The 144179-nt window shown below is 37.1% G+C and overlaps 2 protein-coding genes across 2 annotated transcripts; one reads left to right on the forward strand and one right to left on the reverse strand.

Annotated features, from left to right (window-relative positions):
* Positions 1-40460: 40460 nt before the first annotated feature.
* On the reverse strand, positions 40461-63291 carry SRD5A1 (steroid 5 alpha-reductase 1). The gene is made up of 5 exons (XM_027868977.1): positions 62754-63291; positions 56026-56192; positions 52309-52410; positions 44920-45070; positions 40461-41010 (listed from the first exon to the last, which is right to left on the reverse strand). The coding sequence occupies exons 1-5, from the start codon at positions 63035-63037 to the stop codon at positions 40944-40946; spliced, it is 771 nt and encodes a 256-aa protein (XP_027724778.1). The 5' UTR covers positions 63038-63291; the 3' UTR covers positions 40461-40943.
* A 524-nt stretch (positions 63292-63815) lies between these two features.
* On the forward strand, positions 63816-97199 carry NSUN2 (NOP2/Sun RNA methyltransferase family member 2). Its single transcript, XM_027869082.1, has 19 exons — positions 63816-63942; positions 64115-64272; positions 66695-66799; positions 70868-70973; positions 73543-73614; positions 74395-74479; positions 76064-76256; positions 77945-78019; positions 79543-79673; positions 81457-81530; positions 82089-82219; positions 82991-83087; positions 87987-88198; positions 88601-88693; positions 89888-90023; positions 91157-91237; positions 91519-91657; positions 93971-94010; positions 96181-97199. Exons 1-19 carry the CDS (start codon positions 63841-63843, stop codon positions 96542-96544), a joined length of 2394 nt encoding a protein of 797 aa, XP_027724883.1. The 5' UTR covers positions 63816-63840; the 3' UTR covers positions 96545-97199.
* The last annotated feature ends 46980 nt before the right edge of the window (positions 97200-144179 follow it).

Raw genomic sequence — 144179 nt, forward strand, 5'->3', positions numbered from 1 at the left:
AAAATCTCAACTGCTGAGTACATCAGCAAAAAAGCATTACATGTGAAAAAGACCTCATGGTCCTAGTGGATTGCAAGCTCAACACAAGTCAGCTGTGTAGCTGTGTGATGTGTTAGACCAAAATGTCAATGTTATCTTAGGCTACACAAATGGAAATATAACATCCAGTTTGGGGTGGTTGCAGTCTCCTAATACTCTGTCCTGGTTTTACCACTTCCAAAATATTGTTTCTAGTAGTGAACAAAATTCTGCCAGTCCTCCCCAGACCAAAATAACTAATCTAGAATTCCACTTAGTAGTATCCTGATTGCAGTAGGTATTTTATTGGAGTATTTCCTCTAGAAAAGAGGTTCTTAACTTGAGATCCATGTATAGATTTCAAAGGGTACCTAAATAAAAAAAAACTATGCTAATATGATTGGTGTCCTTTGTAAGCATATATAATTTACTCTGTGCATTTAAAAATATTCTGAGAAGCAATTCATAGTTTTCTCCATACTACCAAAGAGGTTCATGATATACGTATATCATGATATATGTGTATATATATACATATATGTACATATATATGTATATATATACATAAAGGTATAAATCTTCGGACGAAATTGTAAATCAACTTGGTAGAAAGCTGACTCTAGCTGTAATTTGTACTATTTTTTGCTCTTATTTAAAAATGAATCCAGCAAAAGCTGTTGTGCTGAAGGTATGACTGTCCAGAGAATTAAAAGCCTACTTCCCTTGGTAATTTTAACACTAGGTGTAGGAGATTATAATCCCAAGAAAATGAAGCATGTTCAGCACCATATGGCACCAAAGGAAGACTTCTCAAGAAGAGTGTTGTGGTATTCTATCTCACACCTCCTGTGTGTTTACACTGACAAGGAATATTCAGGCAGCACAGATGAACAGCAAGTCTGTCGAATGAGTAAAATTATCCTTGTCTCTAATCAGCTTTTTTTTAAAAAGAGGGGGACTTAATGGAGAAATCTCTTGTTCAAAGTGAAAATAATTTGCTTTATCATAATGTGAGGAATATGTTTCTAGACTGATTGAGCCAAACATTTCCTTTACACATATTACAAAAGTGATGGAGAGTGGTAATAATAATGCCACATTATTTCCTTACTTCAGCTGACTCTTTCTAATTAGATGACAAAATCAGTGCTAGAACACAATAGAAAACAAACAATACATAACATTGAAGGGTTTTTATTGTTTTTTTTTTTCTAGTAAAGTAGGCAGAATTTTTCAGACATATCTGATGTTTTAATAGATGCTAATTTTATGCTGCTTTGGAGTTTGGTGAGAATAACCCCCCACCCACCCTGAACAAATAAGTGAGCTATTGTCTACTTTTCCAAAGCTAGTCTTCAATTTGATTTGAAAGCATTCCTCAAACCCTACCTCCCATGCAGGTTGCTAGAACAAGCCTGCCAGCTGTGTAACAGTGACATCATTGAAAGAGTTGTTTTTTTTTTCTCCCCCAGTGCCACAACTGAACATGTAAATGGCAGTGTCTACAGTTGCTCCAGGCAACTCTAGACTATCAGGATGTATTTATGAAGTCAAGTCAATAAGAATTTATTGGGCACCTATCATCTGTCCAGCACGGTGCTAGATGCATTGAAAAATCAAAAATAAGTATAGGGTCCTGTCCCTGCCCTGGAGGGGTTGATAGTCTTGTTGGGAAGGCAATATATACATGCAAAGGGTGGCATGGAAAACTGAACTCCATAACCCCCCCCCAAGATATAATTTAACCATAAATTTTATGCTCTAGATTTTGTTATAGCTCTAAATATTAGATCTGACCAACATGAAAATGGACTGCCTTTCAAAGTAGTAAACTCTCCAGCAATCGAGATGTCCAAGGGCCTGGTATATAATATGTACTTAATAAATGTGTGCTGACTGACTGATGTAGCAGGGATTCCTGTATTGGGTGAGTGGTTGCATTAGATGGCTTTAAGATCCCTTCATACTATAAGATTTTATAATTCCATATTAGTTGGCGTTATTGTGAAGAAATAATTTTGTAAACCAAAAAGGGCTATATAAACATGTATTATTATTACTACCAGTAGAAAGTAATAAATCCCATTTCTCTAATGTGTCTTTTTAGTTCAGAATTTTCACTAATTCACACTGGACTCTTTTTTTAAGAACAGATAAGTGAAATTGCTCTGGATACTTATACAATGCTCAGTTTTCTTTGGTAAGGCTGAAGTGCTAATGAGCAGCTTACTCCAGTTGATTATGAGCTCCTTGAAGGCAGAAACTGTTGTTTACCTTTCTTTGTAACCCAAGCACTTAACATAGGACCTGGCATATAGTAGGTGCTTCATAAATGTTTACTGACTGACTCTAAGCATGTGGATTTCATAGATCACAGATTTAGAACCTGAAGGGACTTCAACGACCATCTAGTCTAATAACTTCATTTTACAGATAAAGAAACTGAAACACAGGGAGGTTTAGTGACTTGTCTAAAGGCGTACAGGTAGTAAGCATTAGAGGTAGGAATTACACTAGACCATATGGCCTCTTCATAAAAGATTTAAAGATATTTTACAGTGTAAATGTTCCTAGACTCAGGAACCTATTCACCCAATTCAGTTTTAAGTCAAAGTATTACTTGAAGTTTTAAAAAAAATAATCCCTATGTATATGTATAGGTATATTTGTATATCTATATCTATGTAATACATATATACATATGACCCTGGGCAAGTAACTTACCTTCTGTTTGTCTCAATTTCCCCATCTGTAAAATGGGGATAATAATAGCACCTCCATATCCTGAGGTTGCTGTGAGGATCAAATGAGTAGAAATTACAAAATGCTTAGTATAGTACCTGGCACATAGTAAATGCCATATAAATGTTGTTGTTGTTACAACCTTCATTTTTTGGAGGTGCCCAGACTGGCCAGTATTCACTCCTTCCACTTCTGACATTTTAGACTATGAAGCTATCCTTCACTCTTCCAAATTTTTAACTTCCTTTCATGTGTTTTCTTTCCTCATTAGAATATGAAGTCTTTGACCTCAGGGACTGTCTTTCTTTGTGCCTGTCTTTGTGTGCCCAGCATCTAATACAGTTCCTGACATTAAGTGCTTAATAAATGCTTATTTCCTTCCTTCCCTTAGCCACTTAATAAAATTCATGTTGGAAATATAAACTTATACATACATATATACATGTACATGTATTTGAAAATACACACACACATATATATTTAAAAATAAAGATATCTTAAAAGACAACATGGTGTGGTGGCTAGGCAGTCAACCTTGGAGCCAGAAACATGTCCCAACTGTGACATGTGTTGACTATGTGACCCTGGGCAAATAAATTATCCTCTCATTGCCCTCAGGCAAACCCATTAGTACTCTAATGTACAGCAATAGGCATATGTAAATATATGATGGTATGACAACAGGTAATTCTCATAAAGATTTTAAAGAGATGGAAAGATAGGGATCAGTTTATATATAGATATATTTTCAGTCAACTTTCTTTCTTTCTTTTTAATAACAGGGTATGAGTTTTTTCTAAGTGTTTGGTATCCTCCTTCCTCTTTCAAATGCATTGAACCTTCAATGTCCTCAAAATTGCTCGGCTTCCTAAATGGACTTTCTGCGGTGATACTTGGTCTAACAAAGCTGATGCTGCTGGGACCAAGGAGTTGTGACCCTATGTCCATTCTCTTTTCCATTAAGAGGCCCCAGTCTTCTGGACCAACATAGGCAGTCCAGATCAGATTCTTTTCTAGGGTAACCTGACTTTTAATGAGAGGAATTAGGCTCTCTTTTCTCCCACTCTTTGATTCAACTTCTCCCTGGTGCCTTGGGACAATTTACTTAAACCTTAAGTTTGGAATATGTCTAGCATCTCCCCAAAAGAAGGGGAGTGGAAAAGTACTCAATGAATAATATGAATCTGAAATGGGGTAGATATTTATTTCCAAACACAAAAGAAATGCTAAAAGACCTAAAAGACTCACAGTGCACATTGGTTAGACTTGAGCAATCAGTAATTTATGACTTGGAACTGCTATTACAATCTTTTGGGAGGTTGAGTTAAAAACATTGGAACATAAAGCTATAGGACAGCTGACTAGGCTATGTTACATTTCACTTAAGTTCTTCAATGTTCAAACAACACTTGGTCTATATTTTCATGGGCTTCACCAGGGTTTAGGTGGTCATTTTCTCCTGTGAAAAAAAATCCTCAGATTATTGCTGGTCAGCTCTACCCAATGGAGCTAGAACCTGTGGATATCTCAAACATAACTCCTTATCTTTCTCCCTAAACCCTTCTCCCATGCTACCTTCTCTATTACTGTAGAGAGCGACATCATTCTGCCAGTTCCTTGGGCTTGCAACCTAGGAATCATCTTGGATTCCTCACTATCCTTCACACTCCCTGCTTCCCATCCAAGCTGTTGCCAAGGCCTGTCTTTGCAACATCTCTCATCTTAGATCTGGCCAACAGGAAAATGGGCTGCTTTTCTCCTTCTGAATCCTCTTCTCTCCTCTAACACTGCCACTTCTCTAGTGCAGGTCCACATTACCCCACACTGGACTATTGTAATAGCCCACTGGTGGGTCTGCCTGTCTCAAGTTTCTCCTCACTCCAATCCATTCTTCATTCAGTCACTAAAGAGATTTTCCTAAAATGCAGTTTTGATCATGTTACCCCCCCTCCAATAAACTCCAGTGACTCCCTACCTTCCCAGTCTTCTTATACATTATTCCCCATAACATACTCTTTGATCTGGTGACAGTGGTCTCCTGGCTGTTTTACAAACAAGACATTCCATCTCTCAGCGCTAGGCATTTTCTCAAACTGTTCCCTAGGCCTGGAATCTTTTCCCTCCTCTTCTTTGACTATTGACTTTCCTAGTTTCCTTTAAGTTCCAACTAAAATTCCATCTTCTATGGAAGCCTTTCTTAACCCTTCTTAATTCCAGTGCCTTCCCTCTTTTAATTATTTCCTTTTTATCCTGTATGTAGTTTGCTTTGTTTGCATGTTGTCTTCTCCATTAGATTGTAAGCTCCTTGAGGGCAGGAATTGCCTTTTGCCTCTTTTTGCATCCCCAGAATTTAGCGCAGTGCCCAGGACATAGTAGGCACTTAATGAATGTTTATTGAGTGGTTGAAACTCACAAGTTGACCTCCAAGTGTGGACATGTCAATTTCAAGGTCAATGTTCAATCATTTATTCTGGGAGAAAACAGATGAAGTCCCAGTGCCCAGGCTCTTCCTATGAATTACCTTGCTTTACTTAGCAAGTGAAACCAGCCATTGTGATGCCCAGGGTAGGGAGACAAAAACCTGCCCTTCCCTCAGAAGAATTTTGGTGATACTTGTCACCATGAGAGAAAAATGGAAGCTGTCTCTTCTTTTTAACTGACAGAGCACTTTACCCACCCAAATCCCCTACAGCTGTCACAGGATTTCCTGCTTCCAAGTTCTTTCAGCACTGGCCCACCCTATGGTGACTAAAACAGCCAGGGGTATAGTCATCTCCAGATTGCACAAGCATAGAGTCACCATGATTGTTAAGAATCAGGCATGCTGCTGCTCCATGTAATCCCTAATTATACTTGATCTAGTCTTACTATTCTTCGCATGCTTCTTCAGTGCCATTTCTATGTAGTTCCATTGTCATCGATGGAAAAAAAAGAGATTGTTGTAGAAATCTTTACAGATCTTTTCCATCGTTATTCTCTCTCTTTTTCTTTTTCCAGTTTCATCCTTAAGTATTCTGAGGATGACTTTGCTTCAGTGGATCTCTGGTCAACCTTTCTATAAACTTGCTTTTTTCTCTCCACTGCTTCTGGAAGATGTGAGGCTAATTTTATCCTAGGCTTCACCTGTTTCCACTCAGCCCCTTTTCCTTCCTTTTTTATTTTTTTTTAAAAGAAATGGATCTCCTTATTCTATCTGGAAATACAGGGGCCACTGACAGGCTCAATACCATTGTGATTGTAGGAGCTTTAACCTGCTCTATTTCCAAACTGGTCCATTTGTCCCTCCTAGGTAACCTGGTCCTCCCCCCTTCTCCACTTCCCACTCCCAAGAGCTTACCACATTAATGGCAGATTTACTACAAACACCAGATTGGCTTAGCACACTGATACTAAAAACTTTTGAACTTAAGAGATATCAGACTTAGCATTTCTGGTAGCATGATCATGCCCAACCCCCTATTCTTTCTCATATCAGAGGCTTGATATTTAATTAACCACACCCCATGCTAGCTCACTTTTAGCCTATGAGCCATATAGTAGTGTCCATAGCCCCTTCTACTATTTTATGTAGTTTATACCAGATAAAAAATTATTATGATGATAATAACTCAGAGCCCCCAGTTAGGAAAAATCCCCAACATTCAAATACATAGAGGTTTGCTTCTCTGTCCCATTTTGTGTATCTGTAGCTAACTCCAGATCTCTTAATGTTTGAGGCAAAATCAGGATACAGGAATTTTTAGATAAAAGAAGTAAGTAGAGGGTATTAGAGTATCTGTTAGTGGAAAGATATGGAGATGGGAAGATGGGGAAAGAACAGACTTTTTGGGGGAACAACCTTAGAGATGTGAGTACAACAACTTATAGCTTCTGTCTCAGCCCTGTGGTCTGAGATGCTTGCTTATTTCCCTTCTTTGCTACAACTCAGATTTTTTTTTTCATTTTCTCCTTTTGATTTTTCATTTTCATTTTCTGCTTTCAGTTGCTGCCCCTATGTTGCTGATTCTTTCTCTTTCCATTCATTAATTTCTTCAGAGGGAATGTTGCCACTGCTGCTGCTGAGCACTTGCACTGGGTCCCTTTAAAAACTCCTGGGTTACATACAGTTCAAAGATAGTCCCAAATCACTCTCAGAGCTGAAAGGGAATGTATTTATCCCTCTAAACTACAAATTCCACTTTACAAGTAAGTTGTCAAACCACCATTATATTTTTGTAATGTTTTTCCTGTCTGGTGCCTTTTGACTCTTTTTTGAAAAAAAAAAGTATTCACTATATATATGAGAGTGACGCTTCACTATTATCCACATATCTCTGGAAATATATTTTCCAGCACATTTTTTATCATTTTCCCTCATCCATTTGCACTAGAATAACTGGCTATCAACATATATGTTGATTTAATTTGAGATTACATTCTTTGTGAATTCCTATACCTTTTAATCCTCTGCAACAGATTCAAGTTGAGTGACCCTGTGACTCATTAAAAATAAATGAGAAAAATGTCTATAAGCTATTGTCTCTAATGTAATAATTTATAAAGAGCGAACTGTCTAAAATCTTTTATGCTCATGCAGTAAAAAATTTACTCATAGATAATATTACTTAGATTCTATTTCCTTTGTTGAAAAGGTTTAAGGTCAAGAAAAGTGCTCTCTTATGTATATTTTCTTACTATAAAAGTTAGGTTTAATGTGACCCAAGGAAGCATTTCCTAAATTAAGTTGGCCAGGTGCAAGAAGGAATGAAATAAGCCTTTATTAAGTGCCTGTTATGTGACAGACACTGGTGCTAAGTCTTTTTTTTCTTATAAACACAAGCATGCCACAGAGATATTGTGGGTTTTTTTCTAGACCACCACAATGAAATGAATATTGCAATAAAGTGAGTCATACAAAATTTTTGGTTTCCCAGTGAATATAAAAGTTATGTTTATACTATACTGTAGTCTATTAAATATGCAATAGTATTATGTCTAAAAAATGTACACACCTTAATTAAAATACTTTATTGCTAAAAAATGCTAATCATCATCTGAGCCTTTAGAGAATTTTAATCTTTTTGTTGATGGAAAATCTTGACTGGATGTTGATGGCTGCTGATTATCAGGGTGGTGATTGTTGAAGATTGAGGTGGCAATTTTATAAAACGAGAAAACAGTGAAGTTTGCCAAATAGATCGGACTCTTCCTTTCACTTGAACACTTAGAGGCCATTGTAGGGTTATTAATTGGCCTAATTTCAATATTGTCATATCTCAAGGAATAGGGAGGCCTAAGAGAGGCAGAGAGATGGAGGAACAGTAGATTGGTGGAGCAGTCAGGACACACACAACATTTATCTATTTAGTTTGCTGTCTTCTGTGGGTATAGTTCATGGAGCAAAACAATTACAATAGTAACATCAAAGATCGCTGATTACAGATCACCATAACAGATATAATAATAATGAAAAAAAGTTTGAAATACCAAAATGTGACACTGAGACATGACGTGGGCACATGCTGTTGGAAAAATGACGCCGATAGACTTATTCAATGTAGGGTTGCCACAAACTTTCAATTTGTTAAAAAAAAATACAATACCTGTGAAGCACAATGAAATAAGGTATACCTGTATTGTCTCATTTGACCCTGTAGAGTACATGCTATTTTTATCTCCATTTTATAGTTGAGGAATCTGAGGCAGACAGAAGTTGAATTATTTGCCCAGAGTCACATTGAGTATTTGACCCTGGGTTTGAACACTAGGATTTTGGAATCTGTTTTCAGAACCCAGAAGTCTCCTCCATCAAATATGTGTGTCATGTTAGGACCAGGTGCCTTAGTAAGGGCCAGCGTTAAGACACAGACAGAAGCTAGCTGTCTATTAAAGTAAAGCCCAAAATAGGTGTCACTGCCAGAGCCTATAGGCTTGCCAATGATTCTAAATGGGGAGAAGCAATGGCAGACCTAGCCTGTGGCCCTGCTTATGATTCAGAGCAGGGCAGGGTTGAGGAAGGCACCCCTCATCTATAGAAAGCTTCAGCTTGAGTAATATTACCCAAGACAAAGAGTAATTTCAGCAACACTCCCGATGACATGATGCCCTAAACCAGCTCCTAGCTTTCCCACTTCTATGTCATTCCCTTAGACATTAGTGTTTCCCAAGAAATCTTGGCTCCCCGTGTGGATTTCTGGTTTATACTTCCTTGGAAAATGATTTGGACACATTTCACCTCCTTTAAAGGAGGAAGATAGGTGGTGCAGTGGGAGTTCAAATCCAGACTTACTAATTGTGTGATCCCTGGGCAAGTCACTTAACCTCTCTTTGCCTCAGTTTATAAAAGTACCTACTGCTAGGACTCTTGTGAAGATCAAATGAGATAATATTCATAAAATGCTTAGCAAAATGCCCAGAACATAGTGAGCACTATATAAATGCTATTGTTCATTTGTTGTCAGTTGTGTCCAACTCTTTGTGACCCCGTTTGGGGTTTCCTTGGCAAAGATACTGGCATGGTTTGCCATTTCCTTCTCCAGTTCATTTTTATAGACGAGGAAACTGAGACAAACAAGGTTAAGTGACTTGCCCTAGGTCACATAGCTAGTAAGTCTCTGGGGCCAAATTTGAACTCAGAAAGATGAGTCTTTTTTTTTTTTAAAGGCAATTGGGGTTAAGTGACTTGTCCAGGGTCACACAACTAATGTCAAGTGTTTGGTCTGAGGCTGGATTTGAACTGACTTCAGGGCCAGTGTTCTATCCACTGCGCCACCTAGCTGCCCCAAAGATGAGTCTTAATGACTCCAGGCCCAGCTCTCCAGGCACTATGGTGCCACCTAGCTGCCCATATAAATGCTGGTTATTATTATCTCCAATAGTAATTTTTACCTCAGCCATGATTATTGCCCTACTGAGTCAATTCTCTTGCAGAGGACATGCCTAAACTGTCTGTCTCCTCTTTAAGTTCTCTGGATGACCCACTGTTCAGGTTTGGACCAGACAAGGTGACTTCTGCAGACCCTCCAAACTCTGAGATCCTATGATTCTGTCATCCACAAGTAAAGGAAAGTTTTCTTTAAATGTTAGGGGGTTATGGTCATTATAATTTAGATTCACTGGACTGGGTAGGGAAGGAGAACAGATGACAGAGATGCTATGCAATGGAAGGATGGCAGTTACATACCAGATAGGAAAAAGAAATGCTTTTTAAAGACCTAGTGAGATGCAATTCGAAACCCTGTGACACAGCTGTCAATAGCTGGAAAGTGACACCTCCAGCTTGATCCAGCTGCTCTGTGACAATTGGTGACAGAGTAGCTCAACGGGAACAAAAAGGTTGTGCTGTTCACAGGACAAAGAGGTCACTCCATGAAGAGTGATGGGCCAAGAATACAGCAGCTGCTGTCTTTTAACAAAGGATTGATCAGGTTTAACTTAGGTGGGATATCATCAAAGCTCAGATTTGTTATTTCCTTTTTGACATATATCTCTAAAAGTTGCTGGGAAATGTACTGTCAGCAATCATATAGCGTTTGGTATCCTAAAAAATAAAAAGTCCCTTAAGGTCAACACAAGCTGGTTTCTTTCCAGAAAGGAGGCAAGCTGTTAGCTTAATTTTTTTCCACTCAATTTGCTTTTCTATTTGCATTTTAACTTGATTACTATTTTCTTTTTTAGTTCTAAAATCCTAATGGCTTTCTGCATTTTGAATTCAACTGGGTTTTGGTTTCAAAACATGATTAAAACCTAGTTTGGAGTTAACTCTGTTCATCTATTTATTCCTCCTCACCATCTACTCCTCCTGGCAATGTTGATGTTGTTCTGCATTTCCAACAGTGGCTGCCAAATACAACCTCAAAGGGAGTTGAAGATGTACATCCTTCATGAACATGACTTACAGGGCAAACTTCCTCCTTCTTAGTTTTGGGAGAGCAGAGGGTTTTGAGCTATCTGCCAGTTATAATTTCACCCAGCAAACTCAACCACTTCAGGCCATTCACACAAGCCTTTTCTATTCCTCCACATTTGATGAGGGTCTTTTTTTTGTTACTTAGCAGTTGGTGATCTTTTCAGTTGAGAACACTTAGGATGTGTAAAGAGATGAGTATGGTGAGGTGGAAGAAAGCAAGATAGAAAATGCCTTGAGGTCATTGGCTAAAGTCTGTGCTTTATTATTTGAAAACGTGGAGTTATTGAGAAGGGATGAGCCACGGTTGAACATAGCATACTCATCTGGTGACAAAATAGGAAGGGGAGTCAATGGAAGCGGAAGACATTTTGAGGGGGAATTTTGGTAGTCTGTTTTTTTGAGCTAAATGTGGCTTAGATGAAGGATTTCGCAGTGGGATGCAATGAAAGGAGTGTTGTCCCTTGGTCCTTCCTCCCCACCCCCATCCCTCCTTGTCCTGGACCAGCAGAGAGGGGGACTATGATGTGCCAGTGAACAAGAAAGCTTTTAGCTTGCTCTCTTCTTTAGACTGGCTCAGACTGATTGGTTGTGTCTTTTAAGGGTCACCAGAGACAAGTGGTTAAACATTATAGGCAAAGGGATAACACATTAATATCTCATCATCTGCTATTACATCCCTTGATGACATTAGGTGAACTGGGGAGGACCCAATTCGGCTTCTTTCCCCACCCTCCACCTTCTGTAATGAATGTCAGATCAAGGTGTGTCAGATGTTGGGCAAGACTGCGGAACTGTCATGGTTGTGGGAATTTTTTTAGTATTAGGGAAGGTTTAGGTATAAGAACTATTAAGTTGTCCCTCTAAGATACTGAGTTTTGGGTCAGGGGGAGAAATTCCATTCAGATAATAGGAGATGCTGTTCTGCACTGAAAGAGGGAAGGCAAGGGCAGAGATGTTGATTTGGGAGTTATCCATGGCTCAGCTCAAATACCACTCCCCATATAAGGTCTTTCCTGGTCTGTTCAATCGTTGGTGCCCCCTCATGTCAAATTACTATTTAAAACAACTTTTGTATATACATCATATTTACTTTATCTGAGTGTATGCCATTTTCCTCCAGTAGAATATAAATTTCTTGAGGATAGGGACTCTCCATTTTTGTCTTTGTGATCCCAGGGTTCAGCGTGCTCCCTGGCACAACAGATGCCTAACATAAATGTCTGTTGAATTTGAATTGGATCCAAGTACAGATGATAATTGAAATATGATATCAAATAATCTCTTCAAGGGAGGAGAATCAATCAATCAATAATAATTTATCAAGCACCTACTATGTGCTTACTATGTGTTGAGTGTTGAGAATACAAAGACAGAAGCAAAAGTAGTCCTGCCCCAAGGAGCTTACAGTATCGCCAGAGAAGATAGATAGATAATATATATGTACATGCATACATTCACATATATATATTTGTTGCTGTTTAGTCATTTCAGTCGTGTCCAACTCTTCATGACTCCATTTGTTTTGTTGTTGTTTTTGTTTTTTGCAAAGATGCTGGAGTGATTTGCCATTTCCTTTTCCAGCTCATTTTTACAGATAAAGAATTAAGGCAAACAGGGTTAAGTGACTTAACCAGGGTCTCACAACTAATAAGTGTCTGAAGCCAGATTTGAACTCAGGGTCTTCCTGACTATAGGCCCAAGCATTCTATCCACTGTGTCACCTAGCTGCCCATATATATTTGTATGTATATGCAAAATACATACAAAATGCTTATCGGGTGCTTTTGAGAGAAAGGAGCTGTGAGCATCAGAAAAAGTATCCCATGTGGAAGGTAGCATTTGAGCTGGGCCTTGAAGAAAACTAAGAATTCTAAGAGATGGAAATAAAGTGTAAGTACATTCCAGGACATCCAGTAGAAAGGCACAGAGTTAGGAGATGAGTCCCAAGTAGGAGGAGAAGCAGAATACTAATCACAGACTGATGGTGATAGTCTCTATAAAGCAATTCACACTGTCACCTCCATTGGGAAATGTGCCAGTGAATCGAGCAATGACTGGGGGTGAAGGGAAAGTCTTTCTCCTGGGGGAAAAGAAGGGTATATATCTAAATATACATGAAAAGTATTGAATAAATAAATATACACACACATTGTGTGTGTATATACATACATATATACATACATAAAGGTATGTGTATATATATATATCATTGTCTATATAGAGGAATATATACATATATTTATGTAAAACATTATATGTTCCCAGATTTGAGGCTATACATAGTACTATCTATAAAAAGAAATGTGTGTTTGTATATAAATATATATAATACCCTGTATATTCCCAAAATATTAGTTTATGTATACAGATGTAATGTAGATTTGTACACGGTAATGTGTATGTAAAATACATACATATATACAAACACAAAATATATATATATATACATACATATATACACATACACATATATACAACTACATACATACGTGTGCAAATGTATGTGTATATGAACAAAATGTATAGAATTGGAAATATACAGTGTATTAATTTGCTATATACCTAAATGCATACACGCGCGCGCACACACACACACACACACACACACACACACACACACACGACTGGAGCTGTGATTTCACTGATATAGGGAATTCCTAAATAAGGAAACTTCCTCTACCAATGCAGGTCAGCACTTTCTGTGCAATTTAGAGAATTAAGACAGTTGCCTCAGGCACTGAAAGGTTAAGTGACTTGCCTAGGGTTATGCAGCCAGGACACTTCAGAGGCTGAATTGGAATTCAGGTCTTCCTGGCTCCAAAATCAACTCTCTATCCACTATACCATGTGTGCTACCTCTCATGTGACACATTCACCCCCTCTTCCTACATACAGACCAACATTTTATATATACTTAGATATTTTCATTTTGTTTTAATGAGTTTTCCTCATGAAAACCAATTAAAATTTGAGGTTTAATATAGCATGTAGCAAGGATTTATGGAGCCAACAAATGTTAAATAGATTCATTTTAATCTAAAATCATGAAAGAGTCCCTACAGAGCTTCATAATAAGCAGTAAACACAGAAGACTATTCTCAGTGGTAAGTAATGTTGTTGAAATAAGCAGCACAAAACTAGTGAGATTTCCCAGATAAAATCTTAATTTAATAATTTTTAGCACATCTATATCATTCAGAATTCTAAAATTATATTTGGTAAACTTTCATATAACATTATAAAAAACATGGATTTTATTAAAGTATGGGAATAAGGACTTGCCTCTAAGCCCTAATCCATCATATAATCCATTAGCTGAAGACAACAAAATGTTAAGCTCTAGACTGAGTTCTGCCACTTGTCCACTTAGAAGAATCAAGTCTTCATTGCTTGATCATCAATCTAGACCTTTTCTTACTCTAGTCAGTCTCTCTATCCTCCTTTTGTACACCTTCTGACTCTCTCCTCTATCACCCAAATCTTCCTCTCCTTACAAGAGAGTAGCTTGGTTCTAATTCTTAATACCTAAAACTGTTTCCTTTAGAAATGAAATTATGGTAGAAAAAATCAATGTGATCAACACATGAAGGGAACTAGATATTTACCATGAATTTATGTGCAATCTAAAGACAATACCTCCTATTCATTGGGAAATCTACTGGAGTTGGGAAACAGGTCACAATGAAATTCCTGAGGAATATATTAAAATAGAGTAGAAAGTAGAAATTGCCATCAAATAAACATTTACCTTAGTCTATTACAAACCCTACCATAGCATATACTTGTTATGTATTAGATGTGTTTACTTTTGCAACCAAATGTCAATTGTTGAAATATATTTATCAAATTCCATGTGTTGTATCTAAGCAACCAAGTTTCTCATTCCAAATTTTGTATACTGTATGTTTTACATATGGTACCATGATTTACAAATGCTTGTTGAATGAGGCATGAACATTAAGAGTACCTCCTACTCATCAAGTTATCAAGTGTGCCAGAAATTCCTGTGCTTGGATCAGCAACTTGATATAGTCCAGGGATGATTCTGATTGGTCAGAGAAGCCTGGTCCAAGAACTCTTTCATCTTTTACAGCTGCTTCTGTCCACTGCCATCTCTGGTACCACATTTTTAGTCCATAAACATTTGTTAAGTGCCAACTATATCAGAAAAACTCATCTTCCTGAGTTCAAATCTGGCCTTGGACACTAGCTGTGTGACTCTGAGCAAGTCACTTAACCCTGTTTGCCTCAGTTTTTCATTTGTAAAATGAACTGGAGAAGGAAATGGCAAACCACTTCAGTATCTTTGCCAGGAAAACCCCAAATGGGGTCACAAAGAGTCAGACATGACTGAAATGACTGAACAACCACAATACATGTCATGCACAGTGCTAAGCATTGAGGATACAAAGAAAAGCAAAAAGCAATCCCTGCCCTCAAGATGTTCACAACCTAATGGGAGAGATAACAAGAAAATAAAACTTATCAACAGAGAATGATTAAGAGAGGGAAAGCACTAGAATTAAGAGAGATTGGAAAAGACTTCCTGTAGAAGGTGGGATTTTAGCAGGCACTTGAACAAAGTCAGGGCAGCCAGGAGGTGAAGATGAGCATGAGGGATAGCCAGAGAAAAATGCATGAAGCTGAAATATGGAGTGTCTTCATTTGAAGAATAGCCAGGAAATCAGTGTCACGCATCAGAGACTACATGGGAGGGAGTAAGGTGTAAGAAGACTTGAAAGGTAGGGATTGGGATTCTAGGTTATGAAGGGCTTTGAATGCCAAACAGAGCATTTAGTATTTGATCCAGGAGGCAATAGAGAGCCAATGGTATTTATTGAGTTGGGGAGGGAGTGATATTTCCTTCTCTTTACCCCCAAAGGGGAAATTGTTCAAAATGCCTAGAGAATCAAGCAAACTTCAGGAAGTAAGAAATCAACTTTGGAGAAAGCAGTTGGGTAGAATGATGAGGTCAGAAGAGGAATTTTAAGTAGTTAAGAAGAGAATGACAGGAGAGAAAGTGGGCACACCTATTGTAAACAGCCTTTTCAATAAGTTTAGCCACAAAGGGCAAAAGAACTAAAGAATCATAGGGATGGAAGGATCAAATGAGGGTTTTTCAGGATAGCAAGGCATCAGCAAATTTGTAGGCAGAAGAGAAGGAGTCTAGAGATTGGGACAGAGAAAATAAGTGATAGAATGGAGATAATAGTTGGAGGAAACAGTATAGGTAGTTACCTGATCCATGTGCTTCCTTGAAGTACCTGGTTACTTGGAAGGATCATGTGTAGTCTTTCCTGCATAGGACATGAATCCATATATGTGTCCCAACAGTTTTTAACTTTTCAACTCTGGTTTTCTTTCTCTCTATCCTATGTGTCTCTGCCCTCCATTTTAATTCTCTATACAATATACAACAAAATACATATAGCAGTACTTTTTGTGGTAGTGAAGACCTGGAAATAAAGTAGGTAGCCATAGATTGAGGAATACCTGGGAAATAATTGTATATAATTTGAATCAGATATTATTATGCATTAGGAAAGAACAAATAGGATTTCAGAGAAGCACAGGAAATTTTGTATGAAATGATATGAAATAGAATAAGAACCAAAAGAACCATGTGTATAATGATATCAGTATAAATTAAAAGATCACTGAAAATAATCTTGAATAATTGGAAACCAATGAATGTCCTACAAAAATGAAATATATCTTCCACCTCATAGTAGAGGTGGTCGTTGTCTCAAATGTTTTTGCTTTATTGTTTTGTTGTTGTTTTTGCTAAAAGAATTGTTCAATCTGGAGGATGTAGAATATTATTTTTCCCCTCCCAGTAATGATTGTGATGTAAACACAGGTAAAGAGGCATTGTGTGTGTGTGTATCTATATGTGTGTGGGTGTTCATATATATGTATATATATATATGTATATACAGAGAGAGAAAAAGAGAGATGTATAGGAGTACATCTATATATATTTTAAATCTTCTATAGAACATTATGAAAAGACAAAAAGGAGAATGTCACTGAATGAGAAGATGTGGAAGGGCTATGATCTGATCTCTGTTGGAGAAGAAGGTACCCATATCAAGGAATTCTATCTATAGAACCAGCAACTTATCAAAGTATCATGAATTTCTTCTATTAAAAGGAAAAGTTTCCATGTAGAAAGTGGAAATCTGAGGATTTTTAGTTGTGGCTTCTTAGCTGATTCACTGAATAAATCTGTTTACTGCATCTGAGTCAATTATCTCAGTAGTCATTTCTATAAAAAGAAAATGTAATTTTTTTGTGAATTACTTCACTATTCTTGACTGAAAGGTCTTTTTATCTTCACAGAAAACATTGGAATTCCAAATGTCCTCATGCTGAATGGGAAATCTGTGCCAAGAGGGAATAAGGGAACGGGAATACTGTGTAAGAATCGGTGAGGCATATTGGGGATGGAAATAATAAAATGACAGTATACTAGGTGCAGCTTTTCATATGTGGAAATGACACAGCTGATTGTCAAGATCTGTTTGAACCTTGAACCAGTCTTTGACCTTAGTTTTTTTTGGATCAGTCAGCTAGAGATGAAGTTCTTCCACTCATCTGAGTCCTGCTTCCTAGCTCAGTTTGGGTCACTTGGTCTAGTTCACAGTGGACTCTTGCATTGAGTCACATTCTGGGATCTGGTCAGTGTGAGCTAGATAAAGAAGCAGGGAGGTAGATAATGATGTTCTATATCTTTCTCTGTTCTGGACTTTTATAGTCTATCATCAATAACATGTAGTTGGCACTTTGCTGCATACATTATTAATGTTTTGTAGTTTAAGTCTCATTTGCCCAACTAGGTTGTAAGCTCTTTGAGAGCAAGTACTACATTTTATATGTACCCAGTGACCCAGAACTGATGTCCTGGATTTCTAGGGAATAGACTTGATTAGAGGGGGGAGGGGCACTACTTACATAAGCTTTGTTTTTCTGGCTTGTTGGCCTCACCCAAGATCTTCTCTATGGACTTTAGAATTTGGCATCTTTTGCATCCCATCCTCTACTCCCCTCCCAACTCTGTCCCAGGGTTTACCAAACCATATATATACCAAATATAAATATTTGGTTTATGTCTAGTTCTCGATAAAAAAGAGAAAGAAAAGATACCCAGCTCTTGTACAAGTACTATGGGTAACAAGGCATCAGATATGGGACTGGTTTATTTTAACATGACAATTAAAGAAAAAACGTATAATTGAAATTATACATAATCAAAACAAGTCTCTTTCCTTCTCTAGGAAGCAGCTAGGAGGCACAGTGCATAAAGCACTGGGCCCGGAGTCAGGAAGAAATAGTTCAAATCCCATCTCAGAAACTTAACAGTTGTGTGATCCTGGGCAAGTCACCTAACCACTGTCTTCCTCAGTTTCCTCAATTGTCAAATAGGGATAATAATAGCACCTACCTCCCAAGGATTTGGGGATAATCAAATGAGATAATACTTGTAAAGTTCTTGGCACAGTGCTTTATACGTAGTAGTCATTTAATGAATGCTTATGTCCTTATAGTGTGTCTCCTTCCCAGATATGTCTATGGTCCTTCAGATTTATAGTACTATCATGGATTGACCCTTCCCCTATCCCCAACCAATACATAAGGCAAAAGAACTCAGGGTTGTTAGAGTCAACTAATTCCAATAAACTCCACCTCATAGAGAGATGGGGCTTTGCAGTCCTTTACAATGATAGTACACACCCCAGGGGGGCTACCTCTACCTTAAAATGGGAAATTGTTCAAAATGCCTAGAGAATCAAGCAAACTCCATCTCCTGGATTTTTGTATTCAATGTCCTTCACAGTCCTAGTGAAGGGTAAGGCCCGGGTGTGCTTTTCATATAAAGGTTTTGTCTCTTTACTCCTTGGATCTTGATTTGGGTTAGGAAGTCCTCTGCTGGGTCTTGAACACTTAGTTCAAGAGCATCTCTGTCACTTCACTGCTGCCTCCAAATTTTCCTAATTTTGTGTACCACCACTATGGGTGAGGCATAGGGTCTATTGGCTTCATTACATCGCCATTGACGAAAAGCTCCTTTAGATAGTATGTGAGGTCCTCCACGTTAAAGGGGTCAGTTTTCTAAGACTCAGAAATGTCCATAGTTGTTGAGGTTGACTGCTTCTTTGGCTCACCCCACATCCTTCTATGTGGTGAGAACACATCAGATCTTATGCTGAGTTTCTTCCTCAGTTGATCCTTCCAATTCCAAAGCACTGGAAGGTTCATTGCTTTCATGGAGTTCTTTCCCAGTACTGTTTTCTATTTTCCTGCAAGCTTTGACATAGGAGCCACAAACCGCCATGATTTTAAGTACTGGGCCCCAACTCAAAGACTTCAGTATTCTGCCAGTGATATGAATAGCCATACTATCGACATGCTCCCTGGTGACCTTAACTTCCTTAGTAAATGCCAAACTCACTACAGCATAAATCAAATCTGAGGAGTCTTTCTCCTTCAAGAAATGTAAACCTAGCCCCTAAACAAACTGTAGAGTTTACACTAGAAGGATGTGTCATGTAAAATTATGAGAATATAAGTCTTTTTTGGATCCACTCTCGAGCAGAGCAGGATATTCCCAATCTTTAAGTCATCATTGTCGCTGCTATGTGAGATCCTATGACTCCATGTGCATAGGAGCCAGGGAATGTTGTTGCGGCAGGTGTTATGCTCTTCAAGACTCAGAGTGGCTTCCAACCATGTTCCCATCTTTGCTTTCCTGATGTTGTGCCAATAGACTTCAGTTTGTACCAAATGAAAGCTGAATTCTCTTTCCAAGTACTCTCACTCAGTATGAATATCTCTATCTTTGTAATAAAAGACAATCTGACTTTTTTGACTACATTGTTGCTGTTTGTGGAGGCTGCTTCAACCTTTAGTCTAGGCCTCTTCCCTCCAGTAGAGGGATTTGTCCCTGGTTTGTCTTGCAGTAGGATTGGCCATAGCCTCTTAGGTAAAATCTAATTGAATTTATGTGACTTTTGGTCTCAGGAGCCTATACTTTAGGAGATAATCTAGGGACACATGGGGCTGGTTTTTGCCATTTCCAAATACTCTTGGTCTATTATCTTCATGTCTATTTATTGGGACAATTTATTTATTTATTATGGGACCATGTTTATTTATTAACCATTTCAACTTTAGATAAGTGGCAAAATGTCCTTGTCGTAGCCAAAGGATTTCATTGTACACTAACCTTCTTGTCACATGGGTTATTCTCACATAGTCCATCTGCTCCATAGGTATTATTCACTTGATTTATACTCTGTGAAGTAGACTTTCTCATCCTAAAACAAAGTTGCAGGTTGTCTCACTCCCTTCCTATTGGAGAGTATTGAATAATTTGACAGAATTGGCCTGTTTGCTCAAGCATCATTAAATTGCACATATGTCACCGGCAAGTCTTGGAGTACCATGACCTTAGGGCTCTACATTTTCAAGGTGTATATGAGGTCAAGTGCAAGCTCCCTGAGGCTTTCCATTAATTCCCTACATTTCTCAGACTCATTTCCATGCAACTCCTATTTTTCAGTGGCATATCTTAGTCAAGGTTCTAACAAATCTTCCTGGTGGGTAGAGATACTCCCCTAAGAATGACTAGAATTTATTATGTAAATTTTGAGTCCCCTATAACAGGACTGGGAGATGGGCAGCCTGATCTACAGACCTGATCACTGTCAATGTTGCAACTGGGAAGCTGACAACTGGAGAAGATGCTGGTACTGGGTTATTGACTGCTGCTAAAAATGTTGACATTGGGTCACTGACTACTCCTAAAAGTATAAAAAGTCACTAGTTACAGATGATGATTTCATTTCTCTCAGCAGTCCCTTTATGCCATCCTTAGTTCATTCTGTTCTCTTCAGAAAGAGCCTTGAACTCATTAATCAAATCCTGTTCAGCAGTGGTAGGTTTGGTTACCATTTTGCAAGACTCAAAAAAAAAAAAAAGTCCTTCAAGTCTCAGTTTAAGAACCAATCAACATAAAGACTTTTCTGAGTGTCTCCTATCTGGTAATGCCTTGCCCCCCAATTTCCTTATGTTAATTGTGTGTATAGTCTGTATATGCTTATATATTTATACATTGTCTTCTTTGATATAGTCTAAGCTCCTTGAGGGCAAGAACTGTTTCATTTTTGTTTTGGTATTTCCAGAAGAGTCTCTGGCACACATATTAGGTGCTAAATAAATGCTTGTTAATTGTCTGACTGAAGCACACCACTTGTCAACTCTCTTAGGGATACCTTATGGTTTTCTGAAGCTCACATAGCATAGTAACTACATAATATTTTCTGTATACATCCCCCAGGAACTTGCCCCCACCCTGCCCTGCCCCAGTCCACAGCATTGTATAAAATCTCTTCAGTAACATCACTACCACAATCAATGAGTACTCCTCCAAACTCACAGTCCTTGATGCTCACATCCCACAATTACAGGTAGCCATAGTAGCTGTTCATTTTAGCAGAAAAATATATAATGTACACTAACAGTTCAACAAAATATATCATTAAATTTCAGCACAGTTAGATGCTGTTTCCTTAAATCATTTTGCCTGGGTTGGTAATAGAGCTTATTTGTCTGATATGGAAGGGGTGAAAAGGAACAGGAGAAACTACTGACAAATTACAGTCTTGTTCTTGAAGAAAAAATTCTTCAATGAATTCCTGCAATACTAATGCAGATAGCTTCAGCATAACTCAACAACATCCACAAGTGAATGAATGAAAGAACGTTGACTAAACACTCACTCTGTCCTTGACACTGTGCTTAAGTATTCAAGACTCAAAAATTTAAAAAGAGACAACGTTAGCTCTCAAGGAGCTTATATTCTAATAGGGAAATACAAAGTATATAAAGAAGAAATGAGCATGGGAGTTCTGTTCTGGAGAGTTGGGGACTGCGGGAGGAATGTGGTACTAAGGGGTAGGCAGGACTGGGTGGCTAACTGGATGGATGGATGTGAAACTAAAGTGTGGGCTCTAGAGAGAGCTAGCAGATATGGAGTTGGCTAAGTGGATTAGTTCACATACATTCAGTCAACTGAGTTGGGCCCTAGAGCAAGAGCTCCAAAGATTAGTGAATTCAGAAAGATCCAGATATGGAGGTCCATGTCTCTGGCCTGGTGTGGAAGGTGTTAGTCCAGGTGGGGAGGAGCAGTTCATTCAAGAGAAGAAGATGGTAAATGGCCAGGGGTGGATGGCTACATGGGATATGAAGCTGAAGCATAGTCTGGGGCTTTCTTCAAAGATCCTGTTCTATTCCCTATGAAAATACAGTAGATCCCCTGCTTAACTCTGGATCCCAGAGCTACTCAGGTTGAAAGTGGGGGGGGGGAATACAACTCAAGCCTCAAGACTCTATGGACTAGGAAGGAATCACAAATCAAAGAGTAAAGAATTTACTTGAAACAGCAAATAAAGCAAAATAAAGTGTAGGAACAACCACATAATAGAATAATTCTTAACTCAAAAAAAGCAAATGAGAATAATCTCCCAAAGAATAAAGAACCAGTGGGGATAAAGGAGTAACTTCTTCCCCTAAACTTCACCAGCTAATGCTCAGAGGAGATGGGGGTGACTGTTTTGCATTATGGGTAAAAACACCTTTCTGGGTAGCTCTTGGCTTCCATAGTTGACACTGGAATAAATCTCTGAAACCATTCAAAAGAAAAGCTATCACTCACCAAAAGTCACCTCCAATGCTGCTTTGCCCCTTCTTGGCCATTGTCCCCTCAGGTTTCTTCATGGCCATCTATTCAAGTTCCCTATTTCTTCTTACTGATGCTTTTAGATTAGTGTTATTACTTGTTAGGATTTAAACTGCATGGACCTGAAGGCTCTTTTAAGTCAGCATTCTGACTCTTATAGTTGGACCAGAGTGACTATGTATGTGCCTGGAGTTATTTATGCACTATATTCTTCCATCTAAGTTTTTCATCTACTCTATAGTTTCACATAGGTGATACTTAAATGGCTTTTTGATGAATGTTGGTATATCAGAAGGGATTATCTGTGTATAATCTCTTGGTTTATGTTTATCATTGGCACTGCAAGGCAAGATGATCTAGTACCACATGAATAAAACTAGTAAATGTATTTAAATTTTTTAATTCAATAATCTGCATAAGATAGGTTAACCCTTGAAAAACTGAGAGAAAATTTTCCAGGACATGCTATATGTTTCCATACGGAAACATAATGTCCCTAGACAGCTGCCATCAGATGTCTTTCTTGCACTTTCTTAGGAAGATCCCCAGCCTCATTCCTAGCTGGGTGAGTGACTTTTCCTCACCTTATGGGACAAGCAGTATGCTTCCCCTATAGTCCCTACTAAAAATGTTGGAGTCTCCCATTTTTGTCCTTCTGAGGCTGGGAGTAGCCTGTCCCCCTTGGTAGTCACATTTTGTCATGCTAATTATCCTGAAGATGTAATTTCTCTGGGAGTCACCAGAGAAGGGAGGGAGGAAAGCACAGAAGCTACTGCTCATTCTTGCTATAACCGTGAAGCCTGGTCTGTCCCTCTTAAACTTGGAACGCCCGAGGTTAGAAGAGTTGGTTATGCCCAAAAGGATGATTCATGTGTTTTGTCAAGGAAATTTGTGTTTGTCCACACTATCCAGCCAAAGCTCCTTCTGCTTCTGTCATTTTTGTTTAGGAGATCAAAAAGCTTTATTTTGTCCACACTCCCTTTGGGAAAGTTTCTTCCTAAGCAATTTCTGAGTGAGATTTTCTAATTTTACTCAAATTTGCCATGATGTTTATAACAATAAGTTGACATTTTGTATAATGCTCTAAAGGCCTTAGTGGATTTTACAGATATGATCTCATTTTGAGCCTCATAACAACTTGCAAAGTAGACACTGCAAGTATTAAGCAGCCCCAACTGTAGATAAGGAGATAACAGGTAAAAAAGTGAATACGGACTTTGATTTTATTCGTTGATAGATTTGACCACCGTATGAAAACATATAGCATGTCCTGGAAAATTTTCTCTCAGTTTTTCAAGGGTTAACCTATCTTATGCAGATTATTGAATTAAAAAATTTAAATACATTTACTAGTTTTATTCATGTGGTACTAGATCATCTTGCCTTGCAGTGCCAATGATAAACATAAACCAAGAGATTATACACAGATAATCCCTTCTGATATACCAACATACATTGCAGAAGATGAATATAAGAATTTCACATGATTCTACAAACCAAGTCCACATCTTCCTTGATATTTTACTTATAAGTTATAGGGAAGGGCAGAGAAAAAAATATTTGAATCTCAGGAGTGATTGCTAAATTTTCAGTGTGAGCATTTAGACCTCCAAAATCAGGAAATGCTACAAACCAGGGCTTGGCTTATTATTTGGTTGATTTCTAGGTGAAAGAAAGTGTTAGAGAAAATATCAATAATGTGGATTGAACTTAAAGTGTGTCACAACTATCTTTTTTTCCCTGCAGGGTCAATTGTTAATCATTTACCAGCATGCCACTGTTTGTACATCATACATCACTTCTAGAAAAGAAATACAAGCACATAGCAACATTACAAAATATAAAACTGTCTATACTTAAAAATGTTTATTTTTTTAACATTCATCTTTAAATTTTGAGTTCTGAGTTCTCTCCCTTCCTCCAGTCCTGCCCCACCCATTGACAAAGTAAGCAATATGACAGCTATTATACATGTGAAGAATTGACTATACTTTAACAGACAAGAAGTGGCCCATTAAAGATCTGACAGTAATTTCAGATTCAGTTTCAGATTCAGTCAGATCATTGAATGGTTAGAAGAAATGTGGGAAGAAAAGCAAAAGATAAGAAGAAGTTGCAAGTAATTTAAACAAGTCATCATCTATGAAAAGTGAGAAATGAATTTCTCCCAATACTCTTTGAAAATACTAAGGTTCTGAGGGGACTCATTTTTTCTTCCATTAGTAGAATTACTAATCATCTTCATCAAATTGCTCAAATAAATTTGCATTTCTATGATACTCTTGACTCTTTGGTTTGCATTCAGAATTGATATTCAGCTCTGGACTTCTCAGCAGGAATGCTGGAAAATTCTCCAATTTCATTAAAGATTCCCCCATATACACCCTTCCCCCACCCCCAGCTAGAAGACACTTGAACTTCTTGGCAAGCAGAGAAGAGTGACAAAAAATGCCATGTAGTTTAAAATTTCGTGATTATTTGCAAAACATGATGGAGCAGAAGAATTAGTATGATATTATGACCTCACAATACATAAAAAACAATTGAGGAGAAAAGCCTACAGAGGTCTTATGGGGAGATCCAGCTAAACTGTTTTTTTAAATTTTGTTTTTGATTCTGAACCTAAATTCTCTAAAATGAGTGTCTTTATATGTACAGCAGAGCACAAAAAAGGATTTTATATAAAACTGTGAATCTCTCCTTCACAAAACCTTTTTTTTAAACAAGTTAATAATAAATTCAACAATCACAGTAAGTAAATGGGTGGTTTTAATTACATAAAAATGAAAAGTTTTTGCACAAAAAACAATGATGCTAAAATTAAAAAAGAAACAGGCAAATGGGATATTTTCAACAAGTTTCTCTGATAAAGGTCTCGTTTCTAAGATATATAACAAATTGATTCAAATTTATGAGTATAAGTCATTCTCCTAGTTGATAAATGGTCAAAGTATATGAACTGGAAATTTTCAGAAAAAGAAACCCAAACTATCGATAATCACATTAAAATGCACTAATTCATTAATAGAGAAATGAAAATTAAAACAACTCTGAAATTCCATCTTATAATCATTAGATTGGCAAAGTTGAAAAAGTAAAATTATAAATGCTGTGAGAAACACAAATACATTAATGCCCTGTAGGTGGAGCTCTGAACTAATCTAGTCAGTCATTCTTAAAAAATAATTTAGAGCTATGGAAAAAATGTTATTAAACTGTGCAAACTCTCAGACCTAGCAATGCCATTACTGTGTCTATAGTTCAAAGAGATCGAAGAGAGAGGAAAAGGTCTTATATGTACACAAATATTTATAGTAGCTTTTTTTTTGTAGCAAAGAACTGGAAATTGAGGAAGGTGTTCATAATTGGGAGAATGGCTAAACAAAGTATGGTGTACGAATGTGATAGAATAGAATACTATTGTGCTTTAACAAATATTGAAAGGGTTTCAGAAAAAACTGGTAAGATTTGTATAAATCGATTCTGAGTTAAGTGGGTTAACCATAAAATATAATAAAATTACAACAATATCTCAAAGGCAACAACTTTGAAAAACTTATAACAAATATGTGTAGTCAAATGAAACAAATTCCTCCAGTGGCCATATTCCAAATACACACACACACACACACACACTTCTGCTCTCTAAGACCATCATCTCTCTTTCAAGAGGTGGCTAACATGTTTCATTATGAGTCTTCTGGAATCATAATTGGTCATTGCAATGGTAAGGTTTTTAAGTCTTTCAAAGTAGTCCATCTTTATAATGTTGCTGTCCTTGTATAAATTGTTCTGATTCTGTTCACTTTATTTTGTATCAATTCCTATTGCTATCTTTCTTTGAAATTGTCATTTCAAAGACAAAGTAACAGATTCTTTTTATTAATTTCTTACAGTACAATACTATTCCTTTACATTCATATAACACAATTTGTTCACCTATTCTGTAAATGATAGGCACCCCCATAATGTGCAGTTCTTTTCTTTTTCATTCCATTTAATCCCCCCTTCAGGACTAGGAAGTTTGCTTTGTTTGTGGTTATTTTCTCCTCAGAACTATCCTCCATCTTAATCCCTCCTCTCCTTATCTCTACCTCTTTGAGTTTGATGTATGAAATATTTTTATGCCAAACTATATACATGTGTGAGTGAGTGTATTCAATCCTCCTTTGTTCAAATAAAATATGTGAAATTCATGTAATGCCTGTTCCATTCCCCTCCTTCCTCAATATTTACATACTATTCTCATCTATTCCAAATATAAGTAGTAAGTTTCACACCCTTCTTACTCTTTTCTTCACCATTATAATCTTCCTTTTACTCTCCTTTCTCTTTCCTCTCTTAAAATCCTCTGAAAGAACCAATCCATTCCCAGGCATCTGCTTTTCTTATGCAACTCTCTCAATACCTTTGAGAACTTTTGAGTTTCCGAAGGGACACACTTCTCCCCTTAGTAGAATTATCAATCATCTCCTTCCAATTGCTCAAGTAAATTTACCTTCCTAGGACACTTGACTCTTGTGTTTGCATTCAAAATTGATACTCAGCACTGGTCTTCTCATCAGGAATTTCTGAAAGTCCTCTATTCCATTAAAGATTCCCCCTTTTTCCCCCTTGTAGGATGATACTAAGTTTTGTAGGTTATGTTATTTGCAGTTTTAAACCCAAATTTGAAATTTAATCCAAACCTCTGGTTACTTGTTACTTGAATGCTTATAGTTTTTATTTTTCTTTGATGTAGGAACTCTGGATTTTGGATATATACATTCCTGGGACTTTTTCTTTTTTCTTTTTCTTTTTTTTCTTTCCAGAAGGTGATTGGTAGATTCTTTCTATCTTCACTTTACTCTTTGGGGCATCTGGGTTCCTGAACCGGACATCCTGGGGTTTGATGTCCCCCCTGATCTTTGAGGTTCAGAATGCTAGATCTTCAGGGTGCTCTATAAAGTCTCAGGACAGAGTGATAGGGATCTCAGAGCCTCAGGGCCCAGATATCCTGTTATGAATAATGCAGCACTGGGCCTGACTACTGGCACTCCCTCTTGCTTCCAAGGACCTTACTGTGGGTTTCTGACAATCCTGGGGCTTCCTCAGAGGAGCTCTCTACTCTTGTTGAGTCCTCCAGAACCATGCAGGCTACAAACATTTCTGGCCTATATCTGGTAAGGCTGGGAAACTACTCTCTTGTTTACTCACCTTGGTGTCCCCCTAGCTTTACTGGTATAAAGCTTTACTTGTATCTCCCTTTCCTATTGACCATGGGCTTTTGGCTAACTTTTTTTTTTTCTGTTTCCTTCCTTCCTTCCTTCCTTCCTTCCTTCCTTCCTTCTCTTTTCTTTCTTTCTGAGGTAGAAGAATCACAAGAGTTTTTCATTGGCTCTCTAGATCATTTGGTCTGGTTCAATTTTTAGTTGCTGTTTTTCCTAGAGTAAGTATGTGGGAGCTGAGCTGACTGAGTTCATGCAGCTATATTGGATAAAAGTCTCCTAAACCAATTCATACCAAGAACACTTATAGATGAAACTAGAAGGCTAAAAAAACAGGCATGTTATGGGACAAGTAATTTGGGCTTACACACAAAAAGGAATGCTAAACAAAGAATCACAATAAGCAATAACAAGATTAATAGTATTTAATACTTTTTTCTTATAATTAGGATTTCATTCCCATAGGAGACTAATATTTCTACCTCATCAGAATACGAAGCTTTTTGTGCCTTATAAGAGCAATTTTACAAGATTGCTGATTAGGCATTTTACATTTCTCTTAAGGTCAGCACTGTAAAATCAAATAGATAAACTCATCTTCTTTCTGGTGGCTGTCCTGTGATGCAGAATCTTCCCTTACTGCCAGCCTGGTTCTGCTTTTGGAAATGATATTCTCTCACTGGTTTCAGGAACTTTGGAACTTTCTTAGTCACACGGCGGTGGCAGCTAAGTGGCAAAATGGATACAGGGCTGGGCCTGGATAAGGAAGACTCATTTTTCTGAGTTCAGATCTGACCTCAGACACTTAACTAGCTGTGTGATTCTGGGCAAATCACTTAAGCCTGTTTGCCTCAGTTCCTCATCTATAAAATGAGCTAGAGAAGGAAATGGCAAATCACTCCAGTATCTTTGCCCAGAAAAACAACAACTACAACAACAACAACAACGACAAAGTCACATGTCACTGCTAGTGCTGGACACATTAACCACAGGATACTTGCTCATCCAAAATCAGAAAATAAAAAGAAATAAGGATGCTAGGTAATGTAGTAGATAGAGAGCTGGACTTTGAGTCAGAAAGACCTGAGTTCAAGTCCTGCCATAGATACTTAGTAGCTGGGAAAATCACTTCACCTCTCATTGCCCATTTCCTCATCTGTAAAATGGAGATAATAATCACATCTACCTCCAAGTATCTAGCATGAAAGACTGTGGATCAAATGAGATAAATATGTAAACTTCTTTGCAAACTTAAGTGCTATATTTGTAATTGTGTCATATACATCATAATTTATAGTAGTGCTATTATTATTGTAGCTATCAAAAAATAAAAACAAAGATGCTCATGGCCACAAGGAGGTCAGGTGGGACATAGGGATAATTGACTCTTAGGATGCAATTCAGAGAAGTCAAAATACTACGCAGACAGAAAGGAAATGTTACTGGCATTTTAATGGTGAATCTATTCTCATTGTCAATGATGGTATAACCACCACATTTATGAACCTGATGAAACTGATGAAGAACCTGATAACTGCCAATCAATCAACAAACATTTTTGTGAGGAATCAGCAACGATACTTAAGGAAATGGAATCAAGAAGAGCCACTGGACTTAATAAAATGCATGTAGAAGGCAACACAATTTTAAAGGCACCTTGGGATAGATTTTTAAGACATCTTAAAAGGGTTTAAAAGATCCTAAAAGAATGGAAAAAATAAAATGAAATGAGAAGAAATAAGCAGCTTCCAAGTCATGTACCTAGTTGGAGTGAGTTGTGAAGGCCTAAGTTTGGGTGATGGCTATGTGAGCTGAAAGAAATATTGTGAAGGTAGAAATGAGAAGATTTGAGAACAAATTATATGTGTGATGTGGGGATGAGTGAGGAATCAAGAATGGCACTGAGGTTGAATCTAGCTGTCTGGGAAGATGATAGTATCCTTGGCAGTAACAGAAAAGTTGGGAAGAAGGGAGAAAGATAGTGAGTTCTATTTTGGACATGTTAAGTTTGAGATGCCTATGAGATATCCAATTTAAGATGTCCAAAAGGCAGTTGATGATATGGACTGGTACTTGGGAGAGAGACTAGGATTGGATATAGAGATTTGGGAATCATTCTGCTATATCTATTACTTGTTGATTTTTTTTTTTAAAAGTATTTTACTTGGTAGAACAAAATATCACTTCAAAAATTCCCCTCAAACAAGATGTCTCCAACATACATGTTAATGCTTGTTATACATTATATGATATGATGCTATGATACATGTGACTGTAACCATCAGTTCTTCATATAATGGCCTGAACTCACCTATAAGGTATTATTCTCTATTTATAGACCATACATGCCAGAAATTCCATAGCAAAAGCATCTGATTAAGACATGAAGGCAATATTAATAACAAGGGGACTAGTATTAATATCCAATTCCTTGATTAACCAGCACAGAACCAAGCACAGATCACCAGGTTACTCCACTGAAGTCCCCCTGCCACACTGACATTGAACTATTAACTATTAACTCTTTGAGTCTGGTGACTCAATTATCCATACTGGTGACAACATCCATTTAATTGCATTTTGGTTTAGCCTATATCTTGGCATCTTTGCCATAAGAAAAGCTTGAGATACTGGGTCTAAATGCTGCCTCTGATCTTTAATCCTTGGTAAATCACATAATGGGTCTGCATTTCAGTTTCCCTATCTGAAAAATGGAGATCATAACGCCAGTACTTAGAACTCTAAGAGGGTTGGTTGTAAGCATCATACTAAAGTACATAAATGTTAGCTATTTTTAAGTAATGGAGGTAGCCAGGTAGCTCAGTGGATAGAGTGCTGGGCCTGAAGTCAGGAAATCCTAAATTCAAATGTGGCCTTGGACACTTACTAGTTGTATGACCCAGTCAAGTCACTTAATCTCTGTTTGCTTTAATCTCCTGGATAAGGAAATGGCAAACCACTCCAATGTTTTTGCCAAGAAACCTCCACGGACAGTGTTGGCTTGCTATGGTCCATGGGCTCACAAAGAGTCAGACATAACTGAAAAACAACAATTTCTGAGCCTATCAACTTCTCTCAGCTTATCCATTTCACAGAATTGTTGCAGGCAAAGCACTTTGTAAACCTAAAACACTACATATATAAATGAGTTATTATCAAGCACAATTTTCATTTTATACAAAACTTCTCTCTGAACACTGTTCCAATAAATATATTTGTCATTGTTATTCAGTCATTTCAGTTGTGTCTGACTCTCTGTGATCCTATTTGGGATTTTCTTGGCAAAGATACTGGAGTGGTTTGCCATTTCCTTCTCCAGGTCATTTTACAGATGAGAAAACTGAGGCAAAATTTATATAAGTCCAATTTGCTATTAATTGAAACATTTTCCATTAAAAACCTTTCAAATTTTCTCATATTTCTATACATCTAACTTTTTTATTTGAATCTTCTTTCATTTTAGCTTCACAACTCTTATTTATTAATAACAGTCCTGCTACTTGTGTCATCTTTCTCTGAGATGAGAATTTTCCTAATTAAGCTTCACAATTTTTTTTTTATTTAAAGGTACTTTTTTTCTCCTCAGGCTGACAGATTTCTTTGAAATAGAGGGGACGTACGTGTATACACACACAGTTTATAAAGTAAAAAAATGACTTGGGTTGTGTCAAAAATTGAAATCTAGTTTTTTATCTTTCAAATAGTCCAGTTACCAGTAAACAACTGGGGATCCAGCCTTCCAGCCCTCCATGCTTCTTTGACTGAGGGTGCTCACAGTGTTTTTCACTCTTTAACTAGTGTTCGCATCCCCCCCTCCCTTACCCCAACCAAGAAGTTTCTAAATTGGACCTGAGGCTGTTTGTTCCTGTTCCATCTTTCATCTTTAATGGAGGGGAGGAGGAAGGGGAAAGAAAAGTCTTCCTAAAATCTAATTTGCTGTATCTGTAGCAATCTCCATTTTACCAGTCTAAATACTCTGCCAGAAAAGGAAATGAGGTCAGTCTGGCATGACCTAGTCTTGATGAAGCCCCACTAGCTTTTAGTGATCAATACTTCCCTTTCCAAGTCATCTGATTTTGTGAGAAAGAGATATCTCATTCATAGCACTACCTCCCAAAAATAACTGAGACATTTGCCCTTCTCCAGGGCATCTCTCTCATTCTCAAGAACTTTCAAAGATCACTGACAGCAGCTCAGCAAATACATTTGCCACTTCTTTCAGTACTTTGGGATGTAATTCATCTGGGCCAACAGACTTGAATTCTTTGAGGGAAGCTGAATATTTTCTGACTATATCTTCACTTTTCATGTTTCTACTCTGGTCACCATTATTTATTTTATCCTTCCAAGTCCCTAAGATCATTTTCTCTGGCAGAGATTTTAGCAAGCATTTGGCAAAGACTCTTATGTTTTGTTACTCCATGAGATAAAAAGACATAGGCTATATTATAGTATAATTAGGTTGAATTAGACCAGTTTGAATGACCAGACACAAAGCAAGATTATTAAAGGGGTGTGGTGGGACCAATATCTATCAGTTTCCACCTACACTCCAACCAAAATGGATTAGTTTTCCCTTTAAAGGATACAAAGTTGTCCCTGGGATCTGATTGGCTTCTGCCTCCCTTTACATAGTTCCTGGTGACCTAAGGGAATAAAAGTCTCACCAATATGAGTTTAGGCCCCTCTGATGTGTGGATGTCTGAATATCATGTGAAGCTTCTCCCTCACATATGTTTCCCTGTGAGGATGAAGGGGGATGTGTGTATTCCTCTAAACAGAACAGGGAGCGGGCTCCTACTCAAGTGAAATGATTAGCTATGTGGGTGCTGGAGGAAGTTACTTGGGAAGTTAGTGGAAGTACCAAGCCTAGCATTTCCTGGTTGTTTTTGACCATCTTAATCAAACTCAAAGTACTGGATCTTGGCTTGGGGAAGCTAACAGTGCTGGTGGATGGACAAGCATCAGGGTCTTAGGTGACAGAGATGAAGGTTGACAGGCTGCAGATGGGAACCTACTTTGTTGTCTCCAACCATGAGGTTCTTTTTTTATTCTACATTCCAATTAGATTGGAGCTGTGAGACAGAAGGATGAGAGTGGAAGAGAAGAAAAGACTTGGGAACTCCGACAGTTTGTAAAATCACAACAACAAAAACAAAAAAACCTGGACTTAGTACTTACTGCTCCTGGGAGGTTCACTTTCAATTTTTGGGGGGGGTGTCATTGTTCTTTCTACCTATGTTGTTGTCATTGTGTATACTGTGTTCTTGGTTCTGCTTATTTCACTCTGCATCAGTTCATGTAGATCTTTCCATGCTTCTTTGTATTCATCACATACATTATTTCTTCCAGCACCATAATATTCCATTACATTCATATTTGATCTAGGGTTTATTTAAAGATCTCTTTCTTTCTTTTAAAGCATTTGTATAAAGTTTGCTTAAAATTAGCTGCTTTAATAGTAATTTCTATGTAAAAGGAAGTAAATTCACATTAAGGTAATGAAATTGTTAAGTGAACTCAGGCAAGGACACACTATACAGACTCTCAAGGAAAGCAAATAAATTCCTTGTAGCTTAGTCTGCATAGCAGGGGTGGTTCTGAGGGGTTAACTATAAACTCCTCGAGAAGCCAACTACAAAAGTAATATTTTCTCATATTTTAAAGAATTTTTATGTTTGTGATACGCTATTAAGCTGATTGGAGAAGGAAATGCCAAACTAATCCAGTATCTTTGCCAAGAATTCCCTATTACAGGATCATGAAGAGTCGGACACAACTGAATGACTGAACAACAATTAGGTTGATAAAAAAATATATTCCACATGGCACATTCTACAACTCAACTGGCCTCCATGAAAATAACTTCATGGTGAAAAAGTAGGCACCACAAAAAAACTGAAAAGCAGGAATTATGTCAGTGGAAGTTGTGATGTGACATTTGCAGGGGTAACTCAAGCCCATCTTCTTACATAAAGAGCCTTTTATTAGACTTGCTGCTTAAGAGCCCAGTCTATACTGGCTCTAAGGATTTTATTTTTTTGGTTTTTAGAGTATTAGATTAATACAAAACCTCAAGTGCTTCAAACTTGGAAAACATTCTTTGGTATGAACATCTTTAAATATAAGTTTCAGAGAGTAAAATAGAATTTTTAAAATCACTTTGGAAAAATAGGGTAATAGAGAAGTGATGGAGTCTGGGCACATAATGTGGAGGGAATTTGTTTTTCTTGATAATAAATACTTCTTAAAAGGGTTTTGTTTTTATTTTTTAAAGGGTGGAGGAATGTGAGGGTAAAAAATTTATTTTTGTTAATTGAAAAAAGTAAAATAAATGTTAAGAAAACAGGGTAACTTCAAACTTCAGGGTTTGGAAAGTAATATATGAATTTTAGGACTGAATGAGTGAAAGGATAATTCATAAATAAAAAATATTAACAGCAAAACTATTAAAATTAATTTTTTCCAAAAGAAATTCTATTAGGGGAAGGTAAAATTGGTATAGTGGAAAGGATACCGGGCTATGGTATAAAAAAAGCTTGGTCTGGGTCTTGAATATGAAATACTGTGAGCAAGTAAAAAATCACTCGAAGCCTGAGTTTTGGTGTCTCTGACATTTGACATACATCTCACAGGCCTGTTTTAAGACTCAAACAAGATAAGTGACATGCAAAACACTTTGTAAGTGACAAGAAATACTGCATAAGTGTAAATTATCATTATTAAATCCCTGTGATTATCAAAGCTGATCACAGAGCAACTAAAAACTAGTATAAAAGCCCTCTTTTGGGTGGGTGGGGGGAAAAGGAGTAGGATTGTTACTTTAACTCTTATTTTTGATCAGATTATTACTTAGAGAAAAGAGGTTAGTAGTGACTACTAACAAGTCTATTTCACAGTAAAGATGATCTAAGACTTGATTAAAATTGTACTACTTTACTGGCTAAAAACAGGAAGAAACATTGATTGAAGAAGGTATTTCAAAACTGGGCCGCTAGATGGCACAGTGGAGTCAAGATGACCTGAGTTCAAATAGGCTTCAGACACTAGCTGTGCGAGACCCAGGGCAAGTCATTTTATCTTGTTTGCTTCAGTTTCCTGACCTGTAAAATGGGCTGTAGAAGGAAATAGTGAACCACTACAATATCTTTATCAAGAAAGCCCCAAATGTGGTCATAAAGAGTCAGACACAACTGAATAACAACAAAACTGAAGGCCATGTAATTTTACTGACCAAATTGGGTTCCAGAAAAGAGATGAGAACACTTACCTCCTTTCTTCAGACATGGGGAACTATGAGTGTGCAATATTGCATATTGGGCTGAATTGATAAATTCATTAGTTTTACTAAACTGCTTTCCCCCTCTTTTTATTTATTTTTGATGAAAAGGGATAGCTCACTGATATTTTTGGAATTGAAGGTGATATGAAAACAAAAATGTGAATAAAAATGTCAAAAAGTAAACTGAGGTGTTTATTAGTTATGCAAAGTTAAACTTTCCTAGTCAATGTTCCTATGACATTTATGACTCAATTAACAAATAATATCTTAAATCTGAATCCCAAAGCCAATAGAGTTTCACTTGTTTTCTTCTAAGCTCTTTGATAAAAGCTGTTTTATAAATCCAAAGTGTTATTCTCCATTTGGCTCCAACTTAAAAGTTTGGCCAGAATTCCTCCAGGGAATAAAAGGCAAATTAATTTCATGGCAAAGCATTTAGTAAAAGGAACTCTGTAATGGGAAAAACTACAGCAAGAGAAATTCAGATTTGGTATGACTAAATGATGACATACACCTACATGAAAAAAATTAAGATTTGTCATGTTAAAGAAAAACTGATTGTGGGAAGGGAGGAGAAAGGGGGAAGGATGGCTTACAGACAGGTATATAGTGCTATTGAACATTTGTTATGTTATATAAATACACAAAAGGCATAAGTGATCATTAATTGTGCCGGTCCTAACCGTGCACACTCATTCAACCAATTCAGCCAACCAGGGTCATACTCACCGTATCATCGGAGGCCACCCGGGTAAAACCAGAAACGAGCCGATGGGGGGGTGCAAAAACCTGAACTTTATTCATTTATCATCACAGCAAGGCCAGGCAGGAAGGCACACGCGCGGGCAGGAACAAAAGCCAACTCCGCCCCCCCCTCCCTGCAGCTCTTTTTAGTACCTTCTTCGTCCCTCCTCCTCAGCCCGCCCATAGTGACTCGTCGAGGATCAAATATCAAAAAAGGGGTGTCCAGCTAGTGTCCAGACAAAGGGAGCATACGTGGCACAGGAAGTGGGTCCCAGAGATTTGGAAGGAGGCGTGAGGGATTAGTGCGGAGAGTACACGTGACGCAGGAAGTCGGGTCCAGATACTGGGGGGAGGTGTCTGGGGTCAGTGCTATACCTAGGGAGCATACGTGACTCAGGAAGTCAGGTCCAGATACCGGGGGGAGGTGTCTGGGATCGGCATAGTACCTAAAGAAGGAGGCTAGATAGAGAGAGTTCGCTCTCTGCCGTCCCCCTCCAAGCGGCACAGTCCTTGCCTAGGGAACGCGCGCTCCAGCCACTTCCCTGTACCCCGCTTCCTCCCCAGCCTGTCACAGCTCCATCCAGCACCGCTCCAGTCTCGGAGCGTGAGCTCCGGTTACCTCTCTGACCCCAGATCTCATCTCAGTACGCTACAACTCTGCCCAGCACCGCCTCTGCCTCGGGAGCAAGAGCTCCAGTTGCTTTCTGGTACCCAGTTTCCGTCCCACGTTGGCACAACCCCCATCTGGCAGTAGCTGGCATCAAACAGTCCCTCACAATTAATAATTTATTTTTTTTTCAACATTTACTTCCACAAGATTTTGAGTTCCAAATTTTCACCCCATCTTGCCCTCCCACTACCCCAAGATGGTATGCATTCTAAATACCCCTTCCCCTAGTCTGCCTTCCCTTCTATCTCTCCCCCCCTTCTCTTTATCCCCTTCCCCTTCAATTTTCCTATAGGGCAGGATGGATTTCTGTACCCCATTTCCTGTATTTCTTATTTCCCAGTTGCATGTGAAAACGTTTTTTTTTAAACATGTGTCTTTAAAACTTTGGGTTCCAAATTTTCTCCCTTCCTCCCTCCCCCCACCCTCATTGATAAGGCAAGCAACTAAATATAGGTTATACATGTGCAGTTATACAAAACACTTCCATAGTAGACATGCTGTGAAAAACTAATTCTATTTCCCTTAATCCTATCCCGCCCACCCATTTATTCTATTCTTTCTTTTGACCCTAGCCCTCCTCAGAAGTACTTGCTTCTGATTACTCCCTTTCCCAATCTGCCCTCCTCTCTATCATCCCCCTACTTTCTTGTCCCCTTCCCCCCCTATTTTCCTATAGGGTAAGACAGATTTCCACACCCAATTGAGTGTGTATGTTATTCCCTCCTTAAGTCAAATCCTATGAGAATAAGATTCACTCATTCCCTCTTACCTTCCCTCGTTTCCCCTCCACTATAAGAGCCTTTTCTTTTGTTTTGGTTTTTTTTTGTGGGATAATTTACTCCATTCTACCTCTCCCTTTCTCCTTCTCCTAGTATATTCCTCTCTCACCCCTTAATTTTATTCTCCAGTTATGACCCCTTCATTTTCAACTCACCCTGTGCCCTCTATCTATCTGTATCTATATATACATACATATAATTTTTTCCCTCCAACTACCCTAATACTGACAAAGGTCTCATGAGTTAGAAATATCATCTTTCCATGCAGGAATATAAACAGTTCAACCTTAATAAGTCTCTTATGATTTCTCTTTCCTGTTTACCTCTTTATTTTCCACTTGAGTCTTATATTGGAAAGTCAAATTTTCTATTCAGCTCTGGTCTTTTCATCAAGAATGCTTGAAAGTCCTCTATTTCACTGAATGACCATTTTTTCCCCTGAAGGATTATACTCAGTTTTGCTGGGTAGGTGATTCTTAGTTGTAATCCTATCTCCTTTGCTCTCTGGAATATTATATTCCATGCCCTGAGGTCCCTTAATGTAGAAGCAGCTAAATCTTGTGTTATCCTGATTGTGTTTCCATAATACTTGAATTGTTTCTTTCTGGCTGCTTGTAATATTTTCTCCTTGACCTGGGAACTCTGGAATTTGGCTACAATATTCCTAGGAGTTTTCCTTTGGGGATCTCTTTCAGGAGGAGATCAGTGGATTCTTTCAATTTCTATTTTGCCCTCTGGTTCTAAAATATCAGGACAGTTTTCCTTGATAATGTCTTGAAAGATGATGTCTAGGCTCTTTTTTTGATCGTGGCTTTCAGATAGCCCAATAATTTTAAAATTCTCTCTCCTGGATCTATTTTCCAGGTCAGTTGTTTTTCCAATGAGATATTTCACATTGTTTTCTAATTTTTCATTCTTTTGGATTTGTTTTACAGTGTCTTGATTTCTCATAAAGTCACCAGCTTCCAATTGCTCTATTCTAATTTTTAAGGAAGTATTTTCTTCAGTAAGCTTTTGAACTTCCTTTTCCATTTGGCCAATTTTGCTTTTTAGGGCATTCTTCTCCTTATTGGCTTTTTTGGACCTCTTTTGCCATTTGGGTTAGGCTATTTTTTAAGGTGTTATTTTCTTCAGTATTTTTTTGGGTCTTCTTTAGCAAGCTGTTGACTTGCTTTTCATGATTTTCTTGCATCACTCTCAGTTTTTCCTCTACTTCTCTTACTTGCTTCTCAAAATACCTTTCGAGCTCTTCCAAGGCCTGGGACTGACGCATATGTTTCTAGGAGGCTTTGGATGTAGGAGCTTTGGCTTTGTTGTCTTCTTCTGGTTGTATGTTTTGATCTTCTTTGTCACCAAAGTAAGATAATATAGTCTGACTCTTTTTGCACTGCTTACTCATGATCCCAGCCAGTTACTTGCATTTTAAACTCTTTGTTAAGGTAAGAGTCTGCTTCCAGTGTGAAGAATGTACTGTCCCAAGCTGCGGGGGTTTGTACAGCAGTTTCCAGAGATACTTCTAGGCACCTGTAAATTTTCAGTTATTCCAAGGTGCTGTGATAAGGGGCGGCAATATCACCGCCACAATAAGCTCTACCACGCCAGTGCTCCTCCTCACCCTTCGACCTCCCCTCAGAACTGTGACCCAGATCTAAGCACCAGTAAAGCAAGAGATTCCTGTCTCAGCACTGGCAAAGAGATCCCTGCAATCCCTCTCTGAGCAGCCACTTGATTTCCCCTCAGTCTGTGGGCCAGAAGCCTCGTGAGCTGCCCCAGAGGCCGCGCTTGGAACTTGCGACTTAGACCTAGCTCCTCTCTCACTGCAGTCACAGACTTTTCCCACTGACCTTCTAAGTTGCCCTTGGTGTTCCTGGGTTGAGAAGTCTGGAAACCACCACAGCTGCCCACGATTCAGTCCTCTGAGGCCTGCTCCAGGATTGCTACGGCCTGTGCGCCCACACCAAACTGCGCTCCTCTCTCCGCCGGCGCAATTTACCTTTCCAATCAACCATCCAGGCTGTCTTGGGCTGGAAATTTGTTTCACTCTGTCTTTTTGTGGGTTCTGCTGCTTTAGAATTTGTTTAGAGCCATTTTTTTACAGGTATTTGGAGGGGTTTGGGGGAGAGCTCAAGCAAATCACTGCTTTCACTCTGCCATCTTGACTCTGCCCCCAATAATAATCCTTAATAACAGGATTTATTCTGTCAAACTTCAACCCAGGCAAAAGGCCACACCCACACACCTAGAAGGCCAGGTGTGGCCTCGAGGCTGCAGGTTCCCCACCCCTGGCTAAGGCTTCGAAGGTAGGCAGGAACCAGATTGTAAAGTGATTTAAGTGCCATACAGGAGTTTGTATTTCATCCTAGAAGCAGGAGGAACCACAGGAGTTTGAGTGGGGTGTGACACAGTCAAACACATAATTTTGGAAAACCACTTTGGTAGCTGTGTGGAGGATAGGTTGGGTTGGGGAGGGGCTGGAGACCAATCAGGACACTAGAAATGATACATGTGAAAGGTTATGAGGGACTGAATCTGGATGGTGGCTGTGTGAGGATGGGGATTAAATGTGAGATGTTGTGGAAAGAGAATCCAGAAGACTCAGCAACTGATTTGGGTACATGGAGTGTGGGAGAATGTGGAATCAAAGATAACTTTCAGCTTGCAAACCTGAGTGAAAGGAAGCACTGAGGTGTCCTCAACAAGAAAGTTCAGAAGGAGGGCGAGTTTGGAGTGAAAGAGTGACTTCTGCTTGAGACATGCTGAGTTTTAAAAATGCCTGTTGACATCCAGACATTTGGTGATATAGGGTTAAACCAGTTCAGGAGAAAGAATAGGGCTGGATATACAGAGCTAAAAGTCATTTGTACAGAGAGATATTTAAATCTATTGGAGTTGATGAAATCACTGAAAGAGGGAAGAGAGGAGGGGCCAGGACAGAGCCTTGTGGATACACCCAGCTGGGACCAGATGTGGAGGATAATCTAGTAAAAAGAGAACTTAGAAGTAGTTAGACAGGAAGAACCTGTTTAACAGTGTCATAAAAACCCAGAGAGAGTATTCAGGAGGAGACAGAGGTCAATAGCGTCACATGCTGTAGAAAGGTTTAAAAGGAGGCAGCTAGGTGTCACAGTGGATAAAACACTGGCCCTGGAGTGAGGAGTCCCTGAGTTCAAATCCAGCCTCAGACCCTGGGCAAGTCACTTAACCCCATTGCCTTGCCAAAAGCAAAATAAACAGAGAGGTTTAAAAAAAAAAAAGGTGAGAACTGAGAAAAGGCCACAATATTTGGCAATTAAGAGATCAATGGAAACTCTATTATTTAAATTTAGTTTTTTATTTCACAAATCAATTTTCTCTCCTTCCTATCCCTTGGCTCCTATGAAAAAAGGAAAACAAATTCCTTTTTTAACAAATATGTATAGTCAAACAAATTTCCTCATTAGCTATTTTTAAAAAATACACATCTCATTCTTCATCCTAAATGTATTATTTCTCTATCAGGATGTAGATAGCAAGCTTCATTATCAGTCCTCTGAAATTCTGGAAGCCATTTCATTGATTGCAGTTCTTATAGTTTTCAAAGATGCTTGTTTGTATAGTGGTATTGTTATTGCACAAATTGTTCTCCAGGTTTGCCTCATTTAATCTTCATCAGGTTAGACAAGTCTTCAGAATTGTTCATTTTTATAAAATTGATGTTATAGTATCAATTTTCCTTCTGGTCCTAGTCACCTCACTCTACTTCAGTTTATACAAATACTGCCATGACTCTTTGAATTAATTTATTTCCTCATTTTTTACAGCACGATATTCCCCAGAGAAAATTATCTAAACTCTTGAAGCTGAAGATAGGAGAAAATTTTACTGATGATGTGCTTAATATAAAAATGGAATTATGACTTTCCTAAACTTTGGATAGTCTTCAAATTTCTCCAGGTACCACCTTAAGAAAGGAAAAAAAAAGTTAATTTAAACTTAAATAGAAACAGGGCCTCTGTATATAAGGATCCTGCCAGCTACACATTGACTTAGTTTTAAAGTATCTATACTTCATTATATTTTTATCTATGTTGTTAAGCATTTCTCAATCTGGTCTGGGCTGCACTCAGGGGAGTGTGGGCCTCATGTGGCCCTCTTGTTTGACACAGCCTAGAACACTGAGAAACTAAATAACATTCCTAGGGTCCCACAACCAGTAAGTGTTAAAGGAGGATTGGACCTAGGTCCTCTTACCTCCAAGCGCCACTCCTAATCCATTATACCAGGAAGCCTCTCAAGGTGCTAAACATAGCACAAAAAACATTAGTAATGACTATGTGCCAAAAACTGAAAAACGATTAAACAACATGTTGTGGCTTTCAGGTTAAACAAGCATCTGAAATGTTTCAAAACAGGATGTTAAGTTCAGCCTCAGTGAAATAAAGTTAATAACATTTGGGTATTGGAAAAGCTATTATATTAATAGCCCTTCTTAAATTGAGCAAAGATTGTCAACTTTGACTTCTTCACTCCATAAGCACATTTAGGATCATTTATTTGCATTTCTGAGCAGTTTTATCTTGGATACTGAAAGGTGACTAGTACTTAATATCAAAAGACCTAAAAGCTATGACTGTCACTGTGCCGTAGCTAATGAGAGAAAAGAGGGTTGCTTCACCATCTCTTAAACAAGTTGGATGTAGTCCACTGTGGAAGGGATATCCAACTCAATTATAAAAAGTTAGGGACGACACACAAAAACAAAGGATGATCACAAAACAGAATGACACAGAATCATGATGGATCCGGTTAAAAAATAGAAAAGTTGATAAGTGGAACACATTAGATAAACTGTTATTTATGGATGTAAAAGAACATAGTAGCATAGATAAACCCAAACATTTCAACTACTGAGAGAAAAGCACACAATTTGACACAAACTACTGGGAACCTGGAAAGAAGTTTGGCAGAAATTTGATACAGGCCAAAATCTCACACTGTATGCCATAATCATCTTCCAATGAATGTAACTTAGACATAAAAGGTCACATCATGACTAAATTAGAGAAGCAAGGAAGACAATGTCTTTCACAACTACAAGTAATGGAAAAGTTCATAACTAAACAAGGAATGGAAAGAGTCACAGACCAACCACAATTCCTGTAGGCCACCCACACCTCCTGACAGAGGTGATAAACTCAAGGTGCAGAATAAGGCAAACATTTTCAGGCTTATGAGCAATGCAGGAATTTGTTTTGTTGACTATGCATATTTACTACAAAGGTTTTCGTTTCCCCCTTTTTTTCAATAGGAGTGGGGATGTAAGAGAGGAAGCTAGTGATAGGTTTGCAAAAAAAAAAAGTCAAAGAAATTTTTAAAGATTAAGTTTTTAAAAATTTCAAATTGGTATTCTTTCCTTCTCAGCTCCTCCCTTCCCCTCCCCAATTGAAAAAGCAAGAAAAATGAAACCCCTCTTATAAACATTGTTATAAACATGTATAGCCAAGAAAGCAAATTCCTTCACTGGCCATGTCCAAATATATCTGTACTCTAGGTCCATCACCTTTGTTAGGAGGTGGGTAATATATTTCATCTTGATTCCTCTGGAATTGTGGTTGACCATTTTGACTGTTGGTAATATACAGAAATGCTGATAATTTATATGAGTTTATTTTATATCCTGCAACTTTGCTTCTGAAGTTAATTGTTTCAATTAACCTTTTTTTTAAGTTGACTCTAGAGTTTTCTAAGCAAACCATCAAATTATCTGCAAAAGTCATCACTTTGTTTTCTCTTTGCCTATGCATACTTCCTTAATTTCTTTTTCTTGTCTTATTGCTATAGCCAGAATTTCTAGCACTGTTTTGAATAATAATGGTGATAATGGACAACCCTGTTTCACCTTTGATTTTACTGGAAGCCACCAGCTTATCCCCATTACAGATAATGCTGGCTCTTGGTTTTAGACAGATACTACTAAGGAAAGATCTGTATATTCCTATGCATACTAGAGGTTATTTTTTTTTTAAACAAGATTAATTTTGCATCTTGTTAAAAGCTGTTTCTATTGATAAAATCACATTTTTGCTGTTCTTGTTATTAATATGGCCGATTATGTTTATAATTTAACTAATACTGAACTAATGTTGCATTCTTGATATAAATCTGGCCAGGCAATAGTGTATAATCTTTGAGATGTGTTGCTGTGGTCTCCTGGCTTAAATATCTTATTTAAAATTTTTGCATCAGTATTCATTAGGATACTGGTCTATGCTTTTCTTTCTCTGTTTTAACTCTCCTTGGTTTGGTATCAAGACCACATTTGTATCATAGAAAGAATTTGGTAGGAGCCCCCCTTTTCTTATTTTTTTTTATACTATTGGAATTAATCATTCTTTAAATGTTTGATAAAATTCATTTGTAAATCCATCTGGTCACTGGGTTTCTTTGAGTTCATTTATGGACTGTTCAATTTCTTTTTCTAAGATTGGGCTATTAAGGCCTCTATTTCCTGTCTTGTTACAGTAATCTAGGCATTTTATATTTTTTGTAAACATTAATGCATTTCACTGAGATTGGTTATATCACTAAGCAAAACAGCTCCTAATCATTTCTTCTATTTCTTCATTGGTCAAGAGTCCAACTTTCACATTTTTGATATTGCTAATTTCTTTTCTTTTTTTTCTTCTAATTTCTTTTTCTGATACTGGACTATTTAAATAATCTATTTTTTTCTTCTGGTAAGCTGGCATGTTATATTTTTGTTAGTATTCATCCATTTCATCTATATTATCAGTTATGTTGGCATATGATTTCTGATAGCCACTTTTATTTCATCAATTGTGAATCTTCCTTTTTCATTTTTGATAAGAACAGTTTGCTCTTCTGCTCTTTTTAAGCCAAATTAACTGTTTATCTATTTTATTAGTTTTTCAAAGTTAGCACCTAGTTTTATTTATCAATTAAAAAGTTTTTGTTTGTTATTTGTTTTTTTTTTTTTTTTGCTTTCAATTTTGTTAATTGCTTCTTTGATTTTCAGAATTTTTATTTGGTGTTTAATCAAGGGTTTTGATTTGTTGTTTTTCTAGTTTTTGTAGCTGCATGATCAATTAATTAATCTTTCTTTTGTTGATGAAAATATTTAGAGATATCTATTTTCCTTAAGGACTGCTTTAGCTATGTCCTATAAATTTTGCTATGTTTTCAATTGGTGCCATTTTCTCTGATGAAATTTTCTACAATTTCTATGTTTTGTTCATTGACTCATCAATCTTTTAGGATTGAGTTATTGAGTCTCCAATTAATTTTTTCTCTCTGCAAAGGCCCTTTAATATAATTTTTATTTTATTGTGTTCATGTAAAGAAGCAAGTATTTGTGTTTCTGCATTCATTTGTGAGGTTTTTATACCTCAGTATACATGGTCAGGTTTTGTAATAGTGACATGCACAGCTGAAAGGTATGCAAATGCCTTGCTGTTTCCATTCAGTAATCATCAAAGATCTCTCATTTCAATATGTTTTGAAGTTCTAGTCAAGGTCTTCTTGTTTATCTTTTTGTTAAATTTGTCTAGGTATGAAAGGGATACATAGAGGTCCCTTACTATTATAGATGTACTGTTTATTTCTCCCTCAATTAACTTTTCCTTTAAATATTTAGACGCTATATTGTTTGCTGCATATATATTAAGTACTGACATTGATGTATAAGTTATGGTACCTTTAAGCATAATGCAGTTTCTCGGCTTATTTCTTCATATCAAGTTTATTTTTATTGTAGCCTTGCCTGAAAAATCATGACTGCCATCCCAGCTTTTGTAATTAAGACAAAAGAAAATAAGCATATGGAGTTATTAATATTAAAATAAAATATTACCTGTGATGCTGTTGCGCTCTGGCACTTAAAACACAAGTTGTAAATAGTGCAAATGCAATGCCTTCAAAGGACCAACTTGCAAGAGCATATCCATACCATTCTATCACCTCTCCAGAGAAATTGGCTGCAGTAACATATTCAAACAAGCCTCCTAAAGTTAATGGAAGCAAAACAAAAGAGTAAATTTACCATGAAGATCCTCCTCACAAAAAAGTGAAGTGATATCAGTTCATGAACATTAACTATTTTCAAGTGATTTGTTTCATTGGCTTCCAGAGAATATGAATTTAAATACGAGAAATCTCTTCCTTTCAGAATGTACGTGGTGACTGGTGAGATTGGATAATTTATTTTTATCTTTCCAATTTCTATTTTTACACACTTCTCAATTAAGCAGGGCACTGAATGTATTTAGCAACTTGGTTCAGATTTGTTTAAAGTTAAAGATATGGATCTAACTCAGGTTAGCTGAAGTTAAATTTTTCTGCTTTATCAATATTGCTGAACTGACACTAGATCAATTTTAAAATAAAATAAAATAGGACTGTATAAGCCCCAAAGCCATTACCAGTAGATATGTGGTCAAGGATGATAACAAATGGTTCTCAAAGGAATTGCAAGCTATTAACAGCAAAATGAAAGAATGTTCTAAACCTCAAAAAAGAGAAGAAAATAAAAAATAATCTCCACTAAAATTGGGAAAGATAACAAAAATTCAGCATAATCAATGTTGGAGAGGTTGTAAAGAGATAGGCACACGAATACATTATTGATGGAGTTATGAACCGATATAACCATTCTGGAAAGCAATTTGGAATAACTAGTGACTAATAAGAATCTAATAATAATAAAGGACAAAAATGTCCATACCCTTTGACTCAGAGATTCTACTGTTAATCATATCCCCCAAGAAGGTCACTGGTAAGAAGAAAAGCTCCACATAAATAAAAATATTTATCGCAGCACTTTTTGTTGTAGTAGGAAAGAACTGAAAACAAAGTATCAATTGGAGAAGGCTAAACAAATTGTGATATATGAATGCAATAGCATATTACTATACTATAGAAAACATGAAGACTTGCACAAACTGATGGAAAATGAAGTAAGCAGAGCCAAGAAAACAATATATGCAAAGGCTACATACAACAGTTTCAAAATGGAAAGAATAACGACCACAAGGGAAGAAAAATTTGTTATGAAATTATTAGGAACCAGCCTGGCCCCAAAGAAGAGATATGTGAAGCCACCTCCCCTCTTCTTTTTCAAAGGTTGGGGTCCACAGAAGTGAGACAATCAGTTTAATGAAATTTTTTTCTCTTCTTCCTCTATTTTATTTTTAAAACTTCTGTCAAAAGGGATAGTTCTCTAGGAAAGGGGAAGGAGACTTGTAAGAAGAAATACAGGCAAAGTAAAAATAAAAGATGTCAATTAAAATCTATTTTTTAAAAATTCTTATGATAAAATGCTTCTGCGAAGCCACTGTAGAACAATTTGCAATGTTAGGTTCCTCAGTCCCCTTCCAAAAGGGTTTCTACTGAATCTGATCCTTGACGAAAAATAACACATTCTTTCTGAATCTTTGGGCCAGGAATTGATCAGTGTTCTTTGCTTTAATTCAACTGAGACAAGGACAGTGATAAAAAGCTTTACTAAAAAAAGAAAAATTAATGGAGGCAGCTACGTGGCACAGTGGATAGATACTGGCCCTGGAGTCAGGAGGACCTGAGTTCAAATCCAGCCTCAGACATTTAACACTTACTTGCTGTGTGACTCTGGGCAAGTCACTTAACCCCAACTGCCTCACCAAAAAATAAAAAATAAAAAAAAAAATAAGGGAAGATTTAAAATAAAGCAAAATTATAGACACATGAGACAACTGCCAAGTTAAAAAGGTTTAAAATTAGTCAACAGGATACTGTCTAATAAGCCTACCAAAAAACCCTAATCTTTAACCTCTCCCCAAATCTGCTGACTCCCTGATATGTTCCTAAACAACTCAACCACTTAAATGGAAAAATTGATGCAGGGCTCCCTTACATATGGGAAGTTATTCTTTGTCATTTTCTCTTAAAGCTACTTGCCTAACAGTTGAGTCTCTAGTAAAATGCCAAAGGCAGCTCCCATTTGTGGGGTATTTTCTGTGTATCTCAATTTCCAATTTAGGCAGCTAGGAAGAAAATTCCTTGCCAGCATACTGCAGTTGAAAGAACGTTGGATTTCACTTTTTTTCCCTTTATCTATAAATCATATCTAATGTACAAGGCTACTAGAAAAAAGGTCATCCAATAATGGTTCATTGAAGTGTAGAGTGGAGCTGGTTGGAGATTCCCTGCAGGGTAGTGGTGACACCAACATTGTTGAACTGACGCAAATAAGCACAAATAATAGAAGGGTCTGCTCTTTTCTTAGGGAATATCTCCATTATGCGGCAAAGAGCCTTCTGAGACTTGTCAAAGGTGCCATCACTTTGTGGTAGCAAAGCAACAAAAACCCCTCAAAACAAAGTAGATGTCCATTGTCTAGGTAATAACTGAGCAAACTGTAGTGGAGAAAAATGGAACAGTATTGTACTGTTAAGAAATGATGAATATGAAATAACCACAGAAATATGGTAAAGATCTGTGAATTAATGCGGAGTAAAATACAAAGAACTAAGAAAACAATATCCAAAATGACTTCAACAGTATAAATGGAAACAACAACAAAAAACCTTAAACATTGTTTAATTATAATGACTGTGCTAAAGAAAGTTCACTTCCCTTCCTCTCTCCAGATATGGTGGAATATTATACATATCATCAGATATGGTTCATATATTGGTAAGTTTTGTTTAACTATTTCTTTTTCTTTCTTTAATAATACTTGTTACAAAGATAGAAAGCAGAGTAGGGGAGAAGGGAGCAATCTATTTGGAAATGAACACAATATAAAAATAGCATTAAAAAAATGGGAAATTTTTTTTAAGAATGAGAATACGAGCAATTCAGAGAAACATAACAAAATGTATATGAACTGATGCGGTTAAAAAAAAAAGCAGAACCAAGAGAATGGGATTCATGGTACACACTCCTCCCTGAGGTGGAGCTGCCTAGATTAGAAGATAAGCTAATTCTCACTTCAGTTCCCTATGTTTCGCCAGCCCCAGATCCCCAGACCATACTTTATCTCATCTAGCCATCCATCAAAAGGCTTAGGCATAGAAAGTGGGGGCATATTGCCCATTATCCTGCCACTCTCTAACTGCCTTTTCCCTACACTTTTCACCTTCCACAGGGAGAAATAATCAAGTCAATAGTACTACTGCAAAGGCTCCATTAGCAATCCCTATCACTGACAAGGACTACCCAATAGTTGAGTCTGTAGTAAAATGCCAAAGGCAGCTCCCTTTTGTGGGGCATTTTCATAGTAAAGAACAAAGTTCCTCTTGCTGGACACTACTCCCCAATGTGTGTTGTAACCCCACAGTGAAACACAAGCTCCTTAAGGCACTGTTTTAATTTTTGTTTTTCAACACCTATTGATTAGCACAACGCCTGGCACACAGTAGACACTTAATAAATGCTTGCTGATTAACTGACTGAATGAATACAGTACTGTAGACAACACAAAAAACCATGTTAACTTCAATCATGTGAGTCTTGGTCTCAAAGGAAAGATGATAAAACAAACTTTCTTTCTCTTGGTAGAGAAATGGGGACTATGGGTTCACTATGTTGCATATGCTGTCAGATTTAATCATTGCGTTGAGTGCCTTTACTTAGGTTTTAAAAAAAAGATTTGTTATAAGGAAGCGTTCTAATTTGGGATATCAGGAAATAACTTTGAACATAAAAACAGAAGATGAGAGTAGAGTCAAGACAGTAGAGTTGAGGCAGCAACCCAGTGAACTTTCTCAAAATTCCCCTCCAAACAACTTTAGAATAATGTGTCAAATAGCATTCTGGAGTAGTAGAGCCAACAAAAGGTAAGACATTTCTCTAGCCCAAGAAAACTTGGGAGAATGAAGGGTGAGGTCCGTGACATGGGGGAAGGGATCAGCTTGGAGTACACGCAGCGGCAACTATAGTGGCGGGCCTTGGAGGTGGTTGAGAAACCAGTGGTGGCAGCTTTGGAAGCTCTAATCCTAGAGACATTCCAGAGTAGAAAGGGGCATTAGTGCTTTTGGCTACATGGGAACAGGGGGCCTTCCAGTGTTAAGACCAGAGCACAGATTGAAGAGAGCAGTGATCTCACCTCTCCTCAGATCACACTACGTTGGAAGCAATGAAAACTTACAGACCCACAAAATTGTTCTGAAAACAGCAGCATGAAAAAGCTTGATGCTTGGGACCACAGGTGAGTAGAGCTTGACTTTAACATAAAATTCAAAGTTAAGAAAGAGGCTGGAAAAATAAGCAAACAATGAAAAAAAGAACCTACCGTAAAAAGCTACCATGGTGATAGGGAAGATGAAGACACAAATTCAGAAGAAGACAACAATATGAAAATAGCTAAAAGCAAAGCTTCAAAGAAAAAGGCAAATTAGATACAAGCCCAACAAGAATTCCTATAAGAGCTAAAGAAAGAAATGAGTGATACAAGGAAAATTGAGAAAAGAAGTGGGAATGATGATGCAAGAAAATTATGGAAAGAGATCTAAAAGTGTGCTAAAAGAGACACATAATAATACTGAAGAAAATGATACCTTAAAAAACAGAATTGGTCAAATGGTAAAAAGAGGCACAAAAATTCACTGAAGAAAAGAATTCATAAAAAGCAGAATTGGCAAAATGGGAAAAAGTAGGTACCAGAGCTCACTGGAGAAAAACAATTCTTTAAACATTAGAATTGGACAAATGGAGGCTACTGTCTATGAGATATCAAGAAATAATAAAATCAAAAAGAAAAAAAGAAGAAAATGTGAAATATTTCATCAGAAAAACTGACTTGAAAAATAGATTGAGGAGAGATAACTTAAGAATTATTGGACTACCTAAAAGGCATCATTAAAAAAAGGGCCTAGACATCATCTTTAAAGAAATTTTCAAGGAAAACTACCCTGATATCCTAGAACCAGAGGGTAAAACAGAAATTGAAAAAATCCAGATATCACCTCCTGAAAAAGATCCCAAATGAAAACTCCCAGGAGTACTACAGTCAAATTCCAGAGCTCCAAGGTCAAGGAGAAAATGTTGCAAGCAGCCAGGAAAAAAAACATTTAAATATAGTAAAGCCACAGTTATGATCACACAAGAATTAGCAGCTTCCACATTAAAGGAATGGAGGGTTTGGGATATAATATTGCAGAAAGAAAAGAAGCTAGGATTACAACCAAGAATAATCAACCCAGAAAAACTAAGTATTAATCTTTCAGAGGGAAAAAAATGGATATTTAATTAAATAGAGGATTTTCAAGCATTCATGACTAGAAAATCTGACATTCAAACATAAGACTGAAGAAAAAAATAAAAAGGTAAACATGAAAGAGAAATCACAAGAGATTTACTAAGGTTAAAATGTTTACCTTATTATATGGGAAGATGACACATGGAATTCCTAAAAATTTAACCATTAGGAGTCTACATAGACAGAGGGCACAGATGTGAATCAGCTATACCGGGATGAACTAAAAAATGAAGAAGTAAGAAAGAGTAATGTACTGGGACAAGGGGGAAAGGAGAGGTAGAATGGGAAAAATTATCTCACATAAATGAGGCATGCAAGGAAGAACAAATAAGTGTCTGAGGCCAAATTTGAACTCAGAAAGATGAGTTTTCCTAACTCCAGGCCCGGCACTCTATCCACTGTGCCACTTAGCTGCCCCTTTTGTAGTTACTACCTTGTAGTTAACTACATTGTATAAATTTGTATTTATTCACTAATATTTATCCTGTATATATTTTTATATATATTTGTCTTCCCCATTAGAATGTAAGTTCTTTGTGAGTAAGGAGGAAGCAATTAGGAACTAAGATCTTTTAGTTTTGTTTTTTTTTTTTTTAAAGTGCTTACAAGTTTCTTTATAAAGATGTGATACTAGTATAAAATATTGTTTTCTTTTCTCAATTTATAGTCTATTAGTATGTGCTTTTATACAATGCTCAACTGTATGTTGAGAAAGGAAAAGTTAAAATATGAACAAAATGTGACCTTGAATAAAAATTTGAGAAATTTTTTTTTTTTTTTGCAAAATAAGCCAGTATCTCCAGCATGTTTGGCTGTAAAAACAATATGCCATAGCATTAGTCTTCTCTGTAAAAGGGAGGGAAGGTGCACTTTCTCAATCCCTTTCAACTACAGGGTTCAGTTTACTTTTTTGATTCTGCACACCCACATCATGACTGGTTCTGCTAACTTCACCAAAGCAGAGATTTTTGAGGAAGTGATGTGGAGGATGCATTCGAGAAGGGTGAGGCCAGCAACCAGTTTAATTAATAGATTGATGGAATAGTCCAAGTTAGAGGTAATGAAAGTTGGGGTAGAAGTGAAGAGAGTGGAGAGAAGGACATGGCTGTAAGAGAAGCTGTGGAGATATAACTGATTAAATCTGAGGGGTAAGGGAGAAAGAAGAGTTGAGGATGACTTGATTTTCAAATCTAGGTGACTGGAATGATGCTGATACCCTTGACAGAAACAGGAAGTTTTTAGTGTATGGCTATGGATTTAGGGGAGAAGAAAATGAGTTCTGTACTTAAAAGGACCAGCTATTCCAGTATAATAGGGTTAGTTCTGGTTTGGGATGATCTGTACCCAAAGGACAGGTATCTTTGGAAAAGTTTTCATTCCCTTGGACTCCACTGCTGCCTAGAGTAATTGTAAAATGCTTTATGAATGACTTTACATGGCATAACTGAGTAGCAAATAAGAACACCATTCTTATTTATGCCCTCATTTCACTTCATTAGCAAAGTATAAGTCAAAGCTCTCACCCTTGCCTTTTCACCTAGACTACAAAGTGGGAGGCAAGAACTGAACTGGTGTAACACAAATGCACTATGAATAATGATGATAACACCTCATATGTATATGGAGTTTTACAAAGTACTTTTCTCACAACTCCTTGATCTCTAAGTTCTTTGATTCCAAATAGGTAGTTTAGATATTATTATTCCTCTTTTACTGAGAGCAAAGAACTGAAAACGCATGCTCATGCACACACGCACACTTCACTATAATAACCAGATTAAAAGAAATTGAAATCCAAAAGCCTTTAAAACAATCTTAATTTGCCCACATAAAACACAGAACATTACTTAAATGGTTCAATGGTGTGGTTGATCATGACCCTGAAAGCTCGTTAGGTAGCTAACATTATACTCAAGTTGGATCCTTATCAGTATCTCACGTGATTTTTGGTGCAATGCTAAAATAAATTCATTAACAGTTCATTCTAGCAGGATTTCTACTTACCTCTTGGTATTTTGTACCCAGTCTCTCCTGGTTTTCTCAAGTTTCTTAGGATATTATCAGAATAGATATTTATTAACATTCCTAACAGCCACATGGCACAACCTCATGGGGAAAAGAAATAAAAGTAAAGACTGCTTTAGTAGTTATAAATAATAATTTATCTACAAACTACACTAATATAAAATCTTTCTAAAACAATTTAATTGCTACTATTATGAGGACTGCTTCCTGTTTTACCACCCCCTTGGATATTAAAAAAATTTAATTTTCTGCTTCAATCATTTAGGGACTATTAATAATACAATCTCCCAGGCTCCATATCTTTGTAGGAGAAATTATTTGTACTATGTTAGAAAGTGAGTAAACCTGTTTCTCCACCTCATAAACAAAGCACAAGGTAGAGTTCTCACCCACAGCCAACGTAGTCAAGTTGTGGTAAAAGTCACATATTTTTGGAAAGAATAGATGGTTGAGGGCACACAGGATACCTGTTGGAACAGTTTGGTAACTGAGTTGCCAGCTCAGGCAGATGGGGTTGCTAATGAAGGGTGAGAAGAGTTGTATAAATGAACCGAAAGGGTGAGAAAGAACATGCTTGTAAAAACTTTTATGGTGAAAGGGATGCTCTGAGCATCATCATCACCATCATATGCAGTAGTAACACATGAAAAACAATGTCAATGATATGTATAACTGGAAAAAGATGTATAGCTTCAATGATACACAAATTCTAGAATCTCAGGATTGGAAAGGATCTCAAGAGATCTGGCAGTCCAACCATCTCCTCATCAATAAACATTTAAGTACTACTTGTCAGGCACTGGCTAAGCACTTTATAAATAACATCTCATTTTATCCTCACAACAACTCCGAGAGGTAGGTGCTACTATTATCCATGTTTTACAGCTAAGGAAACTGAAGTAGACAGAAGTTAAGTGACTTGCCTAGGGTCACAAAGGTAGCAAGTGTCTGAAGTAGGCCCACTATTCTATCTACTGTACACCTGACTGCTTCAAGGAAGCACCTCATTGGAGATGAAACATACAGAATAAAATAAACACACACACATATATGTATACACACACACATACACATGTTAATTTTGAGGAGAAGGCATTAATAGCTGGGGAGATCAGGAAAAGCTTTAGGTGCAGCTTGAGGTGAGCTTTGAAGAAAAGGGGAGATTCTAAGAAGCAAAAGAAAGGACACGGTAAATTACAGATGTTGGAACAGCCTGTGCAAAGACTTGGGAGATGAAATGTCATGTGTGAGGAACAGCAGGAAGGCCATAAAGGAGAATAACCTTTAATAAGGCTAGAACAGTAGACTGGAGCCACATTGAGGAGGGCTTTAAATGCTCAAGAACTTGTATTTGATCCTAGAGGTAATGAGGAACCAATGGAGTTTGTGGAGCAAGGGAGTGACATGGTAAGACTTTTGCTTTAGGGAAATCACTCTGGCAGTTCTGTGTACTCAAGAATGGAAAATGGTGGGATTCAAGGTAATGAAGGGTGAGAACTCCACTCTGTGTTTTGACAACGAAGTAGAAGAATGGGTATTGCTTCCTAATACAGTGCTAACAATTCCTCTATAACTAGGTACTTTACTATGATGGCCATAGTGAGCAGTGAGGAGATCAAAGTGATACAGTGAAATAAAACTGACAAAAACTTGAAACCAATTGGATATGTGGTATGGTGGAACCCTTGAAAGAAACAGGAGTTTCTTTCCTACTTCTAGTAAAGAAGTAGGTTTCTCTAGTAAACATTCTAGTAAAGGTGTAGAAAGAGTCAAGTTCTGTTTTGGACATGTCATATTTGAGCTGCCTGTGAGACATCTATTTAGAAATGTCAAATAAAGAGTTGGTGATGTGGGACTGGAGCTCAGGTGAGAATCTGGGGTTGGATCTGGGAGTCATCTGCAAAGAGATTATCAAAGCCAGGGGAATCAATGAGAAGAGGAATTGCTACAGAATATCACCCCCACTTAGGGAAGTGACATGGATGATGACCTAGGCAAAAGAGACTAAGAACAAACAGACAAGTAGAAAAAGATCCACAAGACGGTAGAGTCATAGACAGAAAAGAAAGTCCATCAAGGAGGAGGAAGTGGTCAACAGTGTCAAATACTACAGCTGTCACAAAGAATGAGTTCTGAGAAAAGGCTATCAGAGTTGGCAACTAGGAGAGCATTGGTAAGTTTGGAATGAGCAATTTCAATAAAGTAATAAGTTTGGAAGGCAGATTACAATAGGCTGAGAAAAGAAGTAGAGGAAATGTGAGTAGACAGTGCTTTCTAGGAGTTTGGCTTTGAGAGGGAGGAAAAAAATAAGATGATAGCTTGAGAGGATGGTAGAATCAAGTGAGATTTTTAAGGATAGGGAAGATCTAGGAATGTTTGTAGTCAGCAGGAAAGAAATCTGCAGTTATAGAAAGACTGAAGGTTGGAGTGGTAGAGGGGGTGTTAAGTTTGTTTTTTTGTTTTTGTTTTTTAATTACATCAACCTGAAATTTACAGCTCTGCAACTTCTATCCACTACTCCTAGTTTTGTCCCCTGGGTTCAAGCAGAACAAGTCCACTCATTCTTTTTATTTAATAGTCCTTAAGATACTTGAAGGTAGCTATCATATCCTTCCCTAAGGCTTCTCCACGCTAAACATGGGGACGTGTGACCTAAGAAGTACCTTCAGCTTCTAAGATGTCATGGTCTGAAACAAAATATTTTTCATGCATGTGGGATACTATTTCTAGTCTGATTGTCACCAAATATTTACTAGGCTTACAACCAGTTCACTGATTTCCTCTATGGTTATCAGCTGAAGATAAAAAATTATTAGTCAAATCGAGATATTTGCCTTCCCCCCCACAGACTAATTTTTCATTATTGCAAAACAATTATGATATAAATCTCTGATTCTTATTACAGATAATATAGGTACTTTAAGCTTCCTTCCAGTTTTAGATTGTTCTCTTTGAGCCTACTTACATAATGAAATTAATGCTGCCTATGAAATATGGATTCTCTGGGCCTCAGTTTCTCCAGCTGTAAAATAAGGTAAAATAAGATAAGATCACCTTTAAGGACTCTTCTACCTCTCCACTGATAATCCCAAGATCTCTGATTATATGGTCCACTATTGAAAAATTTAAGATAGTTATGTGCTAGACAATTTAAAAAAGAAGTAATTCATATTTATGTAACATTTCAAAGTTTACAGATTACAGAATGTCAATTGACAGGCACCGCAAAGGCCATCTAGTCTAGATGAACATGGTTCTTCTCTATAACATACCAACAAGTATCCAGTCTTTGCCTGAAGACTTCTATGGAGAGAAAATGTACTGCCTCCCATCTATTGCCTTCTGTACTGTTCTTATTATTATTAGAAATTTAAAGCTATCCAAAGTTGATGTGAAGTCCATGCCACTAATTTAAATTAAATACAAAGATGGTAGGTAAGCTAGCCTTCATATACTATAATGTTTTATTATTTAAATGAAGAATAGGAAAAACTGTCATTTTTACACTAACCCCAAAGAAGGTAATGGAATAATTATAATCTCCATTTTACTGATGAGGAAATGAAAGCCCAGAAAAGTTAAATAAGCCAAGACTAAAATCTACTTCTTTTGACTCCAAGAATGGTGTACATTATATGATGTTGGCTCTCAATTGCAGGAATGCTATTTTATTATGTAGTTGGTTATCAGACTCACCTGTGATAAAACGGGGATCTTTTACCCAGTTTTCAGAGTATACTGCATAATTACTCAAATATTGGCTTTGTAAGTATCCATTAAGCGTACAGAACATGAATGCCGACAAGAATACGAGGATTGGTACTGGCTTTCCTCCACGAATCAGAAAAGGGAAAATTAATGACCTAAGGAAAAGAAGAAATAGGTATTTTAATATCCAAATGGATCTGTGATCTTAACAAAGTGGATACTCCCTACAATGACGCAAATTATCTATCTATGTTTAGCCATCCTGTGTGCCTCTTGTCGCTTTCCTCCCATTACCTGCCAGGGATGGGGAAATGGGGGTGGATGGGTTGGTTTACTCAGTGTTCTAGACCCAAGTTCAAATCCCTCATCACACACTTCTGAGCTGTGTGACCCTAGGCAAGTCAATAATGGATTTTGCTCCAGATTCCTCATCTGTAAACTTGAGATAATAAAGCTATCAAATGAGATAAAAATTTTAAGCATTATATAAAAGTTAGCTTTTAAAAAAGGATGCTCAACTACTGTGAATAGGTTTGAAATTTCAAGCTGATAGCTATTCCCAATCAGCTTGGCTGTGTGATTAGTGTTTCAAAAACCTTAACACCAAGGATGGGAGGTGGTATTGTTTTCCTTTTGCCTAAAGTCACTATATGCCATAGAGAAGCAAGTTTTTGGTGTAAAATGAACTGTGACCTCAGTTTGGAGACCTGGAAAAGGTGTAGCTCAAAGAACTGAACAACTTACTGACATTCAAAAGTAGACACAAGAGAGTATCGTCACTGGCAGTCTCTTATTAGTGGGACACACTGTTGCACATATCATAAGAGGAATTGTCCAGCACAACACTGATGGCAAGCTCCACTGTTCTCCTTCCCCTCTATCTCTCCCACTATTCCTTTTTATTTGAGAATTAAGAAAACAAACACAAAAATATCTCAGGCATGCTTTATAAATGCTAGAAAATCTCATGAATGTGTGAATATACCAATCATCAGGAAACTCCAGGTTGTCCTGGCATATAATACTGCCCCACCCCTCCCCAACACTGAAAAGCAGGGGAGGCAAAAAAAAAAGATTATTGTAATACCCAGTTAAACCAAGAGCATTCCTAGATAAAGCTGTCAGGGCAATACATATACAGAAAATTAAGAAGCTTTTCTTTTCTTTAAGATCTATTTTTTTTAAATTTATTGATATCTTTTTTTTTTTAAATAACTTATACTTCTCAGTATATTCCACCCCCTCCCACAGGGCAATTCTTACAACAAAGAATTTTTTTTTTTAACAAAGAATTTTTAAAAGATGAAGGAAAAGCAATTCAGCAAAACTGACCAACACATAACCCAAGTCTGACATTCCATGTAGTATTTCATACCTCTAATCTTCAACCTCTGTACAGAAAAGAGGTGTATCTCTTTGGAGCCAAGTTTGGTCATGTTAATTTCACACTGGTTAGTTTTGATTGTTTTGTTTTTCTTTCCACTTACACTGGATGTTATCGCTTATGTATGTTGTTTTCCTGGTTCTGCTTGTTCATTTTGTACCAGTTTATACAATGATTCTCTGTATTCCCTGTATTCATTTCATACAGCACAGTAATAATCCATTCCATTTATGCACCACAACTTATTTAGCCATACCCCAATTGTTGGGTATCTATTTTGTTTCCGGTTTTTTGCAACCACAAAAAGTGCTGCTATTACACACACACAACATGTATTACACAGCAATATAATATAAATTTCATATTACTGGCATATCATGCTAATTATCAATAGTATTAATAGAATATAATGATATATTGATATATGGTATAATATATGAAATAAAACCTATGTATATATATACATGTGTGTATATATATATACACACATATACATATATATGTGTATACACACACACAAAGATATCTTATTTCCTCTTCTTTGACTTCCCTAGTATAAAGGGCTGTTAATAAATACTAGATTGTACATTGTATATGTCAGGGGTATTTTTTTTTAAGTAACATTGTTTTCCAAATCAGGCACATTCTTAGTACCAACAATGAATCCATTTTCCCCATTTATCCTTGTTGTCTTTGAAAAGATTGAAGAAGTATTTATTATACTACCTCTCAAGCACTGGGCAATGGGATTGAAATCTAAAACTGAAGACAGTTCCTCCCCCAAAGGAGCTGATATTTTTATATGGGAGACAACACATAAAGGGGAGTAAGTCAGTCAACTAGCATTTATTAAGTACCTATTATGTGCCATGCACCGTTCTAAGTGCTGATAATAAAAAGAAAGGTAAAAACAAACACCCTCAATCTTAAAGAACTCACAGTCCAATGGAGGAGACAATATGCAAACAATTATGTACAAGTGAGATATATACAAAATAAATTTGGAGGTAGTCTCAGAGGGAAGGTACTAACATTAAGGAGGATCTGGAAAAGCTTCTTGCAGAAGGTGGAAATTTGGCCAGCAGTTGTGGTAGACAGAGATGGCTATTTTTACTACTGTACAGTAGCAATGGCAGTATTGGTTTAATTATGGCTACAGTATTTAAAGAAACGGTGCGAGATGCCTATGGCTGCTAGTGGTAACATAGGTGGGATTAAAGTAAACCATGGTGGAGCCAGCTGAGATGTAATGGGTCAAAAGCTCTTGTTCTTAAATATTTGCAAAAATTCCCTATATATGTTGGCTAGCAGACTATTATGAAAGATACTTATTGCAAATATTTCCTGTAATTGCTTCTTTTCTAACTTCAGCTGTGCTGATTTTGTTCATATAAAACCTTTTTAATTTTATGTAATCATTATGTAATCATTCTCCATTAAAATGTAATCTCTTTGAGAGCAAGTGTATTTGTATTTGTATTCACACTGCTTAGCACAGAGCCTGGCAAAACACAGTAAGCACCTAATAAATGCTCTATCTAGAAATCTTCAAGCAAAGACTGAATGATTACTTGTCAGGTATAAAGAGGGAATGAATTCTTGTTTAGTAACAAGTTGTACTAAATGGCCCCTTGAAGACCCCTTTTTGTGTGTGATAACAAAAATCCAAGAAGTCTCTATGATGAGAGTATAAGGCAGGAGGAATTAAAATAGCTGGAAAACCTCATTGTTAAAATGACAAAGGTTTACAAAACCCTGCCTTTTTCACAGAGTATCCTGCTTATTCATCACAATATTTAGGGAAGTGTATAAGTACAAGTAGGATAGACATCAGCAAGATAACTGGTATTGAGAGTCATGCGTATATTCATTTATTTTGGGTTTTTTCCTACAATACTAATTCCTAGAAGAGAAATTATACTTTTAAGGAAGCTTTACACAATTAATATTCTTGTTACATTTTAATTTTGGAAAACAGACACTGAAGCCAGCTAACACACTGATATAATTTGACTGACTATGGTAATCAATTATTACATACTCTATACAGTATGTTTGCAGAAAAATACATGTGCATATGGAGGGAGAGAGGAAACAGGACTGATGGTGTTCAATTACAGAAACAAATATACTTCTTTAACAATGTAGCTTCAGAAAACTTCAGAAACCCATAAAAAACTACAGGTATAACAGTTAAAAAATAATTCACAAGAAAAGATATTTTGTGCTCTTTTTGAAATATTTTGAAAATAGTACTTAAAGACAACGAAGAATTCAGTACTTGCAGTGCCGTCAAATGTTAAGACCAGCTATAAAATACAAGCATAGCTGGATTTCTTTGGATGATGTCAATTCCTCCATCTCTACTCAATGGCTCAATGACATTCAATGGTTAAATGACTTCTTATCTGGTAAGACATTACTGATTCATTACAGGTTAGATTAAAGAATTCCAAGTCCTTTGTAACTCTGAGAGCCTATGATTTTAAAATCTGTTTTCTCTCTTTACTAACTAGTAAATTCAAAGCTGGGTTTTTAACTTGGAAAATAAAAGTGACCTTGTAGGTTTGGGGTTTTTTTCAGCCTTTCAACATTCATCATTGGAAAATTTACTTAGATCTGCCTTCCTATCAGCACATTTGATACAGTAGTTGGTTTTATGTAACACTGCATGGTTTTTCCACAGGTTCTGTTTCCCATTGAATGTATTAGTTTACTAAGCATACCAGCCAATGTTTTCTAAATAAGTCTCCAAAAATCAGAGGACAGCTGTTTTGATTTTGCAAACTGTATGTACATTACTATACAACAACTTAAAAAAAAAAACCACTTTATGTAGACAATTGAAAGTGTGCAAGGAGACTAATTCATATTTGGATAGGTTTCCGCATGTCCCATTGGCTATTCCTTTACCCCTGCTCAGATTAAGTATTTGCTCGTCTAGAGCTCAAGCTAGATTTGGATTATTCCATCCATCTTCAGTCTGTGACAACCATTCCCATGGTATGATTGGCCTCAAGGGTTTCTCTGCATTTTAGGAAAAAGTCCTTCACAATGCAGTAGCATTCCTATTTCCACACAGAGGTTTTGTAGAAAGAGACCAGGAAACTTGGGTTCTACCAACAAGGCAAATCAAAATTTCTCTGCAATCAGTAACTTATAAAATCACTGACTTGGACTAGACAACCTTAGGGATTCCTACCAGTTATAAAATTGCATGCATGTTTTGTAATTCTTGTCCTCTGAACAACCACATCACATAGGGCATGATGCCCTGAATGTAAAGGGTTACTAGTCTCTAATAGCTGATAGAGAGGAAAAGGCAAGGGAGAAGGACATGAGAACAGGGAAGGAAAGGGATTTGATGCAGACACCAATCCCAAATTTAAGTGGTATATGAGCTGGGAAGCTATCTGTGCTCCTTAAACTGATATTCTTAAGCATTTTTTATTGCAAAAGATGTTGCCAAAAGTATTTCCTGTGGGGAAACATTTAAAAATAAGTTTAAGATCCCAGATTAAGAGCTAGACAGCACCTTTGAAACCATCTAAGTCCAACTGTCACCATGGTGTTGTTATTTCAGTTGTGTCCAACTATTCGGGCTGGAAGGGTTTGCTGCCTTTTCCTTCTTCAGTTCATTTTACTGAAGAGGAAACTGAGGAAAACAGGGTTAAGTGACTTGCCCAGGGTTATATAGCTATAATCCTGCAAAGGCAGGATTCAAACCCAAGACTTTTGACTCCAAATCCAGCACTTTTCACTGTACCATGTTGGCTCTTCCGATGTATGTCAACAAAAAACTATGATTGTATATTAATTTACAAACAAAGCTTTTCAGGAATACATTAAATGTGCAAAATGACGGCATACTGTTAACAATAACTTTATTTCTTTATATGACTAAATTTGATGTTAAGTTTTACAAGTCTTCTGAATTTGGGAGCAAGACAAAGTTGAGTGATACAAAGAAACAAAGCTTCTATTTTGCCAATGCTAAACACATTATTTTCATACACACAAATATTCCAGTGATGAACAAATACTGATTGAACGGTTCCTCCTCTTCTTCTTATCTAAACTTCGTAACATTGAATGAACCCTCAGTACTGCATACCCCAAAAAGGAAATGTGTTTGGCCAAAGAGGAGCATTTATTAGAAAAAATAATATCTTTCATATTCTTTCCCTTTTCTCCACTCCAAAGGACAACACTACCCTAATTCAAGCACTTCTTCACTTCTCACCTGGCCTCTTTCAATAGCTTCCTAACTGATATTACCATTTCCAGTCTCTCTCAAGTCACTTAAATTCAACAAGCATTTATTAACTACCCAACATGTGCCAGGCATTGTGCTAGGTCTTAGGAATGCAAAGTTAAAAGTAAAATTCTCTGCCTAACTTAAAGCTTGATTCTATTGAAGGAAAACAACAAGTAAACAGGTAAGTAAAATACTAGAGACAGACATACAAACTTTAGGATAACTAAAGGTGATAGATACCGTGAACTACGTCAAATACATCACAGATGTTGAGCAATTTCCAACCACCTTCAGGTTTCCAGGCTAGTCTTGTCTCCTGAAGTTATCAAATCTATCCAGACCCCTAGTTTGGAAGGGATTTCCCTCACAAAGTCCTACATCGGTGCCATATTGTGCCTTGGTTCTCTAAGGCAATCCCACCAGAGGTAAATTCTGGTAATTACTGTAGCTTCTATCACTTTATAAAGGCTTCCTGGCATCCAATGGGGTCAACTTTACAAACACTAGCTAACTACAGGCAGGCTCATCACCAGTAGGCTAACACAGCATCAATTTCTTTGGCCACCGTAGGTGGTCCTTTGTTAGAAGAGGCTACACGGCATCACTATTAACGTCTTACCTTACTGGAAAAAAATGAGCCAAAGAAAACAAGAAATTACCCTTAGCTCCTACAGTGAATTTAAAAAGTGAGATTAAAAAAAAAGAGGCAAAGGTTTACTAAATGGCCGAGGTGGAGGGGGGTTGCCCGGAACCGCGTGTCCTCAGGAGGAGGATTCCATAGCTGGACAACACATATCCAGGACAAAATAGGAGCCAACCCTGCCTCTAGGGGCAACGGAAATCGGACCCCTCCGACCTTGCGGCTGGGCGCTCTCCTTTCATTTGAACGCTCTTGGCACCCTGGTCTCTTCCTCCTTTGTCTCCTCCTGGGGACCAAAACTCACCGGGGTGGGGGGAGTGCTTTGAAATGGGCTGAAGGTCACCCCCGACTCCAGACGCCCCTGGTTCCTTTGGCGAGGGGAAGGAGGAGGATAAAGAGAAGGCGGGACCCTCCTCACCCCCAAACACCGTTACCTTTGCAAGTAGTGGATGATGAAGATGGCCAGGAGGATGAGATTGGGCCAGTGGCTGAGGCGCTGGGCCGGGGTGCAGGTGACCACGTAGAGGGGCACCAGCAAGCACGGCAGCTCCTGCACGGCCCACGCCAGCTTCCCCGGCAGAGTCAGGCCGAAGCGGGCGCTGGCGTGGCGGCCGTAGCACCGTCCCACGACCGACCTCAGTACCCAGCACGTCAGCCCCAAGAACCCTACAAGGAAGGAGAGCATTTCCATGGAACCTATTTCTGCCGCGAGCGTCATGGTCCCGGCAGGAAAGACTGGGGCTCGCACCGAGCCCGGGACGATCCGCGAGGGTGGTCCAGCAACGACGCCCCGAGGGGCCGGGGGCGAGGGCAAGACAGAGCAAACACTGGTCTGGGATCGAGGGATCGGCTTTATTCCGGTCTGGCCGCCAGACCCCGGGACCAGGATAAAGCGGAGCTTAGAAAAGACGAAATAAGCCGGCTCCCAACAATCAACCAGCAGGAAAGGTGAGCTGAAGATTTCAAAGGAGGAGGCTGAGGGGAGGGGCCGAGGACGTCGATTGGACAGGTGGGCCTTTTAACTCCCGAGGAAGGCTTCCTATTGGACAAAAGGGCCTCCTTTCTCTCCGCCCTCCATCTCCCCACCCCCACATGTGACCTACTCTGAGCAAATCAAAAATGCCTGTAATTCTGAGAGTCACCAGCTCTCTCCAGCCGCTCCTCCGGTCTCCCCAGACCCGCCCACGAGCCGCACAGCACTACGCCTGCGCCCCCAGCTTAGGGGCCATATGCACTGCCTGCATAACAAGGCCCTTCACAGAAAAGACATTTTGGGGTTTCGTCCTTACAGTTATCCGCCGTCAAAAACACTGCCGCCTTTCCAAGGGCTTTTTCCAGCGGAGAAGTCAGATTTGGGGGTTCCTGGGGATCTTCTCCCCACTTCTATCCATAGGCTCTTACGTAGGCGACACTTGTTGGGGCTGGGGCCTGAAGAGAAGGCCCCCCCGCCTCGAGGTGGGACCGGCCGGCGGCATCATTCTGAAGCGCGTGGCGCGTGGCGTGCTCGCGGAGCTCGGCAGCATGGGGCGACGGTATCGGAACCGGCGGCGCTCGCAGCAGCAGCAGCAACGGCCGGAGTCTAGAGAGGACGCGGCGGACGGGGACGGGAAGCGGGATAAGTCGGTTAGGGCCACGTACGCGGGGGTGGGAGGGGGGCAGCCTGGACCGGCCGTTAGAGAAATGGGCTGGAGGCCCTGGCGGGGCCGAGCCCCGAGCAGCGGGCGGTGAGGGGAGCGGTGGTCGGCGGCTCCCTGCCTTTTGGGGACGTTCTTTATCGTTTCTCGTTTTTCTTTAGGGCTGGGAGGGTGGTTACCCCGAGATCGTCAAAGAGAACAAGTTGTTTGAACACTACTACCAGGAGCTGAAGATCGTGCCCGAAGGCGAGTGGGAGCAGTTCATGCAGGCCCTCCGGGAGCCCCTCCCGGCCACTCTCAGAATCACGGGATACAAATGGTACGGCCCGGGTGGGCGCGCCCCAGCTCGTCTGCACCTTAAAACACGCCTTGGGAATTCAGTCATGTGACCGGCACGAAAAATGACTAATGTGCGTTGGGGGCTAAGGGAAATGTGAAGTTGTGCACCGCTGTTTTAGAAGAAATTTAATCTCAGTATAAATTTTTAAAAAGTTGTCTTCTATTAGTTTTATAAGAGAATCCCTCTTCCTTTTGGACTTTATGTAGAGCATAATCCATGATTTGACCATTTTACTTTTTGTGTTCTTGGTTAGTTGATATAAATGCTATTTGAGATCCTGTTATTGTAATAGACTATTCAGTATTAAGCATGCATTTTCTTTCATCTCTCTGTGCCTTATATGAGATTCTTGACCCTGTCATCTGCAGAGGTCCAATGTGTCTTTCATCTTAAATGGGTTGTAGGGCTGGTACACGTTAAGCCTTGTCCATGCTATATCACTTTATCTCCTTTTCCTCTCATACATATCTTGGCTGATCATCCCTTCGGTTATGGTGCTTTTGAGGTTCTGGTAATGTGTTGAAATCTGCTTTTATATCCATATTGCATTTTTCTTTTTTGTGTCAACCATGATTTTGAGTTTCTGGAGATGTTTTTATATGTGTTGGGTTTTTTTTTTTTTTAAAGCCAGTCTTTGTAGGGCAGTGGGGAAACTTACATGCAGTTTTCCAAATGTCATCCAGCCAGATCTCTTATTCACTTCTGGGCCCAGCTCATTGCCCATTTGCACATATCTGTACTGATATATTAGTTATTCAGTTGCATGTCATAGACTGGGCTTATTTAAAAAGTAAGCATTTTTCATCCAGTTGATTTTTACTGTATGAATTAATCTGTTGAGAGGTCATAGGCCTCATAAGGAGATGCTGCTGTGTTTTGGGCTTTGATATGCTTGTTATAATATCATAAGGGAGAGCATGTGGAGGACATCACAATCTTACAAAAGAGTCCCTCTTCTTTTTGAAATTTTTACAGGGCATTATCCATGACAGCGGCAAATACCTTTGACCATCATACCTCTTGTTTTCTGGGTTAGTTGGTATAAATATTTAGAGATTTGTTAAGGGCTGTCATAGTGATTGTATTTTTCAGTCTTCTGTGATCTTAAGGTGCATGAGATATTTCTTGTGGGAGAAAGCCTTTAAGGCTGCATTCTGTTTTACTAAGTCAAATGTGTTTTTTAAGGAAATAACGAACCCAGTATTTTCTTACAGCCAACATTAAGTAGTGGTCTGCTGTAGAAACTTATTTGTTAAGGCCATTTATTCGATTATCATCTGGAATGTAGTCTAGAGCTGAAAGGAACTTCAGACTGGTTAGTCCACCTTCTTCATTCTATAGTTAAGGAAACAGGCCTGAGGAGGTAGTAAGCATCAACAGTTGAATTTGACTCTAGGTCTCCACTGATTCCAGGCTTAATATGCCATGGAAATAGACTTAATACTTGATCATTCTCATAAAGATCTCTGTAAACATGAGGGGGGTGCCAGTGGGTTGGTCATTACTAATGTCCTCTTGACAACTTTTTTGGTTGCTGTCTGCATCTTCCCTTCCCTGAGAAAGTATGTAAAATGATCCCACGATGCTTTGGATTTGCTCTTTGTATTTGGTTTGGTCTAATTCTTCCCAATTCCTCTTTCTTAATTGCTATTTTTAGTATCTTATAATCACATTGGATACTGAAGTGTTTGGAGTTCAAGTATTGTAATTCAACTCTAATTGTTGATAAAAATTGAGGTTTTGGAATGATGGGAAATCCATTCTATTTTCTGTCTATTTCTTATACTCTCAGTAGAGCCAAAAAGCTTTAAATAAACTAGTAATATCAATCAATAGGAAATATGGTCAGGTCAGTTATTGCATTAATTTTTAGGTTATATTAGCATAAGTCAGTTAAGAGAGCAAAACTAAAAAACAGTACTACCTCCAGAAAAAAATCATTAATGAGAAGATGATCTTATTATGAGCTACAATGAAAAGGGAATTTAAAAAATGTTTGATTTGGACGATAGATAATTTAATTCTTTGATCTTTGGGGAAAAGAATTGCAAAATTAATGTATGTTGGCAGAATTTTTCCTCACCGTCCTTTGTCGTCTTCTTTTATGTCTAAAAGGTTTGAATCATAGAAACGATATTTCAGGAATAGTTCTAAAAGGTAGTAACGAGGTATGTTTTAAACCTGTCACATCTAAAGAAGCAAGAAAATGGGCAATGTTTAGGTTTTTTTCCTCAATAAGGGCAGTGATAAAAACGACAAATGCCTTCTTTTCAAGCATAAAAAAAGTTAGCTTTGGATTTTAAATGTGTTTCGAAACATTTCTTAAGGGAAAAAAATAATATTAAGTTTTCTTTTAAATCAAGCTGACAGCAATTAAACACTATTTGCCTTCTCTCAACAGCCATGCAAAGGAAATTCTTCATTGCTTGAAGAACAAGTATTTCAAGGAACTAGAGGATTTGGTGGTAGATGGTCAGAAAGTTGAAGTACCACAGCCTTTAAGCTGGTAGGTAAAATCAAGTTTCTTATTTCTGATTACTTTGGTATTTTAATCATTGCTGCTATTGGTGTGCTTAATTCTTCTCTACAGTAATCTTTGCAACTAAAAGATGGTTTTGTAGCCTGACTGATTACTTTCTGTTTATTATGCTGTCACCACAGCTTCCATACTTAGTCCTCACCTTTGTGAGTTGGGAAACTGACTTACATTAAATCATACTAAAAATGACTGACTAAGCTTAAATGAAAATTTGTTAATATATGGGGAAGTATTAAATATTTAATTTAATGAATTAATTTAATTTATTTAACTCAAATTAAAAATTAAATATTTTGTTAAATATTAAAATAATTAATGATCAGTTACATAACAAAAAGGGTTAAGTAACAATTAAGATAAAAGATGAGAAAGGATATAAGGGGCAGAGAGGAAGGACATGGGGAACTGAGACATTCCCAAGCACAGTCAGTGAGTCTTGGTAATTCAAATGTAAGTGAATTCATAAAATTCGTATCAGTGCAAAGCATTCTAGTTTAATTTCACATTTTCCATGTAGCCATCAAGAGCCAAATTAAAATATCATCCAATTATGCCAAGATTTCTAGTTAAATTCAAAGCAATGTTATGCTTTAGCTTAACGCTTTAATTCCAGTATTGTTTTAAAGGTAATGTAAGACCCACGGACACTGGTTCCACTGCCTACAGTAGCATACAGACTTAGCCTGATATTCAGTATCTTTGGCAGAATGACTGGGGCTTACCTTTGCAGCCTTTTATAACACTTTTATACAATTTATTGCTAATTTTGGAGAGTGACATCCCTAATGTCTCTGCCCCATTCCTTTTAGACCAATATGCCCACTGTTCCTAGAACTTACCTGCACGTGTTTTCCCTGAAATCTTTTAACCAATTCTACCCTCATGTTACCCAGTCTGGCTTCTGGGTTAGTCTATCCTAGAGAGAAGTTTTTCCTGTCCTGCATTTTGTGCCATTTCTTTGCCATCTGTCATATACTGCTTTGTATAGCTGGGTTTTTGTGTGTACGAGTTTACTTCCATTAGATTAAGGTAAATCTGACATTTATTATAAGTACTTTTTGGGACGGGACCATGACATTGCCTCACAATGCTTTGCATGGAAATTATTTGGTTAAATAAAATTTTAAAAGTAATACTTTGAAATTGAAATAACACAAATTAAGGCTCTGGCCTGGCTATTTTAATAAATAGAATATTATGGAAAAACAAAGTATTACATTCATAGATCTAAATCTAGAAAGGGCAACAGAATTAATCTTGTGTAATTCCCTTATATTTTCTAGACTAGGAAACAAAAATTGTAAGAGATTAAATGATGTTATTTTTGTGACATTGAATAGATAGCAGAACCTAGATTTGAACTCAGGATTTCTGACTCCAAATCCATTTGTTCCTTTTATTATGCAATGCTACCTTCTAGTTGTTGGTCAATTTTGAAATACCTAAATTCTTTTTTATGAGTTGTAAAGATGCTTGTAACAGTTATCTGAAAACTGAAAATATATACTCTTTTCTGTACAAATCCTCAGTTTTCAGCTGTACCAAGGTATATAGCCATGCTTTCCCTCTCTTTATTTGCACAATGGATAAAGTTCTGGAGTCAGGCCTGAATTCAAATCTGGCCTCAGATACTTAGTAGTTGTGACCATGGGCGAGTCACTTAACTGTTTCTCTCTTTCCTCAACTGTAAAATGGAAATAATAATAGTACCTCCCAAAATTGAAAGGATAAAATGAGACAGTATTTGTAGAACAAAGTGCTTGGCATAGTGCCTGGGTTACGGTAGGTGCTATATAAATGCCAGCTGTTATTATCATCATCATTATTATTATTGGCTAATTGTCATCAGATGGCTCTTGTATATTCGTGGACTTTTTTTTAATTCTTGTTGTTGAATATTTGGGCCTACTTTTTCTCTTTTTTCTTTTGTTGAGCGCTCAGTGTTCCATTGTATCTTCATCAGTTTGAGGAAGAAGTCATGAAATTAGAAGCAGATTTATTTGATGCAGTTAAGTTTTTTGAGGTGAAGAAGTTTGAAATTCATTTCTTAGGCTTTTACTGAGTATTTATCATGTATGTATTCAGCATCTTACTAAGTACTGTGGGATATATAAAAGAATCATATGAGGGATTAAAAGGTTGATCTGGTTGGAGAGATGAAGGCAACACTGGTGAATAGTGTATGACATCATAATCTTTTGTCTAAAATTTCCCTAATCTCTTCCTGTACATTTATCTTGAAAGTAATTTCCATAATCCTTTGTCACTCAGACCAAAATCTGGGCTATATATTTCAAGCTCAAGTGTTCTATGGCCAAACTAATTATTAAGTGCTGTGCTAAAAAGTAAGAAATGATTGAAGCTCTTTGTGCAGAGGAATAACATAATGAAAGAAATGATCAAGAAACATTGAAGGAAAAAGGGGAGCCATGGAAAAACTAGAATATGATCTGAGAAGAAGTCAAGAACATAAAGAATTGTCTGAGAAGTCAAAAACATTAATGGAGGGTGGAGGGAGAGGTTGTGGTTGATGGTGCCAGATACCCAGAAAGATGAAGAATAATTAAGTCAGAGAAAAAGTTACTGGATTTGGCAATGTCTGATGGCAAAAAGTAATAGGAAAAGGAAAGTTCTTAAATTATCTGTGAATTTCATTTATCTATGGTATCTCCATAGATTTACTGTTGCAGATCAGGGTATATCCAGGGATTCAAATATATTGTTTAGAAAGAAGCCTTTTAGGGCTGCTAGGGGGTGCAGTGGATAGAGCACTGGCCCTGGAGTCTGGAGGACCTGAGTTCAAATTTGGCCTCAGACACTTGACACTTGCTAGCTGTGTGACCCTGGGCAAGTCACTTAACCCTATTGCCTAGCAAGAAAAACCCAAACAAACAAACAAATAAAAGGAAGCCCTTTTTATCTTAACAGCAATTTCAAATCAATACTGAATAAGTACAGTTATTAGGGACAGTTTACTTCCAGACCTGAATTTTTACCTGACAGTGTTTTCCTAGATCTGTATTTTGTTTTTTGTTTTTAACACTAGGGTGACATGGGCCTCTGATATTGAAAGGATATCCTTGGATGGGAGGAGGGGAAATCTTTGCTATGTACAGCATTATAACATTGTAAAAACATTCTACATAGTGAAAAAGCTTAAATTTAAAACAAGCAATTTCTTACTTTCCAGCAATCTAAACATATTAGCTGTTTACACCTAAATTGCCTCATATCTAAAATCAGTTCACTGCCTAAAGTGTCATAAGAATTGAAAGTTCATACATTAAGAAGGCACTAGGATCTTTTCACCATACAGGAAAAATGGCATGTAATTAGGTATTCATTAAAAGTCATATTTTACACACCCAGAAATTTGTGTTACTTGTAATCTGTCCTCTATCCAAGATCTCCACAAGTGCCTCATTGTGCTATGGAGGGAACCCTTGGTTTTTATGCAACAAGAGTGATCTCTAGGAAGCTTTAACAAGCTGGAAAAGTTTCATGGACAGTCTGATGACTGCCTTACAGAGATTTAGCTTTAATTTGGAGAGGCTTATTGCCAATTATTGGCTGTAAGCTCACAAATATGTAGGGTGATTGTGATCTTCCTTGGTCAAGGGAATACCTGCACTAATGAAATAACATGGCTTTTGAAGTATAGTCTTGCTGACTTTTCAGTCTAGCTTCACAGATTTAAGCAGGCCCTTTTAGAACTTACTAAAATAGTAAAATGAATTGTATGAAATTTTCTATTCCATAGAGAGCCAATATGGTTCAGAAATGAAAATGTACAAAATACAAATGTTTCTAGTCACAGTTTCATTGAAAAACATTCTGTTAGAATTTTATGTTTTATAGCATTCTTCTTTATATTTCAGAGGTATTGTTTTAGACATTTTTAGCTTATCTGTTTTTAGACCACAAAGTTACTGAACTATGTTTAGAAAAAATAAGCTGCTGATTAATACTTAGCTTTCTTTTTTATCACTTGGCTATGAGTTTACAAAATACTTCCAACTTTTTTGTTTTTATTAGGTACCCAGAAGAGCTTGCATGGCACACAAATCTTAGTCGAAAAATCTTGAGGAAGTCTCCACAGCTGGAAAAATTTCACCAGTTTTTGGTTAGCGAAACTGAGTCTGTAAGTTTTGTTTTTTCAAACATATAGACTGATAGAATATTAAATTTGAAAGGGACATTAGAAATCTAGTACCACCATAGCCCTTCCCCCAATCCATTTTACAGTTTAATTCATCCTGTGTTTATTAAGTATCTATTAAGTGCAAAATACATGGCACTGAGGCTACAAAGACAAAAATGAAGTTGTTCTTTACCACAGGAAGCTTATATTCTAATGAGTATGAGGACATTGAGGCCCAGAGAAGTGAAATGACTCCACCAAGGTGACACAGCTGTTTAATGGTAGTAGCCTATGAGGTCAACACATTGCTAAGTTTCTGTCAGCAATAAATTTCCCCCTTGGGCACGAGAGTATTGTGAGGTCAGGAAATGGGGATAAAGATCTGGGATTTCCATACCTGCATCTACATTTCTGGGTTGATTCTTTAGCAAGTGGCTGTAACCCATCACCTTTCCCCATTCTCCCTTACCCTCCTAGGAGCTACAAGGAAGGAAAAGACAAGGATGACACTGTTGATACCAAGTAAATAAAAAGTTATTTCCTTTCGTTGTAGCTCAGCCCTGTCTCAGAAAAGGGGAGGGCGGGGAGTCTTCCTCTGATCCAGGTTGGTTCTCATAGCTTTAGAATTGGATCAAAGAAGAGGCAAAACTCTATAAACTATTTTTATGCCTTAGATGGTTCTTAAATGAGGAGCAAAGTAGGAATGAAGAAGAGATCATGTCTTCCTGGTGGCTTAAGAATCTAGAAACCACAGCAGAAACCTTAGAAACCCCTGGGCTCAAACAGTAGAGCAGTTCTTTTTTGTTGGCTGCATCAAGTGCCAGGGTCTGCCTAGGCTGTTCTTCCCATGCCATCAGATATCTTCCCTTTATTTTCACTTCCATTTCCCAAATCAGGAAAACTTGGAGACTCACTGGCTTAAAAGTCAACCTCTCTTCACCTTTTCCCCTTGCTATCTTACCCACATATACATCTGAGCCCTCACATAAGGAATTCTAGAGGGAAGGGGGGAGGACACTGATATCAGGGTTAGTAATAACAGTTGTAACTGATATTGATGTGTTACATTGAGGTTTACAAAGTACTTTACATTTCAGTCTGGGCTAGGAATGAAATAAAGAAAGATGAAATAGTATCTAGCTTCTTTCAGTTTATAGGGACCCTCTAGCCTCAGATACCTTCGATCTACATGGAGAGGTCTTCAGATAGAAGCTGGATAATGACTTATTGGGGATGAGATCTTTGATTTGAGGTTGAATTAAATGACTTCTGAGGGTTCTTTCCAATGCACTTGACAGGTTTTTAATATGCTGGTTAAAGAAAGAGTCAGAATAATTCATTTGAAACACTATTTCACAGTGAGTGAAAATGAATATACTTCTAACTTTATAGAAGTCTTCTGTATCAATTGACTTAGTTAAAAAGCCCAGTTAAAAAAATAGTTAAGTTTAATAACTGAGTTGTAGAGAACCTTCAGAAATGATCTGATTCAGCCCATTTGCAATAAAGAACCAAAGGAATTTTAAGATAATTTATACTGTTTATTTCTTGCTTTCCTATTTTCCTTAAAATGAAACTTGATGGGCCTAAGGTTAGGTGTTTGGGCACCTCACCAAATGACAAAGATCTAATTTAAGACTATGACCAAAAAGGCACTCTTAATCCTCTATACCCTTTTTGACCCAGAGATACCACTATTATGTCTATACCCCAAAGACATTTAAAAAAGAAGGAAAAGAGCAATATATACAAAAAACAATTAGAGAAGCTCTTTTTGTAGTGGGAAAGAACTGGAAATAAAAGAGGTGCTCATCAATTGGGGAATGAGTAATTATGTTATAGGAACATAATGAAAATACTATTGTGTTATAAGATGATGAAAGGGATGCTTTCAGAAAACCTGGAAAACTTATATATTATAATTAAATTTGTGATGAACCTGGAAAAGAGAGAGACTGCAGTTCATGAATGCTTGATATATTGTCCTTCTTAAGAGCCCATGGACCTTTTTTTTTGTGTGTGTGGTGCTCCAGAGAGCAAAAATAGGACCAGAAGATGGAAGTTAACTGTGATGTAGATTTTGTCGCAGCAAAATGGAACTCTCCGATAGTGGAATGACCTGCTTTGTAAAGAGTTGTCATCATCTATAACTGGAAACTATTAAAATACAGGCTTAATGACTCCTGGGCGTATTGTGAGTGGAATTCTCACATTAGATGGAAAATTGAACTGGATTAGTTAAGATTCTTTCCAAGTCAGATTCATTAATCCTCTGTATATAGTTTTCAGTCATTGTTGGGCGGAGAGGGATGTGGGGGAAGACAGACCTATCAAGGAATATCCTTAATATACTTTTGTAACAAAACTATCTTAAAAAGTGACTTGAAATTCATTTAAATGTATTTGGATTATGACTGTATAGCAAATTATGAACACATGTTTATTTTTGTGTTTACGTTGCAATAAAAGACGTGACATGTTGGCTTATTATTTTGAAATAGGTTTTTTTTGTTTGTGTGTATTTGCAGTTTTATAAACATAGGTAGTTACTGATAACTTTTTTCTTTAGGGAAATATTAGTCGTCAAGAAGCCGTCAGTATGATTCCACCCTTGCTGCTTAATGTTCAGCCTCACCATAAGGTATTGTTTATTTTTAAAACTTAGGTGTTTTTTTTTTGATATAGAAGAAAACTAAAGGATTTAGGATTACATGGAAACATAAGTGTATGCCAGAGCCATTCAATAAATTCTGCCTATTACATGTAAAAATAATAATGGGTAACATTTATATAGAGTTTAATATGTGCCAGACGCTATGTTTAGTGCTTTATAATTATTTCCTCATTTGATCCTTACAACTGCACATTAAACAGATGAGGAAAGTGAGGCAAACAGAGGTTAAACGACTTGCTCAGGATTACATAACTTGTAAGTGTCTGAGGCCAGATTTGAACTCTGATCTTTCTTATTCCAGGCCCAGCTCTCTATCCACTGGTGCTGTATTAATTGATAACTGAACTCATTTGTCCATTATCCATTTCAACAAATATTAAGTGCTTAAAAATAAAGTTTTTCAGTTAATAATTTATTTTTCCATATTGTCTTCTTCTCTCCTTTGTTTCTATCTAATATTTTTATTGATGTTGTTTTTCCAAGTGTGGTCATGAGATCCTAGGTCTAGAGCTGAAAAGGGGAATTTGGCAGACCAGTCTTTGGGCAGCCAGATGGAGTCAGAGGCAGAACTTATTAATTTTTTTCAGCAGCTTTGGCACTTTGGTTTACAAAGCATTTTTTCAGTTCATGCTTACAATAGCCCTTAAGGAAGGGGCAGTGTATTTTAGTGCATTTCATAAAGCTTCCTTGGAGAATATGGTTTTCAAAACAAAAACATCAAAAACTTTTTCCTGTTTTCATGAATAGATTTTAGATATGTGTGCAGCACCTGGATCAAAGACTGCCCAGTTAATTGAAATGCTTCATGCTGATATGAATGTTTCCTTTCCAGGTAGGTGATAGTATATTGCTTAGGTGGGGGAAATGGTTTATGTTTTGGGAGATGATTGAGGGAAAGGTCAAAACACACTCTGTAACTGTGGTATCTATAAAATTAGGTGCTTTATTTAATTTATGATGTTTTTCAAAATTAAAACAAAGCTGGTTATTTTTGTACCAAACTTACCAACTACGAATTTCATATTCATAATGTGACAACTATCCCTTGTTTGGAGATTGTTATTAATATTTAACTCCTTCTATTAGAAACTATCTTTAGTGATCTTCAAGGTTAATTCAAAATCTTGTATGTTATCAGGTTAGGATTGACACTTTTGTCCTTGATTTTTTGAAGTTTTCCCCTAGGAATCCTGATTATTTTTAGCAGTAAAACTTTATAAAATCATTATGTAAGTAGGGCATAAGTCAGGACACTGAAGTAATGTTCTCAGGTAGTTTGTACTTTGTAGCAGTTTTGTTTTTCTCATTACCAGCTTCTGATTTATTTACCTGTTATTTCCCAAAATAGGGTTAAGAATGAAAAATTTACTCTGATTGGTTATTGAACTAAATTGATTCTAAAACTACTTGGTTATATGAACTGAAGGGCAAAAAGTAGTTTAAATTCAGTTTCCATTAAGTCTGTAAAGGAGTTTGTCTTTGAAAAGATTGCTTTTTGCTTACAAGTCTATAAGAAATAATACATTGAAACAGTAAGATCAGTACTTAACTTTATTGCTTAATCTAGGTGACAGTGAACTAGACAGCTACTTCACACGCAGCTTTGCCTTTGCCTCCCCAAAACATACTTGATATCTTCAAAAGTAATTTTGTTAGAGATCTTCAGATTGTTAATTAATATTGTTATCAGAGAATAGGATTATTTAGAAGTATACCTGTACTGTCCAATCCTGAAACAATGGAGCGACTTGCCTTATGTTTTTCAGTCTTGGTCTGTATATTTCCTTTGTATGAGTGAGGCTTTGTTACAGTCTGATTTAAATGGGCATTCTTGTTAGCCATGGATTAAACTATTGAATCTGCTTCTGTTTCTTAACTCTTCATGGACGGGAATTTATTCTCTCTGTTTTTTGTTATTTTCTGCCATTTGGTAGTAAAAAGCTTTGACGAAGGGGTTATAACAGGGATATTAAATTGTCTTCCTCATGCTTTCAACTAAACTCGTTTGATAATTATTTTTTTTAGAAAATGTTTTAGAACAACAGTGAAGATAATTGAAGGTTGTAAATATTTACTTGCTCTTTTTTTACTAGACATGGTAGGAAGAACTAAAGATCTGAAATTGTTGTACTGAACAAGCTTGATAATGCCACTGTTTCTTTTTCCGGCTTGTAAAGATCATTTGAGTCATTGACCTTAGGAAAGTGAATCCCGCTTTTGAACTTGCTTGTATGTAAAATGTGTCTTTAGCTCTCCCTTTTCACCATGACAGTGTGTTTACTAAGTTGTAAATTAAAGCTTAAGCTTTTTTCTCCCTTGAAGACATCTGGATATTGCTTATTTTATTAACTTTCCCTACTGTTACTGTGTGAAAATGATTTTTCTTTTATCTGATATTACACTTTTATGTTCTCAGAGGGATTTGTTATTGCTAATGATGTTGACAACAAACGGTGCTATTTGCTGGTTCATCAAGCAAAAAGGTTAAGCAGTCCTTGTATCATGGTTGTAAACCATGATGCTTCCAGCATTCCTAGACTGCAAATAGACGTGGATGGAAAGAAGGAGGTTCTCTTCTATGATAGAATTCTGTGTGATGTGCCCTGCAGGTATTTTATGCTGTTTTTTTCCTCTAATGATATAGTATATTATTTACAGTACATCAGACTTTCGATAAAATCATTAATCTTGTAGACAAGTTTTTTTTTTTCAAGTACAGTGGAATTCTTTTATGAAATAATGATTTTTAAAGCATGTTGTAAATTGATGTGATATGTAAAGCATACAGTTCTCCTTTTGGACCATGCTCTCTTTTAAAAGGGAGCATAAAATGTTTCAAACTAATTTATGTCCTAGAATTAATTGAAGCAATAGCTCATTTTGGTGTAAATTAAAGTAGTTTATGATTGTTGTATCTCTCTCTTCTGAAGAGGAGTGAGGCACTTGAGACCCCAGATCTTAAAGCCCTTGTAGTTTCATCTGATTGTTGTAGTATGATAGTTTATACCAGTGGTTGGCAAAAAAGCAACATGGCTTTAAAAATTCTTTGGGGGTAATATTTCAAAAAGCCACAGGATGATGACATTGCTTCATGAGCTTATATGTTCATTATGGTACTCCATCCTGTATGTCTGCTGTGTTTATCTCTTTGGATGCAATCCTGTCTCATGTCTGTTTTATTTCATGTCAGTTTTATTTCATGTAGTGTATGTCAATTTATCGGTTTTTTCCACTGTTGTGTATGTCTCAGTGTGCCAGTCATTGTTAATAATTCATATTCTTGTTAAGTGTTCTGTGTAGGCACTGGGGAAACATGATGAAAAAGAAAACAGTCCTTGACCTCAGGGAATTTATAATTTAAAGTGTTTTGGAGGGGAGGGAGCCAAGCCAGTTGGAAGGAGAGTTTAGGTACCACTATTAGCACAAGTTTAAAATGATTCAGTGCATAGAAGTCACTGGTGGCATGAGAAATTCAAGAAGTCCTTTCTCTGTGTTTTATGTCTAATTTCTCTGCTTGTCTGTTTCCCAGCTCTTTCTGCCACCCATCCCAATTTAATTAGCTGTTATTAGAGAATTATCATTTATTTTTCTTAAATATTTTTTGCTTCATTCTTATTTTTAAACATGATTAAAACCTTTTTTTTATCTTTTAGAATAAAATCACAATTTCTTTTTAACTTACAGTAATTCTCTTATTGATTTTATTTGTGGATCATTGATCCTTGAAAGAAAAATGGTTCTCTACCCTTACTCTCGAAACCAGTCAGATTTAGCAGTTTGCTTCCCTATGTTACCATATAGAGCTAACTTGACAGTCTTATGTGGGGTTATTTCTAAGCTAGGTAGATTTCACATCGAGACTTAAAATATGTAGCAGTCTTTCACAGGTGATTTTAAGCAATCACAATTTTGTCAAGGAATTAAAAATTGCAGTTATAATTCATATTTTTTCATTCCAATCTTACAACTTTGCAAAGAGGTTTTCAGTAGTAATTACCTTTAATTGAAAGTTAATGAGGCATTCAAAAAACCTCTATTTTTCCTTGAATCATTGAATAAAGTTTCCAAATTACTCAAATTAAAAACAAAGTTAGAATTCAGTTTATAGTAGACAGTGTATTGTATTCCAGCATTTTTAAAAGATAGTGAGGTGAGTTCATTCCTAGTTAGTGCAAGAGTGTTTTCAAATTGCCATTTAAAGAAAAAATCCAGTTGTAAGAATTTAGTCAGAAAATGTACATTTTTATTATTATCCAAGTCTATACAGTATTATTAATACTCAAATTTCTCTTTTCAGTGGAGATGGTACCATGAGGAAGAACATTGATGTATGGAAAAAGTGGACAACACTAAATAGTTTGCAGCTACACGGGTAAAATATGTGTTAAATTACATGTGATTTTTCAGAATGAAATTTTCTTTGAAGTAGACCTGTTTGACAAAGTAAAAATTTGAAGAAAAAAAAATTTATCTTAGCTAAAGTTCTTCAGCTTATGAAAAGGATCGGACCATTGAAAGTTTAACTTCAAATTTCATCATGTTTTTGTAGACCCTAAAAATTGATGAGAGTCCAGATTAATGCATGAAGATTCAAAATTAGCTGATTTGGAAAATTTTCATGAAGAATTCTTTAGTAATCTAGTATATGGTAAATATCTTAAATTGAGGGTTCTGAAAAATCTACATAGGAGTCTTAATGTAGAGATTTTTAAAAAATCTAACCACAGTAGCAACATGTTGCTAACATAGGTGTTGTGCTGTTTGTGTAGGTTTGTCATCTAAATGACTGGTTTATTATAATGTCCTACTAATTATCCTTTCGTTTATTTTTCTGAAGATTTTTTTTATTCTATAACCTATATTCTTAGATGTAGAAGTTCCATATTTACTGTAAAAGTAATTTCATCTTAAATAGTTTGAATAGGAATGGTACTACTATACTGAAGACTATTTCCTTAGTAAATTAAGTAATCTTTCCCTGAGAATGTATAAATCAGATGTCAGAACAGTTAGTAGAAAATAGTATTTTTTAAAAAAAATTTTAGAAGTAAAATAATTATGTGTGGTGTAACAGTTCCTTTTAGTTTGATAATTTTGAAAGCACAATTTAATAAGCTGATTACATTTTTACTTTCTTGGAAGTTTCCTTTTGTGATCCAGCAAGTTTCTTAGAAGCAGTTTTGAGAGTTTTGGTTTATTTTGGCTCTTCATATTGACAATCAAGCAAGAGAAGATCCTAAATGCTTTCATTGCTTGCAGCGAGAGTTGAGACAAAGTGAAATTCTTTTGATGTAAAGCTACCCCGTCATGCATTTGTTAATAGTTATACGTTAAGCTTGTGTAACAAAGTGTCTATAAGAGTTAACTTGCAAATGGTGATATTCTGAAGTAGACCAACTAAGTTTCAATGCTTAGCTAAAAAAATTGTGTTCAGAGTCCTGAACATATTGTCATTGGCATTGCAAGGTTCTCCTAAGCCATGCTGATCAGACCAGCAGCAGATACCACATAATCTATAACCATTTTCATCCTGGATATATAGTGTATTTGTAGCCAAACAAGATCTGGTTTTTCCCATGAGCATAATAACTGCCAAGAGACCCTAACCCAAGAGAAAGAATTCTGGAAGAAAAAGAATTCCAATTCTAAAATATTCCATTTTACACTGTTACTTATTTTATAGGCCCTGACCATTTGCTGGATTTTTTTGGCTAGTTTAACAGCAAATACTAAATATGTTTTTTGAAGTTACCTTTATTAACCTAGTGTTTGTTCTGTTTTTATGAATTGGTCAAAGTATTTAAGGAACTTCTAGAAAAGTATTCTAGAGGGTTTGTGGATTTCTTTTAGGAGGGAACTCCATTTCTATTTAACCTAGTTATATTATCCTTTTAGGTTACAGCTTAGGATAGCAACACGTGGGGTTGAGCAGCTGACAGAGGGTGGCAGGATGGTGTATTCTACATGTTCATTAAATCCTATTGAGGATGAAGCAGTCATAGCCTCACTGTTGGAGAAAAGTGAAGGTAAAAATAATCATTTTAAAACATGTACATGCATGCAGTATGTAGTTGAATAATGTGTTTTAACATTTCTTAAATTACCTGGAAATTTGGGAACTAAAAGAAAATAGTACAGTCTTGGCTTTTGTTGCATTCTTTTCCGAGTGTTTTATACATATTGATTGGAAACACTAACACTGATTGACTAATCTATGCACAACATTTTCCATATAATTGTAACCACTATTGTTAGCTTTATCTGCAGGGGCAATATTTTCAACGAATTATGCTTTTAAAAAAATTATACATCTGTCTTTATTATTCAACCAGGTCCTTTGATCTTGAGCTTTTTAAGTTTTTTTTAGGTTCAGTATTACATGTCTTTATTTTTCTTTACTGCATATCTGTCTATATAAAATATATTGCAAAAAAACTTTGAGATCATAAATATTTGCTTCTTTAAAAATACTTTAAATGAAAGATTTTGATAGGAATTATTTGATCTATAATTTACATGAATTATACATACCTAATAAAATTATACACAGAAATTTTCCAGGTCAGTTTTTTGATCATGTGGTAACTAAGATTTTTTTAGAGGTAGCTAAGAATTTAGATTTTATTTTCTTGCTTTCATACTTTCAGGAAAGGGGAAAACCAAATTATATCCAAAGTTCTTCCTTTGATTTGATTGTCAAACGACAAGTTCAACGAAGAAAAGAATGGTCTCAGATTTGAAGTTTCCACTTGAATTTGTAGCTTTCCCAGCTTCATTTAATATTTTCAGCTCAATTTTACAGTGTAGGCTACCTAACCCCTCAGGGCTCTATATTGCCACATACTTCATTTTTAAGCATATAGCTTTCACTTATTTAGATTTTCTGGGGGGGTTAAGCATCATCACATTTTAAAGCTGGAAGGGTGCTTAGAGAACATAATCCATTTCTGCCTCTGGTAGTATATTTTTTAAAAATAATGTGTTTCCCTAAATTCTTTCCTTTCAGTCAAGCCCCACATCTACCCAATTATCAGGTTTTATTTGATTATATCTCAAAAAAACTTTCATATCCATACCTCTCCATTTTATGGCTACTACTACTTAGTTGGTCTCTTGGCATACAGTCTTTTCCCTTCTGCAGTGTATCCTTCCTATAGCTACCAAATGAGTCTTCACCTCCCCCTGAATTTGAATTTAGTCCAGCTTGCCAAAGACTATTGTTAGGTATTTGCTTACCCATACTGAAAGGAGAGCTTGCTGCCTCCTGCCTATATTCCCATTCCCCTGTTGTTTGGAATGTGGAACTGCAGACGCTAAGCCCACTGCCCCTTGAGCGTTATAGCAATATCACCTCATTTAAATAGTTATGGCTGCAATCTACCATCACTCTTTCTTCCTAAGAATTCTTAGGCTCATTACCTGGCATAGAATTTCTTCTCTACACCCTACCATTTCCCTCATTCTGGAGAACTTCAGTGTGTATAATGTCCTTTTAAACATTATGGCCTCTCATTTCATCCTCCTCCTTAATTCCTTAACTCAGTTTGTTGCATTGATTTTAACCAGTTAGTTAGAAACAAATCTTAGAAAATATTCCTTGAGGCAAATAAAGGAAAAACTACGGTTGGAGATTTCGTGTTTTCTCCCCTCAATTAAAGAAACACTTAGAATTTCTAATAATTTATTATAATAATTTATAATGGGAGGTGTTTAATGTTTATTTGTGTGTAAGTACATGTACACCCATATGTATAATTTAATATATTGTAAGTCCCAACCTTGTTGTTAACTCTTTTCTCTCTTGTACAGGTGCTTTGGAGCTTGCTGATGTTTCTTCTGAGTTGCTAGGTTTAAAGTGGATGCCTGGGATCACACAGTGGAGGGTAATAAAGAAAATTTTAAAGATATTTTAAGTGGTTTTAGCTATAAGGTCATTTTCATTTCATAGAAGGATTCATCAGTGACTGAATTACTATTACATTTAATTTGGTAACTTCAGTAAGATTATATATGGGTACAGAGATTAAGCATAGTTAATAAAGAAATAATTTGTAATGTCATGCTGCAAAAATACTGGTATTATGATTTCCCAGCCATACTATGAGTAGAAAATATGTTGTTTTATTCCCATCTCCTGAATTACATATTTACTTTTATTTTCTGTAGGATAAAATGTAAGCAGCTCTTTAAGTATGAAATAATTCACTGCTTGAGACTAAAGTGAGGGAGTCTGAAAGTTGTTAAATTTAAGGGTTCAGATTTTATCATTTAATATTTATGCACATTTCCCCTATGAGTTTTTGGTCTCTTCCATTGTAGTTTACTTTTTAACACAAATGTGAACTTAATACCAGTAATGAAAATTATGGAACTTTTGTGCTTTTTCATATTCAGACAGCATTGATAGACTCAATTGATATGTTTTTGTTTTTTTCCTGCAGGTAATGACAAAAGATGGACAGTGGTTTGCAGATTGGAAAGATGTACCTCAGAGCAGGCATACTCAAATTCGCCCTACTATGTTCCCCCCAAAAGATGAAGAAAATCTAAAGAAAATGAACTTAGAACGTTGGTGAGTTTGCATATGTTGGTAATTGTATACATTGTTTTATGTACTTTTAGCTTTGGAGGTTTCAGGTGAAAAGGTTGGTTTATTTGTAGGGGATCTTTTGTAGGCTTTGCAGTATTATATGAGATGCATCTCCAGATCAATGTGTGCTACATCCCTTAGGTGAGTGTTGTTTAGTTACAGGAACTTGGGGTTCTTGGTGACCTCTCTTATCTTCTAATTGTATGCAACCCTTGTATCAGATTCTCTGGTCACACTCGAGATGTGTAAAAATATTTGCTCAGGTGCAAGGACCCTTCCTTGCTTGAGATACTTATATTCCTTGTACACATGCAAACTTGTATTCAGTTTTAGCTTCTATTCTTTATTCCTGGTAGGTGGTGAAGGGAAGCATGCTATCAGAATCATGACTGGGCATACAAGTGAAAAGGATCAAAAATATTTGCAAGAATTCTGAGTTCTTACATAATTGCGAATCATGATCATTGTTTTATAATGAACTGATAGAGAAGTCATGATACTTGCTGCAAATGTACTTAAACCACCTTTTAGTAAAGCAGTTGTACTGCCAAATTTGTGAAGGACAAAATTTGATGACTGTAGTTCTGGTGTGTATCTTTGTGCCTCTATGCTACTCGGATATGTGGGGGTTTTGTTTTTTTAATAAACAAGATAACCATGACCAAGTTCTCAGATAACTGCTGGGTTATTTTTATATATAAAAATAATTCACCAGATAGATGAATAGCTTGAATGTGTTTGTTTTTTAATTAGTCTTCGGATATTACCACATCACCAGAACACTGGAGGGTTCTTTGTGGCAGTATTAGTCAAGAAATCTTCAATGCCCTGGAATAAACGTCAGCCCAAGGTAAAATTCATTCTTGGAATATCTCTTCTAAGTAGTTGTACTTTTCAGCTGAAACTACAAGTCAGATGTACAGGGAGTGTGAAAGAGGAGGTTACTGGGGGCTTGTTTACCTTGCTGCTCTACAGGTATTAGGTGTTACTTTTACCTTCCCATCATCACCCTCAGTGAGGAGAAGAAACTCAGACTCAAAGGAGTAGTGAATTCTTAGTCATTAGTATTGTTACAGCATACGTTAGGTAACATTTGATGGGGATGCTATGCATAAAGGTAATGAGTAGTCATGAATTTTGTAACTGAATACTACTTGTTTTATGAAATAGTTTTTTTGTTTTTGTTTTTGTTTTTCTTCGTTCGGGTTTATCCCTAAAGTATATGGGAAGAGGAACCCCCCCCTTCTCTTTTTACAAATATGGGTTTTGGCAAACAAGTCTGTTGCCACTTAAGTACTTTATGATTGTATGAAGTTTAGTTCTGGTTTTTTTTCCCCCTCCAGAATTAAAATATTCTTAATGTATGTTTCATTGGAAGGTTTCTGTTTAACTTTTTGTCCATTTTAATTACTCTGCTTTGGACTAAACTTTTGACAACTAAAACTGCACAAAATGTGTGATTGTATGCAATAATACTACTAATGCCCATTCTGGAATAGGTTGACTTGTCTGTGAAATAAATAAAAGACCAGTTTGTGAATGTTGATAAAAGAATATTGAGCTTCCTTAAATATGGTTAGTTAAAGCTCATGACTTCCATTCCATGGCAGAGGATATTCATATTAGAGGTATTAATTAGAGATCCTCATGTGATCTGAATGCAATTCATGTCTGAAGCTTGGCTAAAAACTGTCTTAGATACAAATCTGATGGAAATGTTAATTATCTATAGCTGGAGTTTCCAGCTTATATTCTAACAATTAGACTTTAAGAAAGGAGGGCAATGCAACAAAAATCCTGGACTCAGATTTGTAGGGTCTGAATTTGTATTCTAGCTGTGTGACCTTGAACAGTCCTTAACCTTAGTTTCTTGTGTAAAGTGATGAGGTTGGAAAAGAATTATCTCTAAAGGTTTTTTCAGTCTCTAATAAATCAATCTACAAAGCAAAGTAGACTGTGTTATCTTTTTTCAAAAATGTTATTTTTGATATATTGTTAATTGCCAAGGTCTGCCTTCTGATCCTTCCACCTCTGCCCCTGACCCTTCCCCTCAATTGAGAACACAGGAACAAAACCCATTACAAATATATATGTAGTCAATTAAAATAAATTTCCATACTGGCCATGTCCAGAAAATTTTGTCTTTGATATCTGAGCCCTTTGTCTCTCTCTCGGGAGGTGGATAACATGTTTAATCATTAGTCTTCTAGGATCTTGATTGATCGTTATGCTGATGAGAGTTCAGCACAGTAGCATGCCATTACACTTATAAACCGTAACTTGTTCCGTCTTATGGGCACAAAGAGCTTTAAATATTTTTTTGTACATTCTTAGCATTTGTTTTGCTTCAAATTAATTCCATCCTTAATACATCTTCTCTCTAATTCCCTCTTCCTCCCCCCATTTTCCTTCCCTTCCTGTTTGACTGTTGAGGAAATGGATTTCTATTTCTACCCAACTCTGTGTGTGTAAGTGCATGTGTGTATATGCATTGTGCTTCCTTCTTTTGCCACTTCAGGTGAGAATGAGGTTCAAGTGACAGCCACACCCCCCAATATATCCCTCCTTGTTGTTTGTATGGATGTTCCACTGGGGCACCATGATTATGTGAGGTAATTTTCCTTTCATTAATCTTTCTTTTCTTTCCCTTAGTGCCCAGTGTATTCCTCTTCCCTTATGTTTTCATTCTTTTCTTAAGATCGTCAAGATATAACATTCCCAGACCTTGTCTAATTGACAAGGTCTCTTTGACTCTGATGCTGAAGATGTCCAGAAAGAACATGTTCTGATGTTTGAATAAAAGCAGTTTATCCTCATTTAGTCCTTTATCATTGGTGATTCATGCTTACCTTTTTACATCTCTTTTCACTCCTATGTTAGAATTTTGAAGTGTCTGTGCAATTCTGGTCTTTTCATCAGGAATGCTTGGAAGGCTTCTATTTCATTAAAAATCCATTTTTTTTTTCTCTGTAGGATTATAATCAGTTTTGCTGGGTAGGTTGTTCTTGACTGTAAGCCCATATCCTTTGCTTCATGAATATCATTTTCCAAGTTCTCTGCTCCACTATGGTGGTGGCTGTTAAATTGTGTGTGATTCTGACTGTCACCCCTCAGCACTTGATATTTTTCTTTCTGGCTGCATGCACTATATTTTCTTTGATATGGAAGCTCTGGATTTTGGCAGTGATGTTCTTGCAAGTTTTATTTGGGGGTTTCTTTCAGGAGATGACAGGGTGGGTTCTTTCTATTTCTACTTTGTCCTCTGGTTCTAAGAGATCTGCGCAGTTTTCTTTTAAGATTTTTTGAAATAAAATGTCTAGGCTTTTTTTGGTCATGGTATTCAAATAGTCCAAGGATTCTTAAATCTTTTCCCCTGTGATTTATTTCTCAATCACTTGTTTTTGTTGAGATACCTTACGTTTGCTTCTATTTTTCCAACCTTTTGATTGTGTTTTAATATTTCTTGTTGCCTTACAGAGTCATTGGCTTCTATTTGGGCTGTTCTAATATATTGTGAATTTGTTGCTTGGGCAAGGTTTTACACTAAGCTGTTAATTCTCTTTCCAGTTCTTCTGTAGAGCTAAATTGTTTTCAAATTTTTTCCTCAAGTGCTTTCATTCTGTTTTATAAAAAATTGTAACTTTTTTAAGCTCTTGTTTTAAATCTCTTTTAAGAATTCTAATTGACAGTGTGCCTAAGCCGTGTTGTTCTCTAAGGCTTTCTTTGTAGATGTTTTGGAGTCATTTTCTTTTTGCCTTTGTATGTAGAGTGTCCCTGCCACCACAGTAGCTTATTATGGTAGGGTTCTTTTTTTTTTTATTTGCTCATTCTTCTAGCCTCCCTCCTCACTTTGGACTTGATATCAGGGCTAGGGTCAGCCACACTTCTAGAGGGAAGATCTGGGCTGGTCCTATTGCTGCTTTCCTGTTGTTGATTGTTGTGTTATTCTTTGATCTCAGGCATAGGCTGGGGACCTGGGAACTTTCAGTGCCCAAAGTGATCTGATACAGGACAGAGTCTGATTGCTACCCCCTTCATCTGAGCACTGTGAATTCTGACCTAGGTATAGGGCTGAGCAACAAACTTCTGCTGGACGTCGACCCCTGGGAAGTTCTCTTGGTTCAGAATGGCAGAATTCCTTTTGATCTGGCGTTCCCGCCTTGGTTATTCCTCTGCTGCCTAGGCAGTATGCCAGAAGTGAAGCCCTGCTTTGTGCCTAGTTTCTGAGCCACCTCACTGCTGCCGCTGGCTTCTGAATGTATTCCTTTTTTGATACATTAACACTGTCCATGGATGCCGCCCACCCTCCTGTGTGACCCAGAACTGGATAATAGGACACCAGGCTGCTAGTTGGCACTAGTCTGGCTTTCACTATGACCCATAATGGGTTTGGGGATATCTTGCATGTCTGGGACTTCCTCTTGCTACTGTATGGCCCTCACTAGGGGCTAACTCCATACCCAGGTAAGTTCATAACCTCTGCCCAGTGTCCAAAGACTCCCCTGTCTGTTTCCTGTGCCAAACTAGGCTGGACAAAGGACTCATTGTAACTTTTTCTGGGTTTCCCCACCAGAATTCCGTTTGGTGCATTTTCTGGATGTTTGGAGGAGTTTGAGGGGAGCTCACTGCAGTGCAGTGCTTCCTGCCACTGCCCTGTTCCAGGGCTATATTATCTCAGTCCCTTACAGAAATGCCTTCATTAAAATATAATTTTAAATGATTTCTGCTAACTTTAAAGAAAATTTGAAGAGCCTCTGGATGTGTTTTGCAAAAGCAGAATTGAAGCTGTTGTCCATGTTAACTCAAAATTCTTTATAAATAAATAAGTCCTTATAATTCCTTATAGTTTATTTCTGAGAAACATTTTTTTCTCCTTTTCAGATGAATTTACTCTCATTCTTATGAAAATTCAAAGTTTGCAAAGACAATATGCATCTATTACATATAGACTGTGGCAGAATGACCTGCATGTTAGCTGTTTGTAACTGTTAAAGCAGGGGCTCTTAATCTGGAAACTGTATTTTTTTTTTTTTTTTTGATAGCTGCATTCAGTATAATTGGTTTCCTTTGTAATCCCATGTGTTTTATTTTATACATTTAAAAATATTATAAGAAAAGGGTCCATAGGTTTCAGTAGACTGTCAGAGGTATCCATGACACAAAGATTTTAAGAAGCCCAGTTTTAGAGACTTTTTGAATATCTAAATGATTTATATCCACTGGTTTCCCATTTTTTTATATGTGTGTAGCATACATTTGTACACCAGTACCCCACCCCTTCATTTTGTTAGACTTGATTCCCCAGAGAACCTGCTATAATCATTTAGGGTCATATGCATTTATGGCATAGGTACAGAAGCATAAGATGTGCTTGCTTTTTTATTTTTTAAACTATCTCTAAATCATAGGCATGCAAGCATTTCAGTTTTTCCTCATTAAAACAAGCACTAATTTTCAGACTCTTGCTGCATTTTATTCGTAGGCAATATTGGGATGGAGCTCATTTCCCACTTGAAAGGTTTAGTTTATATTAAGTTTAGATTGTATTAAGTTCATAATACCTGTATTTCAAACTAATGCTATTAGGAAAAATAACAAATTAAGGTTAAATGAGGGAGATAGGTCATTTGATGACCAAGGTCCAGTTTAACCTTGATTCTTTGCATTGAAGTTGATGATTTGCACACTAATACAAGTTGAAGTTCTGTATATGTGAAATATATTACTAACTCTGATGGTTCTCTGATAGCTCCAGCGAAAATCTCCTATCGATGCAGGAGAAGCTGCAGAATCTAGCCCTTCAGTCACTGTAGAGATGACTGCTTCAGCCTCTACAGAAACAAGTCTTACAGCTTCTGCAGAAACAGGTGACAGACCTGTTACTGAGACTGAGGGGGAAGAAAACATACAAAGAACTCAGAATTTGGAGAGTGACACAAACAAGAAAGATGGTGTTTGTGGGTAAGCAGTTTATATCCTCATATGAATGTTTTTATAGTTTCTAACATCAGTGTTAAATTGGATGGGATCTGAGAAGCACACTTTAAAAAATATAGCTAGATTATTTTCTTTAGGAGGGATGGAGCAGTAGAAAGTACACACTTAGTTGGCATAGAAGTTAAAGATATAAGTTCCTATTTTCTAGTTTGTGGTACTTGACAATTTGTTTTCTAAGAATTTTTTCTGTTCTTTGCTTGGAGTCAATAAATTTGACAAAGTCTGGTCAAAATCAGAATTTCATCAGGGGTGTGGAAAGATGGAAGAGGAGAATTTGAGAACATATTTTTGGTATTTTGTTTAAATAGTATTAATTACCATGATGATTAATTACAAATTTGTTGGTATTATCACATGATGCTTTAGCCCACCCCCATCAAAGAAAATGAAGTTATTTGGATTTAAAGAAGATCCATTTGTATTTATTCCTGAAGATGATCCATTATTTCCACCTATCCAGTAAGAATACTTTGTTGTTTTTATTTTAATGAATTAACAAATAATGTGTAATCATTAACTAAAGGTTATTCTCATATTGAGTTAGATCATAAAACACATCATATTAATGTACCCTTTTAATGAAATGACTATCAAACTAAGTTCAGATAAGATGGGAACTCTTATGTTAATGTTTAATGTGGTAAAAATATTGGGGTGACTGCTACAGCTGTTAATAAATTTATAATATATGAAGCAGAATAAAAACAAATATCTGAAAAAGTACAGTTTGTGTCCTACATTAATAATAATTTCTTAACACTAATGTTCAGGTTTTCTAGTGTTGTAAACCAAAATCCTCACTTGAGTTTTAAAGTGGTTTTCTGTTAAATGCTTTTATCTGTTTTTTAAATGGACCTTATTAATTAAACTGATCACACCTCAAGTGGGAGTTGGCATTTACTTTTATATCAAACAACCTCTCAGATCAGTTATTCTTATCATGTGTAAAAATACTGTGTTTTATTTGACACTTTCTTAAAGCTGCTAAATGTATTCAGATTGCTGTTGGGAGACTTTTCTAAAATGTGTCAGCTTTTAATCCTATTAATAATTGGGGTTTTTTAAAGGTTTTAATTGCCCAGCCTTGTTTTCTTAGATAACTGCAGCAACCTGATCTTCCCTTTACTTTTAATCATTAACTTTTCTATTTTTCTTTAGATATAAAGTATGCTCTGGTAGTTCATAATTAGTACCTTGCATAAGCATCCCTAAAAACTTGGGTGTTGTGTGGGATGTGTGAAATGTGCTTGGTCAAATGTTAATAGGGGTGTCAGTTAACAGTTTCTTTTTGCTATCCATGTGTAAACATTACCATCGCACATTCTCTTTCTAGGCTGCTCAGGGCCATTTTCCTGGTCTTATTGGTCCTATTGATTAGGTCTGTTATGGTGGGTAGGCAGTGTTTCTTAAATGGACATTTTATTACATAAATGAAAATAAAATTGCTTTCAGCCATAGATAGCACAAATGAATCTTTAGTTTGGAATCAGTTGTGATTTAAGGAGCAAAATAGCCCTAAGTTATCATAAAGTGTTTAAAAGTAAATCATATCTCTTCATAGATGATGTATTTGGAAACAGTTTGGAACTTAAGAAGTCATAAATTACTGAATTCTTAACTCAAGACATATAAAATACATTGTTTTGTTTGCAGGAATTTTTATGCTTTATCGCCTTCATTTCCAAAGATGAATTTATTGACTCGAACCCAGGAAGGGAAGAAAAGACAATTATATATGGTTTCAAAGGAGCTAAGAAATGTGCTGCTGAATAATAGTGAGAGGATGAAGGTATAACTTAGCATTTTAATAATTAATGTATAAATCAGGATATTTGCCTCTTATGTCTATCCTTATTTTGGAAATAAACCTTGACTTCTACAAATATACATATAGTTTGTGAATGTTAATAACTAAGAACTATCTTTGTAAAGTTTTTAAATTAGGTAAGAAAGTGTTAGGATTGAAATAACCCTGCCCACATTAAGTTACTGACAGTACTAAAATCTGTTATGTTGTTTTCAGAGTTCTTAGCAATTAACTTACCTTAAGATTTATAGATTTTAAAAATTAGTTTAAATAAAACTAAAATAACATTTTGTGGATGCCCATCCTAAATCATTTCTTACTAGTACCTTTATATAATGTGGTTCTCAAAACTTGTATCACTAGACTGTCTCATACTTGAGACTGGGCTGTAACATGACTTCTTCCACTGAGAAAGAGATGGGGAAAGTTACTTTGAAGCTGAAGAGTGTACAGCAGCGTAAACTTGCATTCATAGGTCGCCTTTCTGCTCTTTTTGTTATATTCCTTTATTCCTTTCTTTCTTCCTTTCTCATCACAATCTTTCTCTGTCATAATTATCTTAACTAAATACATACAATGTGTAGGAAAATCTCACCTTTTTGAAAGGCCCCGGGTTCCCTTGGAAAGAACTCAGAATTGAGAGTAGGGAAGAGTTGGGTTCAGATTCTGTCTGTACAATTTACTGTCCCTAAATAAGTCTCTGAAGGTTTCTGGGCCAGTTTGATCTCTAAAGTGAGGAGTTTAGATTATTTGGGCTCTTAAGGTCCCTTCTAGTTCTAAATCTCTCATTTGCATCTTCTGTAAAGCATTGAACTCTGAGCCACCCTTCCTAAGTCCATGCTGTAGAAAGATACCACATTTGAATTAAAAAAGAGCAGCTGGTTTTTGTTTGTTTGTTTGTTTGTTTTTGACATATATTCCCCATTTCATGATTGATAGGCCTGCTTCATCATTTCCCCCCCTACTTATCTATGTCTTAGAAAGAAAGGACAAATCAGGAACCATTTTATTCCATCATACCCTCAATAAAAGTGAAAATGTTTCCTCTTGAATCTGAGTACCCACCCTCAAACTTTATAATTCCCAACCTTCAGGTATGTTCTTATCATTTGCAGGTTATTAACACAGGGATAAAAGTATGGTCTCGGAATAATGATGGTGAACAATTTGGTTGTGCATTCCGCCTGGCACAAGAGGTAACTCTGAAATTCCTGATTTCTGGTCACAGAATTTTATAAATTTTGCAAAGCTAGACTCTAAATGCTGAAACTAATTTACCAAACGCCAAATTTCAAACCTCAGGTGTATCTTTCCCAAGGCTGAAATGAAAACACTTAATACTTGAGTTTTATGAGAATTCAGTATTCAAAGATAGCTCTTTCTTAATTTTGAAAGATGTGTGTTGGGTTTGTTTTTTTTTTTAATTCATTTAGATGAAAATGATGACATTTTGGTTATCTTTTCTTTATTCCAACAGGGAATATACACATTGTATCCATTTATTAATTCAAGAATCATTGTTGTGTGTATAGAAGATATTAAAATTTTATTAACTCAGGAAAACCCATTTTTTAGTAAGTTTAGCAGTGAGACACACAAACAAGCTAAGGATATGGGTAAGTTTTTGTTATATAAACTATGGAAAAATATAATCAAAATGTAGTTAATTTAGATTGGCCATTATGCTTTAGAAAGTACAGATTTTTTTGCTTTTACATTTTTTTCATGTTAAGTTAAAATCATATCATGTTTTTAGCTTTATTTTCTGTCTTTATTGGTATCAATATATTAATACCAGCACTTTGTTTAGACAAATCCGATTTCTCCATTTTCTCAAAAATACTTTTCTCACAACCATTATTTGTACCAGCCAAAATACTCTTATGAGCAAAGTTTGTGCAACTAAGATCTCTTAACGTGGATTTTTGACAACCACGACTCCTCACCTATCATTAGCATTATCTTAAGAAAAAAAAGTATGTGGTCTTTTGAGTTCAGTTTGGAAAGCAATGCTCTGTGTATACAAAGACAAAAATGAAAGTCTCAGCCTTCAAGAAGCTTATTTTCCACTTTAAATTATACTCACCCCTTTATTAGTGACTAAAGTTTCCCAAACAAGTTTTCTTGTTGCATCTTCATCTGCCAAATACAGTTTTGTTCGATGCTCTCTTCTCTAAAACTCTCCAAAGGCTACTTAGAAAATAGTTCAGTGGGATATCAAGCCAAAAAACTTAGCAATCAAAAGCAGCAGCCTAACCACAGATTGAAATTCATCTGATTGCATTTACAAATTGTAATTTCTTTTTTTTTTTTTTTTGCTTTATGTAAGAATAACAAAATACTCCCCAGATAGAAATAAGACATGTAGAATATGTTATTTTAAAATATCTCTAAGTAATCTAGAAGTGAGAAAGGAACCTGAACGATAAAACAAAGCGATCAAAGCTTCAGTCTTATGTGTAAACATTTAATTAAATAAGATATGTAAATATTCACCTTAAGCTATGTTTCATTTGACATTTTGAACAATATTATCTAGATAAAATAAAATGAAAAATTATTACATCCTCTGTGCAAGGTAGTTAAGAAGTACTGAAGATCTTGCATAAAATTGAGCCTTATTTACAGTTTGTTTTTAATTTTTATATTTCATGCACTTGCCTGTTAATATAGACAAGAACTTCTTAAGAGTGCCAGATTGCCTTCATTCCCTATACCCAGTCATTTGCCAAGTTTTGTTCTTCCTTCACTTGCATCTATTTTGATTCCCTCTTCTATCACCTTAATCTAGGCACTCCTCAACAAACCACATTTTAGCTCTCCTTTCTGATTCCAGGGTCTTTGACTCTGTCTTGCCCCTGTAGCTGCCAGATATTCCTTCAGATGGATTAGACTTGTTTTGCTTGGTCCCACATAACAGAATGAGCAGTAATGAGTGGAAATTGGAAAGAAGCAGATATAGGGTTGATGTAAAGGAGAACTTCCTGACAATTAGCTATCCAGAAGTGGAATGATCTCCCTCAGGAGTTAGGTACCTTACCCCTCAGTAGAGGTCTTTAAGCTAAGACTGGATGAGCACTTTCTCAAGTTTGTTTAAAGACAGCATTTCATAGGCCTGAATCAAGAAGGCCTGGATTTCTCTTCTGTGATTGTGGTCATGTCTCTTAACTTCTCTGTGCCTCAGTCTTCTAATTTGTAAAATGGAGCAAGTGATACTTACAGTAACTATCTCATAGGCAAATGAGATCATGTATGTAATGTCCTGGTTTGTAAAATCAGTTGGTATTAATAAGCTTCTTGGTATATGGGACTGTTTTTGTTTTTTTTTTTTTGTTTTTTGTCTTCTTTTGTCTTTGTATCCACAGAACCCAGCTCAGTGCTTTACATATATTAGGTACTTATTAAAAAGCTTGTTGTATTGGATTATGTAGAAAGTCTTTGTTCAGATACAAGTTTGATTCGTTGACCTCTTAAGTTTCTTTCCATTCCCGAGATTCTGTGATCCTAAAATATTATCTTTATTATCTTAATACCCCACTCAAAAAAAAAATCACCATCAGATTTTTTGCAACATCAAATCTGAAGTCCTCTGTGTGAATTTCAAAACCTTTTGTAATCTGACTTTGTTGTACCTCATCATATTTTAAGAAATATCCAAGCTTTTCTTGACTATACTATCCTTCCTTAATCTCCCCTTTCTCTGAATTCCTGTAGCATATCTGTACCATCATTTTGCCCTTTGATTTTATAGTGTATTATATGGTCTGAATATTTTGTGTCATAAACATCTTCTTAAAGGTATTGTCCATCTTTTATACTTTGTCTTTATCCTCCATAGTGCTGGGTACATTGTAGGTTGTCACCAAATAATTTCTGACATTGTTTAAGCTAGAAATGGTACTAGTAAATGTCTTTGGTTTCTCTTCCAGCTAAAGGAAGCATTGTCCTGAAATATGAACCAGATGCTCAGTAAGTAAACAAATGTCCTTTGATTAAATGGTTAGGTGGAGGATTTAGAGTTTTCATTTGTGAGAGGGCATTTTGAAGTGGTAGGAATTTGAATGATTGTCATTTATCTTGAAATTTTATTTAAAATCATTTGAAAGGCAAATTCTGTAAAGCTCTCCAGAACACTACTGGGAACATTTGAAAACTAAACTTTTATCCAGCTCTGTTAGCATATGTATTGCCGTCAACAGCTGTTACCAATGCATTTTGAGAGCACCTTGATAAAAATGCCAGCTTAAAACTGCCTCTGGATTTAGTTAACTCTAGAAGAAAAATCATTTCCCAGAACTTTAAGCAGAAATAAATCTTGAAAATTCTTTGAGAAATTAATAATGTCTTAAAAAGAATTTTATTTCTTCTTTTTGAATGTGGTCTGGGTGAGTAGCAATAGAACTGCAAACTAAGGGTGTTCTGACATTACCTGGCTTAATAAACTTGGAAACAGCACCTTTTTTTATTCCCTTCAGCTCAGAATAGCAGGTTCTTAGGTTGGAAGTACAAAAGTAAAGTGAGTACTTTACAAGTTATTAGGAAATCACTAGAAAATGGCTTCAAAATCTTAGAATAGTTGTTTTTTTCATCCCTTTTTATCATTCTTCCTATTGTTGGCTTGACCAGGGATAGGCTCTGCTAGTCCTCCCTTGGTCTACTAATGAGATGCAGCTTTTATCACTATCTCTTTGTGTGTTCTGAAATTATTGATTGTCTGTGCACCCTGCTAATGCTAGCCATGAGGGTAACTCAAGCCTGGCTCCTGATCTTAGGACCCTGAAACCCAGATGAGATTTGTAGAAATGATAAACTACAAGATAATATGTGATTAAATACCAAAGCATATAGTACTGACAAGAAATAAGTGCTGTAAAAATTCAGAAGAGATTTTAATGTACATTTGAGCTGTGAAAGAACCTTACTGAAGAGATGTATAGGTTGAGCTAAATCTTTTTAATTTTTAGGCAATTGGGGTTAAGTGATTTGCCGAGGGTCACACACCTAGTAAATGTCAAGTGTTTGGTCTGAGGCTGGATTTGAACTCAGGTCCTCCTGACTCCAGGGCTGGTGCTCTATCTACTGCGCCACCCAGCTGCCCCTGGTTGAGCTAAATCTTGAAAGATGTGTATGATTTGGGTAATCAGAGCTGCATAGTAATAGGAGTGAACAAGATATGGTATATCCAGGAGACAAGGATTAATGTGGTTAGAACAGGGCTTGTATAATGTCAAGTAGTGAAAAGTAAGTTCATTGGTTGAATGCTAGGTTTGGGAATTTGGGGTTATATTCTATTCACACAAAAAATGCATTAGTTTTAAAGTGGGCTAAGTGATATGATGAAATCAATATCTTAAGACCTTAAGTTTGGCACTTATTTAGGTACATTGGAGGAAACCAATTAGGAAGAATTGAGCTAGGATGATAGCAGTGGGAACAGATAGAAAGGGATGGTAAGTGAGGCATTCTGTGGAAAACTTGACAGGATTTGTTATCTGAATGAAATGTAAGAAAGAGGAAAAAATTGAAGTTGTCTCTGAAGTATGGGAAAAGTCATTTCATTAACAGAAATAAAAAAGTTAGGGGGGGAAACTCCTAAGGGAATGGGACAAAAGAGAAAATCTTAGAATTCTAAGACCGTATAATCTGAAGAAGAGTTGCGAATCTGCATTGGTAGTGAGGATTTCTTCACTATGAGGTCGCTACACCATGAAATTTCAAAGTTGTTTTTTTTTTTAAATATCAGGCAAAGATTTTTTTAACCAGTATTCCCCCATAATAAGTATTTTGGTGCAAAAAGTGTAGGGTTGGATTGTTTTTTCCTTAAGAATGTTGTCCATTGAGATCTGTTGATTGGTTTCTTAGTTCAGCATAGGGATTAGAGACTGGACCTATGATTCCATTGGCATAGGGATTTCCTACAGAGGAGCTGCCCCCATCATCACAGCTTAGCACCTTCCCTTCCACTGTATTCTCATAGAATTCATCTTGGGGAGGCTAAAGGAAGGGACATCTTAAAACTTGGCAAAGTCACTATAAAATCATTGACAATATTTGCTGTTCCCTCATATACTACATCTTTTGACTTTTGTAGTTCATTGTTCATATGAAAAAATGAAATATTTTCACATTTTGGATACAGGAAACCAGATACTCTTCAGTGTCCTATTGTGTTGTGTGGATGGCGTGGAAAGACTTCAATTCGTGCTTTTGTGCCCAAGAATGAACGACTTCATTACCTAAGGATGATGGGAGTAGAGGTGTTTAGAGAGAAGAGAAAAGAAGAGTCTAAAAATAAATTAGAGGAGAGCCAGGCCATTGCTAAGCAGATAGATAAGGAAATGGATATGGAATGCAGAACAAAAGAATTGGTCAACTCAGATTCACAAATGGTAGATGAATTGGATGAATTGATGCAGGAACCATTGGAAAGTGCGCTTGATGAACCAGAGAGTAAAACAGGAAATGACAAGCCACAGGATTCTGAAAATGAAACCCAGTGTTGACCGTAATAATACCAAAGACTCAGTGCTTTTTAGTTCGCATCTGCCTGTCTTGCTTTGTTGAGTTAAAAATCTGGAACTTTGAGTTGTTTGTAAATAAATTTTTAAAAATATATTACAAGAGGCATGAACATCATCATACACAGCCCCTCATTTTACTCTTGTGTGGAGCTTAGCAAGAGATATTTTTCAGCTGCTTATAAAATAACTGCTTTTCTTGGCTCCTTTGTTTTTATGACACTGCTGGTTTTGGTGTGTCTATTGCTGGCAGTGGACTTTGCACCAGTAAAATTTTATTTCCATTGTGAAGCCTGAAGAATAAAACTGCTTATGGGTTTTCCTTTTTTTAGAACCCTTTTGTGTTATGCCTATATTCATTGGAAAGAATTCTTATAAAGTACAGATAAATGGATCTTAAGGTTCATTAATGATTTTTAAAATACGAGCATACATATACATACATACATACATAAATGTGTGTGTGTATATATATATATACACACATATATATATGAACCCTTATGAAAAATGTTGTTTGCTTTAATAATTGTGTGAGTTGTACATTTTAGTGGTACATTTTTATGCAATGAGGTTAATATCTGAGTTTTCAGGTAATCATTGTACCTTTTGAAATAAAGGACAAGCAAACTTTTTCTCAGAATAGTTTATTATTTATTGTGATTTTGCTTACCAGTAGAAAATGATCTTATTTAACTGAATCTTTTATATGGTTCTGTTTTTATTATTAGTGCCTCCACTTGCTTTTCTAACTTTCAAGTTCTTAATTTTGCAATCTGGCTTTCAACTTCATTATTCATGAAACTGCTTTCCAAAGTTACCAGTGATCTCTTACTTGCCAAATTTAATGGATTTTTCTCAGTCCTCACATTGATCTCTGTAGCCTTTGACATTGTCAGTTACACTCTATACTCTCTTCTCATGATTTTCATGACAACTTTCATGACATTTTTCATGACAACTTTTCCTCTTGGTTCTCCATGTTGATTGCTTCCTTTGCTGATTCTTCAGGCCACATCAGCTAACTGTAAGTATCCCTCTTGAGACTGCCTTCCTATAGTATTTCATTTGGTGATATCAAGCTCTCATGGATTAACTTTTATATGACTGGAGATGAAGGAAAAGGACCTATCTGTACAAAAATATATATTCTTGGGGCAAAGAATTAGAAACTAAGGGGACGCCCATCAATTGGGGAATGACTGAACAAGTTGTCTACATGATTATGATGGAATACTCTTCTGCTATAAGAAATGATAAGCAGAATGCTCTCAGGAAAACTTGGAAAGACTTGCATGGGCTGATGCAAAGTGAAATGTACTGTGCACGAAGTAACAGCAGTATTCTAAGATGCTCATCTGTGAATGAGCTGGCAATTCTCAGCAATACAGTGATCCAAGACAACTCTAAAGTACATAGGACGAAAAATGCCATCCATTCCTAGAGAAAGAACTGATGGTATCTGAATACAGATTTTTTTTAACTTTTTTTAACTTTATTTTTTTGAGTGGCTTTTTTTGTCTGTTTTCTTTCACAATATGGCTGTTATAGATATGTTTTGCATGACTACATGTGTATAACCTGTATCAAATTGCTTGCCTTCTCAATGAGGGGGGTGGGGTGGGAGGAAAGGAGAGAATTCATAACGCAAAGTTTTAAAAAATAATGTTAAAAATGGTTTTTACATGTAACTGGGAAAAATAAAATAATAAAATAATGAAGTTTGGAAAAAAGAAGTCTTAAAAATCATGAGGGTCTAACTTGTAAAAATGACCTTTCTGTCTTTTAAAATTATCAGACAGATAACTTTAAAAATGGGTAAATAATTTTACTTTCTTTATCAATATAATTTTATATATAAAATCCTTAATCCAATTTTGAGAACTTACTAATAAAACATACTCAAAGCTTGAATTTTCCATACTAGATGTATTTGGAAGCCAATCATACCTAAGTATATAGTTCTTAGAAAAAACAGTAATTGTGTTGCTTTCTCAAAATTTACTACTTTAATTAGAAAACTTTTACATTACATCTTTGTCTTATTACTATGTCTAATTCCACCTTTAGGAGGATATATCCTTATAATTTGATCACAAATTAAAATTGTAAGTTTTTTATTTTTTATAGTTGCATCCTCTTATAGTAAGCTCAGAGATGTTCCAGTAACAATCTATTAATTGATTTAGTATTGTACTTAACAAAACCTACTGCTCACCTGCCCAGATTATGAAAATTTGCAGTGGAAGGAAAAGAAGGGACATTGTTAAAACAGTGTCAAGACTGGTCCTCTCAAGGGCACAGACTGACCTGATAATACCATTATAGGGAAAACTCCCTTAGCTGTATTTGATTCCAGTCACAAGTCATATCTGACAGCCAGTCCTATGATCACAGAGTATCAAAAGCTAGTCTCAGGATTAACCACATGGGGAAATTTCCTGTTAAGAAAAGAAGTAGTACTGTGGGGAAACTGAGTTAAGAGGATCCTACCTTAGGCCATGCCATGGTTTGTCCGCTCAATTTTCCAGGGCCAGACATCCACCTGGAGCAGTTCTCAGACTGTAAGTATGTGCAATTTTCTACACTTGCCTTCATGGTAATTCATACAACTGTCATTGTAATAACAAAACAATAGCAAATTGTATTCCCAAAAGTTTTTACCTCAAATAGCAAAATTTCACTAACCACAGCTTGAGTATCTTTAAATCACCTTACACATTTTCATAATTTTTGTAAGTGATAGCCAAAATTTTTCAGATGAAAACTTTTAAGTTTTTATCACATTCTTCTGAAAGTTCAATTCATAATCTAACAGCATCCAGATTTTTAAAAGTTTTTTAACAGCATTTCTGATAAATTATTGCACAAATTTCACAGTATATGAGAATTTAGAAATATAACATACACAATATCGTGTATTTAAAACATGAAACAAAACTTATTACCAGGTAGGTGATACCAGTTAAGCCAAATTCATTTCCAAATTGTCTTACATAGAAAATAATTAATTGTATTACATTTGGTGTTTTATATTAATCACATTTAAAACCTGCAATTACATTCAATTAAAGAAATAACGATAGTAAACATTTATGTAGCGCTTAGCATATACCAGTCACTGTGTTAAGCACTTCACAATCATATCGTTTTGATCCTCAGAAGAACCCTGGAAAATGGGTACCATTATTTTCCTCTTTACGGATCAGGAATCTGAGGTAAACAGAAACAAGATAGCTTATGAGACCAGAGTATAATTCAAGTTTCCCTACATTTTTCCAGCATTTTTTTTTTTTTTTGCAATAGATGCCACAGTTAGTAGGCAAACACATTTCACCTCATCATGATTCAGTTGGTTAGTTGTCCTTCATAATTGAAGAGGACCAGAATGGCATCATTATGTTGGGGTCAATGTACAGTGTATCTAACTATAGCTGATCAGACCAGTACAATCTCAGAAGGCCCTGCCACAGATTGGGCACAAATAGTCTATGAACATTTGGAATGGAGATGTCTAAATTTATGCATCTCACATTTCTTCTGAGCTACTGCTTAATCTGGGCACAACATGCTAGGCAGTACTAGTACTAGTACACTAGTACTAGTGTCTCCCATGTCTCACAATTTCGAAGTTCTTCAGAGAAACTGAGTATGTAGTGCTTCTTCTGACCTCTGTATGAGTTCTTTGTAAAATAGTGTTTTAGGTATATGTACAAAACGTGGCCAGATCATTGGAGCTGCACTCTTTGCAGTAGGGTGTGAATGCTTGGCAGTTCAGCTTGAGAAATAACCTCAGTTCCCTGTACCTTATCTTGCCAAATTATCTTCAGAATCTTCCTTCCCAGGACAATTCAAATGGAAATGAATTAATTTCTTGGCATAGTGCTGATAGATTGTCTAGGTTTCATAGGCATATAACAATGAAGACAGTAGAATGGCTGTGTAGACCTTCAGTTTAGTAGGCAGTCTTCTACCTCTTCTCTCCCACACTTTCCTTCAGAGCCTCCCAAACACTGACCATTGCTGAATAGAAAATTTGACATTTAAATGCAAGATTCGTGAGAAGCATGAAAAGGTAACGTAATGGACTCAATAAGGTTAAACTATTTACATTCCTATATGGGAAGATGATTCTTGTAACTCTTAAGAATTTATTTGTTAGGGGCGACTAGGTGGCGCAGTGGATAGAGCACCGGCCCTGAAGTCAGGAGTACCTGAGTTCAAATCTGGCCTCAGACCAAACACTTGACACTTACTAGTTGTGTGACCCTGGGCAAGTCACTTAACCCCAAATGCCTCACCAAAAAAAAAAAAAAAGAATTTAATCGTTAGAGCAGTTAAATGGATTCTACATAGAAGGAACAGTGTGAGTCAAATATATTTGGATTCTCCACCCCCTCCCCCCCAAAAAAATGGAAGGATGAAAACGAGGGATGCACTGGGAGAAGGGGGGGAGGAAGTGGAAGAATGAAGAAAACTATCTCACATAAAAGGTGTGCAAGGAAGACCCTTTAGTGGGGAGGGGAAGATGCTTGGACCTCACATCAGAATTGGTTCAAAGAGGGAAAATACACACACACACACACACACACACACACACACACACTCGCTCTCTCTCTCTGGGTATAGGAATCTATTTTACCCAACAAGGAAGTGGGAGGGGAAGAGAATAAGAGATAAGGGTGTCAAGACCTAAAAGGAAGGGCAGATTAAGGGAGCTGACTAGTGGTCAGAAGCAAAACAAACTTTGGAGGAGGGACATGGGAAAAAGGATAAACAAGAAGATGGGGTGGAGATAAATACACAGTTCATAGTAATATCTGTGCGTGTGAATGGGATGAACTTACCTATAAGATGGGAGTGGATAACAGAATGGATTAGAAACCAGTATCCAATAATATGTTGTTTACAAAAGAGGTGCTTGAAACCTGAAGACACACAGAGAGAATTAAAATTGAGGGTCGGAGTAGAATCTATTATGCTTCAGCTAAAATAAACAAAAAGGTAGGGAGGGATAGCAATCATGATCTCAGACAAAGCAAAAATAGATTTAATTAAAAGAGATAATCAGGGAAACATTTTAATAAAAGGTGCCATAGAAAACGAATATAAAAAATTATAGCAAGTTACTCTGATAAAGGCCTCATTTTTTCAAATATATGTGGAACTAGGTGAAATTTATAAAAATAAGAGCCATTCCCCAATTGACAAATAGTCAAAGAATATGAATGGGGAATTTTCAGAAGAAGAAATCAAGGCTATCTATAGTCATATGAAAAAATGCTCTAAATCAATATTGATTGGAGAAATGCAAACAAAAACAACTCTGAGGTACCACCTCATACCTATCAGATTGGCTAACATGACAGAAAAGGATAATGATAAATCCTGGAGTGGATGTAGGCGGGGAGGAAGGATATTAATGTACTATTTGTGGAGTTGTAAAATGGTCCAATCATTCTAGAGAACAATTTAGCACTATATCCAAAGGGCTATAAAACTCTGCATATCCCTTAACCAGCAATACCATTACTAGGTCTGTATCCCAAGGAGATTAAAAGAAAAGGAAAAGACCTGTATGTAAAATATATATATATATATATATATAAATTCTTTTTGTGGTGGCAAAGAATTGGAAATTGAGGGGATACACATCAACTGGGGAATGGCTGGACAAGTTGTGATATATGATTGTGATGGAATACTATTGTACCATTTGAATGATGAAGGGGTTGGTTTTGGAAAAACCTGGGAAGACCTATATGAACTGATGCAGAGTAAAGTGAGCAGAACCAGGGAATCCTTGTACACAGTAACAGCAATATTCTAAGGATGATCAACTATGAAACGCTTAACTACTTTGATCAATACAATAATCCAAGACAATTTTGAAGGACTTATGATGAAAAATGTTATCCACCTTCAGAGAGAGAACTGATAAACTCTGTAAATCATATAATTTTATATAGTTTTTATAATAATTTACATAAATTTATATAATTTTTTCACTTTTAAATTTTTATTGCTTCTTTGTGATATGGTTAATATGGAAATATGTTTTGCATGATTTCATATGTATAATTGATTTCATATTGCTTACTTTTTCCATGGGTAGAGGGCTGGTGGGAGGGAGAGAGTTTGGAACTCAAAATTGAAAAAGAAAAAAGAATGTTAAAAATAAATAGTAAATTTTAACAAATGTGTGCATATATGTGTGTGTACATGTGTGTGTGAGTTTACTATCAATTTTACTGATATAAGAGGTTGTAGCACGCAATTTACAAATAATAAAATTTTTAATATCTTTATTGTTTGAATAAATAAATACATATCCTAGAAAATCACATTATTTTTTTAAAAAAAGGAGTAGTAGGGAATAAAGCTGGATAGGTAAAGAGCCAGTCTGTGGAAAACTTGAATAACAGTTTAGATTTGATTTGCAAGGTAATACTTCTAATGCATTTTGAGCAGAGGAAAAAGATAAACTCAGTTTCTCAGAGTTGTAAAGGATATCGTAATGAAAATGTTCTCAGAACATTTTGTTCTGTGGGATAGACAAGGTACACCATCTCCCACCTGCATGCATTTTCACTGATTGGCCCTCATGCTTGGAATTTTCTCCCTTCCTAGCTCTGCTTTCTGGCTTTCTTCAAGTCACAGCTAAAATCCCACCTAGTACAAAAAGGCTTCCTTGATCCCCCTTAGTTTGAGGGCCTTACTTTTGTTGGTTATCTTCAATTTATCCTTCATATATCTTGTTAAAAGTTGTTTGCATGTTGTCTCCCTCATTAGACTGAGAGGGAGTTTTTCTTTGCTTTTCTTTGTATCCCCAGCACTTAGCAGAGTGCCTGGTATATAGTAGGTGCTTAATAAATGCTTGTTTGCTGACTGACAAGGAGAGCTCTAAGTAAGAGAGGATAGCCAGTTAGGAAGCTAACATGAAAATTTAGTAATGAGGTGAGGAAGTACTAGACATATTGTTAATAGCAATACAGAAGAAAGAATCTGAGACACTGAGATAAAAGAATCAAGAAAAAGTGGAGTAATGGTTAGTATACCTTATCATTAGTCCTTTGGTGAATAAGGATGGGAGAAAGGAAAGTTAAATTTCTAAGCTTTAGAGATTGGAAGGATGGCAATGCTATATGAAAAAGAAAACTTGTGAAGGAGAGACAGTTTGGAAAGCAGTGAGTAAGTAGCATCCTCTAGTGGAAAGTCCTATATTTGAAGTCAGAGGACCTATCTTCATTATGGGGTCTGCTACTTAGTGTCTGTATAACCTTGGTGTTTTGGACTATTCTAATACCAGCACTCTCTTAGTTCACATTCAATATTGGGGTAAAATGAGGCTAACAAATTGAATTTTACTTTGCCCTAACACAGCAAGGGTATGCAGCAAGATACCTTGGTACTTAAATCCTCCTGATGTGGCCCCCTTGTTTCCATTAATTCATCTGTTCATCAGGGCAGGATATGGTGAAATACATTTTTGTGCTCTAAAGAAATCCACCAAGTCAGAAAGGCCTAGACTCTATGTGGCTGGGACTTTTTAATGGCCTTAGAAGTCTAGGAAGTTATGCAAAGAAGCTAGGGTCAATTAGATCCCTTTGTCTTCTTTTAGGTAAAGTCTCACTATATTCTGGGTGAGAAGAAAAAAAAAACAAAACCTGTCAGGGAAACTGGTCCTATCACACTTTGGGTAAGTCACTTTATGGTAAATTATGGTGATTCACATGGGCAAAAATGAAACTTGGAATTATGAAATTTTGTACAAGAAACTGAAGACCGTATAAACACAAGTAAATTTTCATTCCTGTTGCTGATCAAAAAGCAAAGATTTTGGAGAGAGAAAGGGAGATTGGGGAAGTAAAGAACTTCTTTCCTCTCTCAACGAGTTAAAAAGCTAGTGCCTAAAAATAATACTTGGCTTTCTGGACCCCAGCCTAAAATATAGGGATGACAGACGCCCAGCCAGGGATATAGTATACCTAACAAAGTATGTTAAAAGTGTATTTTCCGGGAGTCTTGCAAACCTGATCAAAAGGCCTGTTAAATTGCCAAAGAAAGGGACAGAGGGAGACAGAGAATGACATACATTATGCTATATTCTAAAGAGAATAAGCACGATGTGTGAGGAATAGTAGTAGAGATGCTTATAAATCCACAGGAAACCAAATTCCAGAAAGGGTTAGAGACAATAAAATGCAAAAGAATATGATAAACAATGAACTAAAGACCATAGATTTAGAACTTGAAGGGCTGTTAGGTGTCACTTTGCATTTTACAGATTAGGGAATAGACCAGGGGTGGGGAACCTGTGGCCCCCCGAGGCCATATGTGGACTCGGGGTGGCAGGGTCCCCACCCCTGGAGTAGACCCAGTTATGATGTGAGCTGTCCAAGGTTTCACAGGTAGCACTTTGAACCTGGGTCCATAGATGCTAAGCTCAGGGCTTTCTCCACTGCACATGCTGCTCCTAGATACTAATGGAAGGAGGCAGATTTGTCAGGCCTCACTGAGACTTGGTGGAGTGGAACCAATGCCTGCACTATGGATCTGGAAGGACAAACCTTAATCAGAAGGAAGAAGATGGGGGCACATGACAAGAGTGGGGAATCATGGTGGAGGACATTTGGGTAAAAATTGGGGGAGACAGAAAGAGAAGCAATACTGGCCACTAGGACAGAAAGAAAAAAATAGATGATTTCATGAAATATGACACGTCTGACCTTGATATCTGCCAAACTGCTCCTTGTCAAACTCATAACTTCTTTCCTTAATAAAAATTTCAGCCTTCCAAAGGTGAAGAAACCAACAATGGCAAACAACTCCCAAATCAGTGTGAATTTACATTTTGTAAACAAGTACTTCTTAAAAACTCCTGATTCTCTAGGAAACAAATGGCACGATGTCTTAAAACTGTAAAAAGCACTGAGCTGAAGACTGGCAGTCCAAACACATTGGTCCAAAACCAGCCCCAAAACATTGATCTTTAAAGCAGTGAGTCACACTCTTTTAAAACCAGAGAACTCCAAATAGGCAATTTCCCTCTGAATCCAATCACAGGGACATTTCTATTGACTTCATTATCTTACTCTGCCAAATGTTGGCTTTGCTTTTCCAAAAACCGATCAACTTTCTGTTATGGCATTTTACAAGCCACACACTGGTTTAACTGCTTTTAAATGGTAGGGACAGCAGGGGGCAGCACATTGTGGTTCACAGATGGAATGTTTTGTAGCACAAGCCTGCATCTTTGGCCATAGGAACTGTTTTAGCTGCAGGTTTATTTGAAATACTCTGCATTAAGCCCTGGCAGTAACACAGCAATTAGATTGTGGCTGGGTCATACAGGGTTTTTCTTTTGTTTCCTTTTGTGGGATGGGGGCAGCGGGGGATGAGGGGTATTTGGGGGGCAGAGGGGGCATTCTGCATTCAGACAGGGTTGTGTAAATGCATTATTCTAGTTTGGATGAGTCAAGCCCTGGGTTCATCAGATATTCCTTCAAGTAGACACCCAGTTTGGGTGTCCCATGGTTAGTATTAATTCACCTAACCTTTTGAAGCTTAGAAAGATAGGTTTAGCTTTACACTTGGTTCATGGTTGTTTGATTCCCTCTTTTTTAATATTCTAAATCTGATGAGCAACATTCATGGAGTTTTTTTCTGGGGTTGTAGGGAGATATAAACATCCACAAGGTTTCTGTTCTTAGGAGATTCACAATCTATTCTAATAGCCTGAATATAAGGGACTTTATAAAAGTAATGGATATTTGACTGCCTGGTACTTCCTTTCTTGAAATGGAATTTATAGAAATGCTAACTCCTAGAAAGTGGTAATTGTCTTTTGCTCCTCTTTGTTGCTGTCTTAACTTACATTGGGGGTAACAAATCACAGATTGAGAACTGGAAGGGACCTCAGAGAGCCAATAGTCTTATCCCTTCATTTAACAATAAGGAAACTGAGGACCAGAGAGGTTGCTCAAGGTCCCATAGGTAGTAACAGAGCCAGGATTCAAACCTAGGTTTGAGGTCTCCAAATACTTTTACTCCAAATAGCTCTTTGTATAGTACCACACGGCTTATGGATTCAGGTTGATGGAGTTAATGAAGTCTTTGAGATGATAATAAATGATGCTATACCACATCTGTTCCTCCCTCCAGGAACCATAATTCTCCCTTCCCCAATTACCTGTTATGATATACTTAGGGGAAAACTGGTTTGATAATCAGGAGATGAATAATTAATTATAGCTGGCATTTATATAGCATTTTAAAGTTAATAAAGCACTTACATTTTACTTTAACCTCACAACAACCCTGAAAGGTCAGGCATATTATCCCCATTTTATAGATGAACAAAGTAAGGATGAAAAGTTTAAATGACTTCCCCGGGTCACACAGCTAGTGTCAAAAAAGGGATCTGAACCCAGGTCTTTCTTGACTCTAACATGTTATCCATTATGCCATATTAACTCTTTGATTTTTCAAAACTTCTTCTAATGCTCTCTTCTGGACTTCCCTTTTCTATCAAAGGCACCTCCATCTGGCCAGTTTTCAGTTCATAACCTGGACATTATCACTGACCCTCATCCCAAATATCCAATCAGTCACCAAATCTTGCCATTTCTCCCTTTATCACATCTCTCATACCTGACCCTGTTTCTGTACTTACACAGTTGCCATCTTAGCTCAGGGCCTTATCAACTCCCACATTAACCGGGGCAACAGCTTCCTAATTAGTTTCCCTGACCCAAGTCTTTCCTCACTCCCGTCCATCCCACACACTACTCCCAAAGTATTCTTCCTTAAGCATAGATCTAACCATACAACTGCATTATTTAATCAACTCCAGTGGCTTCCTATTGCCTTTAGGATAAAACATAATCTCTTTTTAGCTTTTCAAGTCTTATAAGACCTGTTTTTAACCCATTGTTACAGCATCACTGGGCATGACTCCCTCTTTTTCACTGGGCAGTCCCTCCAAATTGGCGTTCTCTCTGTTCCTCACACATGACACTTATGTCTCCCATCTCTATGCCTTTGCACTGTTATTAGTTAAAGTTGTTCACTAAAGGAGAGTACACAAGTTCCCACAAAATACACAACCTATATTTAGTCAATTTGCCTTTATGTAAATTCCTTATTTGTTTTGCATCTTCTCTGAAGATGGAAAACAGCCCAAATTCTATTGGATTATACTGACAAAGTCACATATAAGGAAACATTAATGTTGTCCCATCTCAGTTCTTAACTTTTAACCCTACTGCAATACTGTAATTACTAGTGGTTTATGTAGTGCTTTAAACTTTTAAATGGATTTTACAAATATTATCTCATTTGAACTTCACAATAACCCTGTGAGGTAGGTGCTCCACTGTCAAAGGCCTAGCTTTTTATCCTATATCATGCTATATTTACAATATGCCAATGGGAAATAAAACTGAGGGTGAGCTACTGTTGAATGATTCTAACTATTCCTGAGTAAGAATAATAGAACAAAACATTTCCCCTTCCTCTCTACTGGAATTTTTTGTTTCCTTAAAATTACTTTAAGCCCATAACCATAAGCATAATGTTTTCCATCTATATTTTATCTACAGTATAGCTATCTATATATTAGTCTGCATTCACAGAGGCTTCTCTCCCTTCTCAGATTTTCTTATAGCACTTTGTCTGAATATCTCTTTTGTCTCCAGTATTTCCTACCTTGTATTTTTCTCAATTACCTGTCTTCATGTTGCTTCCTCTTCAAGGCAAAGACTTCCTTCTTTTTTATCTTTTTATATCCCAAACCTACCACAAAGCCTTCTATACACTGGGCCTTAATAAATGTTTGCTAAATTGAATTGATTTTGGGCCCACAAATCATTAGTGCTTTTTTTTTGGAGGGGGGGAACAAGGAGACAGGAAGGTATAAACATCCTTCAATACTTCCATCAGCTTCACCTCTCCACACCTAGGACCAAGGTTACTCCTATGTAGAACAGGACCTAAATGATATGATTTGAAGCATGTCAGTGTGAAAATACTCCTGAAATTAACATACCTGTTTTCCATGAATTAACTTACTATACACATGTAGTGGACACAGAGTAAGCCGGTTTGCAGAAAGGAACCAATCAATATTTTCACATCAAGAAAGCCCTGACTCCCTAAAATCTTGTTCCCACCACCAACTAACTGTTTATTAATGCCTGAAGTATCTGCATCAGCAGTTCTTTTTCTAATGTGTGAGTTAGAGACATCTCCTTTCCAAATGTTCATATAATTTGTGCTTGACTGTTTTAGAGCCATCAGAGCTCATATTGGTCTGATCAGTCACAGTTGGACACGCTGTACATTGTTCCCAACATAGTGATGTCATTTTGGTCTTCTTCAATTACCCAAGACCAAAACCAAAGGTCTTTTTTTTTCAAAAAAGGACTTCTAATCAAGTTGTAAATCCTTAGTGTGAATTATTATATGATTTATTAATTTCCCAGAAAATATGGAGGAGGATGAAAGAATTAAGTGCCCGAGGAAGGGCATACCAGCAGGGAGTTGAAAGTGTGTGTGTGTGTGTGTGTGTGTGTGTGTGTGTTATAAATGGATATGTGTGGAGGAAAGGTTATTTGAAGACAGAATCTGTCTTCTTCACAGTTAGACTAGAGAGAACTCTGCCCCTCTTTGTTTTCTCCAATCTCTGACCAGGCTCTGCAGATTGTATCTTATGAGAAAACCCCAGATGGATTGTTCCAGCGCATGGTTGGGCTTGCTGCTTTCAGAACAATCCCCTAGCATTGGATTTCATTCTGGCAAGGACTTTGAAAGTGGTCAGTTGTTGGAGTGAAGGAGAAAAAATATTCCAGGCATGGGGGACAGCCAGAGAAAATGACTAGGACTGAGGGAGCATCTTATTCATGGAACAGCCAGGAAGTCAGAATCACTGGCTGAAGAGTACAAATTTGGGGAATAATGTAAGATGACTGGAAAGGTAGAAGGGGGACAGGTTGCAAAGTGCTTTGAATGCCAAATATTTGCTCCTGGAGGCAAAAGGAAGTCACTGGGGTTTTATTAGGAAGGGGTGACATGATCAACCTGCAATATAGGAAGATCACTTTAGTGACTGAATGGAGAATGGATTAGAGTGGAGTTAGACTAAAAGCTGTGTATACACAGGGCAGCTAGGTGCAATGGATAGAGCACTGGCCCTAGAGTAAAGAAGATCTGATTTCAAATCTGGGGTCAGATACTTACTACCTGTGTGACCTGGGCAAATCACTTAATCTCGATTGCCTTCCCCAACCCTTACCCCCCCCCCCCAAAAAGAGCTGTGTATATGATGTATATATCTCACACACTGGGAATGGATAACTTATTATCTGGTTATAGCCAATGCAGAAGAGATAAATGTAATAACAACACAGAGACAGAAGGTATATAACATTTATCAAAAATCAGACTCATCAGGCAGTCACAATTAAAAGAAAGCATGGTTGATAAAGGTAAAGGTAAAGGTAATTCATTTATTCATTAAAGTTGTTTAGTGCCAACCATGTGTAATAGTGTATAAAGTAAAAATATGGTGATAACAAATTATATACATATGTATATTATATACATATATATTGCTTTAAGATTTATGAAGCATTTTGTGTACATTAATTAGTTTAATCATCACAACATAATCAAATCTACAATACCATTGCTATTGTTAATGGTATGACAATCTCTGGCTCCACTTGCAATCCCTGTGATTCATAGTCTCAGGCTGCCTAGGGCTTCCCTGTTCTGGCCATTCCTTCTGATCTTTCATATCCATTCATTTCAGCTCTATTCTTCCAGAATGTCCGCATCTCACTCTCCCTTCCCCTTTCATTGTTTCATATGGAACCACGGTTCTATTGTTAGCATTCTGTCCTTCATATTAAACCTGTTCTTCTCATGATGCCTCCATCTTATTACAGAAAGTTGGCTCCCCCCCAAGAAGATACTTGTATCGCTTACTACCCTTTCCAGTAATGATAATGATATCAAGCATTTATGCAGCATTTTAAGGTTTTCAAAATGCTTTACAGACATTATCTTATATGATCCTCACAACAACCTTGTGAAGGAAATGCTATTATTCTTCTTCTCATTTTACAGATGAAGAAACTAAGGCCCAGAGAGGTTTAGTGACTTATCCAGAGTCATACCCAGTAAGTATTTGAGTTAAGATTTAAGCCTCTATCCTGTCTCCTAGTCCAGCATGCTCCCTTATGCCACACCACCTTTGCACAGTGGGCTAGAAGAAGAGAAGTCATGCTTCTTGCTTCCCACTGACACTCCCAGATTCTCCATGTGAGATCATAGGGAAAGTGTGAGAAAGTACACAAGTGCTCAGAGGGTCACAAGTCAGACAGTTTGTAACTCAGAGCCATACAAGCTTGTGTCTTCCCAACCCTAGCTCAAGCACAGGCAGTAAGTGGCAGCATGGGCATATACTGGGATGATCTGAGTTAAAACCTGGCCTCAGATTCTAGCTGTGTGACCTTGGGCAAGTTACTTAATTTCAGCTTTCTCAATTTTAAAATGTGGATAATAATAGTACATATTTCCCAGGGTTGTTGTGAGGATTAAACGAGATATTTGTAAAGAAAGGGTTTAGCACAGTGCTTAGAACATAGTAGGTGCTATATAAATGCTGGTTATTATTGTTACCATCACTATAATTGGATTAATCCTATCCATCTGCCTTCTCTGCTCTTCCTTAAGGACTTATAAAAGCTGATGGAGGGGGGCAGCAGTGGATAGAGCTCTGGCCTTGGAGTCAGGAGGACCTGAGTTCAAATCTGACCTTTGACACTTAGTAGCTGTATGACCCTGGGCAAGTCATTTAATCTCACTTGCCTCACCAAAAAAAAAAAAAAAAAGGTAATGGAGGAAGTTACCTGACCATGCTGATTAATCCGCTCAAATGGGCTCTCTCCATTGTACACCAATCCTTCTACTCTCTCCTGATTAATTCTTTATCACTCTCCCTACAATGGCAATTCAAAAACCTCTTCTTTCCTGAAGCCACTTCTCCCAACCAATTTTCTCTTAGCAGAGGACATCAACACACGCTTCACTGAAAAAAAAAATGGAGCCATCCATTAATAGATCCGTCTCCTTTAAAATTCTCTACTTTAAACCATCTTAACATCATGCTCCAATTCCTCTTCTTTTGGAGTATCAGAAGATGGGGTGGCCTTTCTCCTTGCCAATACCAAAACCTCTGTTTGGGCCCTTGATCCCATCTCCCACCATCTCCTTTAAGAACTTGTCCCTTTTATTATCACTTCTTTTCCCTCTAATTTTCAATCTCTCCTAATGCCTCTTTCCCATCTGCTTACAAGCACAATGAAAACTTCCCCATCCTTTGAAAAAAATCATCTGATTTTAACATCCCCTTAAGTTATTGTCCTCACTCACCACTTTCACAGCCACACTCCTAGAGAAAGGTGTCTATACTCATTGCTTCTATGTTCTTACCTCATGCTCAGTTCTCAACTCATCAACTCTTACAATTTGACTTCTCTCTCTATAAGATTATCAATAGTCTTTTAGTTGCTAAATCCGGTGGTCCTTTTCTTTATCTTCATTCTCCTTGAGCTCTCTGTATCATTTGGTTCTATTGACCACAGTTTCCTCCTAGACATTCTCTCTTTTTTTTAAATTTTGTTAATTAATTAATTAATTAATTAATTAATTAATTAATTAATTAATCTATTCATTCATTCACTCATCTATTTATTTATTTATTTAGCTATCTCTCTCTCTCTCTCTCTCTCTCTCTCTATTTATTTATATATTTAGTGAGACAATTGGGGTTAAGTGACTTACTCCGACTCATACAGCTAGTAAGTATTAAGTGTCTGAGGCCGAATTTGAAGTCAGGTCCTCCTGACTCCAGGGTGCCCACCTAGCTGCCCCTCTCCTTCTAGGTTCTTTTGTGACACTGCCATCTCTTTGTTCTCTTCCTCCCCCTCAAGGCTCTTGTTAGTCTCCTTTGCTGGATCATCATCAAAGAGCTAATCCATTCCTAAGAGGGTACTCCAGGACTCTTCATTTTTCTGTTTCCTTTTTTTTTTTTAATCTTGGTGATCTCAGTTTCCAGGAGTTCAGCTATCATTTCTTCATGCAGACTCCCTAGTTTCTCACCTGAGCTTCTAATCCGTATCATTATCTATATCCTATCCTATTAAGGAGGCAGCTAGGTGCCGTGGATAGAACATTGGGCTTGAAGTCAAGAGGACCTGAGTTCAAATCAACCCATCCTTAGATATTTACTAGCTGTGTGACCTTGGGCAAGTCACTTAACTTCTGTTTGCCTCAGTTTCTTTGACTGTAAAATGTGGATAATAATAGCACCTACCTCCCAGGATTGTTGTGAGGATCAAATGAGTTAGTGTTTGTTAGGTGCTTAGCACAGTTCCTTGCACATAGTAGGCACTATATATGCTAGCTATTATTGTTGTTGTTGTTGTTATTATTATCATCATCATGAGGTGCTCATTTGAAATAGATGTCCCACAGGCATTTCAAACTTAACATGTTCAAAAACCACCTGGGCCCTCTTCCAAAGTTCTGTGTTTCCACCAAAGGTACCACTACTGTTTTAGTCATCCAGGCTCACAACCCACAAGTCATACATTATGTAAGGTGCAAATCCACAACTCAGGATAAAATTGAAAACTTGGACCCAGGGTTATTAGGTTCAGTGGCCAATCAATTCTCAAGTTTCTGCACCTAAAGAAGCTTCTCTTTGTTTATTCAAACACAGAAACATGGCTATAAGGTATGGATTTGCATTGGAAAGTAGAAAAACAGCTGTTGAAATTACACAGAGAAATCAGACCTGAGGGTAGGAAGCCACTTTTCCCTTCATTTGCATTCTGCTTGCAAGCGTATGGTAAATACTGCATTCTATTGACAATCTCACATAACAGACAAAAAGAGCACTGGGGGCTTCAGGTTTTCCAAAGTAATAAGATTTGGAGCCCAGCCTAACCCCCTCATTTTACAGAGCATGAACCTGGGGCTCAGAGGAATAAAGGAACTTGTCCAAGGACTGAACAAAAGTCCTATGAAGGCAAGCTTTGCGTGACATTAATGCAGCATGAAGCCTTTATGGTGTTTCATCACAAGGACCAGCACAATTAGCCACAGAAACATTGTACTGGGAGGTATCTAACCCACCTCCCAGTCTGTGAACACAACTAAACTAGTATTGTTACTTGTTTTCCAAACTCGTTCAGCCAACAAAGCTTGTGTTTCAGATAGTCCTCATTTGGATTTTCCAAAGTCCATCCCACTCTCCATAAAGTTTTATAGTTTTTAGTGCATAATTTCAAGTACATCTTCATAACAACCCTAAGAGAAGCAGCTAAAACACTGTGATTATTCCCATTTTTTGAGATAAAGAAACTGAGGCTTAGAAGTTAAGTGACGTGCTCAAAGTAACAATTGGGTTTGGGGTCAGAGAACCTGAATTCAGATCCCACTTCTGTCATTTATTTAACTTGTGCAAGTCGCTTAGCCTCTCTGGCACCATAAACAGTAAATAATTGCCCAATTATGTCACAAACATATATGTATATATACATATATATATATGTCTGTGACAAACATGTGTATGTTTGAAGTATTATGGGTTTGTTTCTGCAATGATACAAACTGTCATGATGATATACACAATAATGCTGGTGTTTGTGCACCAATGACATCAAGCTCTGACTGCTTCTGATTAAGTGGGACATGTTCTTACTGATTTTTTTAGCCTATCATCGAATGCTTTCCAAACCACCACAAAAAAGGGTTCAACATTTGAGCACAATCCAATTTCCAATCAAAGGTCAGACACAGACACATGCCCTCATTTGCATTCTGTTTACTGAACCAGAGTAGTTCCCTCATTCCCTTTTGTTATCTGTAATTGTACCTCATCAGCTGTACAGTAACTTGATCAAGATCTTCTGAACATTTGCCTTCTTGTGGCTCACATATCAAAGCTATTTGATAGCCATGATTGCTGGGCATGCGTATGCACATTATATGCCATCTTGAAACCATCACAGACCATTGTATTCTGCAAAAAAAAAAAAACAAACCTTATCTGACTTCTCATTTCAGTATTAAGACTTTTTTTCTGATTTAAATTTATCCTCTGTCTTACTTTTCTATTTGGAGAATTTTCAATGAACTGGTTGGCAACAATGGTCAGTTTTTGAGTAAAGTTTCTGTTAGAGTAGAGCCAGCATGCCAGCGGTAAAAGAGAAGAAAGTCTCATCTTAAGAGATGATTTCTTTATAAGGTTAGTTTATAAACAAACATTGTTAAAAATTAAGTAATATATGAAATTGAATTTTAATTACCTTTATCATCTACTGCAGTACTTGTCATTAGCCAGTAGAAAAATAAATATTTTACATAGCAACTAGTTATTCATTTTTTGTCAATTGGCTAGATTATTGAATATTTAAAAAATTGAATTTCCATCTTCCAGCAAGGGAGATTATAAAATTTTCCTACCAGAAAGGAAAGAAGGGGAAATATTCAAGAGATGTTACAAAGGTGAAATCAACAGGCCCTAACAACAGATTAGAGATGGGGAGGGGCATGCGGTAATAGATAGTGAGGAGTCCAGGATGACTCCTAGGTTGCAAACATTAGGGATTGGAAAGATGGTGTTGTCCTCTATGATAGAGTTAGAGAGTTTTTAGGGGGAAAGATAATGAGTTCAATTTTGGAAATGTTGAGTTTAAAGTGTCTACTGGACATGCAGTTCAAGATGTCTGAAAGGTTGGGAAGCCAGCAGAGAGATTAGGGCAGGATAAGTAGATCTGAGAATCATTAGCATAGAATGGTAGTTAAATTCATGGGAGCTGATGACATCTCCAAGTGAAGCAGTAAAGGAGAAGAGAAGAGGGCACAGGACAAAACCCTGAGGGATGACTATGGTTAGAGGAAACCCTAAGTCAGAGAGGTTAAATGATTGGTCCAAGGTCACACAAGAAGTAACAGAAGCAGCTTTGAACCCAGATCTTCTGGTCACACAGCTATTTGATCTTTTCAGTATGCCACACTCTCTTTGTAGATATTATCATTTCTATTTTTCTGTTGAGGAAACTGAGGCTCAGAGAGATGGAATGTCTTGCCCTTGGAGACACCAAGGACAAGCATCAGTGTGGTGAGAGAAGTTGTCCAGGTCCTACATGTGTGTACTCCTGTGAATACGTACCAGACGATAGGCTTTCAAATTGAGGCTCTATATTGCTGCCTTATGTTCAGCCTGGGATCCCCTCAGCTCATTTTCTGCACTATCGGCACTTAACTAGTTCTTCTCTGTAAAGCTTTTGTGCAGTTTATTTTTCCTCCCGTCGGTGCACTTCATGCTGTAATAAACTGACCATTGCTCCAACTTCATCAAGGTCGTCTGGAATTTCAAGGCTCTGCTTCCCTACTTGTTATTACCCATCTGCTCTCTAGGCTATCATTGTAGGCACTGACTTAAGTATACCGGACAGGTCCCCTCCTGGGCTCTCCTCAGAATGCTCCACTTGTGGCCAAAATTAATAATGATTCTTTGGCAGAAGTAACCAACATGAGGGTCTCCAAGTCATTTGTTTGACCCTGGTGCCTACATAGCTGGGGATGATTTATTTTTCATTTGTATTCAACTTCATTCTGCTTACCCAGGGGAAGGGCCACTGGAATTAGGGAGAGAGTTGAATTTAAAGATTATAGTGTAGTGGAAATATGGACGGCTGGATTTGGAGACAGGAGACATAGGTTTGCATGTGGGCTTTGCCACTGACTAGCTGTGACCTTCATAATTAACTTCACTTTTCTGGGCTTCAGTTCCCTCATCTGTAAAATGAAATGGTTGAACTAGATGCCTCCTAAGGTCCCTTCCAGTTTTAACAATCTATGAACTGTAAGAATATTTGAAAAGAAATGAAGTTACTCCTTTCAAGTGTGTACAACAAATGGAATTAGGCTAATCAAGTCTTGCCTAATTTAGGTTATTTAGGGAACTGCTTTTTTAAGGAATAGATTGGGTCTCTTTGAAATTAGCTTGCCAATTGTTTGGCTGGTAATGGGGCTTTCTAAAGTCCTTGAAAACAGTTTGTTCTCTAAAGTGTTGAATGGTGTTTACAATGTTCCATTGCTTGGAAGATCTTTCCTTCAGAGTAAGAGGATAAACTCCAGCTTTCTCCCTATCTAAACAATCACCAGTTCTGAATTAGTGGGGGCTGAACTTTCTGGAGGGAAAAGCTTTACAATTTTCTGACCAGATGAAGTTGACTTTACCTTCTACTTCACTGAGAAGATCATTTGACCTCAGGTCTTTCAAATTTCCCTCCCTATATTTTAAAGATTCTTTATGTTTTCACCTATTCTTCATCCCTTCCAATAATAACTCACTTTTAGAGTGTTTTATATGTGTTTTCTCATTTAATCCTCACAACAAGAAGTAGGTGTCATTATCTCTATTTTTCAGGTGAGGAAGCTGAGGCTGAGAGATGTTAAGTATGTTGAGTGTCAGAGGAGGGATTTTAATCCAGTACCTTATCCACTTCACTATGCTGACTTTCTTAATATGCAGTGATATAATTCTTTACTTGGTCTTGCCCTTTTGGAGTTTCAGCCTTCATCAAATGACTGTGAAATGAGGAGGCCGCCATTTGAGCATCTCTGGGTATCTTATTCCCTTCCTCTGGACGTGGCTAATGTGACAGCTCACTGGTATACAGTTTACAGAAATTTCCTGCATAATGCCCAAAACATCATTCATCAGTGTTGAAGGTGATAACATGTTGACCCTACAAGTCATTGTTCAAAGCTTGGTTAATGTTTGTATCTTCGAATGAACTGCAATTTAGACTTGGATCTGTAACCAAGCCACTAGATTAAAAGGACTTGGCAATGTTCCCATCTTCCATTAGGAGCCAAGCAATAGAAAACATCATTCCATCCTTGGCTCCTCCTTTCACTCTCTACAAGTGATTTCATCTCTAGCCAGCAACACAAAGATTCTAGGGATATCTGTCTTCTACCTCAGAGATCCATTTTGAAATTTGAAAGTCAATTTGAGCTCCTCAGAAACAGATAGTGAATAAACATTTCACATTAGTATATCAATGCTAATACTAATATTAATACTAATGCTAATTAATTACATAATAAATGTGAAAGTGCTTTATAACAGTAAAACAATACAGGCATACCTCATTTTATTGTGCTTTGTATGTTGTGCTTCTCAAATATTGCATTTTTTTACAAATTGAAGGTTTGTGGAAACTCTGCATTGAGCAAGTTTATCAATGCCATTTTTTTAACAACATGTGTCACTTCTCTGTATCACATTTTGGTGATTCTCACAATATTTCAAACTTTTTCATTATTATCATATCTGTTATGGTGATCTGTGATCAGTAATCTTTGATGTTACTATCATAATTGTTCCCATACAAGAACAAACTCAATCGATAAATGTTGTGTGTGTTCTGATTGTTCAACTATCTGGCTCTCTCTCCTTCTCAGGGTTCTCTATTCCTTGAGACACAACAATATTGAAGAATATAACACAAACTTAGCTGATAAAGTAACGGCAGGGTTTGAGAGGATTGACTCTGATTTTGAAAAGTTCTACTGTGGGTAAAATGCTATCAAATAGCATCCCACACTATAGAGAAATCTTTCATGAAAGGAAGAGTCAACTGATGCAGCAAACCTCATTGTTGTCTTATTTTAAGAAATTGCCACAGGCACACCAATTTTCAGCAACCACCACCCTAATCAGTCAGAAGCCATCAACATTGAGGCAAGACCCTCCATCAGCAAAAAGATTACTACTTGCTAAAGGCTCAGATTATGGTAAACAGAAATAAAGTATTTTTTAATTAAGATATGTACATTGTTTATTTAGATATAATACTATTGTGCACTTAATAGATTACAGTATAGTATAAACATAATTTTATATGCACTGGGAAACAAAAAAATTCATGTGATTTGCTTTATTGCAATATTCATTTAATTGCGGTTATCTGAAACCAAAACCACAATATATCCAAATATGCTTGTCTATTAAATGTGAACTATTATCATTAGTACTAACAAACTTATACCATTTTATGATACCAACTGGAGAACACATGCCGAAGAAAATATGTTCAGGATGTGATTTCATCCCACAAATATTTAACATAATGCTAGAGTAGCTGAGACTGAATTCTGGGGATTCACAAGGTCTATTTATTCACTAGAGGATTCACAAAATTAGTATTAAGTCAAAGGACCTACTGAGTTGAACATAGTGATCACCATACAATAAATTCATTTTTAGCATGAGGACTCTTATGTCACATTCACAGCATGAATAAAGACGGAAAATTGAAATCCTTGTCATTCGAACTGCTGTTGCACCCCTATGGTCCACTGGGTCTTAACATTTGACTTGCCACTACTCTTTCTAGACCCAAGATATTGCCATCTGATTTGCCAATATACCCTTAAGACTTCTGGGTCTTGCCAACTGCCTTGCAGCAGAACCCTTAGGACCATCTGGCCTTTCCATCCACCCTGAAGCTGAATTCTCCTATGTGTATTTTCTCCTTCAATTAGAAAATGAGCTCCTAAAGAGAACTTCACTTTTCTATTTGGATCCCCAGAATTTAGCACAGAGATCTGCACATACCAAGACTTAATAATGCTTTGTCATTCGTTCATTGAAGACAATGGCTATCTGAAGAATCTTTCATTCAGTTCAATTCAACAAAGTTAATTGGCTACTATGTGCAAATAATGGTTAAGTGCTGTCATTTTCCAAAGGCAAACAATCCCACTGTCCTTTTATTTAGTTCTGGGTATGGTTCATTTTCTATCTACAGTAACTGCTCAAGATATATGTAGTAAAGGATCAGCTCTATTAATTATCTGTTTATTGCATGTCACAGTCTTGGCAAATGGGTATACTTTATCCATCTGATTTTTCAGGCGTGGATATAGTTAGGCCAATTTATGTGAAAATAAAGAGTGAACCATTAGTAATTCATTCAATGTCAAATGTTTTATAGTTCTATGTCTAGGACACTGGGTAGTTTCCGATGGAGCATTTGTAAGAATATGTGGATAAGAGTTGCATAGGATAAGGCATGGCTGGGTTCTGATCTACACAGTTGGAGTGAATACCCATAATGATGAGATCACAAATCCAAAAAAAAGTAAGTCTTTTTTTTTCTTTTTGGTGAGGCAATCTGTGTTAAGTGACTTGCCCAGGGTCACATCGTTGGTAAGTGTCAAGTGCTGCATTTGAACTCAGGTCTCTGGACTCCAAGACCGGAGCTCTATCCACTGTGCCACCTAGCTGCCCCTAAAAAAAAATAAAAAAAAGTAAGTCTTAAAGCTTAAAGAAATTGAAATTAGAAATTAAATGAGTGGTGTGATTGCTAACCCTTTTGCTTATGCTTCTATTTATTTCGTTCCAAAACTGGGTGATAGAATTCCTATAATGGGAATTTACTAGAGTTGACGGCTACCCTTTCAAGGCTAAATCCTTGACATAGATTGTTCTTTTGCCCCTATGAACAACCCAGTTAGTTGAAAAGACCTTCAATGGTCCCTCATTACTACTAGTCATTGGTTCTTGAGCACACTCCCCCACAGCAGTCCCTTTAGACCACTTCCTTTGGTTCTTAAGTCTTCTCCTCTCCATCACAATTTTCACTTGAATTGTAAGAAATGGTTTCCATCTTACCTTACAGAGCAGGTTGACACTGTTGAGCAGAAGCTCCCTTATGTTCTGTCTCCTCAGCCTATTCCTTTCATTCTCTCATCCTTCTCTTCAATCTCAGAGAAACATTCCTTTTCAAGATAATCACTTCATCACAGGTCTTCAGCACCACATACCTGCCTCATTATATCCTTTTAGCTTTTCTCTCTACTTTCAGTTGTTGTTCAGTTCCAATTCATTTAGCACTAACCTGTTCTTTATTTCCTGAGGCTGAAGAATTCTTGGAAGCCTCCAAACTTGGGTGCTTCTCAGAACCTTAAGCTAAGGAAGCTCTCACTGACTAACCCCACCTCAGATGTAAGTTTCCTTTTCTCTGGATTTCTCAAACATCATATACTAGTCTCTATATTGCCTAGGTATTGCTTTTACTGGTTTCACAGGTGTGTTCTGTCACCTAATTAGATTGTATACTACTGGAAGGGAATGTGCTTTTGTAGTGTGCCTTGTAGGAGACCCAAACACTAACTGTTTTTGCAGTGAGTCCTTTCTAAAAGTTTCTGAAGCTGTGGTTAAGCAATTGTGAGCTCACATAAGCCATTCTCTTCTTACCTATGTCTTGTTCTATGCTGATTCATTCAGCCTCTTAGGCATTTCAAGGTGACTGCATTTTCTTACCAGGCAAATATTTACCTGCTTTGACATCTGCAAGTCTTTTCCACTGGGACACTATTAATTGAGTTTGTCCTTATACATACATTTATCTTATGCTCTACTCCTCCTTATATTTGTTTTCAAGTAATTTAATTCCCAATTATGACAGCAACCCTGTTCATGCTCAAATACCAGATCTTTGAAAAAATAGTTGGAGTCAGAAACATGGCAGAAAATACTACACTAGGGAATGAAGTGAATCAACTCATTCCAGAGTCTGAATAGCCCTGGGGGCAAAAATTGCAAATGGACATTTTTTAAATTTAGAAAATTTTTAAATGAACTAAGAGTAGTTCTTCCTAGATAATATTGGTAGTTTCTGGAAGAAATTCTGGGAAGTGAGTAAGAGCAATATGATTTCTCTAAAATGTTAGATTCACAGAATCTTGGAGATGTATGGAACCTCAAGAAACTTATAATCTACTAGGGGACAGTTTCATACAAAAAGAAGATGAAGAAAGTACTCAGGAGGACCAAAGAGAACTTGTTTTATCGTTCTTCCATGTGACAAGCCTTCAAATATTTGAAGGCAACTAATCCTGTAGTGTGCCCCCTCTCCATCACACCCCTCCCCTCCAACATCTGCCCTACCAAAAGTCTTCTCTTCTTTAAGCATTCTCAATTCCTTCACCTAATACTTCTATGGCATGCTCTCTGTCCCCTCTCTGTCCTGATCATTCTCCTTTGACTATGTTCCAAGTTGTCAGTACTCAAATGCTCAAGTGGGTCTGTAATCTTGTCAGTTGGGCTATTTTCTCTGAAAAGGCCTAATTCAACCCTTCCTTACCTGCCCATCCTGTACAGCTCTTGTCCACATTCTCTCATAAGCTTGCTCGAGGGTATCCACCCAACAATCTGGAGGTCTTCTTCCATGTCTGTTGACATCACAAGGATACCAGCGGTACACTCTAGCTGTCCACCTGCATCCCTTTGTCTCACCACCTGACTTGCTCTTCTTCTCTTCCTAACATACATTTCCCTGATAGCACTTTTTTACTCTTGTTTTTCTTTGAAGTTTCTTACAGATTGTGTGTTTCGACATGGTGACTGACACTTACTTTGCAGCTCTCCATTGCCCTCTGTGTCATATTAATTTTTAATTCTCCAAAGACTATTGCATTCCATGTCTCTACAAATGAGCAATTCTGGTAGAATGTTAATGTTTAAAATATGAGTCTTTGTTTCCAAGAGAAGTCTGGTGCCATTAAAGGAGCTTTTCAAATTCCCAAAGGCAATCTTGTCCACTCCCCTCCTTGGGTTAAACTCTGAGTGCTACTCGTCTAGATATACATGCTGATAGAGAAGCTCTATCAGTTGTCTTTCAAAATGCCTGTCAATCTAGACCATAGGCTTTCTTTATCCACTTGGCCTTTCCTGGGTGTGGTTGGACCAAAATCTTTTGTATGGTATTAATATTTTCCAGGAGAATCTACAATATTTTGGATATAAAATATTTCAATATTTTCAACCAGAAAATGTCATTTGCAAATAGCAGCATCTAGAGGATTACACCATCTATAAAAAATCCCTCTTCAACTTGGACTTTTCTCCTCATCCTTCCAAAACTTCCACCATGTTTTTCACCTTTTTTTTTAATATTGCCTTTTACCATTAGATTATGAGTTCCTTGAAAACAGGATTGTCTTTATTTTTCCTATTTGTGTCCACAATGTTTAGCATAATACCTGGCATTTACTAGGTACTTAATAAATGTTTATTGGTTGACTGACTGGCCAACTGCACTGGATCACCTCCATCAGCATGACAAACATTCTTCATGTTTTATGCCTCACCTGAGGTTTATTTTTAGGTTGTTGTTAAACAAGATTATTTCTATTGTATCTTCCAAGGAATCTTGAATGATTTTGACATATGGATAGGATATACATTGTTTGAAGACTCTGAAAAAGGGCCTTTAAGGTAATGTTTTGCTTTACTGAATCAAATACTTTTCCTCAATCTACAGACATTAAGAACAGTGGGATCTTGCATTCTCTACATCTTTCACTTAAGCACAAAATGATAAAAATCTATGATCCATTTTTGAATATCACTTGCAAAATCCTGATGTTTGCAGACTAATACTCTCATGGAGGATGACCTCAGTTTCATGTATGTGTAAGGATGGAGTTGAGACCACCCATTTGGCAATGGTACTTTGACTAAGTACAAATACTTTTTTTAAATTAATTGGAACTATGTTTAGGGCAAGCACTTTAAAATCCAGAAAGAAGAGATTCTAGGTCCCTGGATTCAGGAGGTTGAAGCTAGCATTGAACAAAAGGGAGGACTAAGCTGTGCCATGGAAGGGCAATGCAGAGCACAGTCCTTGACTCTGTGCGCACCACGGAAAGGAAGATGCAGATTCTCACTTGATAAATGTACCTGCGCTAGAAGGGCTGGAGTGATTTTGACCCCATCCTTACCCTAGTAAAGTTTAATTTCTTTCTCTTTTGTTGGCAAAATAATACATAAGTAAAAATTTTTATATTTTATTCCTATACCTTAAAGGATCTTCTTGTGCACCCCACTTTGGAGTATACTCTCAAAGAAGAACAGGGTAGTAGAATATTGGACTTGGAATTAGAAAGTCCTATCTTTAATACTAGCTTTGAGACCATGAACAATTCATTCAGTCTCTTTGAGCTTTTGTTTCATTTTCTGAAAAATGGAAATAATTTCTCCCCTTACCAATCAATCCTCCACACAGCTGCTAAAATAAACTACCTAAGGCACAGGTCTGACTGTGTCATTCTCCACTAAAAAGTCTTCAGTGGCTCCCTCTTGTCTTTAGGATAATGCATAAATTCCACATCATTCTCCATCATGTCCTTTAGGTTTCAGTCATATTTCCCCCCAAATCAATGTGCTATCTCCCACTTTCAATTTGCACAGGCCATCATCCTTGCCAAACAACACCTTCCCTCATCTCTACTGTTCAGAATATTTGTCATTCTTCTAGACCTAGCTCAGATGCTACCATTTCCATGTAGTCTTTCTTGATCCATACTCCTGAGTGTTCTCTCTCTCCTCTCTTGATTTTTCCTTTGCCCCTATCACTCCCTTCCTTGTATAATACTTATGTGTATAAATGCAGTGTCATTCCTATAAATAGAATGTGCTTAATGGAGTGAACTGTTGGATTTTTTTCCTTTATATATAACTAGTGCCCAGTGAAGTATCTTTCAAATAGTAGGTATTTAATAAAGATTTATGGAATTTGAATTTGATGTAAAATGGTTGCTAAAATAGGAAGGCCCAAAAAGCCTAGGAAATATTTTAGCTATGCATCACCCAATAGTAACCAAGAACAACATCAAATGTGGAATACACATTTATTTGCCAACCATTAAAGAGTCAGATGGCAAAGATTGTGAGTGGTATTGCTGTAATGAAAGGGGAAAAGAACCTAGGATCATCCTATGAACATTTTTTAAAAGAACCAGAAGGCAGATCAAAAAAACAAATTGGGGCAGCTAAGAGGTACAGTGCATAGAGTCTAAGACTTGAAGTCAGGAAGACCTGAATTTGAATTTTCCTTCAGACACTCACTAGCTGTATGACTCTCAAAAGTCACTTAACATCTCCTTGCCTCAGTTTCCTCATCTGTGAGATGGGATAATAATAACACCAACTTCCCAGGTGGTTGTGAAGATCTTCCAAATTAACATAAAGTGCTTTGAAAACCTTATATTAAACTTTATTTATTAAACTTATATTAAACTTTATATATAAAATGACATATAAATGCTAGCGATTATTATTTATTTAAGAAATTAGTCTCATCATCAATGACAGAGGAATTACCATAGTATCATTGGATCATAGGGTTCTTAGTGATTGTCCAGGCAGACCTCTTTATTTTACAGATGAGGAAATGTTCAAAAAGGCCCAGTGACTTGCATGAGGTCACATAATTAGTAAATGGTAGATTTAGAGAAAAGTACAATTTTTATCACTAATTTAAAAATTGACAAACAAATATTTCACCATGCAAAGAACAAAGAAGAAGAATATATATGAAATTTTGAACTTCTATTATGTCTAGATAGCTTTTAAAATATGTATTAAATTTAACAGAGTAATAACAAAATTGTCCCCATTGTGTCCTTTTATGAATTTTATTTTTCTTCTATATATATTAAAATGTTTTATGATGCTCTTTTCTTTTTTACTTTTTGTATCTCTGTCATCATTTACTAACTCACCCCAACCGCAATCCCTAGTAACATGGAAACCTTCCCTTGTGGCAAAACATTATGAACACATTGGCAATGTCTGAAAAAAAATCTTTGCCTCATCTTACATCTCTAGCACATCACTTCTCTGCCAAGAGTTGGGAGAGATGTTCTAAACTCAGTTATTTTAATTCTTAATCTTTTTATCTTTCTATTTCATTGGGCTCTAGAAGGGGGTTGGTGGACTGAGGGTTGTTATAGTTAGTGGAAGGATTCTAATTCCTTCCTTACTCTTCTCACTTCAGATTCAGTTGCCTGTGGATTTAGATGAATTCTTGAGTAGGTCTTTTTTAAAATTAATTTATTCTAAACTTAAATACAAAATAAGGCAAGAAAAAGAAATCTATTATAAACTTAAATAAAAATAAGAAAAGAATTTTTTAAAAAGCATTGCCATGTGCACAACAGAAATTAAGAGACACCTCAAAATATACAGCAATAAATTTCCATTTCCCCACATGTACAAAAATATTTATACTTTTTGTGGCGGCAAAGAATTGGAAATTGAGGGAATGCCTATCAATTGGGGAATGGCTGAACAAGTTGTGGTATATGAATGTGATGGAATACTATTGTTCTATAAGAAAGAGTGAGCAGGCAGATTTCAAAAAACCTGGAAAGACTTCCATGAATTGATACTTGGTGAAATGAGCAGAACCAGGAGAGCATTGTACACAGTAACAACAACATTATGCAATGACCAACTCTGATAAACTTAGCTCTTCTTATCAATGCAATGATCTAAGACAATTCCAAAAGATTCATTGATGGAAAATGCTATCCACATCCAGAGAAAGAGCTATGGAGTCTGAATGCAGATTGAAACATACTATTTTCTCTCTCTCTCTCCTTTTTCTTTCTCATGGTTTTTCCCTTTTGTTATGATTCTTCTTTCAAAACATGACTAATGTAGAAATATGTTTAATATGATTGTACATGTATAGCCTGTATCAGATTGCATGCCATCTTGGGGAGGGAGGGGAGAGAGGGGGAAAATTTGCATCTCAAAATCTTATAAAAGTGAATGTTGAAAACTAAAAATAATTAAATAAAAATTTTAAAAAAAATTTCCATTTCAATAAAGCCTGTATAATAAATATTACTCATTGTGTTCAGAGCTGTCCATCTTTTCTTTGCTTCCTAAATGTAAATATTCTTTTGTTCTCTGTGTGCACTTTTAACTTTGTTCTTTTTTTCCCTCTTCTTCACCACTTCCTCCAAGAAGGTACAATGAAGTGCAGATATATATCGATGTATACACACACACACACACACACACACACATGGACATATATACACGCATATATACATACATATATACATATACACATACATATGTACACTTACATACACATAAATGTACTTAGATACCTATAATCATACTCACATGTGGGAGTATACAGTCATATGCATCCACGCAAAACTGTACTATATTTATTTGTCCTAAGTCTTATATCATTCTTTTATATGCTCAAAAAATTTCTGAGAAGTAGTATAGCTAAGTATCAAGAAGCTTAAAATTAGGTAGTCTTAGTTTTTACCAGTAATGACCTTGGGGAAGTTTCTTAAATGTTCTATGACTTTGTTCTTTCATGTATAAAAAGAGAAACACAATATCTAACAGTGGCATAGCATGGTTTAACAAAAGACTTAAATATGGAATATAGAACATTAAAACCTTTAAGTGCTACATAAATGATTTAAAACCATGTATAGCTCCCTGCCAGCTAGTGATAATCACTTCTTAGCAATCATATAATCTACGAGTTCAATTTCAGAGCTATGGGGTCATAGCTGTGAAATGACTCCATTTAAAGGAAGCCCAAAATAGAATAATTAGCTTGGTATTTATTGAACGGGATTGCATTATCCTAATGAATAAGTTATACTGTGAGTTTGTTGGCTAAGTTGTTACTGTGACCTTAACTGATCTCACTGTTTTATAACATTTAACATTACAGTAGGTTTTTAAAATTGAAATAAACAAACCAATAAAAAAGTAGGTTTTATTATTGAAGCAGTGTAATGTTGTAAAAACAACAACAACAACAACAACAACACTAGAGCTGAAGTCAGGAGAGGTCTAGGTTCACATCCTTCCTTTGCTTCTCATTAACTATGTGACCACTTAACTTCTCTGAGCTTTAATGTCCAATCAACCATCCAGGTTGTCCTGGGCTGAAAATTTGTTTCACTTTGTCTTTTTGTGGATTCTGCTGCTCTAGAATTTGTTTAGAGCCATTTTTACAGGTATTTGGAGGGGTTTGGGGGAGAGCTCAAGCAAGTCTCTGCTTTTACTCTGCCATCTTGGCTCAGCCCCCCATGCTTTAGCATCAACATCTGTAAAATGGGCATGCTGATACCTGTAGTATCCCCCTAGCTCTGAAGGTTTTTGTGAATATAGCACCTCCTCTGGGGTTACTCTCCCAACCTTTACTTGAGATGAGGAACTCAGGTTTTCTTATCTAGAAACCTTCTAGGGCTATTAATATATATATATATATATATATATATATACACATACATACACATATATATGTATATAATTACTCACAAGCTCTCATCTAGTATGCCTCCCCCAATAGTAATCAACCAGTTGATAGCAATTAGCTTTTACTGAGAAGGTATAGCAAGGACAAAGATACTAAAACATCCCTCCAAATGGGGGGAGGTTGTTTCACTATTTCTTGGGGATAGCTGGCACATTCCCTCCTAACCTGGGTGCACATTCTTCCTTTTGCATACACATAAGCTCCCTGGGCAGAATGGGCTCAAACTTGAAACACAAAGGTATTAAGGCACAAATGTATACCTTGTAACTCATTTTCCTGGGAATTCTTTTCTTTCCTTGTGGAATTCCAACTGGCTTCATTTTCAAGTATTATATGGTGAGATGTCTTGGCTGACGGATCAGTTCACCACTGGGCTGAATCAGAGCTGACTTATCACCAAACTCAGCTACTGTTGCTATTGCCTCTGGTGGACTCTGCTATTCATTCCAGTTACTGAAGGAAACTCTGGGTAAGGGGCAAATAAATGAGGTAAAAGTGCAGTGGGAAACACTAACCACATGACATTATTATTCCTTTGAGTGTCTGTTGTGTATATAGCACTGTATAAGACATCATGGAGGACTATTTAAAAAAAAAAGCATATTTCCTAGAGAGATAATGATCTAGTTGCAGAACTAAGGTCAGCAATTTTGCAAAACAATTAGATAACAATTGAAGACAATATAATTTAGTACAATAACCATTTGTAAAATGTAGAGATCAATGTGGGCTGGACTAGAAGGTCATCAGTCCATTTTGCTTTCACTTTTTTCCCTTTCCAAATCTGACCCTTTAGTTAAACATTTCAATTTTACACCAAATTACAACTTTCCATTACTTCCACTATTGAACTACTCTGTTTACTACGAATCAAAGTTGTTTTATCTCAACTCAGACTCACTGCCACATGGCAATCCATTAACTCTTTCGAACCTTTTTATCTCTCCTCAAAGCTCCCCTGTCTTTCTCTCCCCTGTCTGCCTCTCAGCTATAAATCTTGCTTCATATTTCACTGAAAAAACAGTGAGGTCATTTGCCAAGAGCCTCTTCTCCGTTCCTCCTCATCTCACATCACCCAAATGACTTCTGCCACTATCTCTTCTACTGTCTCACATGAAGAGGTGTCCTGAAGCAAATCCCTCCATATGCTCCAGTGATCCCATTCCAACCCATCCTTCCAGCAGATTACCCCTTCATTATCCTCGCTTACTTCACTCTCTCCTTATCTACTGGCTGCTTCCTTACTGGACACAAACAAGCCATATGTCCTCATTGCCAAAACAAAACCCCTCACTTGATCCATTCATCCCTATAAGTTATTCTCCCATATCTTTTCCCTTTTATGGCTAAACTCCTTGAGAAAGTAATTTATAATTGATTTCTCTGCTTTCTTTCCTCTTACTCTCTTCTTACCCTTCTAATGTCTGGTTTTAGACCTGTACTTGCATCCAGGTACGCTTTGCAATATACAGCACTTTTAGGTGCTAGATGAACAAAGACAAAAAAAAAGTCTTCAATAGCTCTACTCAGACCTTTTCAATCTTATTACCAAATTGATTCCTTTTTTGGGGGGTTTGAAAATAATCTCTTTAACCCATCCTTGGCACTTTTTTAAAGTGGAGTTCCCAAGATATTTTGAAAGGCACTCATATGAGCCACCAATAGAGCTAATAAGAATTAAGGTGACAAGTGGTATGAAAGGGGAATTTTGAGCTCAGGGCTTTGACTGGAGGAATCTGAAAAAAGAGGAAAGGGAAGTGTAAAAAGATGTCAGGGGTGAGGAGGGGGGAAAGGAATGTTTCATGACTTTTCTATTTAGCCAGCTGGACATTTCTGACTGGTGTTTGCCTGTCAAAAGAACTGAAATTTCCCGAAGCAATGAACTTTTCAGATCTGGTAACCTAGTAGTAACCCATCCCAGCTGAAGACCAGCAGATGGTAGCAGAGATTAGAAGCAGCTCAGTAATGTCGCTGTATTACAGTTGAAGATCACTAGATGGCAGAAGAGAGCCACAAAACTCATTGACGATCTCTAGCTGAGAGAAATGTGATAAAATCATCAGAGGACCTCAGCAGCTCTGGAGCATCAAAATCATGATTTGCCCTGCCCATATTGTTCACTGACCACAAGAGCTCCTCATATACGAGCCCTCTCTGTTCATGTTAGCTGGTCACATGCATTTCTTGAATGCATTCCTCTTTCACTGGTGGAGTGGTAACTTGTGACAGAGTTTATCACTGAGTACCATAGTTTGCTATCAAATGTATTTTGCTTTGAACCAACCATCGTGTTTTCTCACTGGTCTTGTAAAAGAAAAACACTGACAGAGGCTTGTGAACAATGCGTTCAAGTGAATGTGGGCCCACAAAGCATCTTGAACCTGAGGAATAGCTTTCTATGGGCTAATTTGTATAGAGGCCCTGGATTTTACATATGAAATGAAAGTCTTTGAACTAATTAGATAATCTCTAAAATTCCATCTAGCTATCACTGTACCGTTGTGGGCCTTGAGAATTTTTTCCGATCCTTGACAGTAATGACATCTATGTTTCTTTATAGAAGCAAATAAAATATTTGGCAGTGTTTGTTTCATTATATAACCAAAGGCAATATAAGATATATCATTTCATGGAACATTTGGTCATTTTGCCTTACTGTACTCATGATGAGGGTAAGAAAAAAAATCACCATGAAGATATTTGTAGTTTATGTGCTAATAGCTGTTATAGAGGAGGAAGGTAGTGAAATTCTATGAAGAACTTGACAAGATCCTTCAGGCTGTGTGTGTGTGTGTGTGTACATATGCATGAGCATATATTAATATTTAGTGGCTTCAGAGTACAGGAAAGAGAAACAGGAAAAAATGGAAAATATGTTTAAGAATTTAAAAAAAATCCAACCTTTACTTAAAGACCTCTAGTGAAGAGGAAATCCACTGCCCCTTGTCACACAAGAAATTGGCAGTTAGTTTATATTCAAACTCCCTGCTGGTTGGAAAGGACTGTTTTTAACTGTTATTATATACCTTACTTTGATAGGGTGACACAGGGGATTTGAGCCTCCCAGAGGCTTTCTATGGATAGCAGGGCAGGGAATCCACTGAAGTCCCTCACAGGTTGAGAGCGTGTTTTCTGGTCATTAGTCATACTGGGAGGGGAAGATGGGAATTAGTCTTAAAATAGGCATAGAGAACCTATTGATTTAAGCTTTCACTTTCTTTTCTTTTTGGTGAGGCAATCGGGATTAAGTGACTTGCCCAGGGTCACACAGTAAGTGTCAAGTGTCTGAGGCCAGATTTGAACTCAGGTCCTCCTGACTCCAAGGCTGGAGCTCTATCTGCTGAGCCCCCTACCTGCCCCAAGCTTTCACTTTCAAGAGCCCTGTGAATAGCAGAGGGTGGAGTTAGTTTTCTTTCAATTGCTGGGAAGAAGAGAGATTGGACATAGTGTCTGTGACTCTTCCCATAGGTAAGATGCTGTATGCAAGACGTCTGGTATCTGAGTCATAAGTCCTTCCCTGGATCCTTGAAGCGAAAGCCTGGTTTTGGAGGTTCTGATCTTGTGGGTGAGGAGCTTCATGACTGGGGCTTTGCTTCTAGAGATGAGGCATCTGCTGTCTGACCCTGGAGATCGGGTTTAGATCCTAGAGAGGAGAGTGGAAGTCTTGCTTTGGTTTTTGGCTAGGTCCTATCCAGCAACAGAGACTTTGCCCTGGTCTCAGCATGGTGGTAATAGGTAGCATCAATTCAGGGGGTTAGGGAAGAGTAACAGTGGATGCCAGGGCATTAAGTTACAGGGAGGAGGCTAGGGGGATTTCTCACAGCATAGGAAGACAGGTGTCTGGTTGCCCTGGTGTTAGATGATTTCAGCAGCTTTCTCTCTGGGACTCCCCACTCTTCTTTACATATTCTTCATTAACCATCTCTTTAATAACGTGCTCTAGAAGTTTTTGTCAGGAGTTGAAGTCAATTTCACTGGCCTCTAGTTTGCAGATTCCAAAAGGGAAAACTCAGGCAATCCATGACCTTCTCCAGTCCTGCAGAATCTATTCCCAGATCTCTCAATAGGGTCTCACTGAACACACTCAGTTCTTTCAGTAACCAAGGGCATGGTCTATTTGGTCCAGGAGACTTGAACACATCAAAGGTAACTTGGTGCTCTCTTATCGTATCCCTATTTGTCTTGAGTATCAACTCTCGATTAGAAATTTGTATTCTGTCCTTTCCATTCCAAAGATCATTCCATTTGACAGAAGAAACAAAATAAAAGATGAGCAACTTTGCCTTTCCTCAGTAGTTAGTTATAATCCCAGCCACCTAAAACAGTCAGCCAATGAACATTTATTAAGCACCTAATATTTGCCAGGCAATGGGTTAAGCACTTGGGATACACATATGAAAAAGAAAGACGATCCCTCCCATTAAGAAGCTTACATATGATGGGAGGAAGACAAAACACAAAAGGAAGCTGATGGTGTTGGAGGGAAGAAGGAAAGCTACTGGATACCAGGTGCCTTCAAGACATGCTGAAATAGTCAAAAGGAGTGCAGTTGGGTGGGAAATAAAGAGATGGTTGACCTGGGAGTCCTTCTTAAATGGAAGTTTGGGGAGGGGATTTCCACTCTCCAATCAAAGGGAGAGGCATCAGGGGAAGAGGGTACTGATGAGGTACTGATAAAACAGTTATTCTATGTTTTCTTTCATCTTCTTGAGGGAGGGAGGAGAGGAGGCATATAGCTTTAAAAATAAAAACCTTTTTTGTTATCCTCATTTTTCTTTGCCATCATCAATTCATTCTGCACTTTAGCATTTAAGACATTAATCTTGTGGGATTATGCCAAGCTTTTGTATTCATGTTCTGTTACCTGCACATCCTCCCTCCATTCCCAATATGCTCTGTATGTCTTTAAAGAAAAAACCTAAGTTGGTTGATGAATTCCCTGGGCATTCATGTTAGTCTCTTTAGACAAACTCCCATTTTGCTCATCAGAATTGTCTCTGTGTTTTCAGAATTTCATTCTTGAGAGCTCCCCATATCTTCTGAAATGACTTCATGTGGGTTTCTATCTATCTCTCCTCAGAGCCCTTTAAAATTTCCTCCACAAATCTAGATTGCATGCCAGGCTGTTTGCTTTCCTCTTCTCTGTCAAAAATTCTAGGAAGGAGTTGTCACTTCCCCCAGAGTTGCAACCATTTCTACCCCAACAATCTAATTGATTAGAATCAGATCCAGAATAGGATTCTTCTTATTGGTTCTACAGAAATTTTAAGGCACATCAAGAAGTTGTTAGCTCTTCTGCTTTTGGCAGAAAGTGAGTTTCTGCAGATGCCTGCATAATTGAAATCTCTCATTACTACCATATCAACATCTCTTTCAGGTTTACAATTTGTTTCCTGATCTATTTCCTCTTTTTGTCCAGGTAGTTTGATATTGCCTAGCATCCATACTAATGACTATTGAAACCTATCGTTGAGGCTATGACATGACATTGGATAGGCAGTCCATTGAGTTGGCCCATCAGTATACATATTTTGAACAGAAACTGTTTACGGGTAATGACCTGGGTCCAGAATTGAATAGCAGGGGAGCAACTAGTTGGTGCAGTGGATAAAGCTCCAGCCTTGGAGTCAGGAGGACCTGAGTTCAAATCCGAACTTAGACACTTGATACTAGCTGTGTGACCTTGGGCAAGTCACTTCAACCCATTGCCTCACCAAAAAAAAAAAAAGCAAAGCAGAATTGAATAGCAGGAAGAGAAAGGGTTATATTGCTGTTGGGAAATTACATACCACTTTCAATGATCCTAAGCTGCTCCCTGTCCATCTTTTTAAAAAACACTAATATTCACTGGATGATACCAAATGGCTGTGAATCATTGGACGCAACAATCTTAAAAGAATACAAATTTTAGGTGACCCAAAGCGCAATGGAGAGATATTTAAGAGCTATAAATAGGCCATAGTGTATTACCAATGATGACTTATGACCAATTATGACATAGAGTAAAAGACATCATCCAAGAAATGAAATCCAGAAAAGATTATTGTCCAGTCATGTCATGAGAGCAATATATGATAGAAGAGCAATCTGAGCCTTGTACTTGTCTCAATGTAATGTTAAAAGGCCTAGACGAAAGTCATCAGCACTTTGGGGTAATATGCTATGGAAGATTACTGGAAAATATGGACAAGAAATGTGTAGGTTGAAAAGACTGCTTTATATAACTGCATTTTTTTGGTTTTTATGTAGGGTGTGTGTGTGTGTGTGTGTGTGTGTGTGTGTGTGTGTGTGCATGTGTGCACACACGTTGACTCCTGACAGATTTCTGATGTCTTGACTTCTATTAGTATTTGCCACAAAAAACAAACAAACAAACAAAAGCAAACCCCAACTAAATGGGGTTGGCTGTTTCTTATGGCTTTCCTACAGAACTTATTTTTCCCTTGAGGAATAATTTTTTCTAATGGATGACAATACTCTCCAATATCCTTTGAAGACTGTGCTTACTGTCAGAGACATTTTTCCTCATTCTGTAAAGGGACTTTATAATGGAAAGAGATTTTGTAGCCAGAGGACTTTGTGTCAATCCTGGCTCTGCCACTTCCTACCTGTATGGCCCTATGTATGTCACTTAACATCTCCGTGTTTTGGTTTCTCATCCATAAAATAAGAGGGCTGCCTTGGATGACTTCTGAGGTCCCTGCTGGCTTGAAATCTATAATCTTTATCAGTCTTTCCTTTGACCCTGAGAGCCCCTGACCTGGAAGACTGTGTCTGCCCCTCCGCTTACTAAGTGAGCCATACCTTGTAGCAAAGGTTAAAAAAAAGAGAGAAAAGCAGTATAGCAAAATTAACTAATACACTGATTGAGTCTGGCACTATGTGCAATAATCCATTCCTATGGTCTCCCACTTCTGTTAAGAAGAGAGGGAGGTACATTTTCTTAATCTTTTTTCACTCTCTGCAACACCCCCACCTTAATGTGCTTTTTCTGGGCAATATCCAGCGTACCAGTCCTATCTTTTCCTATGCATCCCTATCAAAACATGCCTGCCCTGAGTCCTATTCCCACAGGCATTCTCCTTACTTCTACTTTAGCCACTCACAAGGCTTTGTGTCAGCACAAAGAAGCTAGTGGGGGACTGGATTATTGAAGTGCCCCATATTAGCACTGACCCTAGCTTGTCAACATTTCTTGTCAAAATACAAATACAGATGGAAATGCCTTAATCTTTTGCACTAGAGAAGTTGTCTTCTATCAGAAAGGAATTATTTCCCTCAGGTAACTTATTCAGTTAAGTGTTGTGGTAAAACCATCCATGTGGCTTCCCTTACCTCTGCCTCCAATCTATTGCACTTAGCTTACTGTAAGCTTAGAGTTGGCATGTTAGAAGTCTAGACATCAGATCCCTGGCAGAGAGATTTCTTTCAGAACCTGTCTTTCCAAACTGGCTTCCAACATTCCTGGCTAAGATGAAAGATAATGACATTTTTTGTAGCACCGATCAGTAACATTCTGAAAATGAATTCAGGTTAGAGATTCATTTCCGTAAGCTTCTCTCTGGCTAGCTTTTATTCTGAAATTGGGTTTTCCTCTTGAATTATAGCCTAATTGAGGATAAGGAGACAGTTGGTGACAATATTAAATTACAATAGTGAAAACAGACTCTTGGCCAAATTCCCATATAGATCACATCCCTCTCTCCCTCCCAGTGATTGGTGCAACACACAATTAAAGGGACACATTCAGGGAACTTAAATGTTACACTAGAGAAATTGGACTTACCACCAAAATCTACTCCTATAGCCAGAAGCTCTGCAAGAAAATGATGTTTGATGACTAAATTAAAACTGGTTTTTAGGCCAGCAAACAGCAGTAGCAGCTGTGGCAGCTCCAGGATGAGGCCCCTAGGATAAGCATCAGGCATGTTGGACTCTGCCCAAGGGTTCCATGAATCAAACAATTGGAGCCATCCCCTAGAGGATTCCCACAGAGTGCAAGGCTCTTCCATAGGACTGTGCACTGCATAGACTGCATCCCTCCCACAAGTCCCAGGGTGAGGGCTTGTCATGTCTCCACTCACCATGGCTCCTCCCTCCTGGCATGGAGAAAAGACAGCTCTTGATGCTGGCTGGTATCAGGGGAACAAAGGAGCTGTTATTTTCCATGGTTATGCAGCTTGAATTGGTGGGAAAACATGACGGCTTTAGAAAACTCACAGAGCAAGGAGGAGGATCATTCTTAGTTCTCTGCTTCCATCTCTCCACCCTCTCTCCTGGCCCAGAGCAGGAGATTGTGGCATCCCTAGGGCTACAAGTAAGCAAGAGACAAGACAAATATTAGAAGACCAGATGTATTAGTCAATGTGGATAGACCTCTTTGCAAGACAACATTGGTTCATTTAAAAGAGATCTCATTGGAAGACACATTATGTTCATTAGAGACTGAAAGGTGGCTAGGCATTGTGGAAAGAGCATGGATTTGGAGTCAGAGGACCTAGGTCTGAATGCCCATTCTGCTACTTACTAAACATATAGAGTTGGGGAAATGATATCTCTGGGCCTCAGCTCCCCAATCTGTAAAATTAATCTCTAAGACCCCTTCCAGCCCTAAATCTGTTCACTCAGAGCTGGCATGTTAAAAGCTAATCAACCAAATGACCTCTAAAGTCCCTTCCAGCTCTAAATCTATGATCCTCTGACTATTTTATTGCTGCTTTTTTTTTTTTTTTTGCCTTAACATCACATTAATTTTTGGACATTTCCTCACCATCCAGTGAGCAAAACTTAGAAAAGGAAAAACAATTTAGTAAAACCAACTAAACATATTGACTGAGTCTGACATATATACAATATTCCATACCCATAATTCTAGGTAAGTGGAGAGATGGACAGAGCACTGGGCCCTTGAAGTCAGGAGGAACTGAGTTGAGATGCTTACTAGCTGGGTGACACTGGGCAAGTCACTTAACCCTGTCTGCCATAGTTTCCTCATCTGTAAAATGAGCTGGAGAAGGAAATGACAAATCACTTCAGTATCTTTGCCAAGAAAACCCCAAATGGGGTCATGGAGAGTTGTACAGGACTGAAACAACTCAACAACAACAACAACAACAACAAAAGTTCCTGCACCTCTGCATGGAAGAGAGAGAGAGATGTATTTTCTCAGTCCTTCATTGGTCTTGAAAACTACACATCATTCAGTTTCTTTTTTTTATTCTTTCTATTTACATTGGTGGAGCTATTATATATGTGATTTTCTCTTTGAGAGCAGGGTCTACCTAACATTTGTATTTGTATTCCCAGTGATTAGCTAGTGCTTTGAATATAGTAAACCCTTAATAAATGTTTTTTTTCCCATTAATTTTCATCTATTCATTCTTGGTTCTCCTACTTCACTTTGCGTCAGTTCATATGTGCTCCCATATTTCTTCGAATTCTTCATAGTCACCATTTCTAATGGCCTAGTAATATTCCATCACCTTTCTGTCCCACAGTTTGTTTGCTATTCTCCAGACTTTGGGAAACTTGTTTTCAGTTCTTTGCTACCAGAAAAAAAATGAGGTAAAGAGTATTTGGATATATATGGGAAACTTTCTATACTTGACTCATTAGGGATATGTTCCTAGCAGTGAAATCTCAAGTCAAAAAATATGAATATTTTAGTCACTAACCCCTCCCCCCACATAATTCCCATTTGATTTCCAGAATAGTTGCAACTCCAGTGCATTAGTTTGCCCCAACCTTTACTATTTGCATCTTTTTTCACCATTGCCAATTTGCGAACACTAGGTGAAACCTTAGAAGGTTTAGGTTTGCATTGTTCTCATTAATGATTTTTAGCATTCTTTTGTATGGTGATTAATAGTTTGCCACTCTTCCTTTGAGAACTTCATGCTTATAACCTTATATGTAGTGGCTATAACACTTTCATCAGAGATATTTGCTGGAAAGATTTTTTTTTCCAGGCAAAAATTTCCCTTCTTATTTTCATTGCATTAATTTTGTTTGTTCAAAAGTTTTTCAATTTTATGCAATCAAAACTATCTATTTTTTTGAGATCTCTTCCTCTATCCTTTGTTTGGTGAAGAATTCTCCCTTTAGCCACAGATTTAAGGGGTGCCTCCATCAGTTTTCTTTCATTTTTTAACGAGTCTGTCTTTTCATCCACACAGCAAGTTCCCAACTGAGGAACATTCTCTCCCAATGAAGATCAGCACCTCTTTTTTAACTTTCAGTGTTCAAGAACCACATGCTGCACTAAGGGGTTCAGGGTTCTACCAAGGGCTACACAGTTGGTGTAGGTCAGAGGCAGAACTTGAATTCAGGGCCTTCTGACTCCCTGGCCTGTGCTCTCTTCAGTACACCATGTTGTCTCAGAGTTACTTTGTTTCATTGGGATTAATGAAAATGAATTGTGGTAGTTAATTCTAGAGATGAGAGTAGTTGAGTAGATCTGGAATTTAGTGATGGATGAATATCATTCCTTTTTTATTTCCTTCATTTATTGATTGATCTTTGTGGTTGCTGAGTAACAAATGAAACTCTCTGATACCTTATAAGAACTGTGCACATTTTATGGTCTAAAAAGAAAAGCAATGACATGTATATTCCCAATGAGATAAAATGGTTTCTGGTTATTGTGTGGCAAGGGGGCTGGATGTTTTACAAGAATATTCCCCATCCTAAGAACTCCATAACTGACTTTAGTAAGTAAATTAACATCCTTAGATGAATACTCTTCATTGTAGCCATGTTTGGCCACTTGCTGCTTTCCAAATATTTTATTTTCATTAACCCTTCATGGCTTTGCTCACACTTGCTCATCAGCATTTCTGCTCTACCTGTGCTACTCTGACACATTATTTAAGGCCTAGCTCAATATTTGTGGATGTTTCCATGACTACTCCAGCTCCCTCTGTTCTCTCTGAACTATCACTATTCATTATTCATACATTAACTTTAGTATTTAATCATATACCCATCTTGTAAACAGAATAACAGAAATTCAGAGATGGAAGGGACCTTAGGGGCCATGTAATCAAACTTTTACCTGACTGAGAATCTCCTCTCCAACATCCCTGAAAAGTGATTATCCAGACCTTGTTCGAAGACCTATAGTGAAGGAGATACTACTTACTTATGAGGAAGCATGATCCACTTTTGGCTAGAGCTCTAAAGAAAGGCGATGTGCCATGATGGATAAAGCCCTGCACCCAGAGTCAGGAACACCTGGGTTCAAATCTTGATCCTTATCCTAGCTTGATCCTAGCTGTGTGATAAGGGACAAGTCACTTGATCTCATTGTGAACCTCTCAATTTCCTCATCTGCAAAACAATAATAATACCTGTAATAGTGACTACTTCCCCAAGGTGTTGTCAGATTTAATGAGAAATATTGATGTAAAGTTTTCCAAACTTTAAAATTCCACAGAAATGCATCAGGATTATTTTACTTTATATTTTTGTGTGTGTGTGTGTTTAGGTTTTCTCTGTCCAGCAAGATGGTAGGCCCCACGCCTTAGGTTTCCCACCCAGTCAGCACAGAATTGAGCATGTAGGAGGTGCTCAGTAGATGTTTGTTGCACTTTTATTACATGATGAGTTTAAACTAAGGCATTTATAGCTCTCTTGCTCTGGGTCCTACCTACCTCCCAGATCCCCTAAGTACCAAATCAATTTGGTGTTAACATTTTTCTCAGTAAGAGAATCCATTTTGTGGATTAGCCAGGACCCCTGCTTTTCTTCTCTCCTGCCTGTGACATTCCCTTGGACCATTTTAATGCATGTCTCTGCATCTATCCCGAGGGTAGACCTTTGCCTCCTCCCCTGATCATCTCCTTGACAAAGCATCTGAATCTGAGCTAAAAGAGAGATGGTAATAGTTGTCTCCATACCTGCTAAGAAGCAATAACCTGAAAATACAAAGGAATTTTGTAGCAAGCACAGAAATTGCTATTTACTACACCACACAGAAGATTTCTAGGGATTTTTACAGGGCTCTGAACACAGAAGTAACTCAGTAAATGGTGGATGGTTGGCTGACTGATTAACTCCTGATATCAGACACAGATCATATCTCCACATTCAAAATAAAGTAGAGAATTGGTCCAGTGTTCCAAGTCACCCAACCCCAAGAAATTTATTAAGGGAAGTGATGTTAACCCCCAAATTTCTTAGGAATTCTCCTGAACTCCCAAAGTTGTTTTTTGTTTGAATGATTGTTTAATTACTTCACTTTTAAAATGTTTACAAAGAATTGTTCTCAAGTTTTGGCTACTAAATTGAAAGAATTTTGAAGTATTCCCAGAGCCTAAAGGAGGACAAGAAACAAAGATTAAATCCTGAAGAAACAGGTGCTGGTATGATAGTCTCAGGGTTGGGAGGGTCACATATAGGCTTGTCCCAGACTCAAAACTAGGGTGGCTCTACAATGGAGTTAGTTTTCTCTCCTCTGTCTTCAGCCCTTGTCTTGACATTGTAATGGGGGGAGGGGGAACCACCTATTGTTGGTCCTGCGTTCTGAAAGAGGACCATGACATCAGGGAGGTGATGCCATGATTTGCAAGTGAATTGGATTTAAGTGAGGGAAGGCTGTGCAAAGTCACCAGCCTCACTCTTTTCTTTGGGGCCATCTGGGTCCAGTAGCAAGATATAGATCAGGATGACTGGAGATGGCCCCGGATGCAGTGGGAGACCTTGGCCTTTTTTGGGGAGAGCATCTAGAGAAAATAGAGAGGAGTGTGTGCTCCTCCAGAAAGTGCACAAGATTTTCTGAATCACAGATTCATAATATTTCAGAGTTGGAATAATAATAATAATAGCTAACATTTATATAGTGCTTACTATGTGCCTGGCGCTGTGCTAAGTGCTTTATAATTATTATCTTGGTTGATCCTTTCAACAACCCTGGAATGTAGGTGCTGTTATTATCCTGATTTTATTGCTTAGGAAACTGAGGCAAAGAGATGTTAAGTGTCTTAAACAGGGTTACATAGCTAGTAAGTGTCAGAGGCTATATTTGAACTCATGTCTTCCTGACTCCTGCCAGTCTATTGACTATACCACGTAACTGAGTTGTCATCTCATTCAATCCATATCCAAAAGGATTTCTCACTATAAGATGCTCAATAAACAGTCATTCAACCTCTTTTGTGAGACCTCTAATGAGGGGAAATTTACCACATCCCAATGAAACTCATTCACTTTTGAACAGTTTTAATTACGAGGAAGTCTTTCCATCCATCAAACTTAAATTGGTTTCTTTTCAACTTCTACCCATTGCTCCTGGTTTTGCCCTCCGTGGCCAAACCAAACAAGTCCAATCCCTTTTCCAATTCCTTTTCCAATCGCTTCAAATATTTGTACACAGCTTCTGTGTCTACTCTGGGTCTTCTCTTCACCTAGTTTCTTCACCTGATCTTTATAGAACATGAACTCAAGACCCTTCCACATCTTCTGTATCTTCCCTAGGCTACTCTCCAGTTTATCAGTGTCTTTCTTAAACCATGAGACTCAGGAATGAACATCATATTTCAGATGTTCTGGGAGTATAGCAAGTTATAGAGGATCTACTACATCCTCATTTCCAAATGCTACGTATGTCCTTAATGTAACCCAAGTTTATTAGATTTATTAATTTGTTTTTGGCAACCACATTAACCTACTGAATACTCATTCTTGAGAGGCACTCTAGCTACAATGTTTTATGCTAAAGAACATGGGAGTGTGTAGAACTTGGAATTTGATACTTAGGTAGAAGAAGAGGAAAGGAATGTACTTCTTTTCCTTCTTTACACACCCCAAAGTAAGCTGTGGTGCCTAGATTGGAGGAGGGGAGAGGAAAAGGGATAGACTGGGGTAAAAAAATCAACCCAGGAGATTTTTAGTTTCTAGTATTCTTTCTTTCTTTCTTTCTTTCTAATTTCTTTCTTTCTTTCTTTCTTTCTTTCTTTCTTTCTTTCTTTCTTTTTGTGAGGGCAATTGGGTTTAAGTGACTTGCCCAGAGTCACACAGCTAGTGAGTATTACGTGTCTAGTATTCTCTATTTCAAACGAGCTTGGAACACATATAGCTATAGCACTAATGACACACTTTGAGGACCAAGAATTATCTTGCAAACTTAGCAAATTACCAATTTATTCATCTAGGGCCTCCGTGTAGTTTGTCTTCAGAGATTAGGACAAGAACTTTTGCATGACACTTGTCGATTTAGGTTACAGAATTGCCCAATCCCAGAATTTGGAGTTGGAAGAGAAATTAGAAATATTCTAGCCCAGTTATCTTATTTTATAAATGACCGTATTGAGACCCAGATAGACCATGACTTACCCCAATCATATAAGTCATATATATAACCCAGACATATAACCCAGACATAGGATTATAAATAGGAGTGTAATGGAGCCAAGTTGAACCAGGTCCTTTGAGCCAGTTGTTTAATTTTCAGTAATGGAAATCAGCAACCACAATAGACCAGAGCTTGATTGATTGTCAGGATTTAAGAAAGTGATGGAGAAAATATTAATAATGTAGATTAAACTTAAAAGTGTGTTATATATACATTTTCCCCATAAGCCTGATGTTAAACATTTACCAGCACACCACTGACTGCAGACCATAAGATGACAGAAATCAGAGTAGTTAGGAACTATTGAAATTTGTGCTGAGTCAGTCTGAGTGATCCCATTGGGCAATTTCCTTCTGAACAGGAAAATTTCCCACCTGGTTAATTCTGAGTCTAGCTATAAGACTCTGCGGATAATGTGGAAGTTGGCTGTACAATTAGTTGTTAAATATGACTTGTGCCTGGAATCAAACAGAGCTAAGGGAGTTTTTCCCCTATTACGGTTTATATCAAGTCAGACTGTGCCCTTGAAGAGCTAGTCTTGGCATTGTCCTAACCATGTCCCTCTTTTTTTCTGTCATAACAAATTTCTATAACCAGGGCAGGTGAATAGTGGAAGTTTTGTTATTGCAATACTGAATCTATTCATTAATAGATTAATACTAAAACATCTGACTTACTATAATAGAATGCAAGTATAAAAGATCTTATTGCATTAAATCTGAATTTGTGGTCAGTTCCACATCTTGAACAACAAAGTAAATAAATTCTTGGGCTTGCCATGCCCTTGCTAATAGTTTTATATTCATGTATGAGATTAGGCCCTGAAAGTATCTCACCTTTTCAAGATGACAAGAGGATAACATATGTATGTATGTATGCACACATATATCCCCCAAATGAGGGATAAGATAAAGATGTAAAAGTATTTGGAGACCAAAAAAAAAATTTACTGGAGTGGTAAACATTGAGGAAACAATAATATTAATCTGTTGGAAATCTAAGGACTAGGATATGTCAGTAATTGGCTTCTAAATATTTCCAAACAGGAAGCACAAGCTCTGAGTATGTTTAGTAATAAGCTAAAAAAAAAAAAGGATTGAGGGTTTTACACATTAATAATTATAAAGATTTTAAATCATGTCTTTTCCTATTTGAAGTTTCTCTTTGGTAATATCTTAATATAAGATAAAAGTGCTCATTTCCCAAGTCAGTACCTCATAGATCTCTCTCAAGAACAGGATTAGATCTATAAGGTCTGAATGGGTTTTCACCACATGAAATAATTACCAAAAGACCAATCTGATCAGATTTTATTACATTTACTAAATTATGCAAAGCCTTATCACTAGCAGGTTTTAACAGCATTATTTAGAGAATCTCTGCAAATGACCCGGAAATTGAAAATGGTAGAGGAAATGCCTTCACAAGACTTCCCTGATCCATATGCAGCTGTTTGAAAGATGCACAGAAGTGCTTGCCAGACCCCTGAAGATCATGGAAGCTGCAAAATGACAACACCCCTAAAGCTACTGCTATATTAGGTTTCTGAGAAAAATGGTTATTATTAACCAATATCTTTCAGAGATCCAAAGGCTCTTCCCTTCTTCCAAGTTTCTGATTTTATAAAGTTCAGTCTTTTGAAGGACATTACTGATAATGAGATTACATTAACTCTCCTCGATCTTTGTCAGACTCCATCCAACTTTACAAGGAATTTAATCTAAAGTGGGGAAGTCTGTTGTGTTCTACTCAAGCTTGGGTGGACACATATTCTTTAATCTGGATAGCCCAAGGCTGGGAGTGGTCTGGCATAGAGATATTTTCTCAGTGCAAGGGTGACATGAGGATGGGCGACTTTAGCTCCTCATTGGAAGGGTATATAAACTGTGAGCCCCCTGTCTTGTTTGTCTTTTGTCTAAGAGAGATGGCCAAAGGACCATCCTTTTATTATTAACCTATGGGACTTATTAATAAAATTATTAAATTGCCCAGAAACTATGCCTCTTGAATCTTTTTAATAATCACA

The sequence above is a fragment of the Vombatus ursinus genome, unplaced genomic scaffold (genome assembly GCF_900497805.2).
Source record: "Vombatus ursinus unplaced genomic scaffold, bare-nosed wombat genome assembly UNPS02014791.1, whole genome shotgun sequence".
Lineage (NCBI taxonomy): Eukaryota > Metazoa > Chordata > Mammalia > Diprotodontia > Vombatidae > Vombatus > Vombatus ursinus.

What these genes read in the sequence shown, in the direction of transcription:
- SRD5A1 (XM_027868977.1), bottom strand. Translation starts at nt 63,037, where the DNA reads ATGACGCTCGCGGCAGAAATAGGTTCCATGGAAATGCTCTCCTTCCTT. An exon ending in AGATCCCCGTTTTATCACAG is followed by an intron (nt 52,411 to 56,025) that starts GTGAGTCTGATA and finishes TTTCCCCATGAG; the next exon opens with GTTGTGCCATGTGGCTGTTA. An exon ending in TGGGTACAAAATACCAAGAG is followed by an intron (nt 45,071 to 52,308) that starts GTAAGTAGAAAT and finishes CATTAACTTTAG; the next exon opens with GAGGCTTGTTTGAATATGTT.
- NSUN2 (XM_027869082.1), top strand. Translation starts at nt 63,841, where the DNA reads ATGGGGCGACGGTATCGGAACCGGCGGCGCTCGCAGCAGCAGCAGCAA. An exon ending in ACGGGAAGCGGGATAAGTCG is followed by an intron (nt 63,943 to 64,114) that starts GTTAGGGCCACG and finishes GTTTTTCTTTAG; the next exon opens with GGCTGGGAGGGTGGTTACCC. An exon ending in AAATATGAACCAGATGCTCA is followed by an intron (nt 94,011 to 96,180) that starts GTAAGTAAACAA and finishes TTTTGGATACAG; the next exon opens with GAAACCAGATACTCTTCAGT.